Genomic DNA, 125494 nt, shown 5'->3' with positions numbered 1-125494 from the left:
GTTGTCAGTCAATATACAGTTGCAATTGTTGGAGCAATCTCACTGATCTTAATATATTTGGACATACAAAAAGTATTTCCAAAAGTTTTCAATCAGTTCATTTTCTAGTAGGTACAAATCAGTGACTGTAGAAAACAGTTATTGGTACAAATGCATTCATCTTTAATATGAGGAGTGTTTTGGTTACAGTCTCTAGCATCTGGGTGTCATTGTGGAAGAATCATCCTTGACTTTAACAGTAACAAAGAAAATATGCAGCTTGTTAAATTGTGAAATAGTATAGCATTTATTTCCACCAGCTCACCCTTGCAAGGCTGAGTTCTAAAGAGTGGGCTTGAACATCATTGCCTTTGTGTGGAGACAACGTTAGAGAGGCAGGGTTGAGAGGGTTTGGGCATGTGCAGAGGAGGGATAGTGGATACGCTGGGTAAAGCATGTTGAAGATGAAGCTGCCAGGCAGGAGGAAAAGAGAACAAGCATAGAGGAGATTCATGGATGTTTTTTGTTTAAGAAGGTTCCTAACTCAGTGAAGTGACTGGAATTATCTGCTAAACAGCCAATAAGAGCTGTTCTTAAAATGCTTAGGATGGGAGCTCTAGAAATAGAAAGCAGACTGTATCATTTTTCAACAGGTAAATATAAGAAAAGAAGATGTATTTAATTTTACAGGCTTTTAGAGGTCCATCCATCTTCATCCGCTTTATCCGGGGCCGGGTCGCGGGGGCAGCAGCCTAAGCAAAGAGGCCCAGACCTCCCTCTCCCCAGCCACCTCCTCCAGCTTATCCGGGGGAATACCAAGGCGTTCCCAGGCCAGCCGAGAGATATAATGGCTTTTAGAGCTAAATTATTGTAATGCTCCAATCACAGGTTTATCCATTCAGTGTTTTCTATAGTTTATATATAAAAACCCAGCCATTTCACTTCAGTGATAACCAGAAACAGCTCAAAGCCAGCAAACCCTATAAAGGAAGTGCCAAGTGAGAATGAGTGATGGAGGCCTAATAAAAATATTACAAAATAATAAGGCAATTACTAATAAAAATATGAATTTTTAATAAAATAATTATGTAATTCACAAATGGGAAGAATTGATGGATGATCAATATTTTTTTATATAAGGTATAGATAGAAGTCTCTGGGCACTGTGTGTGAGGTCCCAGGGGCTGAGACTCAGGTGGAGCTTTATCCATAGGAAAGCTGCTTTGTTTTTAACAGCTTCACCAAATGAACCTGAAATCTGTGTTTAACAGAAGACCTGTAAGATGTGTAGAAAAACACCTAACATTATTTGATTGATCATGGACAGTTCCTGTGATAATTAAAGTACTGTTACTGTGCCACCTGGGTAAATGTGCACATGGCTCAGATATTAGTCTACTACACTGACACAGTTCCATTAATAGCTATATTCTGACAGACATCTCACTGTGTTTGTAACAGACTCAATAGAGAAAAGTCTCTGGGCAATTCTAAGATAAAAAAAAACTCAGTTTAGATAATTTCTGATATGTTTCATAACATGCAGCAGCAGATCTCAGAGAATGACTCGGCCTCTGTGTGGAAAGGTTTTAGGAATATCACCAACTACAAAACCTCCCACTCCACTGATGACTTGCTCTTGGCCAACACCCCCAACGACTTTTACTGCCGTTTTGACGAGCCATCAGGCAGCCTTCACACCTCCAACAATAGAGACACTTTGGACACTCATTCCCCCACCTCTCCCCCCTCCATAGAGCCATCACCACCTTCAAACACTTCACCTACAACACCCCCCTCCTCACCCCACACAAAAGAGGATTTCACACCACCTCCTCCCACCATAACTCTTCATATTCATGAAGCAGGTGTGAGGAAGCAGTTTAAGAGTCTGAATGCTCGGAAAGCTCCCGGCCCAGACGGTGTGTCTCCTGCCACCCTCAGACACTGTGCAAACGAGCTGGCCCCAGTGTTTTCTGGCATTTTCAACTCCTCACTGCAGGCATGTCATGTGCCTGCCTGCTTCAAGTCCTCCACCATAATCCCTGTCCCCAAGAAACCTAGGATCACTGGACTAAATGACTACAGACCCGTGGCTCTGACATCTGTGGTCATGAAGTCTTTTGAGCGCCTGGTTCTCTCCTATCTCAAGACCCTCACGGCCCCCCTCCTGGACCCCCTGCAGTTTGCATATAGAGCCAACAGGTCTGTAGACGACGCCATCAACATGGCCCTACACTTCATCCTGCAGCATCTGGACTCCCCAGGAACCTACGCCAGGATCCTGTTTGTGGACTTCAGCTCTGCCTTCAATACCATCCTTCCAGACCATCTCCGAGGCAAGCTTTCCCAGATGAATGTGCCTGATCCCATCTGCCGGTGGATCACTGACTTCCTGACGGACAGGAAGCAGCATGTGAGGCTGGGAAAGAATGTCTCGGACTCCTGGACCATCAGCACCGGCTCCCCTCAGGGCTGTGTTCTTTCTCCCCTGCTCTTCTCCCTGTATACCAACTGCTGCACCTCCACCCACCAGTCTGTCAAGCTAATCAAGTTTGCAGATGACACCACCGTTATTGGACTCATCTGGGACGGGGATGAGTCTGCCTACAGGAGGGAGGTTGAACGTCTGGTGTCCTGGTGCAGCCACAACAACCTGGTGCTGAATGCCCAGAAGACAGTGGAGATTATTGTGGACTTCAGGAAGCACACAGCCCCACTCCCCCCCATCATCCTGACTGACACCCCCATCACCTCTGTGGACTCATTCCGCTTCCTGGGTACCACCATCACCCAGGACCTGAAGTGGGAGCCCACCATCACCTCCGTCATCAAGAAAGCCCAGCAGAGGATGTCCTTCCTGAGGCAGCTGAAGAAATTCAACCTGCCAACACGGACGATGATGCAATTCTACACTGCAATCATCGAGTCCATCCTCACCTCCTCCATCACCGTGTGGTATGCTGGAGCCACTATCAGGGACAAACAGAGACTGCAGCGTGTTGTGCCCTCTGCTGAGAAGGTGATTGGCTGCAGACTCCCATCTCTGCAGGACCTGTACACCTCCAGGACACTGGGGCGTGCAGCTCGGATCACAGCTGACCCTTCTCACCCTGGACACAGTCTGTTTGACCTGCTCCCCTCAGGCAGGAGGCTCCGGTCCATTCGCACCAGAACCTCTCGCCACAAGAACAGTTTCTTCCCCTCTGCTCTTGAACACATGAACAATAACCGTATGACTGTTCCCACCACTAACACATGACCCTACGCTGTGTTCACTGCATCATTCCATGTTTGGCACCGATCACCACCTGCACTCATGTATATATCATGTATATATCTATCTATCTACTTAGCACTTTTAATTCTTATTCTCATTTTTATTTTCATGTCTATTTAAGCTTAATTTATAACAGTATGTTTGCACTGAAGCACCGCAGCAATTTCCTAATGTTGTAAACCCGCTCAACATTTGGCAATAAAACCCTTTCTGATTCTGATTCTGATAAACACACCAGTATAATAAGTGCGGCTCGGCTCGTAGCAGGACTGCGTAAACAGTTTAGGATGAAGCCATAGTTTTGGTACTTTGCTTACAGTTTCGAACCATCCACCTGTGTCAATTACAGATTCGTTCATAACATCTTGCAGCAATATCTTTGTAAGGAAGGTTGTTCTCATTTGTATGAGCCACATAAAACAACAGGGTAAGAACACGTTATGGTGAAGTATGCGTCCATTTGGGTAGTAAAAGGAGATAGGAAGTACTTTTGAAAGAGGGTGTAGAGGATGTTGTGCATAGGTTAAAAGAGAGGCAACTGATCTGTTGTGGTGACCCCTAAAGGGAGTAAGTGAAAGAAGGAGAAAACCTCATGGCCTTTCTTACTTTTAGATTAAGTAACACTAAATTATGCAGTTTTACTCAAAATGATGCAGAACTGTTGAGACATATATTTTCATTATTTTATTACTGCCACCCTGGGTGAAGTTTTCTGGGCGATGCACAGTCATGTTTTACAGCCTGACATGTTTTCATGATGAGATGTTTTTGAAGCACACATTTTTGACAGACTTATGTATTTAAATAGTTCATGCGTAAACATTAATGGTATATTATTCACACGTGTTCACAAAAAACCACAGAATGTATCGGTGTTATACTGAAGCTGAACCTTGCACACAATTCCTTGAAAATCTAAAAACTGAAAAAGCTCCATTCATTGGCTTAGATAGAAAGACTCATGGAAAGGTTGAGAGCATGTCTGAGTCTCAAATAACCACCAAGGTGAGGTCACTATTTTATTTGGGAAGCTGAAAATAAATACCCTATGCTTTCCTTCTTTGTAACTAGCAAAAAATGAACAAACAAAGATCACGTATAAACTTCTTTTGAAGTTTCTCACCGTGCACGGCTGGCTGACACAACACCCATCATCACAGATCACAGCAGCAAAGCTGTGATTGTTATTGGATTTTTGAGTTGTGGCTTCACGTACTCGCTCACATACGTACACTCTCAAGTTTCCTCGTGATCTCCAGTTAAATTGAAAAAAAAAGTTCTCTTGCCGTTTGCTGTGGTTTGTTCAAATATTGCTTTTGAGAGAATTGGCAGCTTATGTTCACTTCGTCATTGTTTGAAGAGGACTCTTTGTGTGTGAGTGTGTGTTTATGTGTGTGGTTTGACTCCACGATAAAGCTTTTTATATATAGAATAACAGTGGAGGGATGGTGTAGATTTATTTCTCGTCACGTAGAGCTATGTGGTCTTTGCCCTGTTCATGAATAGCTATTCACCGGGAAAATTATAAAGGAAAATGATGTGCGACGACTGGCAGACTCACACGGTTTCTCGCAGGCAGTTGCAAAAGAGTTTTCTTTGCAGACAAAACATCTATGTGGCCTGAAAATGATTTGATATGCTGTGGTGTCATTCTCCCTTCTGGCAGCATCCCTTCTGTTACGGTCATGAATAACGAAATTCATTATTTAATAGTCAGTCCGCTGTGAAATACAAGTATGTCTTAACCCACTCGAAGCATTTGGCCTTGTTTCCCCTCTGAGGAGTGATTTAGAGACACACATCCTGTGAGAGGTCTATTAGACAGCATATCTTTTGACAGATGAAGTGAAGGAGTGGGGGTGTTGGCCTATTTGATCATGCTTTGGATGCAACTCTCACAACAGAATTGTTTTAGAGTGTTACATGCTACCTTGTCTTTAGACATAGGAAAAACCACAAATCAGTCTAACTTTGTACAAATGCCTCCAGAACTGATCTGCAGGAGTGTGATCTGAACATGTGCTTCAGCTGCCTTTTTCAAAAGGAGTTAACCTTTCCTGTCACATAAATTTTCTTCTGTTTATATGCCACCCTAGAAATAATGCAGATTTCTAAATAAAGCATTGTGCAAAAGCAAAGAGCCACCTGTTATTTCTTTATATTTTGATTGGAAACTGAAAAATAGGTCCAGTGATTTTTGTACAAACAAGAACATAGAGTATATAGGGCAAAAACAGAGTTTTCACAATTGTAATGAGCTTGAAAGTCAATCTAAACTCTCTTAGGCAGCTTTCTTCTTCAGGAATAGTTCTCCAAGGGTTCTTGAAGGACGTTCAAAGCTCTTCTTTGGATGTTCACTGTCAGGGTGATCCCACACCGCTTCAATAATGTTCAGGTCTGGGCTCTGGGCAGGACAATTCTAGACTGACAGATGTTTGGACCCCAGTTGCTTTGACCTACAACACAGCATTTAAAAGCATATCTGCTTATCCACTAACATCTCAACCATTTTCATTGTATGTGAAGTATGCATGGTATGCATGAGTAGTGACCTGTAATGCTATAGCTGTAATGTAAAATAGCAAACCAGAGAAACTCAGTGAGGTACAACTCTTTCAGCCTCAACCAACTGCATATACTGGAGTGACTCATTTGAGCTGTTGCACCCTTAGCAGTTTACCCATGCAGATATTACGCACTGAACTAAAGGTGGCGCTGCAGCGTCCACTGATTGGTTGGACTGAGGAGAAAGTAGGGGACAGGTACGACTCAGTGGTGCGCCTCTCAGACCAACAAACTTTACGTGGTCTCTGTGGCTGACCCAGAGACCACGAGTCACACAAATAAGCCGAACAGTGGTGTGTGAAACAGCCAAAATGTGATCTTCAAAACGCCTTAAAATCTTCAGTTGTGTTGCACCCACGCGATAATCTACCTGTAGTGTTGGTTGGCCGAGAAACCCCCAAACGCAGACAACTGAAAGGCTGGATGGAGGTCCAGCCACGCCCCCTTACGGTAACCCTATGGAGAGGGCGGTATTGGATGGCACTTTCCTCCAATGACGTCGTGAGAACAGGCGGGGCTTAAAAGACCGCCTCCGCTCTTCGGCAGACTGCAACCAGCCTGCTCACGTAACTTAATATAGTATGTGGACCAGTGGGCGGGGCTGTGAGCGCGGCCGCACACTGGCTGCTGCCGGAGGCTCTTCATTCAGCCTGCATGAGTCCGCGGACAGGAGGCGGACTGACCAGCGCGCTCTAATGAACGTGTGAGGTTTGTAGGCTGGGTCACCTCAGCAGCGTGCTGCAGCCTAAATACAGACAGCGGCAGGAATCGTTAGCAGACTGCAGTGCAGTTTCACATGTGAGCAACTTTCTGGAATGTAACACGTCTGAGTTTTATTTGTTAAAACCCAGACTCACAAACACATACAGCCGCTCCTGTTTGGATCATTATTCGGCAGAATAAGGTGAGTGTCCGGCTTTGTGCTCGTTACTTGTTACGGTTGTTATAAATGTGGCTTCAAATTGGAAACTTTCAAATAATAATAATATTTTAAAAAGTTGTTTTTAGTAGCTACCCTCTTCTCCTGGCTCAGTCTGCTTCACAGTGTTTATAATATCAATAGATGGTATATCTGCTTCTTTATGTCCCAATCAAACACATACATAACTGTTTAGACTGTTTTTTTTTTTAAATTTCTGTTTACTAAGTGAAGAAAGTCTTAGTCCTTTAGTGTGTGTTATAATCATTATATTGTGGGAAGCTGTGTAAGAATCTTAGTAAGTGCAGTAACTACTGTATAATGGAACCTATGTGCTGACCTAGCTCTGAAATGTCAGTTTTTTCCATATGGAGACACTTGACTCCATCTGAAAAAGGAAGATTCTTGTGTGTGTGTGTGTGTGTGTGTGTGTGTGTGTGTGTGTGTGTGTGTGTGTGTGTGATTTGAAATATGAGGAATGAAATATGAATGTGGCTTAATTGGCACGAACAGACAAACAAACTAGAGTCTGATAAGCCAAGACACTTGTCCTAGTAAAATCAGCTCTGATATACATCTGAATGTCTGATCTGAATGACCGATGCTATGTCAGTCACAGCTGTAGTTCGGGGACCTGATGCGAAACAAAACCCAGAGCCAGGGATCCGGGGCATTTTGGTTGTTTTTTATCTTTGCTCCAAAGTGTGCTGCTGTCAGAGTCTAAAAGATTATCCTGTGTGTCCATCTACTTACACTCGTGTTGAGGCTTGTGCCATTTTTCCGGCTTGCTGTGTCAGTGCTGAGGTTGGCCCAGGAGCCATGAGCAGTGATGAGGATGTGTGCTGACAGCTGAGCGGGGCAGGATGAGGCTGTTCCATGACTGACTGAACTGGGCTGTTCATTGCACCATATGCTCCTCTTTATATCGTGCTGCTAAACATTTGGGCCTGCCTCATGACTCATGCTGTCTTCTTCTCCCTTCAGCCAATTCTAATCCTGCTGCTAAATGGGACAATCAGAACATTGTTACACGGTGAGCTTGAAAACGTTGTGGATTCCACTTTTGGCATTAGGTCTACCACTATAAAAACAGTATATAGGAGTCAATCACAATCCTTTTACAGCTTCCAGTAACTGACAGGTATCATGGAGAAGGCCATCCACTACTTGTCAGACTAAAAAATTTGGCTTCTGGGTGATAAACAAATGTAGAGTGAGCCTGGACCAGACTGTGTGGGTGTTTCGGGTTTTTTTGTGTGTGGTAACCCAGAAGACTGGTTTGAGGGTGTCAGGTAGTGGGGTTTAACCATTAACAGTGCTGATCACCTGATACACGAGTCTGTGCACAGAAGAAAAAAGGGAAACCCAATCTGCTAAGGTTCTGCTAAGATGTGTTCGTGTCAAACAAGGATTTCAGAGTTTTGAGAAATGCTGCCACAAATGTTACACATCTGTTTGTTTTTTTATAACCAACATTTATTGTAATGTAATTCGCTTGCCCTGTACTCAGTGGAATGGCAATTTGAGACTTTTCTGCTCTCAAATTGAAAGTTTTCTTCTCTAATCTTCTTCATGTGGTCTTTTTTAGTTTTAGTCTCCTCCCCCGGAGACCTTTAAATGCAGGGAATATAAGTTATATTATAAGTTCTATCTGGATTTATTTCACCTTTAAGTATAAACTGAGCATGGGGCCTTGTAGACATTTCTGTCCTGACATATAACTCTGATTAGTGTCTGTGATTTTTTCTTCTTCTTTCATCTCTTTGCTGAAACTATGCTGTGGTGAAGGTTAGTTAACTGATGACACATAGCCTCTTCTCTGATGTTACAGAGCATGTTGTGGGGAAAGTAGGTTACTGGGCCATGTCCTGCAAGCTTAAACTGAAAGCTAGTCTGAATATTGCTAGAGCTGCGTAGTGTGACTGGGCATGCACAAATGGTGTAGGTCTGTGTTACAGCAAAGGGACTCCTCCTGCTTTCTGTCTCTTTAAGAAAACAGAGCCGCGCTCCACATAGAATGAATGTTGAATGTTCAACCCATGATGATTCATCACAAACACATGAAATGGGGTGTAATCTCACAACAGGTTGATTAATAGATCAGAGGTTGCAAATAACCAAGTCCCGCTTACCTCCGAACACCAGAGGTGTCATCTTTTTGTGTGTGATTAGCTCATTTTGGCCTTATTGTCTCAGTACTGACATTGACTTCAAGTCTTATCACGGTGTTTTGCTTTTTTCTTTAACAAACCATATTGATATAAAATCTTCCACAGAAAACTAGAAGGCATACAAATACAATGTAAGACTTTAGGTTAGCCAGTTATTTCCACAGACATCAAGAAAAGCAGACATGAGCACCACAGTGGCATGCGTACTTGGACAGAGCAGCAGCCAAAACATTTAAATAGGTAAGTTCGAGGTAATAAAACAGAAAAAAAGCTGAGAGAGATGGGAAACAGGCTCCCTGACTACATGAAAGAGGCATTCAGAGTATTTGTAATTTCCATCAGAGCTAGACTTTCACTGCTTCTTACCAACAACAGCTCTTGTTGTTTCACTTCGACTTTTTCATTTCTCTCAAAAGCTTTTAAGGACACAAAGCGAGATATGCCAATTTTGTACAGCTAACAGCTCCTTGGAAATAATTTTGTTAGTGTAAAAAAACAATTTTATTCATGTTGAAAATGTGCTATGTTTTTCTTTTTCATAGATTCACCTAAAGAAATGGGAAGAAAATGTGTTTTTCAACAGGCTTCTATTAAAGTTCCTAAAGATACTTGTTAAAATTGATTATTTGCTCAGTTGTCTGTTATGTGAGAACACAACTGGGTCATCCTTTGAGTTAGGTCCATTTTTATGCTTGATTGTCTCAGTGTGAAGTGACGTAATGAATTAACAAGAGAAATGACTCCTCTTTAAAAAACCTTCCTAGCCTGGAGAACTGCTACTCAAATCCAAAAATTATAAGAAAGGCTGGCTCCTTGGAAGCAAAATATTGAGAATTGAAGGGTTGTTAAAGACTTTTACAGTCTATAAATCTATAAATGCAACTGACTATCGCAACATTGTTCCAGAAATGCTGTTGTTTGTGTTGTGGTTTGACTGAGACTTCTCGTAATTGGCCCCATTGTCCATGGCTCACTTGTCTCCTACAAAAGCCACAGTGATTTTTAATGAACTTCCCCAACAGCCAATCAGAATCAGAATACTTTATTAATCCCGAAGGAAATTAGGCAATTCTGTCGTAAACACCAGGGTGAAAAAATGAAATTAGTTTATTTAAAGTGTCAGTCAAATTGTTATTATTATTATATTATTATTATATTATATTCTGTGGTCTTAGTTTTACTTGACTTGTCTGCTGCTTTTGACACGGTTAATCACAACATTCTTCTATCAAGATTGGAACATGTTGTTGGTCTCAAAGGTACGGTTTTATCTTGGTTTAAATCCTATCTCTCAGAGAGGTCGTTCTCTGTTGCTATGGGGCAACACTCCTTGGCTTCTGCCCCTATTTATTGTGGTGTGCCTCAAGGGTCCGTGCTCGGTCCTGCTCTTTTCTCTTTGTACATGTTGCCGTTGGGATTAATTTTTAGAAAACATAACATCTCCTTTCACTGTTATGCCGATGATATCCAGATTTATTTACCTTTGAAATCCGATGTGACTGCTTCTTTGCAACCTCTGTTCAACTGTTTGCATGAAGTAAAAATTTGGTTATCACATAATTTTCTTACATTGAACGAGAATAAGACTGAAATCATAGTCTTTGGTAGTCACACTCCGCTAGACCAGTTAGCTGACGCCCTAGGCCCTCTCGCTAGCCATCTTTCGTCCACTGTAAGAAACCTCGGAGTGTTCCTGGATGGCTCTTTTAAACTCGAGAAACAGGTGTCCACTGTGGTAAAAAACAGCTTTTACCAGTTGCGTCAGATTTCCAAAGCAAAGCCGTTCCTTCCTTTAAAAGATCTTGAAAAGCTTATCCACGCATTTATTACATCCAGATTGGACTACTGTAACTCCCTCTACTCGGGCCTCCAACACTCCTCTCTTTGCCGGCTCCAGTTAATTCAAAATGCAGCTGCGCGTCTTTTAACAGGTACGAGAATTCATGAACACATAACTCCAATTTTAGCCAAATTACATTGGCTCCCTGTTAAATATCGTATAGATTTTAAAATTCTTTTGTTCACTTTTAATATTTTGAATAATTTAGCGCCAAGTTATCTTTCTGATTTACTCCATTCATACAATCCCAACAGGGCACTTAGATCATCCAACCATAGGCTCCTAGCACAACCTAGGACTCGAATGAAGTCGAGAGGCGACCGGGCCTTTGCATCCGTGGCACCCAGACTCTGGAATAACCTCCCCGTTCATATTCGCACTGCCGAGTCTATCCAGTCTTTTAAATTACGTCTTAAAACTTATTTTTTTACTTTGGCTTTTGATTCTGTCTAGTTGGCTGTTTTAGCTTGTTGCGTTGTTACCTATTGTTTGTTGTCCTCTTCTATTGTTTGTTTTAACTGTCTCATGTTTTTATTGACTGTGAAGCACTATGGTCAACACTGTTGTTTTTAATATGTGCTATATAAATAAATTTTGATTTGATTTGATTTGATTTATAGTATTTTAATTAATTTGTTTATTTTTTAACTATATTATATTAAAAATTTGATATTTATATATATTTTTTCACATCCAGTTTTATGTCTAAGTTAACTATAATAACCTTGTTTAGGACAGAGCTGAATGTTAAGGAAGTTAACTAAACCTGAAATCACTGTGGCTTCTCTAGGAACTTCCTTCAACTGTAGTTAAAGTTTAATGACCATAATCTTACAACCAAGTGACCGAAGGACAATGGAGCCAATTACAAGAAGTAATTAACTCAGTCAAACCACATCACAAACAACAGCATTTCTGCAACAATGTTATTATAGTCGGTTGTATTTATGGAAAACATTTTTTATTTAGATACATGTACAGTGCAAAAGTCTTGAACCACCTTCTTCTAAAGAGCCAGAATTTCTTGCTAAAGCAACACCTTTGAATTCTTAATTTGGTGTCCAAGTCTAATGAAGTTGTCAAAGGGAATAGTTTTATTGCTGTGCACTTGCTGACCCCGATGTTACCCCAGATCATATCAGCTTTCTGTTAGCTGAGCTTTCTGATGTTGCGCTCTATTGCTCTATATCTTAGTAGTTATAGCCTTTCATTTCCTGGAGATGTGTTTTGGATCTTTGTCACAATGACAAACAAACTGAGCTCAGACCATGATGTTATGTTAGCTCTGCTGGGAAAGCAGTGTTGCCATTAATTTTGAACGAATCTCCAACAGCTGTCAACAGCAAAGTCTTGCAAAGATGCAGCAATTTGAACCAAAAATCTCAAATTTACACTTATGAGAACAAAATGCAGTTTTTCATTGGTTCATTCAGGGTATTTCTTTGTCCTATTGTGTCTTTTTATTACTTGTTGGAATTGGTAACCCATAAGAATCAACCCTTAAGGCCCAGTTTACGCAGTCTCATCCGAATATTTGGTGTTAATGTGTGTCCGCTACTTGAACTCTGGGAAGTAATGTGTCTCTAATGTGAGATGCTGGTAACTCTAATGAACTTATCCCCTGTGGCAGACATAACTCGTTGTCTTTCTCTTCCTGGGATTGTCCCCATGAGGATTAGTTTCATCAAGGTGTTAGTTGGCTTTTGCAGCTGAACTTGGGGAAAAAAACCTTCCAAACGTCTTGAAATTTAATTGAACTTTATATCTTAAAGTTATAATGGAATTTGAATTTTTCAGATTAATGGTTCTTGCTACAGTAGCTGAATATTGTTGTTGAAGCGAACATGTTTATGTTTTAATGGTAAAATCTGTACAGAATCTATAATCCTAAAATTCAAATAGGGCTGTTTCTTTAAGGCCCAATTATAATTGGTTAATAAAAATATAGAAAAACCACAATTATGATTTATATCAAACCAAGTTGGGTGCAAACTGGAAAAAAGCAGCGAAGGCTTACATTTGAGAAGCTGGAACCAGGGAAATTGCTTCAGTGATTCACTATCAAACTAGAGGGCATCATCCATGGTCTGAGACAGCTTAATCAAGCAATATCACACAAGAGTGAGTGCTGTTTATTGAATATTAGTACAGCTCTGAATGGTTTGCAGGGACAAGGCCACAGCCATGCCGATATTCTCTAAAGCACTATGGCCTTGAGTGAGATATTGCTATCTCAGGTATAAAATTAATTTAAAGTAATAAATGGCAAGAGATTGTGCTTTTAAAAAAAATATATATATATAGTGTGGTTTATTTTTTGATGTATTCGCCTCAACCATACGCTATTAAAAATGGACTGCTGCCAGAAAATACATAAACACATTAACTTGTCGGCTCCTTTGTGTAGGCTTTTTTTTTTTTAGTGGAACTTTATTTCCACTCTTTGCCTCAAGTTCCATGTTACATGATTTTGCTAAGGCACTGATTCTCAGGTTATGGTTGGTGTAAGAAGTAAGTGTCTTTGCAAATTCTGTATACCATCTGTCACAGCTGGGCAGAGAATATTTCAGAGCCTTTCTGTTGCAGACAGCTGGCTTTAAAGCAGCCACAATTTAGCTTTACAGTCAAATATAGGCGAACAACTATATTTAGCAACTTTGAATGCATGTGAAATGTGTATTGTCCAATAAAAATCAGTCAAATTACTTAGTTAAAATGATTATAAAAACATTGAAGTGACGCTTACCCTTTAAAGGCCAATCCACAGCCTTTATTTGTTGGCTTTAGATCGCTGTTGTCCGGTATTTCTGATTCTTAGGTAACATATTTCAGAGAACAATGACTCCTGATGGGAAGTAAGAAATGGTTCCAGTTGAAAGCTTGTACTAAATGGTCCATGGGATCACATGGCACACACCTTATCATTTCCTTATATCAGTGCTGGCATATTTTTGTGACAGTGATAATGAAATTGTTATACTGACTCTGTGGAATTCTGCTTATTTCCTCTGATAAAATTTGTTTAGGAATCAATAAAAGACCCAGTTAAGAAAGTGGCCTATAAGGATAATCAGTGATGGCAGAGGTGTCAGTACAGTGTGTAACAGTATTTGGGTTAAGGCCAAAAGCCACTGTTTATTTACACCATTTATTGCTACAGGGTTTATCTTCGATGGTGCTAGAAGCAACAGTCGCCATTAAATTAAATTAATACCAAGTGAAACTGACAGTTTTAAATTATGAACTTCTCTAAATGATGATTTTTTTCAGGTTTTTTGTTTGTTGATAATCTTGTGCGGCCTACTGTGTATGTCTAAATAATTTCTATTTGTAGTGTTTGTTCAAACTGTTATAGTTTTTAGCAAACTTTGCAGACACATCCCAGTCTTATTTTCTCTGTTTTATCATCTTTAGACTCTTTTGACCTGTTGGTCTGATGTGCTGTTTGGGAATTTTTAGACTTGTGAATTCTTGATCAATCTCCAGTAAGAAGATAATGTGGAAGCATTTATAGCTGTAAGGGCAGACATAAGAGAGACATGCAGACTGTTATCATTAATCAGAGCCGTTCCCTTTTGTTCCATACCCCTCTATACCGAGGCCTGCTTGCCTTTTTCTTCCTTTGGCCAGTGGAACTATGTTGCACATGACTCCTGAGAGTATGACTGGTATTCATGTCACCCTCTTTGGCCTTGTAACTATGACAGACAAAATGTTCAGCAGCAGTTATATAACTGCCTCTACTGACGTCATCGGCCTTGCTGGTGTCACTGAACTCTTGCTCTAAAGCACACAGTGATTGTCCTCAGTAGCTGCAGGCTCAGAGCCATTACGCCATCATTAAGACATTTGGCTTTTTCAAATCTATTTATTCCTTTTATAAAAAAGAGAAAGCTTTCCTTTTTCTGGCACTGAGACCAGTCACATTATGTGAATTTGCTTCCTCTCTTTTTATTTGTGGCATGAAATGACATTACCTGAAACTAACGTGTGTGAGAGCTCCTCAGTGACACTGCACTAATACTGACCTTTCGGAAAGGTTTTTATGGTACTTCATCATTCAAAGGAGTGAGAATCTACATAAATGAGGTTCTTTTAGAAGCTGTTATCATCATCTGAGTGATGATGATCACCCCCCCCCCCCCCCCCCCCCCCGTGTGTCTCTAAAATATAGCTGATTCACAGGATGTAACATTTATTCTACAAAAGGTTACGTTTAAGAATCGGGTGTGGCCACACATTGTGTGTCAGATGAAGAAGAAAAATGGGCCTCGCAGTGTGTGTGTGACCTAGATCTAGTGATTCAGATCTCCAGTTGAGGGTGTTGGCTGCATGTGCATTACAACGTTGTTTGCTTTAGTGGAGTCACAACAAGATCGTGTCAGGTCTGATGGTGAAATGAAAAGGGCCCTCCCACACACATTTCTTTCTTCCTTTAATGTTAAGTAAGCCATATGTAATCTGTGATGTCATGGGGCAAAACCTGAACATGTCCACTGATGGCGAACTGGAGAGTTCACATAGTGCTGTGATACTTGAATTTCATTCTTAGTCTGGGTCCAGCCAATGAGTTCATTACACTTTCCTACTAAAACTTTCCAGTTTCCGAGTTTTTTTGTTTGTTTTTTTTTTAATTTAAGTGTTTAAACTTTTTTACTGATTTTCACTCACTGTCCACTTTATTAGGTACATCTTGCTAGTACTGGGTTGAACTCCCTTTCCCATGCAGCACCACCTTAATTCTTCATGGCACAGATAAAACGAGGTGAACTCAATGTCACGTTTAAGAAGTTTGAGATGATTTGAGTTTTGAGAGATTATCCCGTAGAAAGCCATCATCAGGGTACACTGTGGCCATAAGTGGTTGGACAATATTCATGACCTCATCCAAGCTTTCATGTTGTTTTCACTCCAAACTGACCCGACCGTCTAAATGTTGCAATGCAAGACTCATCAGACCAGGCAACATTTTTCCAGTCTTCTCCCAGAACAGTGGAAAGTAGCATAAGAAAGGGCACAAGGCATTTTTGCCCAGAGTAATGAAACACCTCTTCGTTACACCCAGAAAATTTCCCCTCACTGGAAATCTCCTTTCTTCCCTTTTCCGATGCTCGATTTGAACTTCAGCAGGTCGTCTTGACCATGTCTACGTGTAAAAATGTGATTGGCCGATTACATTTTTTCCATTAACGAGTAGTTGAACAGGTGTACCTAAAAAGTAGCTGGTGAGTGCATGCGCATCTTAAGAGAAACACAGAAACATATGATAAAATTGATGGAAATCTACAGGAAGTTCTATTCCACCATCAAGAGGAAGCCAAAAAGACTTTTTTTCAGTTTTTTTTTACAGAGCTGGCAGTGATTTTAGGTTTCTTGAAGGACACTTCATGATTCATGAATTATTGTCACATTAAAGCATGAGTAATGTGCACACATAGTTCCACTCCGATGCAATGGCCTCTTTAAGCTTAGCTGTCTGAAAGAGAGAAAACCAGTTGTGTTCCTTTTCATATTTGCACATATACACTGTAACAAAGGTTTATGCTCACAATAAACATGGTGGAATTTCAGTTATTAAAATCAATGTAGGTACAAGAAATCCCTTTAAGCCAAAGGTTCTTTTGTTTGCGAGGTGCAGCCAGTCTGGAGAAAGTTAACAAAAAGAGAGGGTAAACAAAGCTAAAGTAGCTGCACCTGAACTGCGTGGCATGCACAGCTACTCCAAGAAGTCCAAGAAGACAAATGTAGTGTAGGAAAGAAGCATTACAGGTAAAAACATAAAAATATGAAAACTAGTCATTATGCGAGTTGTTTTCCAGAGACTTCTGATGATCCAGCCTTCTGTCATTAATAATGTAGATGTTATTAATTCACTTTCTCAGTTGACTGAGCATCCATCCTGATTACGTGTTAACATTTGTACTACTTTTAAACCACTCATCGGATGAATAAAAGATGCACGATGAGCAGGTTTTGTATCCTGTAGTTCAGCTGAAATGTTAAACTGCCTAAAATAACATGAAAAATTTTCATGTAGCTCAAAAATAATCAAATCGAATCAAATATCTGCAGTCCACTGCTTTTTGTTTCGGTAGAATAAGAATTAGGCAGAGTGGATATTTGGCCATAGAGGAAGCCAATATTCAATGTGTTTTAGTCTTTCCTCAAAGAGAATAATTTATAAGCTGCTTTCTACTGTTCTGTGAAACTTAAGAGAGGTTTGCGTGCTCTCAGGAGGAGAGCCTTGAAGATATGGAAGCCATCGTTTCATAACCAGGAAAATGAAACAGCAATAGATAGGAATGGAGACATAAGGTCATTTTTTCCATGGACTCTTTGCGAAAGGCTATTTAAGTTCACTTCAGAGTCTGTGCATAACAGAGGGGCCGGTTGCAGTTTCATAAACACTCACTGGTGAATTCATAACAATGACGTTCGGGTGAACAGCTCAAAAATGCTTCATTTGGAGGCGATGTTTAAGAATGAGACAGAATCTAATCAAAGATCTAACCTGGCATCCGAGCTTGAGTGGTGAAAAGAAAGAGCTCCGCTGCCCTTTCCACCCATGCCCCAGAATGGTGACCCACATATTTGCTCACACTGCCTTAGGTAATTGCATCTTTTTTTTTCCTGAGCAGCAGCAGCAGGCAATAACAGGCTTGGAGTAACTGTGATTCATTTGGAATTGTTGAAAGAATATAATTATAAGAAAATTTGAGAGTGGATCTACCTGGTGAAAGGATGTTTGTTTTATGGGACTGCTTTCTCATTGAAAGGATGCGACCACCCACATTCACCACACACTCCGTGCTGTGTGGTGAATGTGTAATTACATGGCACTTTTGACTAAAGTGTTACCAAAAAGTAAACGTGGAATATATGAAGAAGAAAATCTACATAAAATATGCAGGTTGACTAATGGTTGACTAGGTTGATGGCTGTGAGTTGTGAATTAGTAGCTGCGAGGTTGATGTGAACTAGGATTCATGTTCTTAGCTGATTAGCTGATTATTCAACAGGTGCATTAACAGGTGCAGTTAGGAAAACAGGGTAAAAGAACAGTTTTTTCCCCCCACAGGTGTGGATGTGTTAAACTGCTCTGAGTAGAGTGGCGTTCAGCTGTTGCCTGGGGCAGGATTAGTGTGGAGCTTCTGTTTGGTAGTGATGGGCAAAGCTTGTGGGAAAACTCTCCCGAGAAGGGACATAATGAATTGTTTCTTTACTGTTTTCCTTTTTTCATTTCATGCATTTGAATGAGCTCTAAGGCTTTAGCCGTGGTGCTCCATCTATACTCAATTACACGGTGTGAAAAGTCATTGAGCATCACCTCCGGATGTGATTTTTCTTCCTTCTGTGAGACAGAGCTCACTATTTTGAAGCATTAAGCCACATATGTCTTGAAATTCTTTTCATTTGTTCTTCTTTAACAAGTGGCGTTGAGGTAAATCGTTTGTAGCCTGTAGCTGAGCCCACACTAACAAATTTCTGCTAAAACGAAAGCAACTGTTGCACACTGATAACATGGTGGTGTAGGTCGACACAGCAGAAAAGTGTCAATGATGATGTCTTTAAAAAAATAGCAACAGAAAGCTACTGTCCCGTCTTACTGCAGTGTTATTTTCATTTGAGTCAGAAAATAAACTTACTCGTGTTGCATCAAGTCACTGTGTGCCACACCGAGCACACAGTCCATATAAAGAAATTTAAAATTAGGTGAAAACTCCTGTAGCAACCCAAGCAAGTGACCATAGTTTATCATAGTTTAAGAAAGATGATACATGAAAATATTGACACAGGGCTGATCAGAAAGACTAGTGTATTTAGAGGTATATTTTACTTTATTTTACAGTAGAAAAATATTAATTATGGAAGCAATAAATGTTAGTATATTGGCAATGCAGTGGCTTATAATATACACTTTATTAGGTTCACTTTTCTAGTACTGGATTGGACCCCTTTTACCTTCAGAACACTTTAATTCTTCAATAAACTGCGGGAAACCTTCCTCAGAGATTTTGCTCCATATTGACATGATAGCATCTCACTGCAGATTGTAGGCTACACATTCATGATGCGAATCTCTCGTTACATCACCTCCCAAAGGTCATTTGAGTTCAGTGAACTCATTGCGACGATCAATAAACCAGTTTCAGTTGATTTGAGCTTTGCCACATGGTGCATTACCCTGCTTGAAAAAGCCATGAAAAAGATGGGTGCACTGTGGTCATAAATGGATGAACAATACTCGGGTCGGCTGTGGTGTTTGAACAATCCTCAAATGGTACTATGGGGTCCCAGCGTTTCATTTTGTTTAAGCCAAATTCGGACCCTAAAGTCAAGATATTGCAGCAGAAATTGAGACTCGTCAGACTAGGCATGTTTTGCTCAATGTGGTGAGTCTGTGTGAATTGTAGTCTCAGTTTCTTGTTCTTAGCTGGCAGTGATGGGACGCTGTGTGATCTTCTGCTGCTATAGCCCATACTGTATATTCAATGTTGGATCTGTTCAGAGATGCTCTTCTGCACTCCTTGGTTGTGATGAGTGGTTGTCTTGAGTTATGCTGCCTTCCTATCGGCTTGAGTAGCTTGGGCCCTTCTCCTGTAACCTCTGGCATCAACAGGGCATTTACCCCCAGAGAACCGCTGCTCTCTGGAGACTTCCCTTTTTCAGATCATTCTCTATAAACCCTAAAGATGGGTTTGTGGAAAAATCCCTGTAGATCAGTAATTTCTGAAATACTCAGAGCAACCTCTCTGGTCCACTTAAATCAAATTTCTTTTTCATTCTGACGATCGGTTTGACTTTAGCGGGTCATCATCAGACTATGTTTTCATGCCCAGTTTTAGTCATGTGATTGGCTGATTAGATATTTGCACTAAAGAGCAGTTTCAGCATGTGTACTTACAGTATTAAACTGTAGATTTTGGCACATATACTGTAAAATTAACAGTGACATGCTGGAAAACCTTGATGCCAGTATTAAACTTTAGGTTAACATGTACATTTATTGCGAAGCTTGTATCTCATCTGTTGTTGTGGGTTGAGAGTGAGTTAAAACTGCTGTAAGGAGAAATCAAAGCATGCAGCCAGCAAGGTTGCTTTGGCACTTTATTAATAGTCAACAGTATAACAAATGACTTCCTGAGTTATGTATGAGAAATCTTGTCGACCAGAAGAAAAATGGAAACCGGCAGCTTGATGGGCATAGCTGGGAGAAAGTAGACACTACACATTGTTACCATGGGAACACAGAGTGAACAGCAGTGCCACCGTCTAATTAATGAAAGTCGCAATGACATCATCAATACCAGCAGCATTAATGTCTGAGTAATTATACAAATAGTCACTTTTCACTGATGAAGCTGGAAGCAGTCTGGAAAAAGGTGCAGCATGTAAAGAACGCAATGATGTGACTTCATTATGGAGTGATGCCTGCTTATGAGCACTAAATGTCATCTCATTATCCAATAGCATGACCTACATAAAAAGAGCGCCACTAATCTCTATGTAGGCGGATGGTGAATAATGCAGTAAAATGTGGGAGATCTTTATGAATCTTAGATCTTGTTGGTTGCTGGCAAGGTAACAATGGACTTCAGAATGTTTCTATACAATCAGTCTGGCATCCTGTACTATCTGCTCAATGATTTGGTACTGTAATGTGTGTGTAGTGTGCATGGAGTATGCTATAGAAATAAGAACACAACACAGATCTTTAGCTGCTTTCAGTTATTTGAAAGTCTTTCATTTGCTGACTTATTTATTCATTTAATACACAACCGTGTCAGGAGTTTCTGTGTTAACATGTCATTAAATATGTAAATAGTGGTCATCACTTTATATGAGAGTTAACAATGCAAACAGGACTGCAGTATAGCACAGCAGTGCTCAGAGCTAAACGCTACTGTTAGCATATGTTTAACTGACTTTAATATGTTAGCATGCTACCATTTGCTAATTAGCACTAAATTCAGCACATTTGAGAATTACATGAGAAAAGCCATTTTGGCCCAGTTTTGCAATATATTGAAAACATACTATTGCAGTTTACTCTGAGAATCTTCAGAAGACTAAATCTATATATAATTAGGTCAAGGGCTCACCAAAGTCACTAAGAAACATTTCTGGGAATCATTACCCAGTCAAGACAAACAACCGCCAGACCTGATTGACCAGCACTGTCATCCTTAAAACTAAGCCACTACACACAGCAGTGGTGGTAATTAGGTCAGAGCGCCACATCCTTGTTAGATTTGCTCTATCAGCCCAAAGAACATTATTCGTTTGGCACCAACACTACTCATTCATGGAGGGGCACATTTGGAAGTATTTGTGCTCTAAAATGTTTTGGCGAGAGCTTCAGAACCTACAGTGTCAGACCTTTGAAAAAGACAGTCCCAGTGCTGTGTATGCATTACTGAAGCTTGAGGAAAAAATTAATGGAGCATTAAGAGACAAAGCAAGCATGTACTTAACGGGAGTTAGGTGGTGGAGGAATCCTAAAGTGAAGCACTCTGTTTAGGAAAGAAAAAGTACTCACTGACTTTGGATCTTTTTTTTTCTGATACCTTTTAGGGCATCACAGTTTCAGAGTTGACAGATGGGTAAATCTGAGTGTACCTTATGCAGTTTATTAACTTCATTTTGCTTAATTTCTGGATGGAGTTTGTAGATTTTTACCAATCATAACCCCATGAAGCCTCTGAATACCTCTGTGTGGTCTAATTGTAGGTTGTTTGAACTCCTCGTGACTGATTTATCCTCCAGGACTTCTGTCTGTTTCATTCACCATCTCATATGAGAAAAGTGTCTTTTACAGGTCTGATCACAGTATAAGCAAACCTACATTTTGCAATCTAGTTTCTAGAGGCATATTTACAGTTGATGCTTGAAGCTGACTCTTAATAATTATTTACTATTATTCATGCTTTTAGTCGGAAGTGCATCGGTTTGCTTCTTACTGTTGCCAGACTGTAAGTGAAAGTACATTTTATTCTAGTACTTTTGTGAAAGTGACTTGAGCCTCCAGAAACCATCAAAATTATCTGCAGTAACAAAGCTTTCGTTCTTACTTTCGCTCGCTTTCTTTCGTTCTTGAGCAGGCTGAAATTGCACGCGTATAGTTTAGTTTTCCGTTTTTGGTTTGCGTTAGCACACAGCGCATTTTGCATAGTTTCTTTGTTTAAGTTGAGCCATCTCAAACATGTAAATCGTGCTGTTTCTTCTTTGAGATGGCTGCATTAACGATAGCTTCCTCGGGATACATTAACAATACATCATTCTTGCTATGTTTTCTTCTATTTTTCTTTTTTCAACTTGTCAGCACTTCCTTTTTCCCCCCAAGGTTGAATTAGGTCACATTAGCTGTGCTGCATGCTCTACGACTTGATCGGCTACATTTCTTCAATATAAATAAATCCATTAATTACAACAGGTAGTGACTAAAATTTAAGGACAGTTCACCTCTTCCCAGCCCTACCTACCAGATTTGTCATCTACCTGACTTTCAAGTTTCTCAGTCGTGACAGAAACTAGAGCAACCAGTGTGATCACACTATGGGAGTAACACAGAAAGGGACAGCACTGAATGCAACACTGAATTTGCTCAGTGCAGTATGGGGGTGTCAGAGGTGCACTGTGCCCTCCACTTTGTTGGATGCACTGTTACAAACTTTAGTTTTAAGTAATGCAGACCTGTCAAACTAAGCTGTTCCTTCTGCTGTGTTTTATTTGTATTTTATTTTTTTAAAATAGTATATCTTTTTATTCATAGAAGATACTTAGGGGTTCTGCAGATATCCTAGCAGTTCTGCAGTCACTTTCATAAGTGCAGGACTGAGGATGTTGCACAAACTACACAGATGTTAGGTGTGCAAGAAGTGTGTGAAACTGTGTAGCTGCAGTGGTGCAGCCACTATCAGGAGTGGTAATACAAGGCTTTTAGTTTCAAGGTTGGTTAGCGCTGACAAATCACAGCGGAGTCATGCCAACGATGCAAGAGTCAGTTAAGAAGGTTCAATCACCTGATGGAGGATGTTTATGTCTCCAGAGAGGCTTCATGTATAACTTGGCTGGCAGAACTGGCATCATCCTGGTACCACCTCATGAGCCAGTCACTGAAATTGGGACTACTACAACAGCTGCAGGCTGCATCAGCTGTGTGGAAAATGTGACTCATTACATTAAGATGGTCATTGAGACAAGTGGTCTGCATATCTACCGTGGCCTCAAATGTGCGTCTGGAGTTCAGGGACATCTGGAGAGAAATTCAAATCATAAAACATCACGACGACCGGCCGAGCCAGAAACAGACGCTTTGACTTTGAAATTATGTGTCCATGTTTTTGTTTTTTTAAATTCCAAATACTTTTTTCCTGTCTGGGTTAAAACATTGATTTTCTTTTGTTGTCACCTTAGCAATAAAACCTGTATGCTTTAAAAGCAATGCTGGGAAAAAAGGACCCAGAAGGACCCACAAAATATAGAAAACAAAGTAAAGATTTTCATGTCATCTGTTCAGATTATTTTACTGAAACTGTTCTCTCCTCAAATTTTTAATATTTTCTTGCATTTTACAAGTTGCTCTGTTTTATTGATTTAAATGGATTTAGCAAAACCTCTTCAAAGTACACGCTGGCACTCACAGGTTAACACTCACACTCTTCATTATGAAAAGCTCAATTTTTCTAATTAAGAACATGCACTTAAAGCTCTCTGATGTCAAAGGCTAACTTGTCAAAGCAGTTGACACTCACTCTCTAATGAGATGAGGCACAACAGGTGACAACGTTGATTCTCATGTGCTCTGTGCTCTTTATTCACACGAGAACTGGCCTTGATTACAAGATCTTCCATTAAAGAAACATATTTATGTAACCCAAAGTATTTTAAATAAGAAGGAAAGGATAGCACATCAGTGCAATCAAAGATGTGGCTATTTCCTACTGAAAAATTTTGTTTTTTTTAGTTATTATTTTACTTAACATTGTCTAAATAATCCAAAATATGGTCTCCTCAGTTGTTTGTGAGTAAGCAAGCCTCACATGCAGTTAATAATGTAAACCATCTATGTTGCTAACAAGTACAGTAGAGCTTGATATTTGGGAAAGTATAAGTGTAAAAAGAGTCTCACATTTACACATTTGGCACCTACCGTAATTGTTCACGATTACTGTTTTGAAGATTATGGTCTTTAAAGATCTTTAAAAATTAAAGGTGCATTCAGAAATGTCATAGGGAAACAAAAAAACTAATTAGTCTACCTACCATTAAGTTATTAGAAATCATTTATCAAGTAATGAGGGCTATAATCAGTAGCAGTGAAATCGTGGCTTTAGCCACATAGACTAAGTGGCATCTATCCATACAAAAGCCATCCATACATGTCATGTTAATAAAATTTAGGACTTGGTTAAAATGGCTGGTGTACTGATAGGCTTTGTCCAAATAGTACAATTAGATAAACTACTGATATGACTGTGACAGTCATATAGGCGTACTACAGTAAAACCTCTGCCTCATTTTTTAACGCTCCAAATAATTTATCCATGTAAATGCTCTCTTTGGTTCTTTTAACATTCTCGACATGCCCACATCTAGCTGCTTGTGAAGCCACTTGACAGACACAAAATACTTGGAGACTGTCCATCATTAAAGCTTGAAATTAGTCATGTAGACTGCTGACCCACATTTGGGACTTCAGCTGAGGAGAGAAGGGAACCAGGAAGTTTAAAAAAAAAAACCACACACATAGGAAGTGTATGGGGAAGTACTTGGGGGGCAAAACAAAAGTCTACAGCGTCTTGTTTTGGTTATACATTGAGGTGTTGTCATCTTTCTGTATGGCCTGCCTCCCTTCACCCTGCAGATTTAAATAAATGGTTTATAAACTTATAAACAGGGTCAGACAGGCTAATCTGCTCTGTGTTGCTGGCAGGGAGGAGGCACCGTTCACCACCTCCTCCTGCCCATGTGATTTGCCTTAATATATCAGCAGTACCTTTAAGGTCAATTTGCAGCATGCCATCACCCCCTCCTATAGACTCCTTCTTGTGAATGTAAAACTATATCTTAGTAGATTAAAGGTTAGGCTCCTATGGCCAAGTCTCGGTAGGCTTCACAGTTTCAAACAGTCGGAAAACTGCGGTGCAAAAGCCACATTACAAATCTACTCTTCTTTGCATTGCTCTAATGACATTTTAGTGGGTTGTTATTATTCATTAAGCACGTGTTAAAGATTGCAATCTGCCCCCTTCCTTCCCGGTCACAAGCGCAGGTTTCTTTCGGTTGTGTTGCACAGCATTGCTGCTTATGCTGCTGCTGCCTTCGTTACCCGAGTATTGAGCTACCAGCTGACCTACTTTCTCTGCTCTCAGCCACTCGGTCCTGTTTACAAGCCGCTGCCAGCGGAGGATGTGGAGTACAGACCCTGGAAAAGAGAGAGAGAGAGAGAGAGAAAGACCGCAACTACAGAAAAAAAAAAGCCACGAATCAGAAATTTGGTCCTCTGTTGTTGATAAATTAGGACTGTCAAAGCCGCAGAGAGCTCACCGGCGATTAATAACAGCACGTTATTAACTTAAGGCGCTGTTATGCAATTTAAGGCTTTCAGCGCTCTCGCTTGGTTAGTCAGAGGCTGCTGATTGCGCTCGGCTGCTATGCTGTAGTTTTTACATTTTTTTCTTTTAAAAATGACTAGTTTGGTTAAAGTTAAGTGTGGATTCGGATTTCTGCTGGAGACCTGTTTTCAAGGTATGTGAGATTTAACTTAAGCTTTCAGTTTCGCGTCACTGTGACAGACGAGCGCAAAATGTTGTCATAGGCTGCTGCCACCCGCTTACTCCGTTTTATATGATCAAAGTTCACGACTGGACTCTTTTCCCAATAAAAGAGAGGTGGGCGTGTTTATTAGACGGAGCACAGGCTGATTTGGCTGGTTTGGGTAAAATCCAGGTGTCCGTATGTTTGACAGCGTTAGCGCTCTTGAATGCTGCTTACATGTTTTCAGCTCAGAGTCATCAAGTGCCCTGGTTACAAGGCTGAAATAACCTATTTTTCCCTCCACCCGTTGTGCCCCCGATGATGACATTAATGGCCAAAACACCAAAGGGGTTTTCGTCATTGCTTCCTCTAAGACGCCACAAAGAAAAATGTTAAATGTCACCGGAAAATGTATGCTTAGATAATTTCTCAGCAGGCTTAGGGTCAGGCTGATGTTACCCAACCTGGCAGCTTTAAGCCTACTGGAGTTCACATTTCTCTGACAAACCCACAGGTCTTCGAATTCACAGTCCAGTCAGGGCTTTTTGTTTATTTATTTATTTGTTAATATAATTATTTGAAACTGAAAGGGATTTCTTATTAGAGCAAAGCATTTCCACTGTTTGAGTCTACATCAAGTGTGGCAATGCTATTTATTTACCCTGTACATACTGGGAAGTTAAAGGGTCAGTGGCCTTTCCTCTGTTTTTCATTTATAGGTTTGCAGCCAGTTGAAGTGCTTCCTGCTTTCTTATCGGTTAAAGGCAGCTACACCTACACTGGAAATCATAACACGGCACATTTAGAAAGACGTTTTTATATGTTATTGAATGCATTTTGAAACAAGTGTTCATGTTTGCATGTGCTCATCTGTGCGTACAGTATGCAGCGTTACACGTGTGTTTGATAAATGGTGGTGAGGTTGTACGCTTTCAAATAACCAATAATATGAATGTTGTACAGTCATGACGCAAATGAGAAAAGGGTAAATGCTGTGCAAATTATTTCAGATTTTATGTAATCTAGGCTTAAGCAGCAAGACCTAGATACATGTTAAAAACGTTTCCACACTGACTGAAATAAAGCTTGTCCAAGCCCAGTTAGTGTTTACCTGACGGCTTGAGCTGTCAGCTCAAACCCAGATGCAGGTGGATGTGGTCAGACAGTTTAAACCTGCAGACGAGCAGATAGTAGTCGTCCAGCGCCAGAGCCACAGAACAGCTTTCTGTGTGGAATACCAGAGTAGTTGTGGGGAATGGCGTTGGCTGTCAGAAAACCTGCAGAGAGACTTTTTCTGTTGCCTGGTTCACTTTCCTGTGTGTTATTCTAGGGTTGCAAAAAGTTATATATAATACTTTTGTGAGTCATTAGGCCTACTCAGCTTATCATGACACAGTTGTCCTGGTTATTCAGAGCCGTGGTTTATCTTTTTTCTTTTTTAATTGTAACCTTTCAATCTGGGAACCAGATTCTTGATTATTTTTGGAGGAGCAAATAATTTATATGTTTATAGCATGTCTATGTTTTTCACTTGTAACTGCATAATGTAAATGTATAACAACTGGTGGGTGACCACCGTGCAGTTTGTATTTCCTAGCTAATGTCCTTTTGAATTCATTACAGATATTTCCTCGTGGCTCCATAGTGCACTGCTTTCCAGGTTTGATCCCGGGAAAAGCACACAATTCCCCTTGGTGTTGAGACAGGAAGGGCATCTGGTGTGAAAATGCTAAAACATGCGGCGCTATCTACTGTGGTGACCGCTTGTGAATGAGGGAGCAGTTGAAAGTAGCTACTTTATTACATCATTATGTTTTTTGTTTGTATTCTAAAGAGGTTTTGTGTATTTAGCAAAATCTGTATATCAGACAGATAAAGCAATGGTGCCCCCATCTTGGGTTTTTAATCAAACAAGAGGTTAGTGTGCTAGCATATTAGCAAAGAACGTACACATACCTTTTAATTAGGGCTAACATATAGAGTATTGGAGCAGGCTTCTTGGTCAGATTGTTAATACTGCATAGCAGACCACATTATATGTAAAGTAATTTGATTTAAAGGCACTAACAGTGGTGCAGTGAGAGGAACAGTTCGCTGTCTCTAATTAGCTGATGCTAACACCGCTAACACTGCTGTGTTACCATGCAGTTGTCTGTCAAACCAGCTCTGCCCAAATAAGGCATTACTGTATACCTTAATAGCATTTAAAGGCTTAGTTGTTAAAAAATATATCACCCAGTAGGAGGGATTTAACCTTTTTCTGTAGCCGTCTGTTAGCCTCAAGCTACCATGTTTGATATACTGCAGCTTTTGCATTTCCGAAATGGCCTAATTTTTCAAACCTAGACAATGCATTTAGAGTTTTTTGGGGCGGGGGTTTTGTTGTAGTTTTTAAAACAGTCATAGCTGATAGCTAATATTTAAAGGGATTTGATTTTCCGAGCTAATTTGATATTAGTATTGGTTAGTTTTGTTAGTTTTTTATGTAATGAGCAAATGCTCATTACTATGCTAATGGTTAGCAAAGGTTTGCTAGGTTCTTGTTCATGGATGGAAAAGTAGTGGGCAATAGGGATGCATTTTAAGTCGAATTGTGAATTGTGCTAGAAATCAGAGGGTGAAACAATCCATGGATACATCAGATTTGTTAACTAAATTCAACAAATGCAATTTTTGGAGATTTAGTTCAAATCTCAAAGTACTCCCAGTCTTACTCTGTGCTCAGAGACGTTAAAGAGAGAGAGCTGCCCCACTGTTAACGTTACAATCTAATTTCTTGATTGTAACTCAAAATTTGTAGTTTAAGTGTTTATTTATTAGATCTGTTCAAATGCAGGCTAACTTTGCAGGTCTTAATTCTGATTTGTAAGTTGTGAAATAAAGTATAAGTAGAAAAATTATAGCTCTTGATCAGTTAAATATCAGTTTATCACATTATCTGGTCTTTTGCCTTACAAATTAAATACTGAGTTTTGCTCCTATATACTTGTGATTTTAGAAAATAACATTTCACCAAGCTGTACTTTGACAATGACACACTAGCAGTATGTGCATGCCATCAATATAGGAAAATGTTAATTAAATCTATTCTACATCACATGACAGAAAATCTTTAAAGCTCACATGCTCGCTGCCCGTATCGCTAGCGCTGTGTCAAACAGGTATTTTTTTTGTTGACAGAGAAATATCTACTGTCAGCATCTCTCTTCTCATCACGCGCCCATGCCTCTGCAAGCCAGTATTAAAGTTTGCTATCAAAAACAACCAGTTTGCTGCTGCTTTTGCATGAGGGTAATCCATCATTAAAAAGATCCACAGATAATATGACAGTTCCTTAGCATCTCATACGTTTTAAAACTACAAAATGAAAAAAATAAAACTCATCCTGCCTGAATGTGTTTGCAGCTCATTACCTGAGTGTTTTAAACATCATCACAAATACCCACCAAAAGGTGAAAAAGCAAAAGTGGAGAGGACATGAGAGCTTTTTAGATGTCATTCACTGCAGTAGAGGAGTACTTTTAGGTCCTCAGCTCTCAGCAAACAGCATGACACCAGCATGCTTTTTTACTCATTAAAGCCATTAGTGAGCTTCACCGACTCACATCTGAACTGAAAATAAGGGTTGTAAATGTTTCAAATGTGAATGTAAATTATTTTAATCTCAAAGTGATAATAGTTATTACGTTTAAATTAAATGCAAAGATGGAGCATATTAAACCTAATAACAAGCTATAGTTGAAGGTGGAGAGTTCTTTTAAACTGCAATACAAAGTCTAAATGCTAAGAATTCACAAAGAAAATGAACTATTTCATGGCCATTGTCATTGGCTCTGCCTTTTTTACAGCCTGTTTACATACAGTGTTCATCATGAACTTGAACTTCAGTGTACCACCTTGCGAAGTGAGCTCAGGTTTCAATGTAAAGGGTTTTAAATACCCGAAGGCATGAGTGTAACGAGACTCGGATGTTTTTTAGCTGTTGACCTTGCGAGGTGTGGTTTAACCTCAGTACTAGAATGCAGATGGATATGTGAGGTTTATTTTAGCTGTGCAGAGAAAAGATACATTTAAAGCTGCATGAGGTGATTCTTAATGCAGTGTTTCTCTTTAATCTTGCGAAGAAAAAAAGGACATTTACACAGTAGATCAGTTTATGAGTGGTAATTTCTGTTGCTTGCTATACAAACTTCAGCTTTTTTGTTTTGTCAACAATTCAGGAAGATCTTTTTCGTCTGTGTCTATGCAGTAAAAGCATAAACAGTCTAAAGAGTAGTTTGGCAGTAAGTAGGGCAGTAAATGCAGAAATTGTGTTTCTGATTAAACATTGGCATTTCCCCTCTGCGGTAGCTAATGTTTTTTTGTTTTGTTTCATTTAGTTTTTTTGCAAGGCATTTCTCATCAATCTGGCCCAATTAAATAAGAGCTTGATTTTTCAGTAACACTTGCGAGTTTCATTCTGAGTCTTTACCTTTGTGTGCAAATCTTTACTAAGCTATGGAAACCTGAAAGTGGAATGGAAGTTTGTGTGTCATAAAGAGGACATCCGTAGCTACACGCTAATGCTAAGACGTCACAAATTTATAGTGACCTAAGGCATAATGTCACCTTGTTAACATGGGAACCTTTTCCACAACAATGTACAAGTAATGACATTAAAGTTGCTTGAATTACTGCTTTGCAGTGAAAGACTTTCAGCAATATCTTCTTGCTTTGTGCCTCTCATTTGAGTTCCTTACCTTATTAGCTTACTCTGACCCATTTGACGCCCTACAAATGGCTTCATATAAGCTACAAATAGACTACATATATGCCCATGAAGTATGGGGAAAGAAGCAAACTAGAAATATAAATTATGGGTGAGTGTTTGATTTTTGCCTGCTGCTCTGTGTTTTGGATTCTTTTTGGACTGGAAGGATTTTACTGCGGAGCAGTTGCAGTAAGCTGAGGGCAGTTTCTGCAGTAAAACACAGACAAGGATAGCATAGCAAAATGTTAAACACCAGAGCCTGAATTTAACGCAAAATGTAGCATTTGGATCTTTAAAAATATGGATTGGCGTGAAAACAAAGCATAAGTGATATGCTTTTAGTTTAACAATGGTCACCTTTGAAATATCAGCTGTGTGCATAGTCTCCAAATATTATACATGCAAAGTTGAAAGTTCACATAATTTTCCTTTGCTTTGTTTTAGATTAGACCCCGACCTATTTATTGGCCATGTCGATATATTGGCTGATATTACGTATTTCAAAACATACCAGTACTGGCATTTATAAAGATCAACAAATAAAAATGTTGCACGGGGCCTGCTGACATCACAGTTCAGGTGTTTTCGTCATGCCACGCTACCATTAACTTAAGCCTCTTATCACTGCAGTGATACAGTTGGGAGGTGTTATTTATTAATAGAGAAAATTGTTTCAATATTTACCGGTGCACAGAGCAGAGAAACATCTTTTAGTTCCCTTATATTCAAGAGGAGGAACACATTTCCAGGCTGATATCTCCAAAGGTGGGCAGCTCAAAAGTAGTCTTTGGTGTTAGCCATACTGTCCCTTTAAATCAGATTTAAATGCATATAAGAGCATGAATTTCAGGATAAATGATAGAGAATAACTGAATAAAATGGTCTGAGGTAAATTACGATATCAAGCATGCCAGTGGGGAAATGTATACTTTAGCATATGAAGGAGGTTGAGAATGAGATTAATCCATGGATTTCCTCTCCAGAAGTTAGCCCATCATCTTTTCATATATTCCCCGTTAAGGAATGCACATAATTACATTTCTACAACAGTGCTGGCGTGCAAGTGGTTACTGGCTCAATTACCTCAGGCTGAAGTGGTGCTTAAACACCAGCTTCAAACAATTGTGTGTTCCTATATGCTCTATAGGAACAAGAGTCTGGAAACCCAAGATAGAAAATGATCCCTTTTATGAAGAAGGAAAGGGTGTGAGCTAAAATGCAGTTTTTCTTTTGCTTAGGCCAGAGACTTTTATTCTTTTTAGCAGTGAGCTGTTAAAGACTGCAACACATCACTCAGATATCTCCAGTCACAGTGATTCTCTTGTCCCTCTGGGTCTCGTTTAGATGCAAAATAATGGAAGCAGCAATATCTAGTAATTTTGCCTGAGGCCACTCAGTGTAGGCTACATTTGGAGTAAGACAAACACAGACGACTGCCTGCATTAAGAAGGACCACTAACTATAATTATAATTTGAATATAACTGATTCAGAGTTGAATTTATTTCCAGACCATGAAACCGTGGACAATTTTAATCAAGGTTAAACGAAAGCATGAGCGTTGCTTTCCTACTGGAAAGTGTCTGGAATATAATAATTGCTCTTAATTTCTGGCTTTCTAAGAAGATGCACGGTATTCTGTCAGCCACAATTAGGGGAAAACATATGTTTTCATGTATAGATTATATGGAGACGTGTTATTAATTGGTCTGTAAGTGAAAACAGTCTCATGCTGTTTAACTGGAGCTGTCCAAAGCTCGTCTGAGTGAGTTCTTAGTTTGGTCTATAAAAGAAGCGTCTGCTCCATGTTCTTTAAGATTGCCGCATACAAAGGATGTGTGAAGAAGGTGGCTGCTGTGCACTCTGTTTTTTCAGGCCAGGTTATCATAAGAAGTGTCTGCTTCAGACATTTTTCTAGGTCAGAGGAGCTCGTTCTAAGCAAAAACACTTCTTAGGTGATGCAGTACTCTTGCCAGGTGAAAATAGCTAATTTGTTTCATGCTGTGTTATTAATGTCTTTCAGCAGCACACATTAAGTCCTCACAGTAAAAACAGCATTTTTGAATGCAAGTCCTACAGAAAATGCTAACTTTCACGGTATTAACATTGGTGCGACTGATTGATTTGTTAAAACGGCAAGCTAATGGGGCGCCTGAGTGGCTCAACGGATTCAGCAGGCAAACCATGTGCTGTGAGAAGGCTTCCTATTGGTTGCAGAGGCCCAGTTTCAAATCTGTGATTAGGCCATTTACTGTGTGTCGTCCTGGTCTTTCTCCTATCTTTCCTGTCTTGTCTCCACTGTCCGCTCTTAAAAAAAGCTAGTGGTCTGTTAGTGGTCAAGCTCGCAACAAATGTCATATTTTCTTGATGCATTTAAAAAAGTGACTTGGGAGAACGTTCGTTTGAAATATTTGAACACAGTGTTCTAATGGAAAATCTTGTGGTGACAGTGATAGCATGTTTGCTTTGTATCCAGGACTTTAAAGGCTCAGTTATTATGGATTTAATTGCAGAAATGTCCTGAGAACAAGCAGTCAGTCTGCACTCACTCACTGGGTAGACCTTGCTAGTTTTTACCCCCGTTTGTCAACAGAACATATGCACACTGAACAGGATGGATCCATGCTTTCATGTTGTTTACACCAACTTCTGAGCTTGCTATCCAAATGTTGTAGAGAAATCAAGACTCATCAGATGGGACGTTGTTCCAGTGTTCCACTGTTGAGTTTCAGTGAGTCTGTGTGGATGGTACCCTCAGTTTCCTGTTCTTAGCTGGCACGAGCGGTGCCCAATGTGGTCTTCTGCTGCTGTCGCCCATCTACTTCAAGGTTCAATTTGATTTGTGTTTAGAGATGTTCTTCTACTTGTCTTTGTTGTAACAAGTAGTTATCTAAGTTACTGTTGCCTTCCTATCAGCTCCAAGCAGTCTGTTCTTTCTCCTCTGACCTTTGACTTCAACAAGGCGTTTTTGCTCAGAGAACTGTTGCTCACTATTTGAACCTCTTGTGTTTTTTCCCCATAAACCCTACAGATGGCTGTGTGGGGAAAATCCCAGTAGATCAGCAGTTTCTGAAATACTCAGACCAGCCCGTCTGGCACTAACAAGCATGCTATGTTCAAAGTCAGTTAAATCGCCTTTTTTCTTCATTCTGATGCTCGGGTTAAACTTTAGCAGGTTGTCGAGCAGCTGAACAGGTGTGTCATTGAGTTAATGCGTGCCCTGCAGTTTTTGCTCAGGAGTTTTGTCTGTTTTCACAGGATTTGGCTTTTCGTTAATTGAACTGAGGAGGTGGTGGACAACGGGACTGTGCTAAGTTTTTCTAAAAGAGCCTTCAGACAAGGACGGCGCGGATGGGACTTAAAAGACTTCAGGAAGGGCCTGGTTGGCAGAAGGAGTGAGTATGGACAACCTTTCTGATTTCGGAGGCCCCTGTCCGTCTGGCCGCAGGGAATGGGAGTGAGTATGAAATAAAGTGCTTTATTTAGCTCATGCTTCATAACCATCACTGTAGTGGTAAACACAATATACCATTCAAATAATTGTGAAAGTTTTCATGTAATAGTTTAAAGAAATCTGGTATATCTTTTTAGACATTACCATTTAGCAAAGTTTTTCATCGTCTTTCATTGTGAGCATGCACAAAACTACAACACATTTGAGAAATGTATAAAGATAAACTGCATAACAAACATGTAGTAAATGTTGTATTTTAACAATGAAGAACATATTTATCTTGAATGACCCTCAATTTGAGTTGTGTGAGGAGCGCGCTGTTCAATATTCAGGCAGTTCTCTTAGGACATCATCTGCAATGCAAAGCAAAAAAAACCCCTTTTATACAAATGTGATCAAAGCACTTACATCCATCAAGAGTAATGAAGCATTTTATGAATCACTGTGGGACTATATTAATATTGATCCAATACCACAGGAATAATAAGTTACACTCACGCAGAGTTGTGCACTCATAACGTTCAATGTTCCTCAGTAGTAGTTTTTTCTTTTTGTAATACCTGCTGTGTCTATGATGTACAAGCCGGTCACTTCTTTTGATATTTTAAAGATAACGCCCAAGTTACAGCCTGTCACATGACACTCTCATGGCAATGAATGTAATGCAGGTCATAGTCAGTGTAATCATGTAAAAACATTCTTATTTCAGTCTGTAAGAGAAAAATGCTCTTCGGGCAAAGTTGTATTTTAATGTCAGTTCACGCATAATTCACTGTTGGCTCACAAAAGCTTTCTTACAGCCTCACTTATTGGGTCACAGTCAGGAAAAAGTGAGAAAGATTGAATTTCAAAATAAGTTAGTTTAAAAACAAAACAAAATCTGCTCTGACAAATTGATACTGGCCATACCCGGGTCAAAGTCATGCACTGACAAGGTTGATTACATTTAACAAATTTTTTTATGACTGATTATCTCTGTTGCTGCTGATCAATCAGTTACACGCGATAAAAATAAACTCCTGCTGCTGTGTTCTCAGGTAGTAAATATCCTGTTACGACCAGGAGTAATTCGTAAGAAAAAAGATATGGAAGCGACTAGTGACTTGTGCCTTTAGACATCCAGCCACGTGAGCCTCTGAGTATAAAGCAATAATGCAAATATGGAGTAGGTCACTTACAAGCCACAGTGACCTGTTAAACATGGGAGAAGACCAGAGGCTTCAGATGCGGTTACCTCTAACATAATCACAGCATTAGTAGTGGTTGGTCCACACATTGTCTCTGATAATTTCTTGAGATTGACAATTAAATGGGCTTTTTTTTTTTTAAATTACAACATATTTTACCATCCTGGATGATTGAGCCATTGTTGAGGTTGATAGTGAAAACTGCTCTCATACTAGGACTGCTCAAAAGTCTTGCTGTGAAAACTGTTTGTTATATTGTGCAAAAGACAAAAATATGTCCTGAACTCATTATATTATCACTGACACGTGTTTGATGACGTCAAAGGAACTTCTTCCTAACGCGTATCCTTCTTTTTCAAGCACCAATAGCTGCATGGACGATTTAATGGATGAAGATGAGAAGGACAGGGCAAAAAGGTACTGACGTCTGTGCATACTGGGCAAACACTTCATGTATAGTATCACACATTTATTACTATTTACATAAATGGGAATGGCAATGGAAAACAGATTATTGGTGGTAGGTCATCACTTTAAAAGAAACTGGACTGGACATAATAAATGAAGAAATTCATTTCATTTTCCGTGACATTACGGTTAATCTGGGCCTCTTTTGGCTCATTTTGTATTTTAAACACTTACAAATACTGGTGTCTAAAAGCGACTGAGTTCTTAGTTCACAAAGGTTCGACTCCAGATTCACATATTACTTCTTATCGGAAAAATTCCTATGGACACTCTAGGACACGGTGTCATAAGATATCAAACTCAACCGTTGGTAGAATAACCAGCCTTCTCTTTTTAAAAATGTAAATTCTGTATGATTAAATCTATGTTTAATTAATTGTTTTCATGCCCTATTTTTATAACAAAGTACCCACAGATTTGAATATATTCAGGCTCTGCTTACATTTTCAGCACCGTGCCGCTGTTACATTTACCTTTCTTGTTCTGCTTGTTTTCTTTTTTCCTTATTCCAAACTATCTTCCGTGTAAACAGGATAGCTGAACTAAAGTCACTTAATTTTCACTTGCAATAACCGCTCTGTTATAGGGCATCCCGTAACAAATCAGAAAAGAAAAGAAGAGACCAATTCAATGTGCTCATCAAAGAGCTGTGCACCATGCTGCAGGGTCAGGGCCATCCGCGCAAGATGGACAAGTCCACCATATTGCAGAGGACCATCGACTTTTTGCAGAAACAGAAAGGTACGGGCTTTTATGTAGTCTTTCTATTTCTGTAGTCTTTCTATTTAGTTTTGTTAATTTAATAGACATATTTCTAACATTTTCTCTTTTCCAGACATCACTGCACAGAACGACACCTGCGATGTGAGGCAGGACTGGAAGCCTTCGTTTCTCAGTAATGAGGAGTTCACTCAGCTAATGCTGGAGGTAAACTTCAGGAGGATGTCTTTGAAGAGTAGCTGTTATTTAACTCTGCCATTAGGTAACATTAATAAACACAAAGGCAAAGCTACATCCTCTCTAAAATGATGATTTTTATTTTAAGCGCATGTATTCATAGTTTGCTATAAAATCAGCAGTGAAGACGTGAGGTCTCTTTAGGCAATATGCGAAAGCAGAGTAAATATCAGCACGTTAACACGTCAGCATAATGTGCTGATAGATTAATTAAGACCCGATGAGACATTGTGCAATTATTGTGCAATTTTTCAACATGCTGTAATACAGTAATATAATTGTGGTAACTTCCTCCCTCTTGCAGGCCCTAGATGGTTTCTTGGTTGCATTAACTACAGATGGTAACATCATATACGTGTCTGACAGTGTTTCCTCACTTATTGGCCATTTACCGGTAAGTAAGAGGGCCTCAAATTCATGCAACCATCAAAGCTCTGTATTGTCACTTAAGCATAGCAGTGATTTAGACAACATTAGATTTCACTTCACCATATCTGGTCCTCGTTTTATTTTTGTTGCCATAACAGTGAAGTTAGACAGAAAAAAGCTCTGTTTTGCTGCTTTATCTGAAGCAGATTGCCGTTGTGACTCCCATTAAGACTGTTGTGTAAGATATCACTTGTTGAAATGGTGCCAGGAAGACTGACTGCCATTCATCTGTCTTTTTTGCACCAGTCAGATATGGTGGACCAAAATATCTTGAATTTCCTCCCGGAGCGGGAGCACGGGGAGGTGTATAAGCTGCTATCATCCCACATGCTGATGACTGACCCCATTGCTGCTGACTTCCTTGACAGTGAGTATCCCGCTGAGCGGGCTCTCTGCACACACTGTGTCTGGGTCATCGTGTTGAAACACAGCGGAAGTAGAAAGGTTAAAGCCTGTAGACTGTCTCCCACTTTGGGAGATCAAAATGCTGTGGACAGAACAGTTGCCGCTGGTGTAATTCTCCACTAAAAATCAGCTCAAAAAGTTATGTTGGCTCAAGAATCTTCTTTCTTTGTTTGAAGTACAAAAACAACATTTGACTGTTGTTTTCTGTCTTGTAGAATTTTTGTCACAAAGACTGTTTGGACTGAAACTGAGATACAGAAGCTAGTTGAATTACGGTCTGCAGGTTATTGGATTGCTGATTAGTGTGTATCTATGATTAGACTTTTAGCTAATAATAGGAGCTAGCTTAGTATCATAGTTAAGACTTTAAATCACTGTTATGTTAGCACAGTAATCCAAAGCAATGTAGTATGGGAGGCTCAAGAACCTGACCTTAATCCTGTCTTACTATTGGACTTTTCTGGGGAAGAGAGAGGGCGAGTCGCAAGAGTCTCGGCCTATCTTTAGAGACCTAAATAGCAAACTGTCACAAAGCCAAGTCTGCAGTAAACAACATCCTTTGAGCACATCCATCATTTGTTTTTTACCAGTAAAAAGGATTACATTTTATTACCTTGCTATGCAAAGGTAAGTTTATTTTACACTGTCCTAGTACAGGAAACAAAGCAACCTCTTCTATTGGTGCCTGTCAGCATTTTGACTCTTTGGTTTTTCTGTGTCAAAAATACCATTGAGAAGCACCTCAGCTTTTATAATGATGCATGTAAACTTCATTATGTTCAGGGTGTAACCATGACAATATCTGCTTTTTAGGTGAGGCACACATTGAATTTTGCTGTCATCTAGCTAGAGGTAACATGAACCCAAAAGAGCCACCTGTATACGAGTATGTCAAGTTTGTTGGAGATTTTAAGTTTCACAACCATGGTAAGGATTTGTTTTCTTTTTAAAACAACTACATTTAGAAAAAACAAAACAGAAATACACATACATATGTACATGTTCTTGGTCACACAGTGCCTACGTCGTCTTGTAATGGGCTCGAGTTGACGTTACCAAGGAGTCTGCAGTCGTCTCTGGAGGAGCAGGTCTGCCTCATTGCTACCGTGCGATTAGTCACTCCGCAGTTTCTGAAGGTAAAACCAGCTTGAATGTTAAATCTTGTTCCTTTGTTTCTCTGCTTGTGACTCCACAGAGTAACACTTTACACATTTGCCTAACAAGCAAAAGACCCAGGGGGTGGAGGGTGCAAATCTCACGCGGGTTGCGTTAGGAAATCAAATATGTGGCGCTACCTGCTGTGGCATCATCATGTGAAAAAGGCAGCAGCCTGATGGCGCTTCTGTCGCTTTGTTTCTCTGCTTGTGTCGCTGTGTGTGCTGTCACTAAATCACTCGAGGGCTAAAATGTGGCACTAAAAGCAGTTTCGGTCCATGCAGCAATAGTGAGCTTGGATCAGTGGCACAATGAGGTCTGAGAGGTGACACACTTCGGCATACACTGATTCCATCGTGGCGCACACACTCTGGAAAACTTCTCGTGACAAATAGGTTCAGTGTGGCACACTGTGTACTTGCCAACTTGTTACATCATGAGGATACGCTGTGATCCCTAAAGGGCCCTTTGAGTTGAAATCTGGCCACTTGTCAAGTTACAGCTGGGAATTAAAGTCGCACTCAAATTTTTGTGAGATCAGCTCAGATTTTATACCCTTTCCAAGCATCCCAAAGGAAATTTATAAAATGGCACATTTCCAGCGATGGTTTGTTGAAGATTAATTAAATCCCAATATGTAAAAGAAGTCAGTGCAGTTTACATGTACAGGATGGTCAGTTGCTATTAAAAGCCAAAAAGCTTAGAACACCCCCCCCCCCCCCCCCCCCCCCCCCCCCCCGCCTGATCTATTGCACAGACTTCAGCTCTGCCGACTAGTTATTCCAAACTGCAAAACACACTGATTACACTGATTGGTCAGACTGGAACAATATCTACTGGGACGAATGACATGGAACGATTTTTTTCCTTTTTTCCGTCTCAAGATGAATCCTTTGTAAACAGTAGGCATCAGTTTTTCAAATGTAGAGAATACAAAATTCCCCAGTTCTTTTCAAAGGAGCATTGTTCTCATTTTCCATAGAGGTTCAAGGGCACAGCATTTTAACAGTGACACACAAGTGTTAATAAAAACGTTGGCATTTTCCCGGGCAATATGTAAAACGATAGACACAGCAACTGTGTCTTTGGTTTGTGGACTAGCATTATGGCTGTTGCCACGTTGTTTGCTAGTAATCCTTGTTTGGAAAAAGCATCCATCGTGTACATGGGTGTATTGCACAAATACAGACGCCTGTTTGTTAGTAAGTAACATGCTAGTAAAACACTTGACTTTCATTCGGCAGAGCTGGAGCACAGACTGTTTGGCAAGAAGCCATACTGTTTGTCAGATCATTTTATTAACATGTTCCAAAATGCGCACAACAAACGTAAATTAGCTAAGGCGACACCTCAGAGACTGCTAGTATCCTAGTTACCATGATGACACACAACATTAAACCTTTAATATAAAAATTATAGAGTAATAAAACAGAAATCATCCTCTTTACAGTTATTATGGACAAATTAGCCAGAGACCAAAACACTTTTCTGTACCTCCTCTTCTCTAACATTGGAATCTAAAGGGACTGACTCACTTTTGTTGCCAGCCTCAAGTGGCCATTTGAGGAACTGCAGCTTTTTGCACATGCTGCAGCTTTTTGCACAGCAGCATGCTGTTGCTGCTTGGTACCTCTAAGCATATTCTTGATGTGTAATGATCTTTTTGTGTTAAGTTTCATCATGCACTGTACCAACTCTGATATTAAAAACTATGACCATATACAGGACATACTGTACATAAAACACGATCATGCCTTGCTTCCCTGTGAAATATTAGCGGGGACCTTCCTCAGTCTTTTTGTTTTTGTTTAGGACTTGTGTAACGTGGAAGATCCCTGTGATGAATTCACCTCCAGACACAGCCTTGAATGGAAGTTTCTGTTTTTAGATCACAGGTAAAATATTTGTATTATCCTGACAGCTACCAGTCTATACTTAGAAAAAGTATTTCTTGCATGTTTATTGCCCTGTGTGCGTGTGTGTGTTTCAGAGCCTCGCCAATCATAGGCTATTTACCCTTCGAGGTTCTTGGAACTTCTGGCTATGATTACTATCATGTGGATGACTTAGAGCTCATAGCCCAATGTCACAAGCAATGTAAGCTACTTTTCTGTTGCTTTTTTTCCTACCAGTCTCCATGATCACTGTATCAAGGGCAAATGTAAAAATTGACAGAAATGTCAAAGCACTCATGTGGACTTTCTTTCTTCTCTCCTTAGTAATGCAGTTTGGAAAAGGTAAATCCTGCTATTATCGATTCCTGACCAAAGGTCAGCAGTGGATTTGGTTGCAGACTCACTACTACATTACTTACCACCAGTGGAACTCCAAACCTGAGTTCATTGTCTGCACTCACACTGTTGTCAGGTAAGCCTGGTTTCTTCTTTCTGTGTGTGTGTACACATTTCCTCTCTCTTTGGGTAAGGGGTGTATCGATCTAGCCTCCCTTAATACTGCATTTTCTGTTGTCCTTCAGCTATGCTGAAGTGCGAGCTGAAAGAAGGAGAGCGTTTGGCCTTGAAGATCTGTCGCCACCTGAGATAGCCCCGTCCTCTGTGAAGGTAACTCGGACACATACTGCACAGCGTGTGACATTTACAAGGTCAGCTTCAAACTTGGCCCACCATGTTGAACATTACTCTGTGTTCCAGGCTCAAGAGCTCTACCTGGACATCTGCTCCACACTGGACGCTCCACGGGACAGAAACAGCGGTGCACGTTCGGTGTCCTCCCACAGCTCCCGGAAGTCCTCCCACACAGCGCTGTCAGACTCTGCATGTGAGTCATCCTCTGCTCCCCAAAGTGCTAACTCACTCAACAGTAGGCCATTATTTACAGAAATGCTGCTCCTGTGTATGGGTGGAAGATCTGTTATTGGGGATTGTAGGCAGCAAAATAATGTGAGTCTAGTGATAACCCTCTGTCCCTGGGTTTGACATTTTCATTAGCAATGGAAATGGAAGATCAATCTTTAGTTTCCAGAAGAGTCCCACACTCAATCCTTATTTTTTATGTAATCTTTGTGATCACTAATAAAACTCCAGACGTTGTCACTACACCCACCTCGGTGTATGTGGGTGATGATGCATTTGTGAAAGGTTTCCAAGGCTTACTTTAGCCTGCCCTATTTGTTTGAGCCCCCATTCTCAACGACTTGCTGCGCTTCCACCCACTGCCTAGTATGCTAAAACATTTCCATCTGCATATTTATGAAGAATGCACCAGTGGCAGCTTCATTAAAGTTGTAGTTTTTGCAAAGTAAAACAGTGTGCCAGTCTTTCCTTAGCCCACACGTATATTAAACTTTGCTACAATGAAAAACCATTTGTGGTAGAATGAGAGTAATCACAGAATCCAAATCAGCAGTTTGCTATACAAAGAAGTTTTGGCTTTCTCTCAGAGAGGCTATAGTTTCTCTGTTTAGGGAAAAAATGCATAAAGGCCATTTTTGTTTGGGGAACTTATTTTAGAAATCAAAGTCTGTTGATAGGTCTTGTGGGAGTGTGGCTACAGTGTGGAAAATGTTGTATGAAGGCTTAACTGTGCTGCAGAAATTAGACATTAAAATTAGCTTCTTTTTTTTAACCTTGAATGTTGACACAGGCTTTATTTTTATCCTAAAGTCATAAGCAATTCTTTGGGCACCAATTTCCTTGTAGAACTGTTCTAAATAACTTTGCAGGGCAGGTCAGGATTTATTATTTCACGCCAAAAAAAAAAAATTACTGAGCGTCTGCAGATGAAGCCTAATACCTGTAAATGTGTTACTGACACAACGATTATGCCACTCGTGAAATGAGTATAAACGCAAGAAGGTAATTCACTCAGTTGTCGCAGTTACAAGTGTTCACATTAATTCACATGATTATGAATTTAGAGGTGACCTGTCTCTGCCCTGCAGCAGCAAACTCTTACACAGAAGCGTGCACACCATCGTGGCAGTCTGCTTCCATTGGGCCTGAAAAAACATCTGCCAGATTCCAGCCAAGCAGTTCAAAGGTCAGTTTACACAACGTTTACATGTATCTCTTTGTCTTTGGAGATAAAAATGGTTTTCGAGAAACAAGCGTGCACAGATAACACATTAATGTCTCCTAAATTGTGTTACATAAAACGATTTTTCCCATTTTTTCCCCCTGTAGAATTTGGCACAAAGACAAAATTCCTTTGACCTTGTTTCCCCAATGAGCGTCCCCCTTTCTCCTACCTGCAGCAAGCACTCCGCAATGGTTAGTGTTAAGACTTCCTCTCCAGCCTGTTGTCTTCTGCCTTTCTGTTTGTGTACAATGTCTTACTGTTACTGCTGGATGTGTTTATTTCACCTGCTGGTTGTGCACGGTTTAATAAAAAAAAAAAGAAAAAAAAGAAGAGTTATTGTGTATTTCTCCCAGAAATCATTCATCCGTGTTACATTTGAACTGTAGAATCAATATTGCACAAAAGGTTGGAAGATTGGTGTACTTTCCTCCGTAACAGGAATAAACCATTACATGACTCACGCTACTTGATTATAGCCACATTTGTCCATTTCCCTGAAAAAGCGCAAAAGTGTTCTTACGTCCCTTTCACCTGCTCTCTCTGTCCAGCAACAGCAACCACAGCAGCAGCAGCAACAGCAGCAGTCCTCCATGTATCAGCTGCAGCAGCCGCAGCTCGGTGTCATGAACCAGCTGAAGGAACAGCTGGAAGAGAGGACGCGCATTCTGCAAGCTGACATTAAGACACAACAGCAGGAGCTGCACGACATTAAGGAGAAGCTTCATCTTGCTAACCTACAGGTAGTGTTCCCACACTTTCAAATGAAGAGACTGCAGCGATTGTTTATTCAGCCGCGAGTTAATCTTGAGATCTTAACACAACACAGGTGGAGTGTTTTTGTTCTGTATTGGCAAAATGGGCAGCCTCAACTTCAGAATGAATGCTCATTACGTCCAGATCAGCTGTTGAGAAAAGTCAGCCTACACTACCTATAATAGCCAGTAATGGATAAAAGGCTCCACCTAGAGGCCAACATGAAAGACTGACTCCAGTGATTGTCTCTTTGTTTTGTGCTTACCTTCTGGATGTGCAGGCAACATGAGATGAGCTGTAATTTGAAGCATAAACATGCCACACATCAACATGTAACTAATCTGAATTGAACCTTAAACGATCCCCCTATACGTATCAGTATTACAGCATCCTGACAATGCCCTGTCTTGCAGTTAGAGACAAGTGATTTAGCCTGCGCCACAGTTTGCTATCTCTCGACCAAGTTTTGTGAAATTCAGCTTCTTTTACTTCTCTTGTGTAATCCTGCTGACATACAAATAAACAAGAAGTAATTTTCCAGTACATCCATCCATCAATCATATGGGTGCTGAGGTGTATTCCACCCGTCATGGGGCGAGGTTAGAGGTTATGGAAATCAGTAAGTTGTCTCTTTTTAGAAAGAATTAATTCAATTTGTCTATTTCTGTGTGTGTTAGATGTTGTTACAGCAGCCTATCAACAATGACTTTAGTCAGGCCCAGCAGCAGCCTCAGCAGCAACAGCAGGGCCCCGGAAGGCCTGCCCAGCAGAGTCAGTCTGGGGTCATCAGACAGCTGTCGGGCCACCCTAAACCAGTCTGCGGGGCTCACAGCTCATCCCCACACTCGCTCCTGAGAGAAAACAGCTCACCTTCAACACAGGTACATCGCTGTGCAAGAGAGAAATCCAAACTTGAAACCAGAAACACATCCAGCTGGAAGCTATCCTCTCATGTAGTTTTATTGAAACCTCATTTGAGTTGACGGTTGCTCTAAAGTGTCTCTGTTTCTGTAGGTCCAGCCGAGGATTTCCCAGAGTGGGCAGGCTCAGTCAGTGAGTTTGCCAGTGCAGACAAACACGAGTCTGACGATGCCCTTCTACAGCAACCCCATGATGTTCTCTCAGACCAACACGAGGCCTCAGCAAGATGCAAACCAAAGACACCCAGACAACCAGTTCAGCCAAGATGGACAACTACGGTAAGAGCCCTGAGAAACACTCATAGTACTCAGAACTCCAGGTGTTAATGTCAGTATGGCAGGTGATGATGAAACGGTATATTTTAGGAATAACATTCACTTTATGTTTACCTCTTCATGTTATCCAACCTCTAACCCTGATATGTTTCTTTTCCTGCAGAATGCTTCTCAACCAACCAATGCAGACTCTGGTTCCCACCAGCGTTTCCTCGCAGCCTTCCCAGTGCAACATGGGCATCTCCCCATCGATGTGAGTCCTCTCACCGTGCAGACGTCTCTATGTTATGTTATGTTGTGTCTAACCTCTTCATCGTGCGCCACGTACAGATACACCTTGGAGCAGCAGATCCTCGCCCCCTCGTTCCCCATGCAACAGGTCAACTGCAATGCCGTCCTCGTGCCCTCGCCGGTCTTCACGTCTCCGATAATGATCCCACACAACAGCTTCATCACGCACCAGTCGCAGTCAGCCTACCACTCGCAGCCTCAGACCTCTCAGCACTCCCTGCAGCTCCAGCAACCACAGCAGTTCTTTCAGGTACGCTGCAGCAACATGAGTCAGCATGTCGTCCTGAGCATCTTACACAGATTTTTAGACTAAAAGGCAGTTTGGCAAGGATTGCTGCATAATGCTGTTTAATATAAATAACCAAGGCTTTCTATTTATTTATGATCTTTTTGGGTATTAGACTGTATCTGAATACTGAGTTACCACAGCAACAAGCTACGGTGCATTTCCCACAGGTTTTAAAGCCTCAGCTTTGTGCCAAAGCTGTGCTGTGACTTTAGAGTGATTCTTACTGTTTTTAAGATTATAATGAATAATTTTTTTGTGTTAAGAAATGTTCATTAAAATCAACAAATGTTTACAATGAGGGCATATATCTTTAAAAACAAGCAAACAAACAAAAAAACCACCACACAAACCATGAGGGATGGTGTTGTATTTCCAGAGTGATGCATGTGATGTTTGTGTCTATGTCAGCAAGTATGAACATGTGAGTAACGGTTCACAATTAGCTCGTTGAGGTGATGTAGGTCATCACCACTCTCTCTCTAAAGAAGGCATCCATATAAGAAGCAGCCAGCAGCAATGTGACTTCCTGGGATGATGCAAAGTCAGTCATTCAGCGAATTCAGGCAGCAACAGGTGAAATAACTGCAGGCAGTACCGAGCGAGTGGATCCCGCTTAACATTTCTCAACTTCAAGCTGTGTGACTGAGTTAACTACCAGTGAGAGCCCAGGATGACATGTGATGGGGTTACTAAGGCAATCGGGACCTAGAATGTACAGTAGCAACCGACTGTCAGTGACAAAGTGATGCCTGAAGAGCAAATTGCTCCCAGTGTGGACACCCCTTAAGTTTGAAATGACCACATTAGGCATTCTTAACCATAGCTGCTGACCTCTTACTCCCAAAAGATGTCACAGGTAGTCACACTGATGACCATCAGGGGTGTGCCTCTCCACTGTTCTTCCAGTATCTCACAGTCAGCTCACAATCAGCTCCTTGGTCCAGGGTCAACTGGGCAGTGAAACCTATCCTCACAACTTGGCTTAACAAAGAGTCCACTATCTACCGAAACCCATTTTATATAATCCTCTACCTACTGCAGAGCAAGTCTTGATATTCAGAGACAGCCCTCATGTGTACACTGTTTGCACTGCACATCAGTCGAACATTAGATTCTATAAATAAAACTTGATAAAAAGTATTCTGTCTGCTTATTGTACTATATTCATATTCCTTGTTGTGTCTGCAGATGACTCAAGGACTCGTACACGGTGGATCTACTCCAGCATTCTTACACACCACTAATGTGCCACAGCAAAGCACCGTGGGATACATTCAACAGCCACTAGCGCAGCAGCAACAGGCGCCACAGCAACAGAGGCAATACCAACATTCCCAAAACCAGACTGGCAGCGTTTCAGAATATCGAAACATGCTGACTCGGTAGCGTTGTGGACTTGACCGTTGTGCTGAGATCTGCCTCTGTGAGGAGGCCGTGAAGGTGGAAGCACTTTGTGTCATGTGGGAGTCAAACTCGATGACAAGTTGGTTAAAAGTGGGGAAAACTGCTTGTTGTGATCTTTAGATGTGAAGCTGCCCTTTCCAGATGAAGCCGGCCTTTTATGTCACTGGCGAGAAACCACAAGCAGAGATTGCACTGACCCGACGTTGAACATCGGGGACCCGAAGAAGTGTGAGGTGCTGGGCCTTCATCTGCAGGCTACGTCGCACTCAGTGGGTCCATCAGTGAAACTGCTGGGACGAGTGGTTTATCAAAGCTCTTAAAAAGAAACTTTTTACATGTTTACACGTGGAACATTTTTGTCTAACAAAGTTTCCTTTAAGTGTCTGTTCACACTTAGGTACCACCTCCTACTCAAAAGTAGAGTATTTATTTTTGCCCAATAGTTGTTTATTTCATTAACTAATGGTGAGATTCTCAACACCCCTCCCACTGGCGACATAACTCGAGTGAAAATGACAAATCTCACAATGGGATTTGTGTGCATGAGAACTCTACATTTCAGTTGGCTCCCATATTGTCCCCAAAACAAGGTATGTTCATGGTAGGTCACATGACAGGGGCTTTACGGTGAAACATGCAGTGGTAAGATGACCATCATATCAAAAATCAGGGTTGGTAAATACTAAGATGTCACACATGCTATAGGACCACGCTCAGAGAGTAATTCTCCAGTTTTTTAGTAAAGGTCTATCTAGATTTTTAAAGCCTCAATCTGGGACTAAAGAAGGGGCGTTGCAGCTATTGCACCACTTCCTCAAAACGAATGACAACAGCAGATATTTGAAGTTACAAATTTTCGGTGCTTTTGATGAGCAGTGCGGGATGAGTCCTCTTTTGATAACCAACCTACCGAGTGAGTGGGGGGGGGGGGTGGCTTAAATAATGTGCCTTCAGCCGTGGTACATCCATGGCGCAGTTTGATGGTTGTGTCTGATTACGGCTTTAAAAATCCAGCTCAGGTCTATTTGGAATACAAAGTTATATTTTCATAAGGTTATAGATTATTATTTTGCTGCATCAGAGTTAAATACAAAAGCCTAGATTTGTATTGGATATATGACAAATATATATTGGAAGATTAAGGTCCCCGGCTGTAAGGATAGTGTCTCATTCACAAGTTATCCATTTCCTGAAATCCTAATGAAATCATTTCATTTTTATTTATTACACTTATAACTGAAACACTACACGGGAAATTTTTTTTTTTTTTAAACACACAAGTTTGAATTGAGTTTTGTCTGTTTGTGTTTGTGCTTTAGACATTGAAAGGTCAACACTGGTCCTTGTGTCTTGCCCTATGACAGTTTCACACAGTTCTCCATTCATCTGTATGGACCAGCTGTGGTTTTACAATACAAAGCAATGCAGTGTAAGTTGAGTGTAAGCTTGGTGATTTGAATACAAGGTGGCAAAGTTTTGGGATTTTCACCAGATGACGGTCTGGTCTTAGGAAGCGCACGTTCCATGGTTATTACACAATTATTATCGGTTACATAATAAACTTCAATTTTCAATGTAAATATTGGTTTAAAAAAAAGAAAAAATGGTTCACTTTTAACAATAAATATAAAAAAACATGCAGGTGAGATTCTCTAGTCTGCTGTGACAAGGCTATTGCCATTATTAACCATCACTTGTTATATCACGGTATAACACGACAACGCTGTACCTGCACAGCTGTTTAAATATCTTCGAAACAGGGAAAATTAATTTAAGACATTTTCATTCCATTTTTGTCTCTTTGAACGTCTATGAAGGAAAACAAAGTACGCTCCAACCGTGACCACGTGACCCAATTTATTAGCATCTGAAAAATGCAGACATGGAAGTACAGCAGCCTCTATTGCATTAAAAAAAAAGCCACCAATTTCACTTTACTGTATTCATGCATGAGAAACTGTCTACAGATCTGGAAAGCAGTCCTGGCACCATTGCAGGATGTTCCAATCTTTTTTATGCAGCCCTACGTCTAACCTTTTATATTATCGTGCTTTTGCAGCGACGTGTCCAACTGCAGTCCTGTGTCCATCAATTCAAATCTAAAGCTAAATGTAAACATGCCCTTCGGCTGAAGCTGCAAATCCGCATGGTGTGTTGTCAGATTGTGACACGATGACTTCACAATGAGGAGAATGGAGTGCGTCAGTGTAGACAGATTAACGGTAGAACCACATTGCAAAAGTAAACTCCATAAAGAACATTAATTCATCTCTTATCTTGTTAATGACAATCTCACACAAACTGCTGTGCGTTCCCAGTACAGCTCTGCGTTTCCTGAAATTCTCACTGTGCTACACTTTATTTAAAGCAGCCCGTGCGGCTCGATACGACAGCTTGGTCTCCACACCTCGAAGCTGAAGCTACTGTACTGGTGCTGTTCACGTTGGATAACAAGAAGCATCCGTCAGAATACTTTGAGCATGTCCATTCAGTGCCGTTTTACACTTTTCTATGTGCAATGTCAAACTGAAGAGAAGAATGTTAATTTATAGTTTTAAATGTTTCAGAACAGATGTATATAGAGGTGTATAATAAGCCGCTGTACCATGTAATTTATATGGAAATATTTTTTTAATGAAAATGCCCTAACATTCCCTTAACCGTTTATATCAGCAGTATCTTTAAAGGGTGTCCACTATACACCACGACTGCAGTGATCACACTTTATAGTCTGTCTGCATGGGAATGTGGTGCAGAGTGGTAGCTCCTCACAAGCAGGAGGTAAAACACGAGAGCCTAACCTAACAAAGAATCTCTGTAGTATCATGCATTTACAATAACGAAGAGATTAAATAAAGAAGATGAATCCTTATTGTGGGGTGCAGAAAAAGCTCTCCAACTGTGCAGACTTCACAAGTAATTCAGCCAAAAAAAAAAGGGGGGAAAAGTGCAATTTTCCAGGATTATCAAAATACTTCTGATGGGTAAAATCAAGTTTCATTCTCCATTTATTCATGTCTATGCTTCTACAAGTGTGGCAAAGAAACAGTAAAGGTGTTACTCAGCAGTACAGAGGTGCCATAGACAACTATAGCTGTTTTCTTTCATTATTCAATAGTTATCAATACCATACTTTCAGACGGTGGTAGTAAAATCTCTCCTTGAGTTGATTTTACAGAATCCAGGAAATATTTCGATCCATGTCTTTATACAAAATTGTTGTCTTGTTTGCCTTGCAGAGGTAGTTGAGGGAACTGCTGTTCATTGAAACGCCACTGTGCTCAATCGCGATGGTTTTGCTCTGGATGTGAGACGATGTTTTGTGTTTTTTTTTTTTCCCTTTTCCTTGTACGTGTGTATTGCTTTGTTGAAGTTGTAAATAATCCATCCACTCAGTCAGTACTGTTGTTCCTTTTAGTCGAGTTTTAATACTTTCCCCAACAGTAGTTACCTTTTCTTTTGATGTCTGCACCTTTCACAATGCTCTTCTTCCTCCTGGATGTTGCCATTGAGTGTCACTGTTTTTGAAGGTATGTGAATTTAATCACATTTAACTTGTATTTTCCTTTTTTTTTTTTCTGATCTGTAAAATAATGACTGACACCCTCAGTGTGAGAGTGGGCAGTCAGGTCAATGTTTTCTGTGTGAGATTTGCCAGGACATGAACAAAATAAACCTGGTATTCAGCCATTTCTGCAGTTTCAGTGCAGAAACTAACATTGAATATATTGTATAATAGAATGTAAAAAAGCAAAAACAAAAAACAAGACTTTAGGCTACATAGTTGTTTATTTTATATGTCTAATAGATTACATATGTATGTTACATGATTTTAAAATTAAAGTAATTTTGTAACAGATGAAGTGTCTTATTAGAGGAGGTGAGGCTTATTTTGCGTTCGAGTTGGTGTTGCACAGTCACTTGTATGGCTCATTTTCTTTCTGTATTTACCATCAAAATAAGCTTTAAAAGATACTGTTAACATTGTTTTAAAAGAAATTTAAAAATTAAGTTTACATTCGAAAATATCTTGATATTAATAATGATACTGAAATATTTATAAAAAATAAATCAACCTGAATATTGTGAAATATTTCAAAATAAATATTTTTAAACATATGCATGTTATTCTGAGTTTTACTTAGAATGTTATCCATCAGGAGGGATATTTCTCATCAGCTTTGAGTTCTTGGTGCAAAAAAAAAAAGGGCACATTTTCATTTTCACACCACAAAGTTGTTCCCTGTGGAAACATTTTAATGGTAAAAATATACACTTCAAGTAATTAAAAAAAAATGTTATAAATTATTTAACATTCAATGTACATATAACAGGGAATCTCTTTCTATTGCTTCTATTTTAAATAACTATTAAGTTACATGATTAATGCTGATATTTACATGCTGCGCTTGCTCTCGTGTACCTTCTAGTCAAGAGAAACCTCCGTCAACCTGTACACCTTGCTGATCATGACTTCCACCTTATCTCCACCCAGGTGACAAAGGTCAAGGATGCACACGACATGTGTGTCTTCAAGCTCACTGGCAGTTGCCAAGATTTCCTCTGCAGGAAAAAAAAACAAAAAACACACATTTTAAATATTAAGTGTAAAAGATGCATGTGTTGGCAAATGCTTCCTGAATGGACGTTGTCTCCCCCACAGTGACTACCTGGCCTGGGAAGAGTCTCTTCACTGTTGTTGGCAGTGTTGCTGAGAGGACAGAGGAAACCAGATGAAAGGCAGGACAGCATCGTGTTGCCATGTGGATCCTGAGGAAGGCCCACAGCCTGTGGCTCGCTGGAGCTAACAACAGGAATATACATAGCATCAACAGCTATCTGCTTATTAATGCCTGCCAGGGAGATAAAAACAGAAAAAAAAGTTAAGTGGGAATTCATTTCCAAATGTATGTTTTTTTTTACTCCTACTACCACCAGGTAAGCTTTGCATGATTCATAGTCCAAAGAAATTCTGATTTCTTTAATATTGGCCCCTTCTTCAGTCCCTCAGTTGAGCCACAGTATAAACCATGATTTCTTTCCTCTCCCTTTAGGTAAACCTTCCTCTCATTGCCTTCCCTTGTCAAACAAAGGGTTGGGCTGCAGGTGGGATCATCTGATATCCTCGTGTCGGTGTTGTTCCCACATCATCATAATAAATGTTGTTCCAGGTTCAACATTGCGAGTGACCAATCACATTGTTGTGACGTCATACTTTTGCGACTTCGGAAAAAAAACGCCTTAAAAAAAATCTACTTCACTTGCGAGAAACCGCCTCTGTCTGCCGATCCAGCAATTTCCATTCTTTGCATTTCAGGATAATGTTCTTTAATAAACAATAAGCATTATACATATTGTCCTTGCAACACTGGAATTTCATAAATGAATGAATGGCTTGGCTTGCAAAAGTATGACGTCACAACAATGTGATTGGTCACTCGCAATGTTGACCCTGGAACAACATTTATTATGATGATGTGGGAACAACACCGACACGAGGATATCAGATCATCCGGATAAGGCTCCTGTGCTCACAGAGCTCACACAGTCTGAGCTGTGTCTCTGAGATATATTACATGTATCTCTTTCTTTAAATATAGCTAAAAGAGGCAAAAACTGTTTGAAAATGAGTCTGAGGCCTGAGCTTTTGGCTTAGAGACACTATTTTGCACATATGCTGACCTGACTGTTAATTGTTAAGAAAAAGTCTAGCAGGTCTACCTTATTGGTTTATATATCACCATTTTTCTAATATTAAAAAAGCGCTGCTCATCATTAAGGATTTTTGTTTTCACACCATTTCTAGACGTTGGTTTTCATCCATAACTGAAGGAAGACCTAGCTAACAGTGTAGGCGGGGTTACACAATGCTGTGATTCTAAAAGCGATGTTTAACTGAACAACTAAAGGAGACCAGAAGGCACAGGAGCAATGTTAAAAGAAGCAGATCAAGCCTAATAATACAAGATCATATAAATTCTGGTCTTTTCTAAAGGTGGCTCAGACCTCTGACTGTGTGATTGTGTTTCCACTGACAGTGAGTTTCCAGCTCACAATGACTCACTGATGACGCATATGTAATATAATAAAGATCTGTTTGCTTTGGCTATTCAGGACTAAATGAATAAGACCGAAGATTTTTGTCTGGTTGAGACTCTTAATAAGAAAGAAAGTAAGAAAATTTAAGAAAGAAAAAGTGTTTGCTGACATAAAAAAAAAGAGTATTATGCAGGAAATAAGACAATATTCCACTGAGGCTGAAGTGGCAGGAACAGCAAAAAGTATGTTTTTAAGTTTTGGGTGTCACCACTGGGTTACTTCACCTAATATTGTTACGTGGTAGAATCCTGGACAAAGCACAGGAGAGAGAGCGTCAGCAGTCCGCAGTGGTGTCCACCGTGTTGGCTGAAGGTTACTCCACTGCAGCAGGACGTTCTTCTCATCAAGCGTGAACCTCCGACAGATGCTGTCCTGCCACAGACCGCCTTTACACAAATGCTCGGACACTTCTTGTTGTTGCCTCACCCAGCTGCTGCTTTCCCATGATAAATCGTTAGAGTCTGGTGAGAGACAAACGTATCAGCATGGCAATATATCAGGAAGCAGAGTTTTTAAGGTGCAGCAATTCACCTGGATTTGGATTTTCAGCTTGCAGACTGAGTCCCACTTGTTGAACTTCCTCAAATGCAAAGTTGCTCTCTTCTTCCGCCTGCTCTTCACCCTCGTTTGTATTTTTACGTCCAGCGTTCCTGCAGAAGACAAATGAGCTCAGACTGGTTGATACATAAATGTTGTGTTACCTGCTGAGTTGTTGTTACCTTTTAGCTGGAATGTTACCGCAATTCAAGGAGGATTGTGTGGTTTTACTGGAAAACATGTTACATCAAATGTAATGAATGGGTTAAAATTAAATAATGACTCGGCATCAAGCTCAAAAATCTGAAAGTCAGGAGTCAATCCTACCTTATTTGAATTCTTCTTTTCCTTCTGCTCTCAGAGCTGCTGTCAGTACAGTGAGACGTTAAACTCTCCACAAAAGTCTGCTTTGTTGTTGAGGAATGACTGGGGTACGTCACAGTTTGATCACACACATCAGTGGAAGCACTGGGCACCTGCAGAAAACCAGCTGACTTGTTTTATATTGTTAATGGCAACTGCTTTTGGGAAGACGATTTAAAATAAGGTCGTTCACCTCTTTGTCTTTTAGTCCCTGTGGCTCTGGAGTTTCCATGTACTGCACTGCTGCGATCTGACCTTGGATTGCGAGTTTCTTGTGTTCTCTGTACTGCAGGGTTTCGAACTCTCTCTTCAAATCAGCTGCAGCAACCAGAGGAACTTGAGCTGAAGGGAAAGAATAAAGTCAGAACCTATGCTGACAACGAAACTAAATCATTTTTGCTGCAGGACAAAGATGTAAACACGAGTAAGGCGATATATTTTATGAAATAAAGCTGTAACACATGATCTGAAAAACAATGTAAGCTAACATGCAACTACACACACCATCAGCCATTGACTGTGTAAACATCGCTGGGGGGCGAGGGTAGCGGTAATAGCCACCAACAGCTGTTTTCTGGAGGACAACATTGTCCTTCAGAGTCTTGGTCCACTGGATGAAGCTTTTCACTCTGGGGTCATTCACGTACGGCTGACCTTTATGGTAACCTGTTGTTTAGACACATCATTTACAGTTCACTTACACAATCAATTTGCCACATTATCAGGTACTTATTGTTCCAGCTTGTTCTAACCTGTGATGAACGTCTCAGTCTCACAGCTGCTCGTGAGGTACGGCAACGAGCCTTCCACATGACAAACCCTCATCTGAGTGCAAACCAGGTAGGTCACTATGGAATAGAGGATATATTTAAAAAAAACTGGCATGCTTACAGTGTGGCAGCAGACTTGACACAGCTGACTTACTCGGACAAATATGACTGAAGATTTCTGCTTGAGAAGTGGAAAAAAGCTCCAGAATAAAAGGATGGTCAGATGTTCCATCCACTGCATGTACCCAGCGATACGTCCAGTACTTTTCTGGACCTAAAAAGGTGAACATCACCGACCAAAATAAATTCTTTCAATTATCAAAAACCACTTCCACGCAACAGACAAGATAAGAACATCTCTTACCTTTCCCTTTACCCTTCACTCTTTCAACACGGCCAACAAATGTCACCAAACCAATTATATCACATGCTGAATTGTTGGCCAGCTTCTCCAACTCTGACCTGTGAGCATCAAAAACATCATGCAGCAGCTGTTTAGGCGAAACTCAAAACAACTTCTTCATTTTGTAGAAACACAAACACGTGGGACAAACAGCAAATAGAGTCCTGCACGCCGTCTAAACACACTGTAATAAATCTAATTTCCCAAACACTGTAATAACTGATTTATTTGCAATGTTTCTACACTTGACTTCATCAAGCAAACTCTAGACTGGAATGTTCAAAATATATTGATGTTTGTAAGTTAGAAATGATGTGGTAGTTTGCAGTAATGCATAAACCAATACTTGCAGCACTGAATCCATGCCTTAGGTGCAGATAACAGAGAGATACATGTAAGGCAGTAGACTAACTAATACGGTTCTAATTCATTACCGAGCAGTGAACTGGTAGGAAATGTCAGGCAGTCCCCACTGAGGAAGTATGCTCTTTGGTGAGACCACGGTGATGACTGAAGCTGGGTTGCGAGGGTTCAGGCAGATTTCTTGGAAAAAAACACATGCAGACGACAGTTTACAGGTCTTTACAAAAACCATGTAAACACTAAATGGTGAATAAATACCAAAACAAACCCTAACCCCTAACCCAACAGAAAATTTATCAATTATATATGAAAATACAGATTCTAAGATAGTGTATTGATAATATATGGTGATTTTTTTCACAGAAAACAGTGCTACTATATTTTTAAAAATTACTGATTATCATCAGTAGTTACGTACATACCGACAGAGTTAAAGGTCTTCATTCTATGGTGGTCCATTTGGGGGCGTGACCGGTTTGAATAACTCTGTTTCAGAGTGTAATTTTGAAGGTACAACACTGTGCCAACATTCAGTCGCTGGTAAAACTCGGGACAAAGTTCATTCCAAAGCACAAGGGACATTGTGCCACTCTGGTCAGCAACTTCAAAGTATGCCTGAAATATGATGACATATGAGTTGAAAACATTTAAACTATGCTCTGTCACAACATGAACGTATATTACAAAAAACTGAGATCTTGTTCACATCACACCTGGTATGGGTAATCAATCTTGAGGCCAAACTTTCCATAATACCTTAACCTGGATTTGTGTATGATTTTCACCAGGAGAGGGAGGGGCTTCCACGTGTTTTTGAAGGATGAGTCCAGGCTAGAAAGAAGTGTAACCTTGGACACTGTTGGAATCAAGACATTACAGAAAACCCATTGTCGTTAATTTTACTAAAGTAATAGTAACTAAAACTTTTGTTTACTATAATTTTATAGAAATATATATATATGTTTCTGTATGTTTACTTTGTCTGTGTGCAAGTGTTTTACGTGAGTACATTTTAATTTTGTTAATGGAATCTACATCTGTTTTTAAGTATCTGTGTTGCTGCCCTGTTGGTCAAGTCTCCCGTTTAAAAGAGATCTTTGATCTCAATGGGACTGCATCATCAAGCATCCGATTAGTAGATGACCTGCTCTACCTCCTGAGCTCAACTCCAAAATCTAATACCTTAGGTTATTTCCCCATGTTAAGCCTTTTCCTGTGATGGTCATTTATAATCTTTTATTTTTTCTGAGGTCTAAGAGATAAATCAAAACCAACCTATCAATCAATAGAGGACATTATTTTTGGTCATGGTCATACACCACATCCTGCCTTTAAGCCACTTAATTGCCTCCTTATTTATGAGGCAATTAAGTGGCTGCAAATAGCAAAGTTCACTGCAGTGTTATAAATTATAGGTGACAGAATAATGATATAAACAACACAATGTGAGAGTGAGGGAGGGGTTGAGATAGCAGTATCTCACCGTCCAGCACAGTATCAGCTGAAGGGGATCCTGATATCCAGATGTCGCCCTCTGGGTCGTCGTTGTTCCAAAGTGACAGGTAATGTTTGCGGCTCACCTGAAGGGGGACATCACTTTGCAAGACCACGCTCCTCTCCATTCCCTGCTTGACCAGAATGGGCAGTGAACTGACAGTGTTTACACGAGCCAGCACAGCAGATCTTTTTGCAGCACATCTGAGCTGTTCAATGCAGATGTAGCCATGTCCCAGCCTCCTTTCGTTGTAAACAAAGGAGCACTGCGTGATGCTGATTTCAGACCCGGTCTTTAGGCTGTTGCTGTGCACCAGATGATTCAAACTGGGGTGAAGGAAGCATTTAGCTCGCCAGACTCCATCTGTGACTGTCACATCGTAGCTGTAGCTGTCGAGCTGCTGCCCTTTCGTTTGCTCGGACAGGTATCTCTGAAGTGCGATGACAGCGACAGGAGCTGCCTCCTCAGTTTTCAGTTTCAAGCTCTGTGTAGATGATAACCGCTCCAAAGTCCTCTGGAGGAAAGACGCTTGAGTGACACCACTCACCACTGAAGAAGAAGACGAGTTATCCTCCATCACAAATGTGTAATTAAAGCAGTTAGTTGGTCGGGTAGTTAGCCGTTTTCTGTCACTCTGTCATGTTAGCTTGTTGGCTAAAGTTGTCTTGCTAGTCTTAGCAATAACTAAACTAAACTAAATGCGTTTAACATGAAAAAAAAAAAAACTATCCGAGTTCGCCCAACAGTAGGCTTATCTTACAAGCAATGCGTCATACACAACTTATTGCATTTTCAGGAGGCTTCTTCACCTGTGAAGTTGCAGTTAACGTTAGCTAACATTACAAACATCGCGGCTTGATGGCGTCACTATTAGCCTCGAAAACCAAAACATGTACAAATACAAAGAAACACACTTAATACACAAACGCAGTTTATATGTGTAACCCTGCCATGTCAAATTATTTAATATAACTTCGAAAAGAACTGCCTACTGTACTAAAGGGAAATTCCTGCTTTCAAAATCCGCGCTTTACCTAACAAGGACCATTTGATATGACGTCACCAGAGCGCCTTGCGTAATTTTGTAGTTTTTAAAAATACAATCATGATTCCAAACGTTTTCCCTTTTAACTTACACGGAGTATTATATTTTACTGACAGGAACATGCACTTTACACATTAGAGACCAGACACGTGTTTTATATGTCCTCACCCAATAAAATGAAACATACATTCCCCCAAAATTAATTTCATATCACAGTATATAACAGAGAACACCTTGTATAAAAACTTGCTTCCTCCAGTGAAAATTAAATTAAATTAAAAAAAAATTAAATAGCATTTTTTGTTGTTGTTCATAGGTTAAAATTCAGGGATTATCCCAAAATGTCCATTTAGTAACTCAAATCTTAGAGGAAATAACTTGAAATTATTAAGTCAGAATTTTTAAATAATAACCCAAAATTTTGACAGTTTTTTTCCCAACAACAGACAGCAGCTTCCATAAACACCACTAAAGGAGCCTTCCTATTCAGTTTCATTGGATTTCTTTTAGATATCATAGCAGACTAAAACTTCCTGATATATAAGTTCCTCAAATCCCTGGATGAAATTTGCTCTACAGACAAGACAAGATAAAAAAGACCTGTCTACATTTTCCAGCATCTCATTAGATTTATTTATGTGAAAATGGAAACTGAAGCTTCAGAAACTGAACTTGTTGGCTTCTGTGTCAAAGTTGTACTCATGAGATGATAAAAGCTACAGATGCTTTAAAAACAAAAATCTCAAGGTACATAACCTACTCAGAACCTAACATTAGCAAGACAGAGACTAGCTGGTGAACACTGGAGAATTTAACAGGAAACAACAGCCTAATATTTCCCTCAGGAGCTGGAAGCCAAAAACAAACATAAAAGAGTGAATTTTGTTTTTGATGTTTGTCAGTTGGACACATATGCAGTGTGGCCAGGAAAACCTGTGATCTGTACCCCAGAGAAGAAAAGCACGGAAACTGTGCGCACTTAGCAAAGACAACGTCGAAAGGTGTATCTTCAGGGTGCTGCTCCAAACTCACTCTTTGTCTCTTTGTACTTACCTGCTCTACGTAATCTTCTTCCCTGTCCCTCTTTGTGGAGATCAAGGGAGTGGCCTCTTCTGCTCTGTGAGACACTGAGGGTTCTGGTGAGGCAGTGAGAGCAAAGAAAGCGGGAGAAATGGCAGCTCTACATCCCTCCCAAAAATCTTCATCTGGGTACTCCTGGACAAGTGGAGAAAGAGGCTACACTTCCACATTTTCATCTTCCGTGTCCAGCTCAGCCTCATCTATGAAGGAGTACCCAGAATCCTCACCGGTCCACTTTTCCCAGTCCCAAGTTCCTCGGTGTCCACCTCTCGGCCAGCCTTACCTGGTCCACAAACATTTTCCACCAGGTAGGAAATGCAAAACAAAGGCTGTACTTTTTCAGGAAGCTGCGTCAGGCCCAATTACCCCAGAGACTGCTAATTAACTTCTACCGCTCCACCATTGAGAGCCTTCTGACCTACTGCTCCACACTGGTTTAACTGCTGTACTGTGGAGGACAAGAGGAAACTGCACAGCGTTTATCATCTTCGCCTATTCTAAAAGAATCTGAATGTAAATCTACATTCAATGTAGAGATGCCGAACTGTGTTTCATTCTTATTGTAATAGTGACAATAAAGATCTATTCTGTTTTATTCTATTCTATTCTAACTTTACTATTCAGTGCCACGTCGAGGTAGAAACAACCTAAATAAAAATGTTCAATGATTTTATAATTTCATCTGGAAGTGGTCTTGTTGAACTATTAGAAAAATACACTGGTCAAGCTCAGGATATTACAATATAACAATGTTGTTCTAGACACATACCTTTATTTAATGAGATGTCATAAACAAGTGTTATCAAAGCAAATCCACAATTTATTTTGAAGTGCCATCTAATTTTAATTCATCTCTTCTGGATTAAAAAAAACCATTTTTATCAAAATTTAAAGATATATATTGTTATGGACCAATTTGAAAAACAGGAGTCGTCACAGGAATTATTAGAAAAAGTTGTTTTTTATTTATTTAACCCAAAAGGTTACATTTACAAAAACAATAAATGTTAAGCTCATAAAAGAGGTCAAAGAAACAAAACTGAACTCAGGCAAAGAACTGTGAACTTGACGAAGCAACTGACTGCCCACACAAACATAACTGACCTAAACACGAAATGACACACGAGGGTATATATAATGGTTGATCAGGTCACTATGACACAACAGGGGTAACTAAACGCAACACAATCAAGAACCGTTAAAAAAGATGCAGTACAGCCCAGTTAATAAACTAAACACCAAAGAAGAAAATCAAAAACACTAAACCCTGAACTCAAATATTTAGTTAAATACAAAAGCTCGTTTAACTAAAGAAAATACACTTTCTCCCCCCCTCCAGCAGGAAGTGGTGGTGCAGACCAACATCTTTATTCTGGCAGCTCCCAGGGATCAATGGGTGTAAGAAACCGGTAAAAGAAGCAAAGATTTGTCAGAATCCCAAAACAAAAAGAAATGAATTGTTATAAATATGTAGGTAAACTAAATGTGCACAGTAAGAAATAAAACAAATGTATTTAAACCATCAATAAACTTACTGCAAACTAAAGTGTGTCATTGTGTTTAGATGAAGGAATGACTAAAAATACATGAGACTGTAGAGATGACAGGTGACTTCAGGAGACATCCCTCAACACTGCTCCCGCTCACCATATTAGACAGCCCGGTGTCTACTGTGGAAATCTTCAAGTTCCTGGGTACCACCATCTCCCAGGACCTGAAGTGGGAGACCAACATCGCGTCCATCCTCAAAAAGACACAGCAGAGTATGTATTTCTGAGACAACTGGAAGTACAGTCTTCCACAGGAGCTGCTAATCCAGTTCTACACTGCAGTCATTGAGTCTGTCCTGTGCTCCTCCATCACAGTCTGGTATGGAGCAGCCACTAAACAGGATGGGTGCAGACTGCAGCGGACTGTACAGGCAGCAGAAAGGATCATCGGCGTCCCCCTGCCCTCCATCCAGGACCTGCACCTCTCAAGAACCAGGAAACAGGCAGGGAACATCATCACAGACTCCTCACACCTTGGACACAGACTTTTTGACCTGCCACTCTCTGGCAGACGGTACAGAAGCCTGCAGACCAGGACCACCCGACACAAGAACGGTTTCTTTCCCCTCGCCATCTCCCTCCTTAACAATTGAACTGTCACACTGCTTCAAACTGCTAGACTGCAACTGCACCTTATGTACATTCTGTGGTATTCATTTCATTTCTGTAATCCTGTATTTTCTGTATATAAGATTTAGATTAGTTATTTCATTGTTGGTTTATACACATATGTATATGTGCATGTGTATATGTAAATATCAATGCGAGTCTGGCATTGATATTTGACATGACAGCAGAGAGGTGAATTTGGCATTAATATTTGACGTCTGGGCATTACCTCATCATTTAGTCATAGATGATGAATGGGTAAGTCGGTAGAAATTCATTGTTGAACTTTAAAACTAAATAAAATATGACAAAATAAATCATATGCTGAGATGAGATGCAAAGCTGTATGAAGCCGTTCCATCGATGGGTGTAAAAATATCTCAAGAGCGAAAAGTTGAGGAAAAGTTAAAGTAGCTGATTGTTTTTTGCTTGTTTGTTCTCCTCTTGCTATTTCCTTAAAATATCCACAGAAACCAGGCCTGTCTTTCCACCAGATAGCATTCTTTGACTCTGGGTATAATAGCAAAACAATGAAAAACACAGTAATTTGAGCAGAATCAGATTACATTCACATTACTCTTTGTTCCAACACAGTCTGCTTACCTGTGACTGGCCTGGCCTACGAGGTGGTGATAAACCTCCATCTGAGTCCCATCTACTCAGTGGCCGCACCCTGGGTGGAGACTGTTTGGTTTCTGAGGGCCTCCTTGGAGGAGACTGGTCAGAGTCTGAGGCGTCTCTCTTCAGGGGCCTATTCTTTGGGGGTGACTGTTCAGAGTCTGAATCATGTCTATTCTGATCCTTCTTAGCCACCGCTGACCGATCCGGTGAGCGTTTTCTACTTAAGGATTACTTAAGGATGAGCTGAGCTTGCTTTTGTTGAAGTCTGAGTCTGACAAGGACAGTTAATTTCTTGTATTAGATAAGTTGATCTGTGAGGGAACCACAGAGGTTTGATATTAGCAATCATGTCAAACGTTATTATTATTATCTAAATGAGGAGTTTTTCTTTTGTAATGACTTTTGAAAAACCTCCCTTTAGAATACAAATGAAAGATTTGTTATTAGATCATGGTATGTGTGTAAAAAAACTCATATTAAATGGCCCTCTGTTTTTTACTTTTATTCATATTGACTTGCCACACCAGCTTTACAATTTAATTGGATCACTCACCTTTACTTTGCACCTTTTCTGACTTCTCTGAACGTTGCCTCGGTGGTGACAAGTCTGGGGAGTCCTGCCGACTTCTGGGAGGAGAGAGATCCAAAGAGTTGTGCCAGGTCTTTCTGACAGGAGGATCGCGTCCTTTTCTCTTTGAAGACAACTCTGGTGAGTAATTTTGACTTCTGCTTAATGTCTTAGCCTCTGTATTTTGGTGTTCTTTTCCTTTTCCTTCCTCTGTGTCGTCATTTTGATCCACTGTCAGGATAGTAAGTAAAAGTACTAAACAACAGTCTTCATTTATACAAACACAAATCCTTATTTAACTCAAACTACTTTCCATCTGTTGCTGGTCCTAAAGACTTCCATCTGTTTCACTTCCTTGGGTGAAACAGATGTGTCAATCACCTCAGCAATCTGGTGACATAACAAAAATGACCCAAAATACAAACATACCCATTTTAAAATAGTAGAAACAGTGCTGGACAACAACGGAGGCATCAACTAGCTTAACGGCTAAGCCATACAGCTAAATCTGTGGCAAAACGTCGGCACCCTTTCTCGGAAACCTTGTGCCACTTCTCTTTTGTCTTTTAGACTTCGGGGAATCATTGTCGGCTGATAAATAACGTTTTAAGTTGTCAGCCTTAGAAAGTTCCTGTCCTTTCCTACTGCCAGTGGAAGCAGCTTCATTGTGTTGTTGGAAACTATGGGTTGTGCTTAGGTTCAAGAATGTCAGGATAGTTTGGATAGAGGATGCAAGGGGTAGGGTTGAAACTGAGCGCGGCTATTATCCCTAAAATCATAAATATTGATAACAAAAGTAATAATAATAATAATAATACACATGACTTAACAGCAGTAGAGTTAGCAAATACAATAATAAAAATAAATAAATTTAAAACAATTCCCCTCAGGACAAATAAAGTATATCAATCAATCAACCAATACAAATAAATTATGAGGTTTTTGAGAAATGTACCATTGCTGACTCCAATTTCACTCCAGGTGCAGTGCTGTAAAAGTATTTGTGTGAAGGGGGTGAAAAAAGCTATCCAAACTTACCTGGGCCTGTGTAAAAAAGTAATTGCCCTGTTGTTCAATCATTAATTAATTCATTGTCATTAACCATTTATTGCTGAGGTGCAAAAGCGAGAGTGAAATATAGTGAACATGAACTGTGTAGTTATTTATTTTTAACTGATATCAGTAAGAGGAAGTTAAAGTATCACAAAAAATAGATCATGTGTTGGTGTTGTTTCTACGTCATCATAACAATAATGGTCCAGGATCAACATCACAACTGACCAGTGATCATGTCTGAGCCTTCAGTTAGCAGGAGCAGCAGAAGCCAAGAAGTTGGCTAATCCTTTTAAACTATCTCTGGCAAACCAACATAAACTAATTAGGCTAAACTAAACAGCAAACCTAACTTGAAAATGTATTTACTATCTTGTATAAATGAATAAAGAAAACACTTATGCTGACCAATTGTTCTAGAATAGAGTTTCATATAAACAAGCACAAAAAATAATTGGTCAGTACCAATGTTGATCCTGGATCAGCATTATTATGCTGATGCAAGAACAACACCAACACAAGGACATCAGATACACCGTCACTCATCATGAAAACCACCATGGCCTCAACATAAAAGGGGGTTAGAGATACCTCTGTCACCACAGCTATTAACACAGTGCAGCATGATAGATGAAGATGCTAAGCTGCTGTTCTTAATTATTTGTACCTGCTTGGTAATTTTTCTTATTTGCATTTAGTGGGACCTGGTGTTGTGCTGCTGGAATCGTAATTTCCCTAAGGGGACCTCCCCAAAGGATTAATAAAGTTCTATTTTATTCTAAGTTTGTAGTTAAACTGACTTGTTCCCATGTTAAAATGTTTCATCTATATTCCATCAGATCCTGCTCTGACCTTTCTGTGTTGGAGATGTTGGATGAGTGCTTTAAAAGTGTCACAGTGGCTTTAGGAGCAATTCACACCAGCATCCAACATGTAAAGGTACAAAAACACTAAAGCACTGACAAAACACTTATTGTTTGTTAACATTTTTAATAGTTGCAGAACCAAATGTGTAAAGTTCTCCACATCTGTTTCAGACAAAAACGAGTGCTTGAATCCTTCGCACTTGTCCTAGTGAACTTCAATAAGGGTGTCCCAAAATCAAACGAACACTGCAGCATCACTGAGAGTTAAAAACTGTCTAAATTCTTTCATCTTTAATAAAATGATCAGTGTTGCTCCTTTACCAGGTGTAACAATTAAGTTTAACATCCAGGCATTCATGAAAACAGAATTTATTAAATTCAATGGAATTAGAAGTTAACATGAAGTTAGCTCGCTAGTTTCCACCTAAACATGATATACAATGTTCTGACTGAGAGATTTCTGAAAGAATTAAAACATACAGCTCTGCTTTCACTTCCAACAAAAATGAAGACAGAAAACTAAACAGTAGTGACTTTTGTAGGGTTACTGAAGTTGGGCTAGCTGGTATATAATGATGTGCTACGTGATCACTAGCGACATAGCTATGTTAGCATAGCATAAACACAGTGAAGCTGGAGGATGAATGCTAACTTTTTTCCATTTGATAAAAGTTACGTGAGGGTTCCCGATGGTTAGGGACAAATGCAATCGCATGGCAGGATGTTGTAAATGGACCAAACTTCAGTCAGGAAAATAATTAAGAAAATCCATCCACAATACGAGGTAAGTCATTAACATACTGCAACAACATGAGAATAGAGCAGCTGCGAAAGAATTCAGCATTAATGGCCCACCAATCAGTAGTGATTTTGGTTGGCCCTGGTTTGCCCTCATGGATGAGGTGATAGGACAGAGGCCTTCCATTAGGCCTCCTGTCCTAATTTTCTTGTTTTCTTCTTCTTTTTTTTCCAGCCGATGATCCAGTGGATTTTTTAGTGTCCTTTCTCACCGTCCCTTTTCCCCTCTGTCTTTTTCCCCTCTCCTTTTATTGAAATTCTCTTGTCTACGTCTTTTCCTTTCCTATCCCCCAGTCATGTCTGTTCAGATTGTAATAATTTAAAAGTTCCTAAATAAATAAATAAATAATAATAACGATCAATCAAGTGGACCAGTATGGCAAAGCGGTAATGATCCACTTGAAAAAACAAATCTTTTAGGCATTTTTCTTGGCTTTCAGACAATAATTCTGATTGCTACAGTGCTGAACACGACAGGCAAAAAAAAAAGAACGCAGTTTAAGTAAGTTGCCAGCAGAGATGGGCGTTACTGTAATCAAATTACTTTTTCCAAGTAATGAGTAAAGGATTACCATTTTTTTTTAAAATAGATTACTGTTACTTTCTCATAAGCATGCTGCGTTACTAAACCGTGATTTTGTTTGTGAGAATATCTCATTACAATGACGTACAAGCATGCGATGTCGGTGGCACCAACAGACGTGTGTAGATCAACAATGAATAATATGGCATGTGGGAGAGAGTACAACGTGCCGTGTTTAAAAGCTTCCACAGAAATTGAAATTCATTTGCATACTAACTGCCGAGTGGTCTGCTGAATACAGTGTGAGCCTGCGCACAAACAGCACGGAGGGAAAGCGCAAATGAGAGGTGAAACCTATCATCTCTGTTGTGCCTTTTCCAGTGGCCTTTTCACCTACTGTAGTAAATATCTTGTCCATATTGAGTTTGTAATCTTTTATTTTTCTCAACTTCTAAAAGTTTGAGTTAAGGGGGGAAGATGTTTGTTTAAGCCCCCTCTTGTCCCAGTGTATAGCCTACCCCGATTTAGACGCTAATTTGATCCATAATGGCTGTACAACATAGAAAGTCAACGTATACCTCTTACAACCAAAGTAGACTAGCACGTATAGTGCGTATTAATGAAAGCAGTCATTCAAAAACACTTGTCACGGCTGCACAGCAGTCGTGTGGTGAATTGAGAAAAGGATCCAAGATGCAGGCACTGACTGGGGTGCGAGTGAAAATTTATTTGCAGAGGTGATAAAGTGACAAAACAGGAAGAGCAGAGCGGGGAGTAAACAAACCTAAACTGGGAAAACTAAAGAACAAAACTTAAACCAGACACTCACGGGAGGAGGAGCGAAATGCACAAAGAGAGATGGCAGAGAGACGCAGAATGAATACCAGGTAACAGAATAATGCAGACTGACATGGCGTTAAACAGACGACGCGACAGAGAGCACAGGAAAACACAGGGCTTAAATACACGGGGAGTAATCAGGGAATGGGCCACAGGAGGGAGACACAGCTGGGAGCAATAAGGCTAACGAGACAGGGGAGAGGTAAAACTGAACACACTGACATGAGACATGAACTTTCAGAATAAAACAGGAAACTAACAGACACAGAGAACCAGACCGGACACTGAACTTGACAGGCAGACTCATGAGCAGACACAATAACACCATGGACAGACAGAGGGAACACAGAGAAGTGGAAGCAGGCAGGCAAAGAACAGAAACCTAACAAATGGCAAAATCACAACAGAATACACACTCTGAATGAACAAAAGCATAAGGAACACAAAACACTGAGTCCTCAGACTCAGGACCATGACAACACTGCCTACTACTGTGTCTGAAGGTGAGGTATTGCCACCGTTAGTTTAGGCTTATAGAGATATGTGTTTAAAAAAAAAAAGACCACTAAATGAAATGTAATCATTATATGTTTGTTAAAAGCTAACTTGCATTCCATGAACAGCCACCGCACTACCTGCTGCCTAGTGATGTGCGGATCGATACTGAAATATCGATTCTTCCGATACCAGTCATTTATGTTCTAGAATCGATTCTAACATTAAAATATCGATAATTTAGTAATTTGTAGTTTATCATTAACAGGAACACAGTGGAAATAAACTATATTATTTGCATTGTCTACATTGGAAGGAACTACTTCCTTATACGCCTTTCATAGTCATGTGCGAAATACGGCTGTATAAATGTGTCGCAGCCCCTGGCGTGCGCACTCACAACAATGGCTGAGCGTAATTGGAGTTGTGTGTGGACGTATTTTACATCCACAAACAGCCGAGAAGTGGTTTGCGATACATGTGGCAAGAAAGTGAAGTGTTGTGGCAAAACCACTAACCTTGTCAAACACCTCAGAGTAAATCATATCACAGAATATGACTAGCGTATGTTGAGGCGAACTGAAGAGGATGAGAGGGACAGGGACAGGTGCTGCTAGGGCGAGACAAACGTCTCTCACGGAGTCCTTTAGTGCTGCAGGCAGGCAAGGTGTTCGAATAGTGCACAACTTCAGTTTTTTTATTTCTATATGATGAACTCTGCATTATTAAGTGATAAGAACAAGTAATCTCACGTCCTGTAATCATTATGACGCTATAATTTGAGATACAATAAAAGATACAATAAATAAAATAAGTTTTTGTACAAAGTATTGTTATCAGATCAGTATCGTCGATACTACTCTGAATTTTACTTGGTATCGGATCGGGAAGGAAATCAGTGGTATCGCACATCACTACTGCTGCCACTCCTCCATTGTCCACAGTAGCTGCAGCTGCTATTCCAACTAAGGTGAAACCAACAGCCCCCAGGACAATAGCAGCAGAGATCACTGCTGTACCTGAGACCAGGAAGAAGCACTTGGTTACTGATCATCAGGATGCTTCACAATGAATACATGTCTTGACACGTATGACTTTACCTATGAGTTTTAGAGATAAAAATAAATAAATAAGCAAATAGGTTTGTTACCTGCCCGGCTGTGATGGCTAAGGCTGTCACTGAAACACAAGAAAGAAAACAAAAGATCTTACCACAGCTCAGTCTGGAAATATTAAGACATAGGGCTGGGCGATATGACCCAAAATTCATATCTCTATATTTTTTAGCTGGATGGCAATATACGATATATATCTCGATATTTTTTTTAAAGCCATAAGTTAAGAACAAAAAGAGAGTTCTTAGTCAAAGCTGTGTCCCAGATGTCACACAGGCACTTTTATTTACATACAGTGTAGATCAGGGGTCTGCAACCTTTATCATCAAAAGAGCCATTTTGCCCCTCTTCTGCCAAAAAAAAAATCGTAGGGAGCAGCAAAAAAATAACGTAATAATTTAACTTTTCATCCTTTTTTTTATTTTAGCTGTTACAACCACTGAATAAAACAAACAGAAGTGCAATGTGCATTTGTAGGCCTGCTTTGAAATAAATTAAACTGTTAACTGTAGGCCTGTTAACTGTAGGCGTATATTTTTGTAAAAGTAAAATAAAACTAGTCCACTTTAATATAAATAAAACATTTAGCTGCAACTTAACAGCTTTTAAAATAAAAAGAAAATTGGGAGAGTCTTTGACAAGTCCATGTCAGTGTTCTCTCGTCCTCTTTGGGTTTTTTGCTCAGCCAGCAATCAACTGAAGCACCTGAACATACAAAAAATCTACATCAGCTCGAAATCTAAAATATTTTTTTGCTGAAAAATAATAGCTTGTAAAATACTATTGTCCTTACCATTTTAATGTGACTTCTGTGTCTGAAGTTCGCTGGAGATCTTCCCTATGTCGGGGCTGTAAGATGTGACTTTGATCTTCATACAGGACTGTATAGGCTCTCATCTTTGAGGCGGGAGCGGTGTTTGGACTTTATAAAATTCATGCTTGAGAAAACTTGCTCACATAAGTATGTTGAGCCAAAGATGGACAAGACTCCAAATGCATACTTTTTCATGTTAATATATGTGTCAGGAATGGCACCCCATGTTTCAAAAACAAGTTTGTCGGGTGGGGGAGTTTTTCCATATCACTCCGTTTGTGCTCTTTAGCGAGCGTAGCCTTCTGACGGGCGACTTCTTCAAGATCCGCCGTCAGTGTTTTGAACTTATTTACCCACAAATCTTTATCCGCTATGTCGGCCAGTTCAATTTCTAGATCAGACTTACATACTCCGGTGAATGCAACTGTGTTCAGGAGAGATGGGTCGATGTCCAGCGGTGTGACAGGGAAAGAGAGAGTATGTTTCTCCTTTCTGAAATCACTGAATCTTTCTCCAAATGCAGCTTGCATTGCAATGATGGCACGGTGGAAATATTCATAATTTATTTCATTGTTCGCTTCTTTGAACTCTCTTAGGGAGGGGAAGTGAGAGAAGGTACGTTTTTGTGCATCTCTTGCGAACACTGTCATCTTGCGCTCAAATGCCAAAACATTCTCCAGCATCTGCAGGGCCGTGCTTCCCTTTCCTTGTAGATTTGTATTCAGCGTGTTCAAGTGACTTGTCATATCCACCATGAAGTAAAATTTACCCAACCAATCAAGGTCTTCCAGTTCAGGATAGCGGAGGCCTTTGCTTTCCAAGAACGTTTTCACATGCTCCAGACAGGTAGCGAAGCGTTTCAGCACCTCTCCCCTGGACAGCCACCGGACTTTGTTGTGCAGCAGGAGAGCTGAATATGCGTTGTCAACTTCTTCTAACAATGAACAAAACGGTGGGTGGCTTAACCCGTTCGCAATTATTTTGTTCACTATCTTGATAACGAGGTTCATCGCTTCGACTCATTCGGGGGGGAATGTTTGTGCGCACAGTGCTTCTTGGTGGAGGATGCAGTGAAACGCCATCAGCTCTCAATCCAGTGACTTTTGAAGCAAATTCACAAAACACATTTCTTTTCTTTTTGTTGTCTAGTTTTTCTGTTTCCCCCCTGAGAGATTACCACCTTAACGTGGTCAGGCGGTGTGATGGCTGCAGTTACAGCCACACAGTGGTAACATTAGTGTAGAGGCTTACACACAACACTGCATTCACATTTGTCTTTCTTTAAATATAAGGTTTAATTTACAGGATAATAAATAACTGGTTTTGGTCTCAGTTAGGTTTTTGTGTGTTTTACCCCTTTTTGTGATTTTTAAGTTATCCCCCTTTGTCTCGTTTAGTGAGGTCAGTTTGTTTGAGGTATCAGTATTGGTTGCTGTTAACTTTGAGTAGAGTTCTGTTATTTTGACCTCTTTTATGGGCCCAAGATTTAGATTTTTTTGTATAATTTAACCAACTATGTTGTTGGGTTAAATAAAAAACAACTTTTTTTGGAACTGTACTGCGGTGGCCCTGAGAGGCCAAACGGACTGCAACTTAAGAAAACACCAGGAATAAGAAAAGCCCTACAAAAGCACACAAAACACAACGGAAATAGGAAAAACGACAACAGAAATAGGAGAAACAAAGCAGAAATAGGAAAAAAATTTTCCAAAAACACAAGGGAAGTGTTTCTGGGGAGACAATAATCCGACGGACCAGTTGCAGGAACCAAAATATGCTAAGAATTGCGCTGGTAGACACTTAAAAGAAGTGGAGGATCTATCAGTTTTGGAAAGAAACAGAGGAAAGAAAAGATGAGAGGTAAGTGTGTTAGCCTAACTATTAGCCTAAAAATCCGTCATCATATGAATGATGATAAAACACGCCTACCATGTTTTGGGTTTCTGCAACTGGTCCGTCAGGTTATTGTCTCCCCAGAAACGCTTCCCTTCCTCTTGTTCTTCCTTTTTCCTATTTGCGTTGTGTTTTATGTGCTTTTGCAGCGTTTTTCTTACCGCTGGTTGCAGTCCGTTTGAACTCTAAGTGCCACTGTACTTTAACCTGTGTCTGACTTTCTTTCAATGCTCGATCCATTGCAGGGGGTTTGCGTGCCTCAGTGACCCTAAAAGCTAGATCAGCGGAAGCTTAGCCTTCAGGTGTTGGTCAGGTCTTAGGGTAGAGGCCTGACAAAGTGCAATCCAATTACATGACAAAAACAGTTATCTGGAGCACCCCACCCAATCAACCGCCCTTAAGTGTTAAGTCCCCAGTTTATCATTTCTGCAAAGAGATATTGCTGCTCAGTTTTAACAGATGTTTTTCAATGTTTTGATTTTTGCTGCTTTAAGAGCCATGAAGAAACTAGCATTTTAATCTTTTCTTTTTTTCAGTTTTATTGGAGAGAAGGCCGGCATTTCCTTAGCAGATGTCTTAGAATGAAGCCATAACATTATAGGACATAGGAAAGTGAAAACATTTAGTTTTGGTGCGAACTCTTCCTCTAAAATCTGATTCGGATGTCATATAATCTAATTAGTGATATCGTCATTTCTTCTTCCAGAAAACATGCAGGGCTTGCAATCATTAAAATACTGAAACCATCATAACATTTTGACTTTGTAGTAACAAAAACATTTAATAAAAACACCTGCTTATCGGTTCCACTTGCATTTTAGCTACAACCAGCTGATTTCAGGCACCAGGGGAGGAAAATGGTAGTGCAGTATACAGCCTGGATATTGAAATTACTTTTTTGTATTGCACAAAAGGACAAGAGAGATTTCTTTCATTAGCAACCACAGCATCTTTTTTTATCATGTAGAGAAAACTGAGACATACTGTTGAAATTGCACTTCTTTTTCCAATATTGAGATAGCTCAGAAATGAAATGTGCAGTTAAACTACTTTACACGGGAGATTTTCACTGGTGGCATGTATGTAGCCCTCGATGTAAAAGTGAGTTTAACATCTGTGGCTTAAACAGACAGTGTATGGGATGGAAATCATGAAACATCTGTGTACATCTTGTTGGATTCAGATGTGTAAATCCACTGAAAGCAGTAAACCTCAGGCCAAGATCAGCTGATCACAGACTGTATACAGGTTTCAGTTCAAGGAGACAGATTATTGTAAGTAGCCTCTTAACAGCTTAGTATTGACATATGTTTCTCTCTCTAAATTACATTGGAAATACAGTAAAGGCTCACAGTCAGTGTGACAGGAAACAGAGGCACAGAGTTTTAGAAACCCGTGCAATGTGAAAGCCCTTTTTTCTGACAGTTGGAGCTACCCTATGAGCAAGCACTTGGGGATGGTGGGATGGAAAAAAAACCCTTTTAAGAAACCTTTGGCAGAATGAGGCTCAAGGACGAGCAACTGGTTGGAGATGACAGAAAAGGCAAAATAAGAAACAAATCAAGAGCATACGAGGACAGGACAAAACACACGATGGGAGGAAGAGGACCAACGTTACTGACACGCAGTAGTGATATATTAACACACTGAGAGTAAAAGACAGAAGTGCTCAGTGCATGATGGGAAGTGAATCAGCAGTTGTGGCCTATAACAGCATAACTAAAGGATGGGACAGGGTCAGCTGATCCAGCTGTAGCTATAAGATTTATCAAAATGGAAAGTTATGAGTTCAATGTTAAAAGACGAGAGCGTTTCTGGTTAAACAGGACAGGGACAGGAAAGCTGAAGGCTCAGCCTCCCATTAGACTCATTAGACCTCACCAGAGTGAACAACTTTCTCTGCAGCAACACAACTCATAACTTTTATTCACACCCTGTCCTGATACTTCTGTTTCATCTGCTATAAACAATAACCATACACTATTATTGCAATCTGGACTACAGCTCAAAAGTTTGTAGAGAATTAGAAATGTCTTATCTTAGTAAAAATCTTTTTGATGTTTTACTAAATTATTCAGAAGCGTAAAGAAATATAAATAATTAATGGTAACATTTATCATAAATCACAAATGAGATTTAGTGGAATATCTACTAAGTGTTGCTGAGACAACGTCGGTCTCTCTGATTCTTTTTGTCTTGGTAGAGATCACGCAGAGATGTTTCCAAATTTCACACAATCCTTTTATTACCCATCTTCCTTACAGATGCATCTGGAGATCAGCACACTGCATCCTGTGCAGTCCTACTCTAAAGGCTGATCTGAAGAGTTTCACACAGCAGTTACAGTTATAGTCTCTGGCATCCAATTTCTACAGTAAACCCCCCACATTGGAAAAACACTGGTAAAGTGGCCAGGGGTGCTGACACCCTGACCCTGATCTCCTTTTAAATCAAATCAAATCACTTTTATTGTCACATCACATGTGGAGGTACACTGGTACAATACATGAGTGAAATTCTTGTGTGCGAGCTTCACAAGGAACTGAGGTGTGCAAAAATACAATACCATAAGAACAAGCAAAATATAAGAATGGCTAAATCTGACACACACACACACACACACACACACACACACACACATAGAGTAAACAATAAAATATACAGAGGTTGGTAGTTAGACATGTGCAAAACAAGTGGCATTTATATACAGTGTGGAGTGCATAATGTTGAAGTTCCAGTAGTGAAGCTGAGGTGTCTATGAAGTGTTCAGCAGTCTGATGGCCTGATGGAAAAGGCTGTCTCTCAGTCTGCTGGTTCGGGACCGGATACTGCAGAACCTCCTTCCTAGTGGAAGTAGTCTGAACAGTTTATGGCTGGGGTGACTGGAGTCCTTGATGATCCTCCTCGCTTTCCTCAGGCACCGCTTCCTGTAGATGTCCTGGAGGGAGGGAAGCTCACCTCCAATTATCCGTTCAGAACACCGCACTACTCTCTGGAGAGCTTTGCGGTTGTAAGCGGTGCTGTTGCCATACATCTAGTGAGGATGCTCTCAATGGCACAGCGATAGAAGATCCTGAGGATGTGGGGGCTCATGCCAAATCTTTTCAGTCTCCTGAGAAAGAAGAGGCGCTGCTGCGCCTTCTTCACTGTTTTGTTTATGTGTCCTGACCACGTAAGATCCTCAACCAGATGTACACCAAGGAACCGGAAGCTGCTCACTCTCTCCACAGCAGCGCCGTTGATGGTGATGGGGGTGTACTTCTTTGCACCTCCGGAAGTCCACTATCAACTCCTTTGGCTTTGCAACGTTGAGGGTGAGATGGTTGTCTTGACACCAGTGGGTCAGGGTGCTGACCTCCTCCCTGTAGGCCGTCTCATCACTTTTGGTGATAAGACTCACCACTGTAGTGTCATCCGCAAAGGGTCCAATGTGAGTCGGGTAGTGCAGAGCAAACGAAGTCCCTGATCAACTTCTCGAAGCATTTGCTCACGATGGGGGTCAGGGCTACAGGTCGCCAGTCATTCAATGAGGAGATGGTGGCAGATTTGCACAGGTCTGCACAGAAACAGAGAGTGAGCAAAAGCAAGAACTGATGGAAAATGTGACATGACTGTGGCATGATACGTTACCTTGGTAATGCAAAGATCTGGTTGTTTAGAAGCCAGCATGAAGACCTCATGAGGAACAGGCGAGTAATCAGCTGATTGTTCACAAGTGACTGAGGGACAGGAAGGTGGAGGAGCATCCCCTAAAAAAGACAAGCACACGGACAACAACACAGGCATACACCGAAAGAGGAGAGGGAGAAAGAAGCAGGCCAGCAAAAGAGGGCAAGAGAACCATGACATCTACAGAGGCCCATTTTCATTTGGTACATCGTGTTACCAGATGTCAGTTTTTAATGTTAGATCTCAACTTGTCAGTCAAGAAACCTTTTTCCAAAGATATCAGCACAAACCGAAATCATTGTGCGGATTAAAAACAGTAAGTTGTTGAAGTTTGTAATGGATGATGTTTGTAATCTGATTAAATCAGATGTGTTCCTGGTTTAGAACCATGTGATCTGTCAACACAGGAGTGATTGTTACTAGAAATGGGCCCATGTATAACTGTGTAGACATTTCCTAATACATCATGGGTGATTTAACATAAATGATTCATTAAACACACATCTGTGAAAACACTTCTGATAACCGTTGTTATATTATGTTAAAGTAAATGTGAATTATTAATAAAAGGAGAATGTTTGAATCTGACCACAAAATTTTGAGCAGTAGTGTGTGTTGTATGCATGTGTCTGTCTGTATCTGATCAGGATTATGTCATCAGTGTCAACAAAATGCTCTTTTTTTTTTTTTAGCTGTGTCTATCATCAAAATTAAGTTGGAGTGTTTAAACCCTGACAGCGAACTCTGCCTAACAAGTCCACTTTGCTCATTGACTTAAATTAAACCACTTAAACTAAAGAAACAATAAATGTGTCTGGATCATCCCAGGTTTTGTTTTTAACCTCATTAAAGCAAGTTGACATTTTCCTCTAAAGGGGCTGCAACACCCAGCTGCACAAAACCTTCACTTTTTTTTAACAGTTTCACTCTTTGAATATTTTTCATTTCTTACCATCAGAATTCTCCAAAAGATTTTTAGAAGAAATTTATTTTCTTTCATGCATCACCAACTGAACCTTTTATGTAAACAATTCAAGTTCCAACCTAACCTCATTTAGTTTTGCTTATGTAACGCGGTTAAAGGACCAGGGCGCCTGACTGCAGCCTCATAGACAATGAGCTATCAGAATAAGATTCGACTATGGAGCCTGAGGGTGTGAATAAAACACAGGAAACAAAAGTAGAGCTCAAATATATAATGTTTGTTATGAGAAGTGTATAGACGGATGTACAAAAGAAATAAAAACATGTGCATATATATCACAAACAAAAATAATGTTGACAATACAAAACAGCTTATTAGGTTCCAAAAGGAGGTGGGATGAGGTGTAGTCCAGTATGTGATTTAGTTTAGTTCCATGGACCTGTGATAGGTCATGTGTCAACAATTTGTGATTCAGTCCATAGGTTCACAATTCCTACCGCAACGTAGCGGTGGTCGGGTGGCTCGCCATCTCGCGCTGATCAGGGCTGATCGCGGGAGAACAAAAAAAAACCTGACCTAAACAAGGTCAAAAAACAGAAATTATCATTCACAGAAGAAAATGAAACAGCATTCTACTGCTGTGACAAAATAAATCCATAAATCCATAAATAACAAAGTCAAGTAATCAATGCCACGTTTCATACAACAATCAATAAACCATCATCTCTTATAATGAATGTCATTCTAAATACTATTCTAGAAAGACATTCTCATGGGTCCCATCAAAGTATATCAGCGTTAAAGCTAATAAATATTATCCAAAGTTAATCAAATATATTTACAAAACTCATTTAATCACAGGTATTGCGCAACAGATTCAATAATGTAAATGGAATTTAACTCAATGCAAAATCTCATAGGCCGTTTCGGCATTTCATCAGAAAAGTAACAAAAAACATCCAAAACGGACAAAACTACAAAAATCAAATCACTCGTTCAACTCTAGATACGTTAAGCCAACATTCGGCCATAATGGAATAAACAAAAACAACAATATTCAATAGATGACACTAGTAATTGCACTTACTGTCGCTAGCCTAGCATTAGCTTACCGGCATTGTAGGATGTGCGATCGCGGCTCCGCATGTACATTAATTGTGACAAAACAAAACAAACAAATAACTCACCGTTGAGTCGAGTGTGAGGTAGTGTAAAGATGAATGAATCGGCCGGGTTATTGCACGCTGTCAACTGGCCTGTAGTGCAAAATTTGTCGATATCTGACAAGTACGCCAACCACAGGGACAACAGCAGCCAGAGGAGCAGGGACATGCAGCTGATTGACCCGGAACTTATACAGGATTCATTCCCGCCACAATAAAGGGACTGGCGGAAGTGGGGTCAGAAGTTACCGTGGTTACACTTAGCAAAGTACTTGTAACTCTAATAATTAGTAAGAGTATATTTCTTATCATCTATTGCTCATCTGACCTGATAAACTTCAATTAACATTATAACACAGGACTGATTGTCTCTAAAAATGGGCTCCTGCACACTTGCAGACATTTTTCCATCACAACTTATGGATGATGAATGATTTGATTAAAGCTGTGAAAACATTACTGATAAACTTCATGTGATATTACATTAAAGCCAATTTCCTATTAAAAGCAGGGACTTTTGAGCAGTAGTGTGTACTGTATGTTTGTATGTAACTGTGTCTGACCTGGATTTCATCACCAGTTTCAAATAAGAATTTTCTTTAAAGTCTGTTTTTAAATACAAATGAAGTTCAACTTTAGCAAGGCTGATGGTAAACTGGCCCTCACAAGTCCACTTTATTGCGTGCTCATTGACTTTCTCCTATCAGAGCTGTTTAACAAGTCCACTTTATACATGCTTATTAATCTATCACGCTTATCAGTGGCTCATGCTTGCTTAAAGCCTATGTCTGAACTTGACCACAGAGCCAGAGCATCATTCAATCCTACCTGATGCCTATCCTGGCAGCAGCTCAAGGATGACAAACTCCACTTTCTCTGCATCAAGACAGCTCATAACTTTTTAACAGTCTCTCCTGATAGTCTCATATCATCTTCTCTAATCAATAACCGTACACTATAATTACAATGTAGACTACAGCTCAAAAGTCTGAGGTGAATTAGAAATGTCTTGTTTTCTGAATAGACTCACATTTGGTCTCATGTTGAATCACAGCAATTAATCAAAAGAGTAAATAATCATATAAATGCTTAATATTAACACTGATCACAAATCATGAATGATTTTGAATAGAATATCTACAGAGGTGTTCAGAGACCCATTTTCAGCAATAATCCCTCCTGTGTTCAGTGGTACATTGTCTTATCTAATGCAAGTTTAACACATTAAAGCCAAACTTATCACTCAAAACAGCTTTTTAAGAGATTTTAGCACAAATTCAAACTATTGTGGTGATTAAAGAAACAATAAATGTGTCTGGATCGTCCCAGGTTTTGTTTTTAACCTCATTAAAGCAAGTTGACATTTTCCTCTAAAGGGGCTGCAACACCCAGCTGCACAAAACCTTCACTTTTTTAACAGTTTCACTCTTTGAATATTTTTCATTTCTTACCATCAGAATTCTCCAAAAGATTTTTAGAAGAAATTAATTTTCTTTCATGCATCACCAACTGAACCTTTTATGTAAACGTCTCAAGTTCCAACCTAACCTCATTTAATTTTGCTTAGCAAAGTACTTGTAACTCTAATAATTAGTAAGAGTATATTTCTTATCATCTATTGGTCATCTGACCTGATAAACTTCAATTAACATTGTCTGTGAAGGTTCTCAGTCATCCAGGTCATCGTAGTCAAAGGAGCTTGCAAAGAAAAGCGTCTGGACTTCTTTAAGTTACTTGAAGACGTTTCACCTTTCATCCGAGAAGCTTCTTCAGTTCTGAGGTCAAATGGTGGAGAGTCCCAGATATAAACCTAGTGGGAGTAACCCCCCCACAGAGGGACAAAAGGGCCCCCTGATGGTCCTCTAATCGCCTGAGCCAAGGTGTGAAACTGGGTGTGGGTCCCAATCAGTCACAGTTTCGGGTGAGTTCATTGTGAAACCTGGCCCCACCTTATCATGCGAATTCCTGAGATCAGATGGCCCAGGATGTGAGTGGGCGTTAAGGCGTCTGGGAAGGGATCTCAAAACTGGATTATAGATGGCAGAGAGTTGGTGTCGTAAACCACCGCCTCTGTTCAAAGATGGTCGCTCACAGTGGACATATATGGCTTCTTTCACTCCTCTTTCAAACCATCTGTCCTCTCTGTCCAAAATGTGAACATTGGCATCCTCGAAAGAGTGTCCTTTAGGGCTGGGCCATATTATACCGTTCACGGTAATACCGGTAATATTGTTAGGCAACGATAGGAAAATGAAATATCGCGATAGAATATGAGTAAAACGCGCATGCGCAGTGCCTTTGTTTCCATACGCACATGGCTGATTGTTGAGTGAAACAAATGAACCAGAATTGGTTTGTAAAAATGGTGCAACTTCAGTGATGTGGAACTGGTTTGGTGTTTGTCCGTCAGATACACGACAAAGCACATTTTTTTGCAGAACATGCAAGCTGCCGTCGTTATTGTCGTATTTGTCTGACTAAGATGCTCTTAAATCTGGGAGTAATCTGGGTCCTAAACTCCGTCTTTTTCAGGTCAAACGAACACTGCAGCATCACTGAGAGTTAAAAACTGTCTAAATTCTTTCATCTTTAATAAAACGATCAGCGTTGCTGCTTTACCAAGTGTAACTATGAAGTTTAACTTCCAGGCATCCATGAAAAAAAATTTATTACATTTAACGGAGTTAGAAGTTAGCAGGAAGCTAGCGGAAGTTAGCTCGCTAGTTTCGCTAGTTACCTAAGCATGATATAGCATGTTCTGACTGAGAGATTTCTGAAAAAATTCAAACGTACAGCTCTGCTATCACTTCCAACATAAATGAAGACAGGAAACTAAACAGCAGTGACGTTTGTAGGGTTACTGAAGTTGGGCTAGCTGGTATATAATCATGTGCTACGTGATCGCTAGCGACACAGCTATGTTAGCATAACATAAACAGTGAAGCTGGAGGACGAACACTAACACTTTTCCACTTATAAAAATTTATGTTAAGGTTCCTGATAGTTAGAGACAAATGCAATCGCATGGCAGGATGCTGTAAACGGACCAAACATCAGTCAGGAGAACAACTGAGATAATCCATCCACAATACGAGGTTAGTTATTAATATACTGCAACAACATGGGAATAGAGCAGCTGCCAGAGAATTCAATATTAATGAATCAATGGTACAGAAGTGGGCAGCACGGTGGCACGGTGGTTAGCACTGTTGCTACACAGCAAGAAGGTCCTGAGTTCAATTCCAACATCAGGCCGGGGTCTCTCTGTGTGGAGTTTGCATGTTCTCCCCGTGTTTGCGTGGGTTCCCTCCGGGTACTCCGGCTTCCTCCCACCGTCCAAAGACATGCAGCTTGTGGGGATAGGTTAACTGGAAAATCCAAATTGCCACTAGGTGTGAATGTGCGAGTGAATGTGAGCGCGAATGGTTGTCTGTCCCTGTGTGTTGGCCCTGCGACAGACTGGCGACCTGTCCAGGGTATACCCCGCCTCTCGCCCTATGACAGCTGGGATAGGCTCCAGCGCCCCCCGCGACCCTGAAAAAGGATAAGCGGAAGCGAATGGATGGATGGTACAGAAGTGGAGGAAGCAAGAAGAATGAGTTTAATAAAGTTTGAGTTATCTGACTGCTTTGTTTCGCTTAATGTGCCTTATAATCCCGTGCACCTTATGGTCCGAAAAATACGTACTGCACACTGCAGTTTAATGTTGCAATGCACCTCTTTTTAACTTCAGTGGATATTATACATGGTTATGCTCAGGATATGTCAGCACATTTCTACTGGAAATGCCTTTTGGTTAAACTTTCAGCAAGGAATTTGCATTTGCATTGTTAAATTTTTTATAAAGCTTTAATGTACATAAAAACCAGCTTCTTCTTTAAGTGAAAATAAATGGAAGGTTGTCTTTTTGCTCTAGTAATGTTGTGGAGTTGTATTTTGTCTCGCATCAATTATATCGTCAGTTATATCGTTATCGCAAATTTTCAAATATATATCGTGATAAATATTTTTGGCCATATCGCCCTGCTCTAGTGTCCTTTATCCTTAAGATGCAGATGGACTGCTGAGTCTTGTCCTGTGGAGGTGGCTCTTCTGTGTTGTGCCATGCGCTTGTGAAGTGGCTGTTTGGTCTCTCCAATGTAGAGGTCTGGGCATTCCTCGCTGCACTGTACAGCATACACCACATTGTTAAGTCTGTGTTTTGGCGTTTTGTCTTTCGGGTGAACCAGTTTTTGTCTGAGCGTGTTGCTGGGTCTGAAATGCACCGGGATGTCATGCTTGGAGAAAACTCTCCTGAGTTTTTCTGATACACCGGCTACATAGGGGATGACAATGTTGTTGCGTCTGTCTTTCTTATCCTCCCTCGCTGGTGTCTGATCTTCTTTTCTGTGCCTCTTTGCTGACTTTAAGAACGCCCATTTAGGATAGCCGCACGTTTTGAGTGCTTCCTTTACATGTGTGTGTTCCTTCTTTTTTCCTTCAGGCTTAGAGGGAACATGTTCTGCCCGGTGGTGTAGGGTCCTAATTACTCCAAGTTTGTGTTCCAGAGGGTGATGGGAGTCAAAGAGGAGGTACTGGTCCGTGTGTGTGGGCTTCCGGTAAACTTCGATGTTGAGGTTGCCGTTCTCTTCAATGTGCACGGCGCAGTCCAGGAAAGGCAAACAGTCATCCTTTGTGTCTTCCCTGGTGAACTTGATGTTTTTATCCACAGCGTTAATGTGCGCAGTGAAGGATTCCACTTCTTGTGTCTTGATTTTGACCCAGGTGTCGTCTACATATCTGTACCAGTGGCTGGGTACTCTTCCTTTGAAAGAGCCAAGAGCCTTCCTTTCCACTTCCTCCATGTAAAGGTTGGCTACAATAGGTGACACGGGGGAGCCCATGGCACAGCCATGTTTTTGTCTGTAAAAGCCTTCGTTGTATTTGAAATATGTAGTGGTGAGGCAGAGGTCTAACAGTGTGCAAATCTGATCGGGTGTGAAGTTGGTCCTGTCCTCCAAGGAGCTGTCTTCTTGTAGTCGTTTTCTGACAGTCTCCACGGCCTCCGTGGTGGGTATGCAAGTGAAGAGAGAGACTACATCAAAGGACACCATGGTTTCATCTGGATCCAGGGTAAGTTTCTGGACCTTGTCGGTGAAGTTCTTGATGTGGTGTGGGGTGTTCCCCACGAGAGGAGCAAGGATGGTAGCATGGTGTTTAGCAATGTTATAAGTGGCTGAGTTTATGCTACTGACTATGGGTCTGAGTGGGACAGCTTCCTTGTGGATTTTAGGAAGTCCGTAAATGCAGGGTATGGCATCCCCTGGGTAAAGGCGGTGATATGTAAGGCGGTCAATAATTTTGTCCTTTTCAAAGTCTTGAAGGCAAGCTATAACTTTCTTTTTGTAGCTGCTTGTGGGGTCTCACTTTAAGGCTTCGTAGGTATTGTTGTCACTGAGGAGAGTAGTGATCTTTGTATGGTAATCTGTAGTGTTTAGGACCACGGTGCATCTTCCCTTATCAGCTGGTAAAACAGTGATGTTGTGGTCTTTGCTCAGGGAAGCGACAGCCTTCTTTTCCTGTATTGTGAGGTTGGATGGAGGGACTTTGGCACTGGAGAGCGTGGCTGAGACTTTCATCCTGATTTGCTCTGCTTCTGTCTGTGATAATTTATTAATCCGTATGGCAGATTCTGTGGCTGTGATGAGGTCCACTATGGGCAACTGTTGTGGAGAAATGGCAAAATTGAGTCCTTTGGCTAATACTCTCTTTTCAGGTTCAGTGAGAATCCTGTCTGAAAAGTTCTTAACCCATTTCTCCTGACTGACATCAGGTGTGTTTTCTTCTCTGGGTTGTGTAGGTTCAGGATGAGGAGTGTGTGTTTTTGAAAGCAAGGTGTGAAATTTCCTGCGTTGTCTTTCTTTTCCTCTAGAGTGTTGCGCCCGCTGAGCCTTGTCCACAAACTTGTAAACCTCTTCTAAGATTGGAGAGGGTAGAAGGGTTTCCAGTTCCTGCAGGGTCTGGCTGATCTTGATCTGGAGGGCATCTATAGTGAAATGGACCTGTCTTATCCTTTCACTTAAAAGGTGATTTTGTGCTCTCTGTAGAATCAAGTCTGCTCTGTATCCCCTGACAGTGGATCCAAGGCGCAGGCTCTTAGGAACAACTCTGCTTTGTCTACATCTTAGGTTGAAACGGAGATGGTTCCTATAATCCGCTAGTTTCCTTGATTCCCTTTCATACTCCTGCACCAGTTGAAGGGTGTCTCTCCCAAAATGTACGGCAATATGTCTGTGAAGGTTCTCAGTCATCCAGGTCATCGTAGTCAAAGGAGCTTGCAAAGAAAAGCGTCTGGACTTCTTTAAGGTACTTGAAGATGTTTCACCTCTCATCCGAGAAGCTTCTTCAGTTCTGAGGTCAAATGGTGGAGAGTCCCAGATATAAACCTAGTGGGAGTAACCCCCCACAGAGGGACAAAAGGACCCCCTGATGATCCTCTAATCAAATCATCAGGGGGTCTTTGCAAGCTCCTTTGACTACGATGACCTGGATGACTGAGAACCTTCACAGACATATTGCCGTACATTTTGGGTGGAACACCCTTCAACTGGTGCAGGAGTATGAAAGGGAATCAAGGAAACTAGCGGATTATAGGAACCATCTCCGTTTCAACCTAAGATGTAGACAATGCAGAGTTGTTCCTAAGAGCCTGCACCTTGGATCCACTGTCAGGGGATACAGAGCAGACTTGATTCTACAGAGAGCACAAAATCACCTTTTAAGTGAAAGGATAAGACAGGTCCATTTCACTATAGATGCCCTCCAGATCAAGATCAGCCAGACCCTGCAGGAACTGGAAACCCTTCTACCCTCTCCAATCTTAGAAGAGGTTTACAAGTTTGTGGACAAGGCTCAGCGGGCGCAACACTCTAGAGGAAAAGAAAGACAACGCAGGAAATTTCACACCTTGCTTTCAAAAACACACACTCCTCATCCTGAACCTACACAACCCAGAGAAGAAAACACACCTGATGTCAGTCAGGAGAAATGGGTTAAGAACTTTTCAGACAGGATTCTCACTGAACCTGAAAAGAGAGTATTAGCCAAAGGACTCAATTTTGCCATTTCTCCACAACAGTTGCCCATAGTGGACCTCATCACAACCACAGAATCTGCCATACGGATTAATAAATTATCACAGACAGAAGCAGAGCAAATCAGGATGAAAGTCTCAGCCACGCTCTCCAGTGCCAAAGTCCCTCCATCCAACCTCACAATACAGGAAAAGAAGGCTGTCGCTTCCCTGAGCAAAGACCACAACATCACTGTTTTACCAGCTGATAAGGGAAGATGCACCGTGGTCCTAAACACTACAGATTACCATACAAAGATCACTACTCTCCTCAGTGACAACAATACCTACGAAGCCTTAAAGTGAGACCCCACAAGCAGCTACAAAAAGAAAGTTATAGCTTGCCTTCAAGACTTTGAAAAGGACAAAATTATTGACCGCCTTACATATCACCGCCTTTACCCAGGGGATGCCATACCCTGCATTTACGGACTTCCTAAAATCCACAAGGAAGCTGTCCCACTCAGACCCATAGTCAGTAGCATAAACTCAGCCACTTATAACATTGCTAAACACCATGCTACCATCCTTGCTCCTCTCGTGGGGAACACCCCACACCACATCAAGAACTTCACCGACAAGGTCCAGAAACTTACCCTGGATCCAGATGAAACCATGGTGTCCTTTGATGTAGTCTCTCTCTTCACTTGCATACCCACCACGGAGGCCGTGGAGACTGTCAGAAAACGACTACAAGAAGACAGCTCCTTGGAGGACAGGACCAACTTCACACCCGATCAGATTTGCACACTGTTAGACCTCTGCCTCACCACTACATATTTCAAATACAATGAAGGCTTTTACAGACAAAAACATGGCTGTGCCATGGGCTCCCCCGTGTCACCTATTGTAGCCAACCTTTACATGGAGGAAGTGGAAAGGAAGGCTCTTGGCTCTTTCAAAGGAAGAGTACCCAGCCACTGGTACAGATATGTAGACGACACCTGGGTCAAAATCAAGACACAAGAAGTGGAATCCTTCACTGCGCACATTAACGCTGTGGATAAAAACATCAAGTTCACCAGGGAAGACACAAAGGATGACTGTTTGCCTTTCCTGGACTGCGCCGTGCACATTGAAGAGAACGGCAACCTCAACATCGAAGTTTACCGGAAGCCCACACACACGGACCAGTACCTCCTCTTTGACTCCCATCACCCTCTGGAACACAAACTTGGAGTAATTAGGACCCTACACCACCGGGCAGAACATGTTCCCTCTAAGCCTGAAGGAAAAAAGAAGGAACACACACATGTAAAGGAAGCACTCAAAACGTGCGGCTATCCTAAATGGGCGTTCTTAAAGTCAGCAAAGAGGCACAGAAAAGAAGATCAGACACCAGCGAGGGAGGATAAGAAAGACAGACGCAACAACATTGTCATCCCCTATGTAGCCGGTGTATCAGAAAAACTCAGGAGAGTTTTCTCCAAGCATGACATCCCGGTGCATTTCAGACCCAGCAACACGCTCAGACAAAAACTGGTTCACCCGAAAGACAAAACGCCAAAACACAGACTTAACAATGTGGTGTATGCTGTACAGTGCAGCGAGGAATGCCCAGACCTCTACATTGGAGAGACCAAACAGCCACTTCACAAGCGCATGGCACAACACAGAAGAGCCACCTCCACAGGACAAGACTCAGCAGTCCATCTGCATCTTAAGGATAAAGGACACTCTTTCGAGGATGCCAATGTTCACATTTTGGACAGAGAGGACAGATGGTTTGAAAGAGGAGTGAAAGAAGCCATATATGTCCACTGTGAGCGACCATCTTTGAACAGAGGCGGTGATTTACGACACCAACTCTCTTCCATCTATAATCCAGTTTTGAGATCCCTTCCCAGACGCCTTAACGCCCACTCACATCCTGGGCCATCTGATCTCAGGAATTCGCATGATAAGGTGGGGCCAGGTTTCACAATGAACTCACCCGAAACTGTGACTGATTGGGACCCACACCCAGTTTCACACCTTGGTTCAGGCGATTAGAGGATCATCAGGGGGTCCTTTTGTCCCTCTGTGGGGGGTTACTCCCACTAGGTTTATATCTGGGACTCTCCACCATTTGACCTCAGAACTAAAGAAGCTTCTCGGATGAGAGGTGAAACGTCTTCAAGTAACTTAAAGAAGTCCAGATGCTTTTCTTTGCAAGCTCCTTTGACTTCAATTAACATTATAACACAGGACTGATTGTCTCTAAAAATGGGCTCCTGCACACTTGCAGACATTTTTCCATCACAACTTATGGATGATGAATGATTTGATTAAAGCTGTGAAAACATTACTGATAAACTTCATGTGATATTACATTAAAGCCAATTTTCTATTAAAAGCAGGGACTTTTGAGCAGTAGTGTGTACTGTATGTTTGTATGTAACTGTGTCTGACCTGGATTTTATCACCAGTTTCAAATAAGAATTTTCTTTAAAGTCTGTTTTTAAATACAAATGAAGTTCAACTTTAGCAAGGCTGATGGTAAACTGGCCCTAACAAGTCCACTTTATTGCGTGCTCATTGACTTTCTCCTATCAGAGCTGTTTAACAAGTCCACTTTATACATGCTTATTAATCTATCACGCTTATCAGTGGCTCATGCTTGCTTAAAGCCTATGTCTGAACTTGACCACAGAGCCAGAGCATCATTCAATCCTACCTGATGCCTATCCTGGCTGCAGCTCAAGGATGACAAACTCCACTTTCTCTGCATCAAGACAGCTCATAACTTTTTAACAGTCTCTCCTGATAGTCTCATATCATCTGCTCTAATCAATAACCGTACACTATAATTACAATGTGGACTACAGCTCAAAAGTCTGAGGTGAATTAGAAATGTCTTGTTTTCTGAATAGACTCACATTTGGTCTCATGTTGAATCACAGCAATTAATCAAAAGAGTAAATAATCATATAAATGCTTAATATTAACACTGATCACAAATCATGAATGATTTTGAATAGAATATCTACAGAGGTGTTCAGAGACCCATTTTCAGCAATAATCCCTCCTGTGTTCAGTGGTACATTGTCTTATCTAATGCAAATTTAACACATTAAAGCCAAACTTATCACTCAAAACAGCTTTTTAAGAGATTTTAGCACAAATTCAAACTATTGTGGTGATTAAAGAAACAATAAATGTGTCTGGATCGTCCCAGGTTTTGTTTTTAACCTCATTAAAGCAAGTTGACATTTTCCTCTAAAGGGGCTGCAACACCCAGCTGCACAAAACCTTCACTTTTTTAACAGTTTCACTCTTTGAATATTTTTCATCTCTTACCATCAGAATCTCCAAAAGATTTTTAGAAGAAATTAATTTTCTTTCATGCATCACCAACTGAACCTTTTGTGTAAACGTCTCAAGTTCCAACCTAACCTCATTTAATTTTGCTTAGCAAAGTACTTGTAACTTCATGTGATATTACATTAAATAATGTCTCTCTGTCCTTATACTTCTATACATTCTTCTGTAATAGATAACTATACGCTATCATTGTAATCAATCTACACTACAGCTCAAAAGTTTGAAGTCAATTTTCATCTGGTTTATAATCATGTGATCTTTCCACACATCAGTCTCCAAGAAACGCTCATTTTTTTAGGTTGTCTATCATCAAAAATTGAGTTGATGGCAAACTCTCCCTAAAAAGTTCACTTTATTGCGTGCTCATCAATCTCCTCTACAGCTCAAAGTTTGAAGTCAGTCAGAAACGTCTTGTTTTCTTAAATAAACAAGATTCTTTTTTATATTTTGTAAATTAGTTGTGAATGCAAATAAATATTATTGCTTAAAACTTGCATTGATCACCAATCATGATTGATGTTTTATAAAATATTAACTTTGTGTATGGATTACAACAATAATAGCGAGTGTGTAGATTATATTACCTATCCTCATTTTATCACATTAAATCTCAGCTTACTAGTGACCCAGCAGTTTTTCCAAATACAGCCGCACTAACCAACATCATTTTTTCAAGTAATATAAAAATCTTTTTTATATATTACCTTTTTAAACATCTGATTTATCTTTCTAATGTCATTAAAACAAGTTTGCACATTTGTATAACAACAGTTGGACGTCCAGGTCTTTTAAGCTTTCAGTTTTTTTCTCAGTGTCACACATAGATTAGTTTTCGTCTCTTTCAATAAGAAAGTTGAATCTTCAAACCCTAAAGCAATCTTTGTTTCTTTCAATCATTCCAATATTTTTCATCTCCTGTAATATAATTGCAGTTAACCAGGGCTTAGCTACTCTGATCTACAGTGATTTTGGGGGTGTGGATACCTATTCTTTTTTCACAGGTGCAGAGCCTTTTTCTACAAAATTATGAATAAACTGCATTATTTTTTAAAAGTACCATTAACATTAATGTAGACTGACAAGTAACTCTACATGTAACACAGTGATCAGTAGAGAAGAAAGAAAATAACCCATTTCAACATTTCTAGTTCAGATCAAAATTATTGTTCTGATTAAGGAAACAGTAAATTTGGCCACATTATTGTCCTGATCCTCCAATCTTCCCTTTCCAATGTGACTAAATAAAATTCAACTTGTTTTTTAAATAAAAGCAGATGCAGACCCAGATATTTCTGGCAGTTAGAATCCTCCAACAACCTTTCAAAAGAAACCTTTTTTGTCTTTCCTCAATTTTGAGACCAACTGAACCCACAAACCTTAAGCTCCAGACTTCAAACTAACCCAATTTAATGTTTCCTTAATCAGCACAGTAATTTGTAACTCTTTGTGTGTTATGTTTACTCACAGTTTTGATGCTTGCTTCCTTGACTTGATCCACGATTAGCTCTGCACCATCGCTCTGCTGTTTTCTCCTCATGCTTCTCCTTCATGCGTCCTGTCCTCAGATATAATCCAACCTGCCTCCTTGTTTCCTCCTTGACTTGTATTAGCAAAATTTCCAGTTAAATTAAGAGAAGTCCAGAAAAGTTTTCCTGCTTCAAAAGCTCTTCCAGTTGGCTGTCTTCTTGTCCTCCTTCAAATGTGCATCTTTCTACATTTGTATTTATTTGACTTCATATTGCCATGACAACATAACACAGAGCATCATGGTAGATTAAGGCAGGTGGTTCTCTCCTGTGCAGAAATGCTGGTGTTCCATAGTGATGTAAAAGTATGTTAATAATCTTTAAACAGACACTCACTGATCCTGTAAGAGCAGGAATTTAACTACAAACCCTCACAGTACCCATCAGTATCATTCATTCTGCTCTGCCGCAATGGTCACAGTAGCTGGTTTAAGTACGTTTGTTCAGTGAGTCCCTTTGATACATATTTAGACCTTCATAATTTTCACGGTGCATGAGTGTTATATCTCCATGTCATCCTAAACATTTTACCAACATGTAAAAGGGATACGTCCATAAGATTTTGATTTGTTTAATTTTAATTTAAACTTGTTTTATTCTGAATACATGTGTGAGATGGCCCTCAGGCCTCTAAATCCACGTCCTGGTTTGGGTGACTACTTGGATTAGGGGAGTATTATTTAGAGCAATGTTTGTCACTTTGTTTAACTGCTCAACTCGGGCCGTTTTTGTTCAGTCTTTTTCTAACTGAACTTTCACATTTAACATGCTAACTGAAGCCTGTAGAGTCTGAGATGTAGCTCTTTTGTTTTCTGTATTGTACAGTCGGATTTAGGGGTGAATTTGCTGGGATTGGTGACTGTGTTGCATGTTTTGAATAATCTTCTTCAGAGTAGACTTTACGTGTAAGCTGATAGTGAATGAAAAAAAGTATAAAAAGCTGCTGTGGTTTTAACGTTCCAAGAGAGGTAATGCACATAATGCAGAGACGAGCGCACGGAGGATATCCAAATTCTAGGAAGGCAGCCTGCTGCTGTACACAGGCGGATTCTTCTCAGTCATAGTTCTTAACAACTTGACTGTTTTCTCAAACCACACAAAGAGTGCTGTTTCCATTCTGGGAAGTCTACTCATTGGTCTTCAAATTATAAGTAGTTATATATGAGCAGCTATATTAGCTTTGTCTTAACATTTGTTAAATAGTATACTTTCCTGTTTTAAAATTTATGATGGCTCAAAAATGAAACCTTAAAAATTAAAACCCTGAATCATCACCACTTGTGTGAACTACAAGGGTGCCATCATTTTTCTTTTCAATCTGTTAAGTACCACATTTTACACACTGAGCAAGAAAGGAAGTAAGCTCTTCATGGTGACCCCAGAAATTTTAATGTATCACTTTCTAGCATACGGCTGACACTGCTCGACATCTTACAGTGCAGTATAAGAGTCCCGCCACAAGGAGACACTAAAGGCTTTCAAACCAACAGTTTCTGCTTCCAAAGCGGCGCCAACCGTTAATAGTGGACATTGGTTGCACACAGATGTTTTGCTTTGGCACGAGCTTAAACAATTGAGTTGAATTAACACAAGTTATTCATATTCAATAAACCTGTGCAATTTGTGTTGATAAAATATGATTGAAACGTGTTTTAGTAAAATAATTTCAGCTCTTGGAATATTTTAATCCTTCACAATTTTCACACTTTATTCCAACACTATTCAGTGACAAACAAACAAAACACTACATTTTCTGAAATATTTGTGGGTTTTTTCTTGTTTGTTTTTATACTACTTGAACACTGAAGTGACCCTTCAATGTGATGACAGTGCCAGCAGTGGCCCACAACTCATTTAACACTTTCTCTTAATTGGCTCATAACAGTCTCTCTTATGTATGAACTATGTAGGCTATCTCTATTTTAAAATAATGGGTGGGCAATGAGAGCATCTCCTCACTGTGTACTTTACTGACAACAAGACAACAGGGAATACAGAGAACTGACTGAGGACTTTTTCCAACTGGTGCCAGCAGAACCACTTCCAGATCAACACTTGGAAAACCAAGGAGCAGGTAGTGGACTCCACCTACACCAGTGAACATCCAGAGAATGGGCATTAAGATAGCTGACTCATATAAGTGATCTGACCAATAAACTGGTCTGGAGTAACAACAGAGAGTCCATGTACACAAAAGGATAGAGACGGTTGTATTTGCAACAGAGAAATCTTTTGGAAGGGATTTGGAAGGGAGCAGGGAGAGCTCCTGGAGACCTTCTAGGACTCTTTGGTGGTATTGTCCATGTTTTATGGTGTGGTCTACTGGGGACAGGAAGAAACTGAACAGGTTGATCAAGAAAACTAGCTCTGTTCTGGGATGCCCGATACTGGCTGCTGTCTCATTGTTCAGAGAGCCTATCATTATGCAGAGAAAGGAATCTGTGTCTCTGGACCAAAATGACTGTATGTGTAGTGCTGTAGAAACAATACTGCCCAAAATCCTGATGTTTCTATATGAGGAGACCTTCAAGTTTGCATATCCTCCTGTAAGGGTAAAATTATGGGACATTTGCACTTTTTGCATGTAAGCCTGTCGGTCTTAACTGCAAGTTGAACTTGAGCTGTCTTGGCATCTTTCCCTTGTTTGACTCCCAGTTTTGCCCTGAGCTGAACCGCTGCCTCCTTCTCTGTTGTGGTACTCAGCGGTGACCAAGATGCTGTAACGTGTATCTGGCTGCAATGACTCCAGCATCACCTGCTTCTTCCCACTAGGGACCAGCACCTGCAGACAACAAACCACACCATCATCCCAACACAGTCAAAACTCATTTAAAGTTTTGGGACTTATGGAATTCCTGGAATTCTCACACATGACAGCCGGCTGAAAGCCAGAATAGTTGAAGATGTAATGACTAGAACCCACTCACAGTGTGACCCTGGCTATCAGCTCCAGTCAATGCTGTGTAGGACACACGATACTGGAGGACATGAGCATTGGGAGATACCCAGCTAATCACCATGCTAACGGCAGTCTCATCAGAAACCGTGAGGCTGGTCGGGCCTCCACCAGACACTGCAGCAACATCATAGAAGAGATAAAGTACCACAGCTAACGACACTTAACACTCACTTTGTTCCTTTATAGGAGGAAAGTGCAAAATGTTTTTTAGACAATAAATGTATAGTATAACAGAGAATGTGATTTGATACTTTTACCCTCACTACATTTATTTCATAGCTCAGAGTTCTAGTTGCTCAAAGATGAGAATTTAGATGTGAAATTTAAACTTTAAGTGACTAGTACTTTGGGAACGGCCATCAATTACACAATGAAGTTCATTTACGTACAGGTTATTGTATTAGTAATGCTATATTATACATAGAGACAGAATATGACATGAAGGGCTACTGACCACAGAAAAGTAAAAGGTAACTGGGTCTATAGACTAACAGGAGAGAAACAAGCTTTCTGTGATTCTATGATTTTTATTTCTGTGTTTTTGTGGTAATCTTGGATATCTTAAGTTGTTTAATTACTGTCATACATATCCTATCATTAAAACATTGGCTTCTAACAACTAACAGTGTCTCGAAAATAATTTAATAAATAAACAAATAATATAATAAAAAAAATTAAAAAAGGATGATTGACTCAAATGCATGACTTTTAACTTGTCTATTTTTTAGGCTGAACATTAGTGCTAATGTGACTTTGGTAAATGGTTTCAGGCTCTCCCCTCCTGTGTTTGAGAAATGCTCAGGATCGGAAAATGTGTGACTCACAGGTGCTATAGCGTACGGCCACAGCTTCACTCTGAGCTCCATCTCCATAGAGTGCAGACAGTGATATCTGATACTCCTTAAGACACAGGACAACAGTTTATTGAGATATTGTATTTTTTATTTCATAATATGTACTCCAACAACCCAATAGTTCTTCCCCACCTGCCTCAGGTCGCCTCCACTTAGGGAGATCCACTTAATGAGGTAAGAAACATCATCATCATCTGCAGCTTCCCAGCGCACCGTGATGTCACTGTCTGAGAAATTAGTTATCCTAAGGTCTGAAGGAGGAGGCACCTTCACTAGAAGAAAAGAATAATGTGTATGGGAATTTTTTAAAAATGGGAAAGCTACATCTTTATATCTTTCATTATTAATAACATTTACAGTACTGTGCAAAAGTCATGAGCCACACGCTGAAGTATTTCATTGGACATTATCTGTTTTTTCCAATCCTTTTTAATCCAGTTCTTGTACCTGACCATTTTCTGAGTAATGTTTTTTGTTTGTTTGTTTGTTTGTTTGTGTAAACACTTTGCACTGACCATTATTGGAGAATTAAAAAGCACCTAATTCAAGGAATATGTGTACACATAACAGAAAACTTGGGAAAGAACCAATTTGAAATCTTTAAGCACTTTGTTACTAGCGGCCTGTCACAAAAACACATTTTGTATAGTGTTTTTTTTTAATCTTGTTAATAAAATGTATACAAATGTGTGTGATTAATCACAATGTGTTAGTGTGTAATCACCCTGAGACATGCATGCCTGTCTGTAAGAGTCAGATCTAAAGCCACTTGTGATTTGGAGATGCAGCCTGCAGATTCTGTCCAGATTATCCCAGCTCTCTTCACTATATATCCAGGCTTCACTTATCAAATGTGTAAAATTCAAGGCTGGTCCTTAAAAGTTGCCAACAATGCAAAAACTGCATAGCCACACAAGTCCCAGCGTTTCCCACCGCAGCAGCTGTGAAACGAAAGAGGAGAAAGGATGAATGAGTGTTTGCTTATCGGCTCTCCGCTCTCCCCCAAGCTGGCGTTGTTCTTGGTAGCCATGACAACGGAGATAGTCCCAGCTTTGTAAATACAGGCCCCAACAGCCCAAAAAAGAAAAGAAAAAAAAAGGATTGGGATTCCCTGCGCAGACCAGGAATCCCCCTAGCAGACTGAAGACACAGAGAGGATTTGAAGTCAGTGAGTGTGTGAGTGAGTGTGTAAGTGTTCGAGCCTCGACTCGAACCAGCGCCTGTCTGTGCTTCAAGTTGCCAGGGGCCGGCAAGTGTTCTGCGCCACCTGGCGGCCGTGTAAGCCGTACAAATTTGCTATATTTGACTTCTCTGAATATAAATTATTTTTGAAAAGGAAAAATAATAATTTTAATGTGAGGCAAAACATGTATGGTGCTCGATAAAGATGACACGCCGACTCACTTCTTCTTCTTTCTTTTTTTTGCAAAGTTTGTTTTCATATTAAACCAGTGTCAGTGACGTCATTCTATGCGACTACCACAGTAAAGGAAAAGCCTGGATCTGTACATCTTTTTCTTTTATTTTTGTTGTCTAAAACACAAAAATCGCGAAACAGTCAGCTCACAAAGTTGCAGGTTGGTGGCAATTTGGCAGAACAGCCAATGACTTAAAACATTTAAGTGCATATATCTTGCCACAAGACATGTGCGCTAAGCTAGCCAAATTAGTTTCTGTTAGCGAATCAAGTTCAAGCTCCTCACATATCATCATCCAGGGTACAGTCATATGCTCATGAGGAGATCCCACGCAGGTAACACTACGGCAGTGCAACAAGTTAAATATGCACACATTTTAAGCTATTTCCTAATATCTAACCATTATGATAAATGTTTGCCTGCAACCGACACAACCAACACAAATGTCATTGAAAAAAACAAAACCCTGTGATCACATGTTTCTGTTTTTCTAGAACAGAAGAAGCACAATTTAAAAAGCCAGTAGTAATAAATCTTTGTTGTTACTGCATGATTCGAATGAAGTACCTGAAGTCTGGCTGGAATAAGAAGTGGTAATCTGTGTACTGTGCTAGTGATCTGCATAATTCACCTCATCTGTTTGGATGGCAGAAGTCGGCTAACTACACAGCTAATTTCATCAGGCTGCTAATGAAACATCTAAAATGATAGATGGTTAACTACACAACGGAAGTAACAGCATTACAATCACTTGATTTAATTACATTTTCCCCCCAAACTTTTGATCCAAATTAGCAAAGTACTGCAGCCATCTGAACCTTCTAGGTGTTACATGTTACAGTGTTCCACTCTGGCCAGCTTTGAAAATGGAAAACTCTTTGCGTGGTTTACTCGGTTCTGTAAATAAGGCTCCTTTCATTTGTGAGACTGTATTCCACAGCCAGTTGTCTTCTCTCCCCTTTGGTCCGCCCTTACAAGGTGAAGGTGCTGCCCACCCATGATACCAGCAAGGTGCGTGCAAGTGGATCCGGCCTTAACACCACTGGAGCGCCCACCTCTCTGCCAGTGAAGGTCACCATTGATGCCAAAGATGCAGGTGAGGGACTGCTGGCAGTGCAGATCACTGTGAGTGCATGAACGTGGACCACACAATAATGTATTCAAAGCATTGATATTTAGGTAACAGTTTTTGTTTTCTCCTGAAGGACCCAGAGGGGAAGCCCAAGAAGCAGATATCTGTGACAGCCATGATGGGACCTACCTGGTGTTTTATGTGCCAGACATGACTGACAGATACACCACTCTCATTAAGTACGGAGGAGACAAGATCCCTTATTCACCCTACTGAATCAGGGCTCTGCCCACCGGAGATGCCAGCAAGTGCACTGTCACTGAATGTTGTCCAGTGGCCAGGTAGGACTCACTTCCTTGGTTGCTTATACACTTTTAGTTTTCTTTGAAAACGGCCCTTTAAGTCACTTGATCCATGACTTGAGCGAGCACTCTCCATTTGTTCATTTCATAGTTATTGTAGAAAAGATAAGAAATGATGCTTTAGTCTTTTTGTAAATTATAGTCAAACATACAATAAACTGAGGTATTCCCTTTGGTTAACAGAGCAATCCGATAATAAAAGTGGACAAAGCACATCGAGTTGCCACAAATATCTTTGTATATTACGCAGTGGGGCAAAAAATGAGGTGACCAAATACTTCTTTTCCACCATAATTTGCAAATCAGTTCTTTAAAACTGGGACAAGTTAGAGGTATACCTATGATGAAAATGACAGGCCTCTCTCATATTTTTAAGTGGGAGAACGTGCACAAATGGTGGCTGACTAAATACTTTTTTGCCCCACTGTATTTGATCCTGTCTCCCTCAATACTATTTAATATCTAAATGCTTGATTCATCATATTATAACAAATGTGCTGTTGTAGCTACTGACAGTGAGTTTGATTCCATTTTTTCCATCTACCAAAGAGAAATAATATCTCTTAGTGGCAGGTGGATCACACGTTGATTCTAACACTTTGCATATGACTGGGTAGGATGAGCATTTTATAAGCGCTTGTGTGGTTTTTGTTTATTTAAGGAAATACATCAGTTTCCCTTGTATTTTAAATTTGAGTGAAGATCCTAAATTGGCCCCCACTCTTCACTTTGAGAAAAGGCTAATCTGTCTTATCCCCACATGAGCACAGTCAGATATAATACAGGCTTTCACTCAGGAGCAGGAAGGCTAAAGGCTGTTTAATGTTTGATCTAACTGTGTCAGACATTTGCGTTCTCACGTGCATGGACAATATCTTGAAAACTTCAGAGCTGCAGTGCATGTGTAAAAGTGGTTAGAAAGCAGTGCTTTAACACAGGTTTTGTCTCTTTGCGTAGCTGCTCGGTCCATCCAGACTCCCCTCGATATACAACAGTGATGCCAGCAACTCAAATACAAGCTCTCTCCAAGTGATTCCTTCTTCATCAACATCTGCATCCATGATCCATTAGCTCAACAGCAACATCTGTCAGCTGTGCATCCAACTCGGGGGAATCGCCTGCTGTGCTCAGCCAGTGGGCCGCAATTTCTGTGCCTTGTTGATGGCCTCGCTGTATCCTGTGCTGGAGAAAGCTGGTGAGGAGACACTGCTGGTGAGCCAGGCGGCGCTGAGCTCCATGTAGGACATCAGTAAGGCCTGTGGATACACTTCCCTCAAGGAACTGATCAATGAGAACTCTGACTACCTGCTTAATGACATATCACTCAACCTTCAGAGGCTCAGCCAGCATCCACAGGTAGTTATGAGGTGTTTTTGTTTTTAGCCCAAAATGGACACAGAAATGAGTGCTGGAGGGTTTACCCGATTTCCTTCTTTGTCTGCTTAAGCCTGTGCGTCCCTTTCAGTAAGTGATTTGAATCCACCTGACATTCAGAAGGTCGTGGTAGAGCATATCGTACGAAGGCAAGATGTCAAACACATCCAGTCCCAGGTTAGACTCCGTACCTTCTCCGGTAAGGTTCCCAGACCTAACAACAAAACTGATTATGACACGTGGCGCACACAAATTAACCTGCTCCAAAATGACCCCAGCATGTCCCCGCTGCAAATATCCAGAAAGATCCATGAGAGCCTGCTCCCACCAGCAGCTGATATAGTTAAAATGTGTGACTCACAGGTGCTATAGCGTACGGCCACAGCTTCACTCTGAGCTCCATCTCCATAGAGTGCAGACAGTGATATCTGATACTCCTTAAGACACAGGACAACAGTTTATTGAGATATTGTATTTTTTATTTCATAATATGTACTCCAACAACTCAATAGTTCTTCCCCACCTGCCTCAGGTCGCCTCCACTTAGGGAGATCCACTTAATGAGGTAAGAAACATCATCATCATCTGCAGCTTCCCAGCGCACCGTGATGTCACTGTCTGAGAAATTAGTTATCCTAAGGTCTGAAGGAGGAGGCACCTTCACTAGAAGAAAAGAATAATGTGTATGGGAATTTTTTAAAAATGGGAAAGCTACATCTTTATATCTTTCATTATTAATAACATTTACAGTACTGTGCAAAAGTCATGAGCCACACGCTGAAGTATTTCATTGGACATTATCTGTTTTTTCCAATCCTTTTTAATCCAGTTCTTGTACCTGACCATTTTCTGAGTAATGTTTTTTGTTTGTTTGTTTGTGTAAACACTTGTTTGTTTGTTTGTTTGTGTAAACACTTTGCACTGACCATTATTGGAGAATTAAAAAGCACCTAATTCAAGGAATATGTGTACACATAACAGAAAACTTGGGAAAGAACCAATTTGAAATCTTTAAGCACTTTGTTACTAGCGGCCTGTCACAAAAACACATTTTGTATAGTGTTTTTTTTTTATCTTGTTAATAAAATGTATACAAATGTGTGTGATTAATCACAATGTGTTAGTGTGTAATCACCCTGAGACATGCATGCCTGTCTGTAAGAGTCAGATCTAAAGCCACTTCTTTTTTTCTTTTTTTTTTGCCTGTCCCGTTTGGCTCTTTTACCATCAGAATTGTTGTCTAAAGGCAAAGAAAGATGCCCAACGGATTTACTTTACCAAATTGACCATCCCAGCCTTGCCGTAATGGTCCATTTGATTCACCTTTTATTGTTTATTTTATTTTCACTTGCTGAATACGGGACAGACTTGACTGGGGGAAAGAAGGGGAGAAAGAAAGAGGGAAAGAGAAACAGCTGAGAAGAGGGACGGGGGAGAAGGGCAAAAAACAAAAACCAACAGAATGAGCAGAAAAAAAAAAAGAAATAAAAAATGCATATATCGATCACCTGGATCACCTGCTGAGAAAGAAAAAAGAAAACAAGCAGAAGAGAACAAGAGTAATAGAATAAACAGCATCACAATGATATATGGGAATATGACAGTAAATACTAAATATTAAACATTATTGTGCAGCACATAAGATCAACAGAACACAGTGTGCTTTGAGGTAGGAGCCAAAAAGGGTGTAGTTTGTGGGTGTGATCACCCATGTGTACACCTGTGAGCATGGATGCGCTTGTTTTTTTTAAAAAGGTTCCTTCATGTAATGATCTGCTAGAGGGTGTGGGGGGGCCACAGCCCCGTCCTCCAGGGCATGAAGCAGGTATGGAGGAGATCAAAACTCCAGACATCCAGAGGCCCCCAGAACACAAGAGACCAAGGAAGACCAACAGAGGGGCAGCCGCGCCACTGTCCCAGAAAGAGCTGAGGAGAGTCCCAGATGAGGGCTCACTCAGCAGCCGCGGAGCAGAAGCCAGGGGGAGTTGCAGTGACGCGCCCGTGAGTGGCCCGAGCGAGCCCCAGGCTCCAGGCCCCGATAAGCGGCCGCCAAGGAGTGAGCCGGTGTGTACCTGGACGCCCATCCCCGGACACAAAGAACCACCAACGCACCGATGTCTGAGGGAGTCCGCCACTGGCAGGGGAAGTGGTGGTAGGGGGAGATAGGCCTCCAAACCTTGGAGGGCCTGAGATGTCCCCAGAGCAGTGGCGTGTCTAGAAAATTTTTGTTGGGGGGGCCAGGTAGGGGCACAGATTTGGAGAAGGGTGGCAGATTTAATTGGCAGATAATGTTTAAAAAAAAAAATCTACCAACCCTTAACCATAATTCAATAATCCTATAAACCTAATAACCAAATGCACTTTTAACTCTTATTAGAATGAGATTTTAACCACTACGGTGCAAAGTTTTTAGATACTCCGTTGATAAAGTACAAGAGATACAATCAGTCCTTTGTCAGTGTTTACTCAGCAGTCAAGGACATCAATATTTGCATAGTATTTTTACTGACATATAGTGCACATATGTTTTGGGCAAAAACATTTTTGAAAATTAAAATACGAACATTTGTAACAAACAATTGACAAATTAGCCAATGCCAATGCAAAACTTTATCTGCCTGTTAAAAAAAGAAGATAATCTTCTCACAAACTGGTGTTTGATTTTGAAACAGGAAAAAAGTGGGGAAACAACTGAAAAGACTAACATTTGAATAAAACCTGAAAGCAAGTAAATACTTTCTATGCTGCCTTATCGTAAACTTTGGTAATATTGATAAAGAACAACACTGGCTGATGATAAAATACAGTCAGCTGGCATGGTGACACTGCCAGTATTAACCTGCAGGGCTGGACTGGGACAAAAAAATTGGGCATTTTTACTACAGACCGACCCACCAGGTATTAAAGCCATAAAGCCTTTGAATGAAAACAAATGCTGTTGTGACAGTGATGTACAGTCTTGTTGGTATATGTATGATTTCTATACATTTTACGTCAGATAAAAACTTTGGTTGTAAGATTTAGATAATTATTTAATAAAAACTAGGTATTTTAAATGAGAATAAGAAAGAAAAGTATTTCTTTGTGCCCACCTTTCCCTGTTAATGCCCTACCTGGCCCCCTGGCAAAACTTTGCTAGACCCGCCCCTGCACAGTTACCAGCTGTCAGCTACATAAAAAAGGATCCTGGTGTTATTTATCTCTCAGAAACAGTTGATAACTTCAACTCATTCATGTCACCTAAAAGGTAAACCTGTTTCTCCATCACCTGTTCAGCTCTGATGGTTCAGTAAGGACATCTCCTGGTTTCATCTTCATGTTTCCCTCTCACCACATATCTAAACAGACATCATGACCAGCAGCTTTACAGCTGTGGCTCCAGCAAACATCAGCTGATACTAGAAATTAATATTAAATACATTCTAACAACAGCTGATCAAGCTTAAACGTGCTGCTGTTGTTTAGCGCGACATCCGCTGGTTTCCTCTTTCTGGCGCAAAGTGGGCGATAAACAAACAAGAGAGAAAAGCCGATCAGCTGATCATTGATCAGTTTCATGATTGAAGTAGCAACAGGAGAGGGAGGGGGAGAGAATGAGAGAAGAAGAGGCAGCTGTGCAGCATAAAGACAGAATAAATCCAGCTTTGTGTCTTTTTTCCATTCTAGCTAAAGTCCGGGACAAACTGCGTCTCTTCTCAGCTCAATACGAAACGCGTAATATTTTCTCTGAATGAGGGACCATTCCATTTTTTTAAGGAGCCGTTGGCAACTCTACTAACCTTATGAATAAAATAAAGTTCACTATCAGTAACATCATAGCACCCACCCAGCTGTATAAAAACTCCGTCAAACTGGCTAGAACGCAGTATGAGTTATTGCAACTGACAGTAAAAAGTCAGCAACATGAAAATAAACTCCACCTAAACTTGGTTTATATCTGACCCAGATAGACTGCAGGTCATAACTTCTTACCTGAAGTTCAGTTCACCTGACACTCGGACTGGCGGCTGCTTCGGGTCTCTCCTCCTGCCTCCCCTTCCCTCATCCACCTGTTGCCTCTGTGGAAGCCCCGTCATAGCCACCACCAAACAACGGAGTTATTTCTACACATCGACCTGCATCTGGCCAATCCACCACCTCTCATTGTTCATGCCATTACAAAAAAAATAAAAAAAATAAGTCACTGGGGATATGCCCGGTATGCCCGATGGCCAGTCCAGCTATGTTAACCTGCAACCAAATCTGCAGCTCCATACAGCAATGTTACGACTTAGATTATATCTTATAACTCATAACTCTTATGTTAGCTGCCCTCAGTAGCATACTGTCTGAAATATTCCACAGCTGCAATAATTCTTTAAGTGTTATTTTTTTCCTTGGTATTCTAATTTCACCGAAGTTTACTAAACTCAACAAACTTGATATTACTTACCGGGACATTTATTCTGTCCTCATTTTCTTTCACCGAAAAATTGTTTCCTGCAGTGCCGTCTATCGCGCTTGGCTCTCCTACCTTTGCTAACGTGATGCGCATAGCGCAGAAGCGATGCTGCATTCACTTACACTCGGATATCTGAGCGTCACCGTGAAAACATAATCGGACATTTGATATTTGATTGAATTTTATTGTTTTGCCTTTGGGGTGGCACCTGGGGTGGCCAGTCTGGTTTGGGGGGTGGCCTGTGCCCCCCCAGGCCACCCCGCTGGACACGCCATTGCCCCCCACCGCAGGGAAAAGGGTAATACCACCTGGGTCTGGGTGCAGTTCCCCCTCCAGGGGCAAGGGTACCTAGACCCGGTTTGTAGGGTACGCTTGGGGAGTGTGATCGTGTGTACAGCGTCTCTTTATGTCTGTCTCCACGTTGGTTGAGTGTGGAGTAAGTGCATATGAGAGCATGAGGGTGGGAATGGATGTTTGTATATGTGTGTGCCTGTATTTCTGTGTCTATATGTCAGGTTGGGTGTCAGGCGCCACCTCTCTGGGGACATCTCAGGCCCTCCAAGGTTTGGAGGCCTATCTCCCCCTACCACCACTTCCCCTGCCAGTGGCGGACTCCCTCAGACATCGGTGCGTTGGTGGTTCTTTGTGTCCGGGGATGGGCGTCCAGGTACACACCGGCTCACTCCTTGGCGGCCGCTTATCGGGGCCTGGAGCCTGGGGCTCGCTCGGGCCACTTCGGAGGTGGGGTGCCCCCGGCCTCTCGGCCTGGGGCTCGGTCACTCAGGCACGGCTGGCTGCCGGCGGAGCTCACGGGCGCGTCACTGCAACTCCCCCTGGCTTCTGCTCCGCGGCTGCTGAGTGAGCCCTCATCTGGGACTCTCCTCAGCTCTTTCTGGGACAGTGGCGCGGCTGCCCCTCTGTTGGTCTTCCTTGGTCTCTTGTGTTCTGGGGGCCTCTGGATGTCTGGAGTTTTGATCTCCTCCATACCTGCTTCATGCCCTGGAGGACGGGGCTGTGGCCCCCCCACACCCTCTAGCAGATCATTACATGAAGGAACCTTTTTAAAAAAAACAAGCGCATCCATGCTCACAGGTGTACACATGGGTGATCACACCCACAAACTACACCCTTTTTGGCTCCTACCTCAAAGCACACTGTGTTCTGTTGATCTTATGTGCTGCACAATAATGTTTAATATTTAGTATTTACTGTCATATTCCCATATATCATTGTGATGCTGTTTATTCTATTACTCTTGTTCTCTTCTGCTTGTTTTCTTTTTTCTTTCTCAGCAGGTGATCCAGGTGATCGATATATGCATTTTTGATTTCTTTTTTTTTCTTCTGCTCATTCTGTTGGTTTTTGTTTTTTGCCCTTCTCCCCCGTCCCTCTTCTCAGCTGTTTCTCTTTCCCTCTTTCTTTCTCCCCTTCTTTCCCCCAGTCAAGTCTGTCCCGTATTCAGCAAGTGAAAATAAAATAAACAATAAAAGGTGAATCAAATGGACCATTACGGCAAGGCTGGGATGGTCAATTTGGTAAAGTAAATCCGTTGGGCATCTTTCTTTGCCTTTAGACAACAATTCTGATGGCAAAAGAGCCAAACGGGACAGGCAAAAAAAAAAGAAAAAAAGAAAAAAAAGAAGTGGCTTTAGATCTGACTCTTACAGACAGGCATGCATGTCTCAGGGTGATTACACACTAACACATTGTGATTAATCACACACATTTGTATAAATTTTATTAACAAGATAAAAAAGAAAACACTATACAAAATGTGTTTTTGTGACAGGCCGCTAGTAACAAAGTGCTCAAAGATTTCAAATTGGTTCTTTCCCAAGTTTTCTGTTATCTGTACACATATTCCTTGAATTAGGTGCTTTTTAATTCTCCAATAATGGTCAGTGCAAAGTGTTTACACAAACAAACAAAACAAGTGTTTACACAAACAAACAAACAAACAAAAAACATTACTCAGAAAATGGTCAGGTACAAGAACTGGATTAAAAAGGATTGGAAAAAACAGATAATGTCCAATGAAATACTTTAGCGTGTGGCTCATGACTTTTGCACAGTACTGTAAATGTTATTAATAATGAAAGATATAAAGATGTAGCTTTCCCATTTTTAAAAAATTCCCATACACATTATTCTTTTCTTCTAGTGAAGGTGCCTCCTCCTTCAGACCTTAGGATAACTAATTTCTCAGACAGTGACATCACGGTGCGCTGGGAAGCTGCAGATGATGATGATGTTTCTTACCTCATTAAGTGGATCTCCCTAAGTGGAGGCGACCTGAGGCAGGTGGGGAAGAACTATTGAGTTGTTGGAGTACATATTATGAAATAAAAAATACAATATCTCAATAAACTGTTGTCCTGTGTCTTAAGGAGTATCAGATATCACTGTCTGCACTCTATGGAGATGGAGCTCAGAGTGAAGCTGTGGCCGTACGCTATAGCACCTGTGAGTCACACATTTTAACTATATCAGCTGCTGGTGGGAGCAGGCTCTCATGGATCTTTCTGGATATTTGCAGCGGGGACATGCTGGGGTCATTTTGGAGCAGGTTAATTTGTGTGCGCCACGTGTCATAATCAGTTTTGTTGTTAGGTCTGGGAACCTTACCGGAGAAGGTACGGAGTCTAACCTGGGACTGGATGTGTTTGACATCTTGCCTTCGTACGATATGCTCTACCACGACCTTCTGAATGTCAGGTGGATTCAAATCACTTACTGAAAGGGACGCACAGGCTTAAGCAGACAAAGAAGGAAATCGGGTAAACCCTCCAGCACTCATTTCTGTGTCCATTCTGGGCTAAAAACAAAAACACCTCATAACTGAAGGAAACGGTTTCCAGGGCCTAATCCGTGGATCGACTTCCTTCGAGGCGTGGACGTCTATCAGCAGAGAATGTCCCTTAGTCTGTAACACAGTCAAATATATTCTCAAGTAATATTCAAGCATGCCATTCAGCGTGTTAGTACGAGCTCGGGAGCAGCTTGGGAGAACAAGAAAACAGAGACTGCTTCAGGTTGTCTTCCCAAATTGACTCAACTTTATTCACAAGTACAACAGTTTATATAGAGGGTAAAATTCATGAGACAGCAGATTATCAGTTTAAACCAGTACAGACCAAGATAAGGCAGTGTCTTCCTGCCCATGGGTGAAGAAGCATCCTTTGTGTAGTGTATCAGTTCAGCTACAATTGTGATTATCTCAGCGACATATTTTCAAGGCACAAAACGAAGAGTTCTTACATTAGTGAAATCTGAAACAAACCATTTGGCCTCAACAGGCGTCTCCTAAAAGATTAAGAAACTAATGTAGCTGAGGGAGTGATCTCTGTGGTATTTCAACCTTGTACCAGCCTGTGATTCTCACACATCAATTCTTGGGTCAAAGAGAAAAATAACTAAAACAAAGGGGCCTTATTGAATGACAGAGTTTTCCTGCATAATGTCACTATAAAACAATATCCAGTAAATGCTACCATGGTACTAAAATACCTAACAGTTCCCCTCTTTTATTATTTTTAAAAATAATAACTCAAATAGAAAGGAAAAATCACAAATGTAATAACATAATATAAAAAGCAAATCATAAAATGTAATAGTTCACAACCTAATGTTCAATATACACATCAGGAACATCATTGGTAACATCTGGCACATCCTCAGGATCAATTTGTGCTAATTGCAAATACATTGAAGTAGCTGTACTGGTAGCTATATGGGTTATCATTGAGAATGTGGCTTGCAGAAATGTGAACAGGGTTGCACTTTACAATACGAAATAGTAAATAAAAATCCTAAGGTTAATGCAGTAGATATGATTAATAACCTAAATATATAAAAAAGACAGTTCTTTAGTCGTCTCCTGGCCTGGTCCCAGGTTCGTGTGATGACAATGGGCATTTCATTTTCTCCATTATCAGGATGAAACGAGTCTATCTTTATCAGGTTAGACATTGTGTGGTACTCTAGGCTTTCTGTTCCTGCTGGATGTTCGAGTACCTTGTTGTTGTTCAGGTGGGGGATCAAAGGGCTTTCTGAGTCTTGGCTCTTTCCGGCGTTGTGTGTTAATCAGTGATTGTGTGTGTGTAGGTGTATTGGATCCGGGCGCTGGCTCGCCTGAGTCGTCATCTATAGGTGTATTGAATCCGGGCGCTGGCTCGCCGGAGACGTCATCTACTTGATCCGACGCCTTAGGTGGTTTGGTGGGGCTGGTCTTAACCCTGCTGGCATGAATCCACTGAGGTTGTCTGTCTGTGAGGATGCTGGTTCTTCGTCACTGCCAGTACAGTCTGGGGCTGGAACACGCGCGGCCTCCCAGAGAGTCCTTGGTTTTAGTGGCTTCTCCAACATGCATCTCCTTGTCTCCACTGGTGGAACTGTGGAGGGGAAAGGCTGAGAGAGACAAACTTTCTGATAGTTATTATTCAGTTTTTCTACCAGGTTGTGAACATCAGTGGACAATGCAATATACATCACCTTCTACTAGCGGTGCCCCTCTGGAAGCTGACCATGGTGTTGGAAATAATCTTATTTCAAATGGAGATAATTTGGTTACTGCAGATTGAGTCATTCTAATCTCACACAGGACTTAAGTAAGTAATTTGACCCAGGTCATTAAAGTTTTAGCACACTTTTGAATTACTTCTAATGTGAATGAAGATCCTCTATCACTGTTAATCTGGTGAGGTATTCCGAATCTGGGTATTATTTCATTGCTCAACTTTTGACAGACTACTTCTGCAGTTTCTTTTGAGGTTGGATAAGCTTCTACTCATTTACTAAATTGATCCACTATTACCAGTAAGTACTTGATGCTTCCTTGCGCTGGCATGTGTGTAAAATCAATTTGTAATGTATGAAATGGAAAATCTGGTTGTGGTAAATGCTGATGTTTTGCTTTTGATTTTCCTACATTAGTTCGTGCACATGTTAGACAGGTTGCTAATATGCTTTTACTGCATGTGATGTTTTCTCAATTACAAATCTTGATTTTATTGCCCCTATTACCCCTCTTTGTCCGACATGACTCACACAGTGAAAATGTCGGGCAAGGACTGGCATCAGGGAATATGGGAGGGCAATCAAACCCTTAAGATTTTGTATAAGCCATCTCTGTCATCTAAGGTACAGTCATTATTCTCCCAACAGGTGTAATCACATGCAGAGGCTTGCTCTTGTATAAATTTTAAATCAACATTTGTGTCTAAATAGTCTGGGAGTGTAACAAGTGGCAGCTGTAGGGGCACAGATAATACTTCCTGCGGAGGTGGGAGCTGTGATGCAGCTGCAGCCTTGGCTGTCACGTCTGCTAAAGCATTACCTGTTGCTTCGTCTGTGTCAGCTGTACTGTGTCCTTTCGTTTTTACAACTGCAACGGCCGATGGCAGCTGTATAGCCTGAAAAAGTCTTTTAACAAAATCACAATTTAGCAATTTATTTTCCATCAGCAGATCTAAATCCTCTCTGTCTCCACAATGTGCCAAAGTCATGCACAACGCCAAATGCATAGCGGCTGTCTGTGTAAATCGTCACATGCTTATCCACATGGAGCTCACAGGCATGTATTAAAGCCATGAGCTCTGCTTTTTGTGCTGAGTGAAATGGTAATGAGTGAGCCTCTAGTATGATGTCAGGCACTGTTACCACTGAATAGCCACAAAGAAATGAGTTGTCATTCGGCCTTGAACAGGACCCGTCCACATAAACCGTGGCTGAGTCTGGGATTGGTGTTTGCTCTAAATCTGGACGTGGTGCTGTGGATTCCTGTATACGTGTCATGCAGTCATGATCGTCAAGCCTGTCTGAGCCATCCTGTCGGTCAGAAGAACACAGCATAGGATCAATAAATGTGCTGGCGAATCAGGTGTGCTGCTCGCTTTTATAGTGAGATTTGCATATGTTGTGTAGTTATGTTTGCTAGAATGGTCGTGACCTGGTGATTGGTGTGTAGAATAGTGTCATGTGAGAGTGTGAGCTTCTCGCAGTCCCTTATCATGATAGAGCAAGCTGCTACTGCCCTCAGGCAGGCCGGCATTCCTGAACAATTCAGGCAGCACCTTTGAGTGGCGGAGGTCAGCACTCCCTTTAATGCATTGAAAGAGGCAGTCATTTCTGTGGATCACAGTATTCGAGGAGGCTTGTCTTTTTTACAACAGTCACGCAGAATGTGGTCATGAAAAGAACAGTCTGGTATCCACTGTCTGCAATAGTTCACCATGCCCAGGAAGGACAACATTTCCTTCTGTGTAGTGGGACGAGGGACAGAGGTCACAGCTTTGACCCTGTCTGCAGTCATGGAACGTTTTCCGTGAGACAGTGTGAATCCCAAATATTGAACAGAAGTCTGACAATACTGCATTTTCTTTGCAGATGCTTTGTGGCCAGTCTTTTGGAGGTGCTGGAGAAGCATGTGTGTAGCAGTTTGACATAGTTTTTCACTTTCAGCACAGAGGAGGAGGTCATCCACATGTGGATCAGGGTGCAGCCCTGGAGGAGTGAAGCACCATTGAGAAAGCAGCAGAGCTGTCTATCATGCCTTGGGGCAAACGAGTCCAAGTGTACTGCTTATTTCTATGTGTGAATACAAATAACGGCTGTGTGTCTTCATGAGAAAAAGGAGCGGAGCATAAATCCACCACGGTAAAGTGTGTATGCAATGCATGTCAATATGCTGTGAACATCTGAAACGAGAGGTGGCAGAGGAATGTTGACTGCATTAATTTGCCTTAAGTCTTGTATGAAACGCCATATGCCAGGTTTGTTAGGCTTTGGCACAGGATTGACAGGAGTGTGGGCTTTATTGCTCCTGTAGTCAATAAATCTCCTATGATGACATCTAGAGCTGCGGCTTTTTCGGCAGAAATGGGATGTTGCTTGACATATACTGGCTTGTTGTGTTTTAATAGGTGTACGTGATAAAGTCAATAAATCATATATCATTCTCACTTTTTGACCATAATGTCATATTCTGGTATTCAGCTGGCAATGTAACTGCAGAAATAGTACAGTGGATAGGGTAGGTTAGATCTATGTGACGACATGGTGTAGTTATGTCATAAACTATGTCTGAGTTATGTGACAAAATCACTGTTTGACCTTCACTTGTGTGAGCAGTTATCATGTTGTTGAACAGTGTGAGAGAAACAAAAGTGTGGCTCCCAGTCATGGGATTACCTGGTAGTGGCGTCTGTACACGTTTTTTTTGGCACAGTGTGTGACATAGAGTACCGGACAAAAAGGATGTTGAGTTCATTCTCTGCTGAGGGTCCAGCTGACACAGAGGATGTTCCTTCTCCATCATGTCGGTACATAGGGCAGAGAAAACATAAGCTGTTATCAGTGTCAGCAAACATTTCACCCTTTATGTTAAATTAAATACACAAATTCATTTTTGCTCTGGGTGTCTGCGGCTGCTGGAAAACTGAGCTGAATTTGCACCTCTAGCTTGTCCAACAGTGCATAAAGCGTTTTATGAATACTAGGATAGATTCATCAGGCTTCTGTTTACACATAGTTACTGCATTTAAGTCAATTTTGTCTCTGGACATTGTTAGCAGGAATTTCTTTAGATTCTTAAAGAAATTGGTGATTTTGTCATTATTTACCCACAAAAACTCTGCAGTTGTGGATGCTTTATCATGCTTTGGGTCTAATTCACCTATCTCTCTTATGAGTTGTGACTCGGTTACTCCAGGAATGCATTGACACAATATGTACCTGTAATCCGGACGACCCAAATGGTGATATCTGGTACTTCTCTGTAGTGCAGAGACAAAGGCTGTAGGATTTTTAAGAGGATCGGGAAGCTCTTTAATAGTTGTCACTAATTCTTCCTTGCGGCGTATATATTGTTTTTCCTGATCCTGTTTAAAGAGATGGCTAAGATCCGTTGCATATGATTCAGGTTTTTTCGTCGCTTTCTTTTGAGCTGGTTGGATCAGAATGCTGACATTGTTTGCGTGCAGCTGCTACAGCGACTATTAATTCGGTCTCATCTTCGTAAGGCGGCGGGGCTGTAGGCTGAATGGCTGAGCATGCAAGACTAGCTTTTCCCGCAGTAGATTTATTTTCTTTGCTAGAGCCTGCACTAGTTTTATTTGATGTAAAAGTATCTACACCTGGTTCCGGTCCTTTTTTCCATAGTGGTAACATTTGATGTATCACGTCGCGGCATTCTATCATGTATTTTCTACAGGACTTTTTAAGCAGACTACTTTTCTTATCACAAATGATATTCAACATTTCTACTGACCTGTTTTCTGGCGATAATCGTTCGGGATAAGGCTCCGGAAATAAATTAGAATGCATTGAACTTCTTAAGTTGTAAACAAAGTCAGTCACACAAGCACTTCCGCATGTTCTGGATACGTGATCATGGACGTCTTCACCGATTCGCGGACGTAGGTTACACGTAACCGGAAATGGGAGTTGTACTGAGCCGTTATTTGAGACTTTATTTGGTATTTTATTAATTTTTTGGTTTTACAGGTACTTTAGATTTTTTATCGGACCTGTCTGTGGTCTTTGAATAATTCTGACCCATGTTCAGTGATTTCCAGAGGGGTTTACACGCTAGGAGGATTTAGGTTAGTATTTATTTTTGCTGTGGCACACCTGAGGTTACTTGATTTTTTGCTAGCAATTTTATCTTTTTAGTGAGCAACTTCTCACTTTTTAACGAGCAACTTCTCGTTTTATGACCCCAGGCAACTTCCTGTGTCCTTTCTGCTGGTGAGCAACTTCTTAGTTTATGACAGCAGGCAACTTCCTGTGTCCTTTCTGCTTTTATTTACAAAACAACAGGCAACTTCCTGTGTTTCTATGTGGGCCACTAAAGAAGGCTCCTCAGTGTATCCCACTTGTTACTATGTGGGCCACTGAAGAAGGCCTCGTCAGCGTATCCCGTTTCTATGTGGATCACTGAGAAAGGCATAACACAGTCTTATAAAATAAAAGACACGTGCCTACCTTCGTCAGGATCCCACTTCTGACACCAAAATTGAAGGAAACGGTTTCCAGGGCCTAATCCGTGGATCGACTTCCTTCGAGGCGTGGACGTCTATCAGCAGAGAATGTCCCTTAGTCTGTAACACAGTCAAATATATTCTCAAGTAATATTCAAGCATGCCATTCAGCGTGTTAGTACGAGCTCGGGAGCAGCTTGGGAGAACAAGAAAACAGAGACTGCTTCAGGTTGTCTTCCCAAATTGACTCAACTTTATTCACAAGTACAACAGTTTATATAGAGGGTAAAATTCATGAGACAGCAGATTATCAGTTTAAACCAGTACAGACCAAGATAAGGCAGTGTCTTCCTGCCCATGGGTGAAGAAGCATCCAGCGACATATTTTCAAGGCACAAAACGAAGAGTTCTTACATTAGTGAAATCTGAAACAAACCATTTGGCCTCAACAGGCGTCTCCTAAAAGATTAAGAAACTAATGTAGCTGAGGGAGTGATCTCTGTGGTATTTCAACCTTGTACCAGCCTGTGATTCTCACACATCAATTCTTGGGTCAAAGAGAAAAATAACTAAAACAAAGGGGCCTTATTGAATGACAGAGTTTTCCTGCATAATGTCACTATAAAACAATATCCAGTAAATGCTACCATGGTACTAAAATACCTAACAATAATTACCTGTGGATGCTGGCTGAGCCTCTGAAGGTTGAGTGATATGTCATTAAGCAGGTAGTCAGAGTTCTCATTGATCAGTTCCTTGAGGGAAGTGTATCCACAGGCCTTACTGATGTCCTACATGGAGCTCAGCGCCGCCTGGCTCACCAGCAGTGTCTCCTCACCAGCTTTCTCCAGCACAGGATACAGCGAGGCCATCAACAAGGCACAGAAATTGCGGCCCACTGGCTGAGCACAGCAGGCGATTCCCCCGAGTTGGATGCACAGCTGACAGATGTTGCTGTTGAGCTAATGGATCATGGATGCAGATGTTGATGATGAAGGAATCACTTGGAGAGAGCTTGTATTTGAGTTGCTGGCATCACTGTTGTATATCGAGGGGAGTCTGGATGGACCGAGCAGCTACGCAAAGAGACAAAACCTGTGTTAAAGCACTGCTTTCTAACCACTTTTACACATGCACTGCAGCTCTGAAGTTTTCAAGATATTGTCCATGCACGTGAGAACGCAAATGTCTGACACAGTTAGATCAAACATTAAACAGCCTTTAGCCTTCCTGCTCCTGAGTGAAAGCCTGTATTATATCTGACTGTGCTCATGTGGGGATAAGACAGATTAGCCTTTTCTCAAAGTGAAGAGTGGGGGCCAATTTAGGATCTTCACTCAAATTTAAAATACAAGGGAAACTGATGTATTTCCTTAAATAAACAAAAACCACACAAGCGCTTATAAAATGCTCATCCTACCCAGTCATATGCAAAGTGTTAGAATCAACGTGTGATCCACCTGCCACTAAGAGATATTATTTCTCTTTGGTAGATGGAAAAAATGGAATCAAACTCACTGTCAGTAGCTACAACAGCACATTTGTTATAATATGATGAATCAAGCATTTAGATATTAAATAGTATTGAGGGAGACAGGATCAAATACAGTGGGGCAAAAAAGTATTTAGTCAGCCACCATTTGTGCACGTTCTCCCACTTAAAAATATGAGAGAGGCCTGTCATTTTCATCATAGGTATACCTCTAACTTGTCCCAGTTTTAAAGAACTGATTTGCAAATTATGGTGGAAAAGAAGTATTTGGTCACCTCATTTTTTGCCCCACTGCGTAATATACAAAGATATTTGTGGCAACTCGATGTGCTTTGTCCACTTTTATTATCGGATTGCTCTGTTAACCAAAGGGAATACCTCAGTTTATTGTATGTTTGACTATAATTTACAAAAAGACTAAAGCATCATTTCTTATCTTTTCTACAATAACTATGAAATGAACAAATGGAGAGTGCTCGCTCAAGTCATGGATCAAGTGACTTAAAGGGCCGTTTTCAAAGAAAACTAAAAGTGTATAAGCAACCAAGGAAGTGAGTCCTACCTGGCCACTGGACAACATTCAGTGACAGTGCACTTGCTGGCATCTCCGGTGGGCAGAGCCCTGATTCAGTAGGGTGAATAAGGGATCTTGTCTCCTCCGTACTTAATGAGAGTGGTGTATCTGTCAGTCATGTCTGGCACATAAAACACCAGGTAGGTCCCATCATGGCTGTCACAGATATCTGCTTCTTGGGCTTCCCCTCTGGGTCCTTCAGGAGAAAACAAAAACTGTTACCTAAATATCAATGCTTTGAATACATTATTGTGTGGTCCACGTTCATGCACTCACAGTGATCTGCACTGCCAGCAGTCCCTCACCTGCATCTTTGGCATCAATGGTGACCTTCACTGGCAGAGAGGTGGGCGCTCCAGTGGTGTTAAGGCCGGATCCACTTGCACGCACCTTGCTGGTATCATGGGTGGGCAGCACCTTCACCTTGTAAGGGCGGACCAAAGGGGAGAGAAGACAACTGGCTGTGGAATACAGTCTCACAAATGAAAGGAGCCTTATTTACAGAACCGAGTAAACCACGCAAAGAGTTTTCCATTTTCAAAGCTGGCCAGAGTGGAACACTGTAACATGTAACACCTAGAAGGTTCAGATGGCTGCAGTACTTTGCTAATTTGGATCAAAAGTTTGGGGGGGGGAAATGTAATTAAATCAAGTGATTGTAATGCTGTTACTTCCGTTGTGTAGTTAACCATCTATCATTTTAGATGTTTCATTAGCAGCCTGATGAAATTAGCTGTGTAGTTAGCCGACTTCTGCCATCCAAACAGATGAGGTGAATTATGCAGATCACTAGCACAGTACACAGATTACCACTTCTTATTCCAGCCAGACTTCAGGTACTTCATTCGAATCATGCAGTAACAACAAAGATTTATTACTACTGGCTTTTTAAATTGTGCTTCTTCTGTTCTAGAAAAACAGAAACATGTGATCACAGGGTTTTGTTTTTTTCAATGACATTTGTGTTGGTTGTGTCGGTTGCAGGCAAACATTTATCATAATGGTTAGATATTAGGAAATAGCTTAAAATGTGTGCATATTTAACTTGTTGCACTGCCGTAGTGTTACCTGCGTGGGATCTCCTCATGAGCATATGACTGTACCCTGGATGATGATATGTGAGGAGCTTGAACTTGATTCGCTAACAGAAACTAATTTGGCTAGCTTAGCGCACATGTCTTGTGGCAAGATATATGCACTTAAATGTTTTAAGTCATTGGCTGTTCTGCCAAATTGCCACCAACCTGCAACTTTGTGAGCTGACTGTTTCGCGATTTTTGTGTTTTAGACAACAAAAAGAAAAGAAAAAGATGTACAGATCCAGGCTTTTCCTTTACTGTGGTAGTCGCATAGAATGACGTCACTGACACTGGTTTAATATGAAAACAAACTTTGCAAAAAAAAAAAGAAGAAGAAGTGAGTCGGCGTGTCATCTTTATCGAGCACCATACATGTTTTGCCTCACATTAAAATTATTATTTTTCCTTTTCAAAAATAATTTATATTCAGAGAAGTCAAATATAGCAAATTTGTACGGCTTACACGGCGGGCAGGTGGCGCAGAACACTTGCCGGCCCCTGGCAACTTGAAGCACAGACAGGCCCTGGTTCGAACCTCGGCTCGAACACACTCACTGAGTTCAGGTCCTATCTGTGTCTTCAGTCTGCTAGGGGGATTCCTGGTCTGCGCAGGGAATCCCAATCCTTTTTTTTTCTTTTCTTTTTTGGGCTGTTGGGGCCTGTATTTACAAAGCTGGGACTATCTCCGTTGTCATGGCTACCAAGAACAACGCCAGCTTGGGGGAGAGCGGAGAGCCGATAAGCAAACACTCATTCATCCTTTCTCCTCTTTCGTTTCACAGCTGCTGCGGTGGGAAACGCTGGGACTTGTGTGGCTATGCAGTTTTTGCATTGTTGGCAACTTTTAAGGACCAGCCTTGAATTTTACACATTTGATAAGTGAAGCCTGGATATATAGTGAAGAGAGCTGGGATAATCTGGACAGAATCTGCAGGCTGCATCTCCAAATCACAAGTGGCTTTAGATCTGACTCTTACAGACAGGCATGCATGTCTCAGGGTGATTACACACTAACACATTGTGATTAATCACACACATTTGTATACATTTTATTAACAAGATAATAAAAAAAACACTATACAAAATGTGTTTTTGTGACAGGCCGCTAGTAACAAAGTGCTCTCAAGGTTAAATACACATACCGGTAGACATTGAGGGCTAGCAGGAGGGACCATGCGCTTACCTGCTGCTCTCTGGCAGGTAGCTCCATGCCCTCCTGGGTTTTAAATGCACCTTAGAACACACATGCATCAACACTACAATGAGCGGGTGGAGGGAGGTTTGGAGTCTTCTCTCACCCCCATTCTCTGCGACCTGCTGGAGCGGGGGGGGCTAGGAGGAGTTGGCCGTCCGACTGCGGTCTGGGGTGTGGGGCCTCCCTGCTGCTGCGGAGTCGGGGCGGTCTGCCTCCCCCCACCGCAGGGAAAAGGGTAATACCACCTGGGTCTGGGTGCAGTTCCCCCTCCAGGGGCAAGGGTACCTAGACCCGGTTTGTAGGGTACGCTTGGGGAGTGTGATCGTGTGTACAGCGTCTCTTTATGTCTGTCTCCACGTTGGTTGAGTGTGGAGTAAGTGCATATGAGAGCATGAGGGTGGGAATGGATGTTTGTATATGTGTGTGCCTGTATTTCTGTGTCTATATGTCAGGTTGGGTGTCAGGCGCCACCTCTCTGGGGAGATCTCAGGCCCTCCAAGGTTTGGAGGCCTATCTCCCCCTACCACCACTTCCCCTGCCAGTGGCGGACTCCCTCAGACATCGGTGCGTTGGTGGTTCTTTGTGTCCGGGGATGGGCGTCCAGGTACACACCGGCTCACTCCTTGGCGGCCGCTTATCGGGGCCTGGAGCCTGGGGCTCGCTCGGGCCACTTCGGAGGTGGGGTGCCCCCGGCCTCTCGGCCTGGGGCTCGGTCACTCAGGCACGGCTGGCTGCCGGCGGAGCTCACGGGCGCGTCACTGCAACTCCCCCTGGCTTCTGCTCCGCGGCTGCTGAGTGAGCCCTCATCTGGGACTCTCCTCAGCTCTTTCTGGGACAGTGGCGCGGCTGCCCCTCTGTTGGTCTTCCTTGGTCTCTTGTGTTCTGGGGGCCTCTGGATGTCTGGAGTTTTGATCTCCTCCATACCTGCTTCATGCCCTGGAGGACGGGGCTGTGGCCCCCCCACACCCTCTAGCAGATCATTACATGAAGGAACCTTTTTAAAAAAAACAAGCGCATCCATGCTCACAGGTGTACACATGGGTGATCACACCCACAAACTACACCCTTTTTGGCTCCTACCTCAAAGCACACTGTGTTCTGTTGATCTTATGTGCTGCACAATAATGTTTAATATTTAGTATTTACTGTCATATTCCCATATATCATTGTGATGCTGTTTATTCTATTACTCTTTCCATCACATTTGTGGCTTCTTCTCCGCTGCTTCTAAGTGGAAATTGGTACATTTGACTTCACTACAATTATCTGACATCTTTAGTTGTTATTTTACAGATGAAGATTTGTGCTCATGAAACGCATGAAGTACAATTTTGTTTCTGTAGTTGATCAATCAGTTATTTGACTTGCATGAATTCAGCAACTATTATTATATGTTAAGTCTTTAAAAGTACTTACTGTTGATATTATTTTCTGTAAATTGTTCAAAATCATAAATGTGTGAGAAGCACTCAATCAGGGGCGACTCCAGCATCAAACCTTTAGGAGGGCTCAGCTCAGTCTTAATGTCATGCTTTTAGTGTTGCCTTCAAAAGAAATGTAATTTTTGGATGACCTACAGCAGTGTCTAAGAATAACAGATTTTAATATAATACATCAGCTTTACGGTGGTCACTTTAGTTTAAAACCCGATGCAATGGCACAGTCATGTTGACAGTAAATTTCAAAAACAGTTTAAGAAAAAGCAGATCAGAGGAGAAACCTGCACGGCATTGTTTCAGTCTCTTAACCACATAGAGGCAGGTCCACCAAATCATCAAGTATTTAAAGTACCATTATACAATACAGACAGTTCAAAATCCCCCTGCGACTCCACGTACCTGCACAAGAAGCAAACTGGTAATAGAGCTGATTTTAAATGACAGCTTTTGAATTCATGCAAACCCAAACACTTTGTTGTGCAGACTCAGCACAGAGACTCGTGTACACCAATTCAGAGAGTGGAGAACAGATTTGTAGTCTGTCACATCAGTATAGTGGCATTCATCCTGTTCAAGTTTACAGTGATGTGAATGTTGCTAAATGCTATTATTCACATTAATAGCAGAGTGCTACTGAAAAGCACACAACGCATCCATTTAATGCATGTAGATGTTGTGAAAAATCCACCTGATCTCTGTTAGTTCCAGTCTCTCTGTCCGCGCTTCCTCTTTGTACTGACAATCACACACAAACATTTTATATTCAACTAAAAAAAATAACAAAAAAAATATGTATATATTCTTGTAATAATTATTTTAAGAGCAGTTTCGGATCATCGTTTGATAAGAGCATAGCACCCTGCTTAGTTATGAGCGATCACCATAGATGAATGTGGGCAAAGCAGAAGTGACATATATGTAGCCAGGTGGAAGGTCTTTATTATCGGACATGTCCCTGACTTTGACTTCATGTCCACTCTTACCTGTTTCTTATGTGTGCTGTGTTCCTCCATCTTTCTCCCTTTTTCTCCCCAGCCATGAAGTCTTTTGAATTTTCACTCAATAACAGCACCTTTTAAAGTTATTTGTTTTTATTTATTTAAACATATAGTAAAATTAATATAAAGTGGTACATGTTATGCACTACCTAAAGTGTGAAGTCACAGAATGATACTATTTAGTGCAGTTTTTAATCATTACCAGTCTTCATCTTAGAGCTTGTGCTCTTATTGTGCCATGATGTCTCCTTTTAAACTGTGTGGATATTCACCTCTTCTTCATCCTTCCTGTTCCTTTCACCAAACTGCTCACTCTTGTTCTCCTCTGATCTCACTTCTTGTTCTGGTTATAAGAAGAATGCAGTCAGCATGTGTCAAAGACACTCCCTTAGATTAGATATTTAACATTTTATTTATCAACTATTTTATGCACTAAATCAATCAATTATTAAACAAATATCATATTGTAGAAAAGCAAATAATAATGCACTAAGCAGTTTCATGCCACAAGAGCTAAATGGTCACTTCACTGTATTTATTTCCCACAAACTACTATACCTAGGATCTTCAAGTTTCCACTATAATTCATTAATCTGCAGCGACTGTAGAACATAAAGTATACTGACCTCTATTGCTTTCTTTATGACTTGGCCTGAATACACACACATACACATTTTTGAATAGCACAACAAATGAGGTAATTTTCCATGTGTTTTAATAGGTTTTAGTGATTTATGGGTTTTATGTATGTGTGTGTATTTTGGTCTTCAGTGTAAATTTATACAAACTGTAATTTTTTCAGATGAAAGATCCATTATTTAATGTTGCTTTATGTTGACTCTATGGAGAATAAAGCCTTGCATGAGTGTTGCTATTTTTAATTGTGGAGTGGAAGACCTACTGTACTTGTTGTTTAGTCTGTGATCTGAATGCCAAATTTAACCAAATTGAAAGCAAAGGTTACAGCTGGGATATTCCACACATTTGAAAGACTCATTGTGTAACTCAGATGTTTATGAGCTTTGATCACTCCAGCATAATAATTATCATGTAACTGCAAGAAGACTTAATGAAACTGAAACAATGCACCCTAACACAGGCATTTGAACTGTACGCTAAGGAGTGCATGAAGTGTACCTCTACAGCTGAAAAGAGTTTGACTCTATAATTTCTGGATCTACTGATTTGTTTCTGATGTATCTCTTCTTTTATTTAGCCTGTATTTGTATAGTGCTTTACTAGTCCCTAAGGTCCCCAAAGCGCTTTACACAACCAGTCATCCACCCATTCACACACTGGTGATGGCAAGCTACATTGTAGCCACAGCCACCCTGGGGCGCACTGACAGAGGCGAGGCTGCCGGACACTGGCGCCACCAGTAGGCAACGGGGGAAGTATCTTGCCCAAGGACACAACGACCGCGGCCGTACAAGCCGGGGCTCGAACCGGCAACCTTCCGGTTACAAGGCGAACTCCCAACTCTTGAGCCACAATCGCCCCATTATGAACAGAAAGATGATGAAATCCTCTTTATTTGAGAAAATGTCCTTAAACTATTTTTCCTCCTTCTTACTGAGTTTCCAAGCTACCTCTTTGTTAAGTGAATAAACTATTTGAACAAGAAAGATATCATGGCATTTATGATGATACTGTGTGTGTGTGTGTGTGCGTGCGTGCGTGCGTGCGTGCGCGCGCGCAGAGGGGAGGTCAAGACAGGAGCTCGCTGAGTTGACCTGGTACATCAAGTTTGGATTTCCCCAGTTATTGGTAAACAAAAAAGATTTAAACTTAAAAGATTTTGAGTTCATGCACACTAGAAAAAAAAATTCTCTTCATCACAATCATTTGTTTAAAAATATGGCTATTTTACTGATCTATGGTTATTATTAAAGAGGAAGGAAAGAAGAAGAGGAAGCCTGAGCCCAGGTTCTGTCCATTTTCATAACAAGTGACAGCACAGACATCTGAGCTTTTTCGTCATAAAGATTGTGATGTGAAGCATCAGCAGGTAAAGTGTCGTTAAAGTGTCACTTCAATAATGCTGCTGGGAGAAAGAAGTGTTGACACATACTAGTTTTGAATAAAAGGTTTAAAACACAAACAGTCGAATCCTAGGTGTTGCTTTTAAGCTTAAAGAATATAATAAGTTCTAAGACAATTCAGTTTACTTCTTACTGTCCATGTTGTGTTGTGGTATTTACTTTATCATGAATGTACACTACTTTGTTCTAGCGACTGTAAAAAAAATAATTGTATTCATGAAATAAACTAGACTTTCACAGTCTGCATCTTCCACAGTTTTTATGCTTTTTTTCCACTCCAAGTTTGACACAAACCCACAGACAACCAGAGTTAACTATGTGAAGCAATCACAGACACTGTAATGGCTGATTTTTCTAATAAACACAATCAGGTTAACATTAAGGTTTAACATTGAAGGAGATTTGTTCCATAGTCACAGTTATACTTGTATTTCCTTTACTTACATCCAACACTACTATGTTCTGTTTCAGTCCAGGTGCTGGCAGTTTATCCTTTGTTGTTTGGACAAATAAGCTTAAAGCTAAACCTTCATGTTTTTGATGGGAAAGTTTGTTAAACCATTGCTCAACTTATGTCTGCATGAGAGCAGATAATTATGATGTACTTGTAAAAAGACTTGATAAGCAGGTCACAGCTGAATCAAGGGGTAATAAAAATAAGACCACGCGGTCTCAGCACGACTACACATGCAGTGGGTTAGCGCACACATTTGAAAGACTCATTGTGTAACTCAGGATGTGACCCCTTATAAAGGAGACAGAGAAGTTCTGTTGTTCAGTCAAGTAAAACCTGGTGAAAGCGCAATTCTAAGACTCTGGTCGTTGCTTAAGTGTATAGATAAAAAATCTTTTCTTCATACATTCTTTTCTTACTATATTAGTATAATCGCCAAATCGATCATTTAATATTTATCTCCTGAAACGATCTACATTAACTTTTTATCCCTAGAAATGTGTTTCCAGAGTCCCAGGTTTAGTGACTTCCTGTCCACCATCACATTAGCCGAGTAGTTGTCAAATTTGAGGGGAGCAGAGAAGATCAGACACCAGTCAGCAGGTCAGAGGCCATCTCTCATTTCACAAATCAATCACTTGATTTATAAATGGAACAAACACCCCATCAGACCAGGTAATGACCCATTATGAGACAACAGCCGTCTGAGAGGAGATGTTCTGTATCACAAAACATGGGAAACAAACAAACTCTAGGCATTCTGAAATATATAAAGCTCAACAAAAAAAGACAACCATATCAGATCCTGATGTAATTCATGTTGTTGTTGTCTTTATTAGTCATTTAAAAAGAGGTCCAGAAAAAGTGTCCAGGAAGAGATTCTACTATTTATGCAGCACTGCCCCCGTGTGGCCACAAAGACACACAACAGCTTCATTTCTCAGCCTGTTGCCTTCTTTTTCCTTCATGATGTAAACAGTGAATGAACCGAAAGAAGTCAACCCATAAACTGTTAAACTGATACAACAATCATGATGATTATGTAACAAGTTGTAGTTGACTTTCTGGTGGTCGTTTTGGTATACAATTTAAAAGCCATTTTCTTTTATAAATACACCATACACTTTGTTCTTGACCATTTCTTTTCCTCATATCCTTAACGGACAGTGGAGGAACACTACATCTAGCTTCTGTTTAACATTTATCCAGGCGCCCCCACACTGTACCTCTACAGAAACCAAGGGAGAGACAGACACACAAAGATTTCCACTTGAATCTTGATCTCAAAATAGAAAAAGTTTTATCACAAAATAATTACAAGAGCACAAATAAAAACTCGAAACCAAAGACAAATGAAATAAAAGGGCAAGGCCCTGCGACTGAACACAGCACATCTTGCACACCTTTAAAATTCACAAATTTCAGTTTTCTTTGTCAGTCTGTGGTATTAAAAAAAATCTCAACATGATGACCAATGTTTGACCTTTCACCTCTAGCATAGTTTTCTCTGGATTTCAATCTGGCCACTCCTGAAATGACATTTATCAGTGTATGTACAGCATCCATTTTTGGTTTAGACAGTCTGACACAGACCGTCTCCATGGCAACCTCCGAGACTCTTCTTTTCCTAAAAAAAAAAAAAAAAAGTCTCTATATGACCACCAACAAACCTGTTACACCATATTTTTTCACCAGCTCACCTTTGCTGAAGGTTCTCATACAAATCTAAACATCTTTTGAGAAAGTCCACATCACTCTGATCTGTAATGAAAACAGAAAAACAATGACAACACCAGCAGAGGCCTCCGACATAAACCTGGCAACATAAATCTAGATAACTTTGCTTATTTATCTCTTAAAACATTCAACAAAGATTAAAAATTCTAACAAATATACCAATATAAATATATATTCCAGAAACAGGACATTCCAGTTAGATCCTCTCCAAACTTATACTGGGCAGCTCAGCCCATCATCCACTTTTACAAAACAGAAAGCCGCCTGATACAACAGCCCCAAAAGTGACAAAAATCCACCTCCAAAAAGCAAAACTTCTCATAATGGAAAAACAAAAAAGATTGTCAATCCTATCAAACACTTTCTCTTAATCTAAAGAAATTATTCCAACATCAAACTGTACAATTTACAAATAACTACCAAGTCTCTCATGAGAAAACTCTTGTTCACATTAGAGCTGTGTGGTACACAGTACGACTGATCCCTGTGAGTGATTCATTTCACAAAGTGTTTCGGCCTGGTGGCCAGTACTTTTGAAGGAAGTTAGTAATCTGTGCATAACAGAGCCACGTCTCCATTTCTAAGCAGAGACAAATCTCTGTTTTTTAGGGAGAAGAGAGAGCCCCACATGATGGCTCGATGCCAGTAACAGTCTTTTACAGAAGTCTGCAGGCAGCCCACCCTGTGCAGGAGCCAGCTGACCAGCAGCAGCACTAATCTCCTCCAAAGAAAAGTTAGCATCCAGGACAGCTCTGTCCTCAGAGCTCAGCTGAGGAAGCCCCTGCAGCAGCTTCTCCACTCAAGCTTTATTACTTTACTCCATCCCTAACATGGTGGTGTAAAAGTCCACGGCATACTGACCTGCTCTGCATCCAGGAAAAACCACTAACGCCACATAAACTACACTAACAACACCATACACAATTACACTAACTCATAATCAGCCTCACAACACACCACACATAAAAAAAAAAACACAACTTTCAGCCAGACAAACCACACAGTCCACCAAACTCCCATCATTCACAAGAGAGAGGGAGAGATATAAAACGAGAGAGTTTAGTGGATGTGTGTTTGTGTGTGTGATACACACAATTTATGAATGTACTCTCCAATAAAGGTTATGTAGTTGATGAAAAGTGGGTTAGATTAAATGTTTACATTTCTTGTGCATGAAGTAAACTATAATATTTATATGTAAAATTCCACACCTACACCTGTGCGCCCTCACACTGCAGCACATTTTACTCCCCTGGTTGCAGAAACCATTCTATATTTTGTCACAGCTGCAAAAGAAGCTCCACTCAAAGAAACTCAAAGTTGATGGAGAGGAAGAGATTTCAGAACATGAGGCAGGAAGGTGGGGAGAGAGTGAGGCGGTATGGCACACAGGAAACGGTCGAGGGCAGACTCAAACCCAAGCTCCTGCAGTGGGAACTCTAACGTTTAGTACATGTGTCCCCACTCAGCCAGGTGAGATATAGCAGAACCATCAATTCAGAGTCTGACAGTAAGGGTGAAGACGAGCCTGACTGTTGGTCTGCTCCAAAACAAGCCCATAAGCAAGCTTTGAAATAATATGTTACAAAAGTGTGAAACTGCGACATGAAATTTGATTTGAAAATGAAATTCATCCTGATCAGGAGCTGTTATGATCTAAATGGTGTTCTAGATCCAGTAAGCATTCATTCAACTTGTATGCAGCAAAATTAAAAATAAGTTACCACATGTTGTTTTTTAATTTGGTAAATAATTGATAAAATGTTAAAAGTACTGGTCGTACCTTAGCCACATGTTTTTTCTGTGTCCTGAACTACAAGGTTTCTGGACAGGGTATTTTGCTATTATGTCAACTGTTCTTGGGGTAACTCTTCATCCTTGTCCTCTGATTGCTGTATTTGGGATTCCTGTTCGCTCACTTACACTTGATTCCACACAAAAGGATATTATAGCCTTCACATCCCTATTAGCGAGACGTCTAATATTGTTGCATTGGAAGTCTGTTAAGTATCCTACTGTTTCCCGGTGGCTTGAAGATGTCATGTTTTTTTTAAAACTTGAAAAAATTAAATATACGTTGAGAGGTTGCACAGCCAAATTTTTTCACAAGTGGCAACCCTTTATCTCTTATTTTGCTAGTCTAGAGGTATTGCCTGTTTAAATCTACTTTTGTTACTGTTATATTCCTCTAATATGTTTGATGGTAGTGTTGATCTGTGTGGGACTGGGGGCCTTGTGGTTTGTTTGTTTTTGTTACATACATACATACATATATATATATATATATATATATATATATATATATATATATATATATATATATATATATATATATATATATATATATATATATATATATATATATATATATATATATATATATATATATATATATATATATATATACACACACATATACACACACACACTTAGGAAAATGAAGAAAGGTTGACTGTATTTCAGTAACTACTTACAGAAAAAGATTGATGAGCACAAAAAAAACCCCACAAAAAAAAGAAACAAACTTTAATTGTTTCTGATTAGAAGCTGTACAATCCGGACTGACTTTAACAAATGTGCTATAGGCTCAGCTGGAAAATAGTGAGCTTTAAAAGACTGATTTTGTTCCAAAGGCTTGCACAGACCTCAACCAATCCTAAGGCTAATTAGCACGGCTAGAATTTTAAAAACATTTGTTAAATGATGTCATTGCTAACATATACCTGTTTTAGAGCATGGTGAGTAGCGAGAATGCAAAGTTATTGTTACCTCTAAAAAGAAAAATGTGAAGATGTGATATTAGCATGAGCTATATAGTATCTCCAAAAGTTGATTCTGTTCATCTGGACTTTACGTTTTGTGGGAAAAACGTTTCGTCACTCATCCAATTGACTTCTTCAGTCTCAGCTGACTGCAGGTTTCCCCAATCTTATAAACAGTGCATGTATATGGTTACCTGCCCCCTTGCAAAACTTTGCTAGACCCGTCCCTGCACAGTTACCAGCTGTCAGTAAAAAAGGATCCTGATGTTATTTGTCTCTCAGAAACAGTTCATAACTTCCCTTCAACTTATTCATGTCACCTAAAAGGTAAACCTGTTTCTCCATCACCTGTTCAGCTCTGATGATTCAGTAAGGACATCTCCTGGTTTCATCTTCACGTTTCCCTCTCACCATATATCCAAACCGATATCATGACCAGCAGCTGTTACAGCTGTGGCTCCAGCCAACATCAGCTGATACTAGAAAGTAATATTAAATAAATTCTAATAGCAGCTGATCAAGTTTTAACCTGCTGCTGTTGTTTAGAGCGACCACCGCTGGTTTCCTCTTTCTGGCTCGAAATGCACGATAAACAAACAAGAGAGAAAAGCGATCAGCTGATCATTGATCAGTTTCATCATTTAAGTAGCAACAGGAGAGAGAGGGAGAGAGAATGGGAGAAGAAGAGGCAGCTGGCCACGTAAAGACACAGAAGAACTCCAGCTTTGTGTATTTTTTTTTCATTCAAGCTGGACATTCAAGCACACTTTACTTTCTGAACCTTTTGTTCAGTTTCAGCAAGAGCTGGTTTTCTAAATTAACAGAGGCAATCCGACTTCGTTTGGCTGTGAAGAGTAGACCAGCACAGCTAAAAAGTCGTTCACACGCAGCAGAAGCAGGCAGAGCTGTGTTCAGTTTAAGAGAGAGGTTTTTGATACCTGAGAAGGAGTGCAGCAGCTCCATGGTGTCTGTGGCACAAGCAAGGTAACCATCAAGCTCAACTGCACTTTGCAGCCTTCTGGAGATTGGTCTGGAGAAGAATTCATCTTCATCAGATGACTCTCTTTGCTGATCCTCACTCTCATGCTCTGTCGTTTCAAGATGTTGTTTGATGTATGTCAAGGCTGTAATTGCAAGTAGATAACACAATTTTGTTATTTAAATTTCAGTGATTATTCCTGAACACAAATTTAAAAACGGCAAATTCTCAAAAAGGATTGTTTAGTATTCGGGACAGACCATCAATAACTTACAATGTATTAGGTGAAATACTCACTTAAGCATGTGTTCAAATGTAAAAATACACAAAAATGGGATCACATGAATCCTTACCAGCCTCTGTTACATCTGCTCTGTCAGTCCAGGAAGTCTTGAACTTGGGTAAGAGGACTGCAGCTGCAGCCAACTCTGGATCCTCCATCATCGCTCCAAAACGCTTTTGAAGGCCATTTTGCAGGACTCTGATGAGTGGCACGCATGTCTTGCTTGATGTCTCCAGCCTGCTAAGTTTGAACAGTAGTTGTTGGATTACTGGCAGGAGCCATCCCATAAAGGAAGTGGACTCAGACTGAAGAATGTTTGAAGCTTTCACCAGTGGCTTCATGGTGGTACAGTACTCCCTAAGGAATGCAACTTCTGCAGGACTCAACCTGTAAGACACAACAACAAAACCCACCATGACTATAACAGGGATCTTCTGATTTAATATTAAGAGTCTGCTCACGTTTTTAACCATCCATTAAGGTAAATTCACAAGATTTGCAACCATATTGGTAGGTGTCCAATTTTACTCACATTTTCACCTTGAACTCCTCACAAATGCTCCTGATGGCATTTTCCCCCTTCTCATCAATGATGCGTATTATCCTTTCAATGGCAAGGTAGGTTGAATTCCATTGTGTTGCATTGGGACGAATGATCTGTAGTTCACACTTGTCCTCTACCACTTCATTAGCCAAATGAGTTTTGTTCCAAATGGCCTGGCATTTTGCAAAGCATGCACGGGAGAGCCTCTCGTAGGTTTCCTTCATGCTCTCTGCTAGGGCAGCATCAGATGTTGCCACAAGGTTTAGCAGGTGACATGCACATCGCTGATGAGACGGGAGTTGATACTCCAAACCAGAGTCTTCATCAAGAATTGCACTTGCCTCATGGTAGTCAATATGGTCAGTCAGGTCAATAGTTTCTGGGTCTGTTTCATCTTCAGCTTCATCTGCATCATTTTGTGCCCCAAACAGTGGATCCAACTTTGTCAAGGCCTTCCACATATCAGTTGTGGTTCTTACAACTTTGCCTCTAATCTTGTATTGGCAATGGATATCATCAAGCGCACCAGCAAGCATGTCAAATGTGTGAGACCCTCTCAATCTTTTGCATGCT

The 125494-nt window shown here is 40.6% G+C and overlaps 4 protein-coding genes and 2 long non-coding RNA genes across 11 annotated transcripts in view; 1 reads left to right on the top strand and 5 right to left on the bottom strand.

Moving 5' to 3' along the window:
* The first annotated feature begins 6436 nt into the window (after positions 1-6436).
* npas2 (neuronal PAS domain protein 2) lies at positions 6437-50147 on the top strand. 2 transcript variants are annotated; one of them, XM_085469852.1, is made up of 22 exons: positions 6437-6728; positions 33521-33719; positions 35264-35320; positions 35958-36112; positions 36207-36298; positions 36633-36722; positions 37004-37124; positions 37976-38089; positions 38180-38298; positions 40130-40212; positions 40308-40414; positions 40537-40684; positions 40794-40878; positions 40969-41095; positions 42219-42316; positions 42460-42546; positions 42904-43095; positions 43786-43989; positions 44123-44307; positions 44468-44557; positions 44635-44845; positions 46073-50147. In XM_085469852.1, exons 2-22 carry the CDS (start codon positions 33664-33666, stop codon positions 46268-46270), a joined length of 2619 nt encoding a protein of 872 aa, XP_085325978.1. In that variant the 5' UTR covers positions 6437-6728; positions 33521-33663; the 3' UTR covers positions 46271-50147. The 2 variants fall into 2 exon arrangements, with proteins under 2 accessions (XP_085325978.1, XP_085325979.1); XM_085469853.1 differs by lacking the exon at positions 6437-6728 and adding an exon at positions 14939-25505.
* A 250-nt stretch (positions 50148-50397) lies between these two features.
* On the bottom strand, positions 50398-57371 carry radx (RPA1 related single stranded DNA binding protein). 3 transcript variants are annotated; one of them, XM_085469854.1, is made up of 15 exons: positions 56307-57371; positions 55537-55679; positions 55246-55438; positions 54895-55003; positions 54422-54519; positions 54212-54331; positions 54040-54135; positions 53792-53953; positions 53481-53629; positions 53252-53400; positions 53107-53154; positions 52919-53037; positions 52612-52848; positions 50959-51141; positions 50398-50851 (listed from the first exon to the last, which is right to left on the bottom strand). In XM_085469854.1, the coding sequence occupies exons 1-15, from the start codon at positions 56893-56895 to the stop codon at positions 50715-50717; spliced, it is 2532 nt and encodes an 843-aa protein (XP_085325980.1). In that variant the 5' UTR covers positions 56896-57371; the 3' UTR covers positions 50398-50714. The 3 variants fall into 3 exon arrangements, with proteins under 3 accessions (XP_085325980.1, XP_085325982.1, XP_085325981.1); XM_085469856.1 differs by having other exon boundaries at positions 50959-51092; XM_085469855.1 differs by lacking the exon at positions 53107-53154.
* Positions 57372-59385: 2014 nt separating this feature from the next.
* LOC146699924 (uncharacterized) lies at positions 59386-62534 on the bottom strand. Of its 2 annotated transcripts, none has more exons than XR_014922660.1 (4): positions 62221-62534; positions 61777-62022; positions 61206-61534; positions 59386-60187 (listed from the first exon to the last, which is right to left on the bottom strand). It is a non-coding gene; the product is annotated as an uncharacterized LOC146699924 (long non-coding RNA). The 2 variants fall into 2 exon arrangements; XR_014922661.1 differs by having other exon boundaries at positions 61206-61494.
* A 5952-nt stretch (positions 62535-68486) lies between these two features.
* Positions 68487-69305, bottom strand: LOC146699923 (general transcription factor II-I repeat domain-containing protein 2A-like). The gene has a single exon (XM_085471474.1). The coding sequence runs from the start codon at positions 69303-69305 to the stop codon at positions 68487-68489; it is 819 nt and encodes a 272-aa protein (XP_085327600.1).
* Positions 69306-72833: 3528 nt separating this feature from the next.
* Positions 72834-77653, bottom strand: LOC146699922 (uncharacterized). Its single transcript, XR_014922494.1, has 3 exons — positions 75970-77653; positions 73819-75358; positions 72834-73744 (listed from the first exon to the last, which is right to left on the bottom strand). It is a non-coding gene; the product is annotated as an uncharacterized LOC146699922 (long non-coding RNA).
* Positions 77654-119190: 41537 nt separating this feature from the next.
* Positions 119191-125494, bottom strand: part of LOC146699921 (uncharacterized) — a 6305-nt gene continuing 1 nt past the window's right edge. Inside the window, exons 1-5 of one of the 2 annotated variants that reach the window (XM_085471369.1) lie at positions 124910-125494; positions 124448-124764; positions 124054-124239; positions 120317-120377; positions 119191-120243 (exon numbers count right to left, since the gene is read on the bottom strand). The exon at positions 124910-125494 is cut by the window's right edge and continues 1 nt beyond it. In XM_085471369.1, coding sequence (XP_085327495.1) covers positions 120051-120243; positions 120317-120377; positions 124054-124239; positions 124448-124764; positions 124910-125457 — 1305 coding nt within the window. In that variant the 5' untranslated portion in view covers positions 125458-125494 and the 3' untranslated portion in view covers positions 119191-120050. The remainder of the gene's footprint in view (positions 120244-120316; positions 120378-124053; positions 124240-124447; positions 124765-124909) is intronic. The other variant, XM_085471370.1, reaches the window with a different exon arrangement.

This window comes from Copadichromis virginalis, linkage group LG10 (assembly GCF_057382275.1).
Source record: "Copadichromis virginalis isolate Kocher_CV1m ecotype Utaka linkage group LG10, C_Virginalis_male_GT1.1, whole genome shotgun sequence".
NCBI lineage: Eukaryota > Metazoa > Chordata > Actinopteri > Cichliformes > Cichlidae > Copadichromis > Copadichromis virginalis.
Note: the sequence above shows the minus strand (reverse complement) of the source record. Positions and strands in the feature narration are given on the sequence as shown.

Coding starts and splice junctions, on each gene's coding strand:
- npas2 (XM_085469852.1), top strand. CDS start 33,664: ATGGACAACCTTTCTGATTTCGGAGGCCCCTGTCCGTCTGGCCGCAGG. Junction 40,213..40,307: donor TTTCTGTTTTTAGATCACAG/GTAAAATATTTG, acceptor TGTGTGTTTCAG/AGCCTCGCCAATCATAGGCT. Junction 42,547..42,903: donor GCAGCAAGCACTCCGCAATG/GTTAGTGTTAAG, acceptor CTCTCTGTCCAG/CAACAGCAACCACAGCAGCA.
- LOC146699923 (XM_085471474.1), bottom strand. CDS start 69,305: ATGAACCTCGTTATCAAGATAGTGAACAAAATAATTGCGAACGGGTTA.
- radx (XM_085469854.1), bottom strand. CDS start 56,895: ATGGAGGATAACTCGTCTTCTTCTTCAGTGGTGAGTGGTGTCACTCAA. Junction 55,439..55,536: donor AGATTGATTACCCATACCAG/GTGTGATGTGAA, acceptor ATCATATTTCAG/GCATACTTTGAAGTTGCTGA. Junction 50,852..50,958: donor AGAGACTCTTCCCAGGCCAG/GTAGTCACTGTG, acceptor TTTTTCCTGCAG/AGGAAATCTTGGCAACTGCC.